Source organism: Hibiscus syriacus, unplaced genomic scaffold (assembly GCF_006381635.1).
Source record: "Hibiscus syriacus cultivar Baekdansim isolate YM2019G1 unplaced genomic scaffold, ASM638163v2 tig00000778_pilon, whole genome shotgun sequence".
NCBI lineage: Eukaryota > Viridiplantae > Streptophyta > Magnoliopsida > Malvales > Malvaceae > Hibiscus > Hibiscus syriacus.
In genome coordinates this window covers 1,534,702-1,678,880 of record NW_024061825.1, presented here as the reverse complement: position 1 = coordinate 1,678,880, position 144,179 = coordinate 1,534,702, and the positions used below count along the sequence as shown (strand labels likewise).

At 34.1% G+C, this 144,179-nt stretch overlaps 12 protein-coding genes, 2 long non-coding RNA genes and 2 pseudogenes across 16 annotated transcripts; 8 read left to right on the top strand and 8 right to left on the bottom strand.

Annotated features, from left to right (window-relative positions):
- The first annotated feature begins 305 nt into the window (after positions 1–305).
- LOC120114729 (kinesin-like protein KIN-13A) lies at positions 306–5,002 on the top strand. Its single transcript, XM_039135535.1, has 12 exons — positions 306–605; positions 1,041–1,244; positions 1,454–1,636; positions 1,870–1,971; positions 2,106–2,183; positions 2,309–2,390; positions 2,506–2,668; positions 2,837–3,166; positions 3,244–3,462; positions 3,550–4,138; positions 4,224–4,289; positions 4,370–5,002. Exons 1-12 carry the CDS (start codon positions 414–416, stop codon positions 4,550–4,552), a joined length of 2,391 nt encoding a protein of 796 aa, XP_038991466.1. The 5' UTR covers positions 306–413; the 3' UTR covers positions 4,553–5,002.
- Positions 5,003–5,091: 89 nt separating this feature from the next.
- On the bottom strand, positions 5,092–6,706 carry LOC120114739 (xyloglucan 6-xylosyltransferase 2-like). Its single transcript, XM_039135542.1, has one exon. It carries the CDS (start codon positions 6,591–6,593, stop codon positions 5,232–5,234), a length of 1,362 nt encoding a protein of 453 aa, XP_038991473.1. The 5' UTR covers positions 6,594–6,706; the 3' UTR covers positions 5,092–5,231.
- A 2,047-nt stretch (positions 6,707–8,753) lies between these two features.
- On the bottom strand, positions 8,754–10,669 carry LOC120114760. The gene is made up of 3 exons (XM_039135554.1): positions 10,362–10,669; positions 10,145–10,269; positions 8,754–9,181 (listed from the first exon to the last, which is right to left on the bottom strand). Exons 1-3 carry the CDS (start codon positions 10,498–10,500, stop codon positions 8,888–8,890), a joined length of 558 nt encoding a protein of 185 aa, XP_038991485.1. The 5' UTR covers positions 10,501–10,669; the 3' UTR covers positions 8,754–8,887.
- Positions 10,670–14,621: 3,952 nt separating this feature from the next.
- On the top strand, positions 14,622–15,065 carry LOC120219007 (nuclear transcription factor Y subunit B-5-like). Its single transcript, XM_039215872.1, has one exon. It carries the CDS (start codon positions 14,622–14,624, stop codon positions 15,063–15,065), a length of 444 nt encoding a protein of 147 aa, XP_039071803.1.
- Positions 15,066–29,309: 14,244 nt separating this feature from the next.
- Positions 29,310–38,117, bottom strand: LOC120114717 (cysteine-tryptophan domain-containing zinc finger protein 3-like). The gene is given in 12 exon segments (XM_039135530.1): positions 29,310–29,892; positions 30,618–30,778; positions 31,247–31,375; positions 31,378–31,406; positions 31,540–31,697; positions 31,810–33,500; positions 33,595–33,989; positions 34,224–35,545; positions 35,627–35,995; positions 36,118–36,233; positions 36,334–36,406; positions 37,554–38,117. Coding segments are annotated over 12 exon segments (4,740 nt in total). The 5' UTR covers positions 37,644–38,117; the 3' UTR covers positions 29,310–29,685.
- Positions 38,118–42,370: 4,253 nt separating this feature from the next.
- LOC120114691 (sucrose nonfermenting 4-like protein) lies at positions 42,371–46,850 on the top strand. Of its 2 annotated transcripts, none has more exons than XM_039135520.1 (13): positions 42,371–42,630; positions 42,733–42,820; positions 43,220–43,339; positions 43,719–43,850; positions 43,950–44,009; positions 44,286–44,375; positions 44,557–44,691; positions 45,058–45,202; positions 45,305–45,478; positions 45,644–45,707; positions 45,803–45,869; positions 46,202–46,316; positions 46,425–46,850. In XM_039135520.1, exons 1-13 carry the CDS (start codon positions 42,500–42,502, stop codon positions 46,514–46,516), a joined length of 1,413 nt encoding a protein of 470 aa, XP_038991451.1. In that variant the 5' UTR covers positions 42,371–42,499; the 3' UTR covers positions 46,517–46,850. The 2 variants fall into 2 exon arrangements, with proteins under 2 accessions (XP_038991451.1, XP_038991444.1); XM_039135513.1 differs by having other exon boundaries at positions 42,375–42,630; positions 43,716–43,850.
- A 3,643-nt stretch (positions 46,851–50,493) lies between these two features.
- LOC120114706 lies at positions 50,494–52,327 on the top strand (annotated as a pseudogene).
- A 1,319-nt stretch (positions 52,328–53,646) lies between these two features.
- Positions 53,647–57,016, bottom strand: LOC120219426 (ISWI chromatin-remodeling complex ATPase CHR17-like). 2 transcript variants are annotated; one of them, XM_039216241.1, is made up of 6 exons: positions 56,787–57,016; positions 55,710–56,334; positions 54,606–55,629; positions 54,297–54,512; positions 54,034–54,123; positions 53,647–53,938 (listed from the first exon to the last, which is right to left on the bottom strand). In XM_039216241.1, exons 3-6 carry the CDS (start codon positions 54,717–54,719, stop codon positions 53,921–53,923), a joined length of 438 nt encoding a protein of 145 aa, XP_039072172.1. In that variant the 5' UTR covers positions 54,720–55,629; positions 55,710–56,334; positions 56,787–57,016; the 3' UTR covers positions 53,647–53,920. The 2 variants fall into 2 exon arrangements, with proteins under 2 accessions (XP_039072172.1, XP_039072181.1); XM_039216250.1 differs by lacking the exon at positions 55,710–56,334.
- A 26,957-nt stretch (positions 57,017–83,973) lies between these two features.
- LOC120114680 (lipase-like) lies at positions 83,974–87,264 on the top strand. The gene is made up of 11 exons (XM_039135502.1): positions 83,974–84,170; positions 84,277–84,346; positions 84,551–84,630; positions 84,799–84,864; positions 84,968–85,015; positions 85,126–85,193; positions 85,372–85,444; positions 85,528–85,689; positions 85,902–86,096; positions 86,631–86,719; positions 86,967–87,264. Exons 2-11 carry the CDS (start codon positions 84,280–84,282, stop codon positions 87,175–87,177), a joined length of 1,059 nt encoding a protein of 352 aa, XP_038991433.1. The 5' UTR covers positions 83,974–84,170; positions 84,277–84,279; the 3' UTR covers positions 87,178–87,264.
- A 1,182-nt stretch (positions 87,265–88,446) lies between these two features.
- LOC120218979 (CASP-like protein 1E1) lies at positions 88,447–89,744 on the bottom strand. Its single transcript, XM_039215845.1, has 2 exons — positions 89,560–89,744; positions 88,447–88,795 (listed from the first exon to the last, which is right to left on the bottom strand). The coding sequence occupies exons 1-2, from the start codon at positions 89,742–89,744 to the stop codon at positions 88,447–88,449; spliced, it is 534 nt and encodes a 177-aa protein (XP_039071776.1).
- A 7,367-nt stretch (positions 89,745–97,111) lies between these two features.
- On the top strand, positions 97,112–97,531 carry LOC120113389. Its single transcript, XR_005515296.1, has 3 exons — positions 97,112–97,262; positions 97,355–97,401; positions 97,487–97,531. It is a non-coding gene; the product is annotated as an uncharacterized LOC120113389 (long non-coding RNA).
- A 2,335-nt stretch (positions 97,532–99,866) lies between these two features.
- Positions 99,867–106,911, bottom strand: LOC120114672 (serine/threonine-protein kinase RUNKEL-like). The gene is given in 12 exon segments (XM_039135497.1): positions 99,867–99,995; positions 100,669–101,775; positions 102,307–103,176; positions 103,400–103,839; positions 103,842–105,036; positions 105,170–105,229; positions 105,323–105,401; positions 105,622–105,683; positions 105,849–105,924; positions 106,012–106,064; positions 106,566–106,652; positions 106,753–106,911. Coding segments are annotated over 11 exon segments (4,065 nt in total). The 5' UTR covers positions 106,801–106,911; the 3' UTR covers positions 99,867–99,995; positions 100,669–100,680.
- Positions 106,912–111,742: 4,831 nt separating this feature from the next.
- LOC120114663 lies at positions 111,743–114,875 on the top strand. Its single transcript, XM_039135492.1, has one exon. It carries the CDS (start codon positions 111,882–111,884, stop codon positions 114,684–114,686), a length of 2,805 nt encoding a protein of 934 aa, XP_038991423.1. The 5' UTR covers positions 111,743–111,881; the 3' UTR covers positions 114,687–114,875.
- A 222-nt stretch (positions 114,876–115,097) lies between these two features.
- On the top strand, positions 115,098–115,886 carry LOC120219418. Its single transcript, XR_005525303.1, has 3 exons — positions 115,098–115,310; positions 115,409–115,528; positions 115,570–115,886. It is a non-coding gene; the product is annotated as an uncharacterized LOC120219418 (long non-coding RNA).
- A 5,527-nt stretch (positions 115,887–121,413) lies between these two features.
- Positions 121,414–122,245, bottom strand: LOC120219408 (uncharacterized protein At4g15545-like). Its single transcript, XM_039216227.1, has 4 exons — positions 122,006–122,245; positions 121,850–121,892; positions 121,595–121,673; positions 121,414–121,506 (listed from the first exon to the last, which is right to left on the bottom strand). Exons 1-4 carry the CDS (start codon positions 122,226–122,228, stop codon positions 121,414–121,416), a joined length of 438 nt encoding a protein of 145 aa, XP_039072158.1. The 5' UTR covers positions 122,229–122,245.
- A 5,771-nt stretch (positions 122,246–128,016) lies between these two features.
- On the bottom strand, positions 128,017–128,746 carry LOC120218970 (annotated as a pseudogene).
- Positions 128,747–144,179: the final 15,433 nt, after the last annotated feature.

Below are 144,179 nucleotides of genomic sequence, written 5' to 3'. Positions count from 1 at the left end.
ATCCAGTTGATCAACTTTATATAGTCTTCCATCTCTCTTTAAATTTTGATTCGAATTTTATCCAATCCTTCCTTCTTTTTATATATATGATCAAAGCCATCGTCTAATCATCTCTCTTCATTTCTCATTCTCTGGTAATTCGTTTATTTGTTTATGTTTCTTTAATCTTGTTTTATAATTTGAATACGTTAATTTTGAGTGAATTTGATAGAAGTCAAGGAAAATTGCATGAATTATTGGAAATCTCATTTTTTGGAAGAATGTTCTTCGAATTCGGATTTTCTCCTTGTAAAGTGAAATTCTGTTACATTTTAATTTGTTATTGTATTTTTTATTTTTATTTTTTTGCGTTGGTAAGCAGGTTTTAAGAATTGGCTCCTCAAAGACGATCGCAGCGTTACGTAGGTGGCCAAATGCATCAGGGCAATGCAGCATCGACAGCGCTTTACGATCACTCCGGCGGAGAGTCCTTACACAACTCGGATTCCGCCTCCGGAGGCGATAACGGTGATGCCGTTATGGCGCGGTGGTTGCAGTCCTCTGGCTTGCGACATCTTGCCTCTACGGGCATCGACCAACTCCACCTTTCCAATCTACTCATGCAGGTAAAACAAGCAACGCTCTACATTTAATTTCCACGTGTACATTTTTAATGCTTTAAATTTACTTCGAAATTTCAGTTTTGGTGGAACTTTTTTTGGTGAAAACAACCGTGGCTATTCCAGTTTTAATTAAGGGAAGTGTTGTTGAAGTTTCCACATTGTTCTACGCCTAATCGTGTGCCCCTTTTTTCTATTTAACATTCCATGACTTGATGGAATGAATATGTTCTTTCCTCTTCTGCGTGAAGTTACGAAAAAATCATTCCACTTTTAGTATGAACAGTTAGGGCGACAGGCATTTTAAGGAAATCGGAGGTCATAACTAGTTGATCATTCTTCTCATGAGTTTATTATTGTTTTCATCTCATTTTATAAGTTTTAAATGGTTTTACACTCAGGATTCTTAGATATTGAGAAGTTAGTATTTCATTATTGAAGGGTTATGGAGCACAATCTGCAGAAGAGAAGCAGAGGCTTGTCACATTAATGAGGAACTGCAATTTTAATGGGTGGTCTAGATCGGAGCCATGCATGCCAACTGGCCAAAGATCAGGAGGGTTCTATTCTTCAGATTTCAGGGGGGATATTGGATTTGGGCTTTTGGATCTTCATGCCATGGATGATACAGAACTTCTGTCTGAGGTATGGTTTAGGACACTGCACCTAACTTTGCTTGAAATGATTTGATTAGATGCAACTCTACTATTCTTCTTTTATTTTTGTGGTGATTTGTTTAGATATTTCTTGATGTTGTTCCCTTATGATATATATTTTTAAATTGTCAAAATTTTACTTCAATTTAAGTTTGCATATTCGGGTTTAGAAATTTTAATTTTATTTGGTTGCTGCAGCATGTTATGTCTGAACCTTTTAGACCATCACTAATCATGCCTGATGTGAACAAAGTGTTTCAAACTCAATTTAGTACTAGCCAGCAGCAAAGAAAAGAGCAAGTTGATGCAGATGCCATATGCTCTGCCAATGGAAAGGAGACCACCACGAGGGAAAGTAATGTTGCTAAGATTAAAGTTGTGGTATGTTGGTTTCTTTCCATGGTGCTCCATTTCTCTCCCCTTTTCTTACCCTTTTTGTAGAAATGGGGACATCTGAGATTGCTGTTTATGTTCTCAGGTTTAGTGTCTTTTTGTTCCTTTCATTGTCATCTTGCCGTTTTGTGTTTCATTATATATGTTCTGGACAAAGTAGATGCTGGTTAATTGTTAAATGTCATGTAAGTTAAAAACTTCTCTCTAACATTTGGTACAAGGTACGTAAAAGACCATTAAACAAGAAGGAGATTTCTCGGAAGGAGGATGACATAGTAACTGTGAAGGAGAATTCTTTAACTGTCCATGAACCCAAGCTAAAGGTTTGTCCCTTATTCATTGTAGTTATGTGACACGACACCACTATGTTCCTTAGATGAATATTTTAGAACTGTTCTTACCTGTATGATGTGTCATTTCACTCCTCTTATATTTTGCTTTAATTGTTATACGAGAGGTGGACTTGACAGCATATGTTGAGAAGCACGAGTTCTGTTTTGATGCTGTTCTGGATGAGCATGTAACCAATGATGAGGTAATACTCAGTTGAAATATATTTTCGTAATGCTATCCAAACATGGTTCCTGAATAATGTTATGACCAGGGTTTGTTGATTTGTCAGAGAAAAAGATCGATTTAATCTGTTGTTTGATTCAACAGGTTTATCGTGAAACTGTTGAGCCGATAATTCCCATCATCTTTCAGCGAACAAAAGCTACTTGTTTTGCTTATGGGCAAACAGGTGCATAGATTCTAAACTTTCTTCCAGAATGGCAGGCACATCTCTAGTTCATGATAATGTGGCATGGTTGCTATTTCTGCTCTATGTCATGGAATATTTACCTTTTCAATTTCAGGTAGTGGTAAGACGTTCACAATGCAACCATTACCTCTCAGAGCTGCCCAAGATATTGTTAGATACTTGAACCAGCCAATTTATCGCAATCAGAAATTTAAACTGTGGCTCGGCTTTTTCGAGATCTATGGTGGAAAACTATATGACCTTTTGAGTGAGAGAAAGTATTTCCCTTTTCTTTCGTTGCTTACTCAGGCGTGTTTCATTTCATTTTGTTTTGTTTTCTTGAAGACATGCCTGATTGATTTATGATATGTAATGACTTTGAAATGTCTGCTGCTCTGACTGTATCGAGCACAATTAAATCAATCGATCTAAATTTCCTCCTATAGGAGACTTTTTATGCGAGAAGATGGGAAACAACAAGTCTGTATTGTTGGACTGCAAGAATTTGAGGTCTCAGAAGTGCAAATGGTGAAGGAATACATCGAGAAAGGAAATGCTGCTAGAAGCACAGGCTCTACTGGTGCAAATGAGGAATCTTCAAGGTCACATGCTATTTTACAACTTGTCATCAAGAAGCATTCCAAGGTGAAAGAGTCCAAGAAGAACAACAATGGGAATGATTCTAAAGCCGGAAAGGTTGTTGGGAAGATTTCATTTATCGACCTTGCTGGCAGTGAAAGAGGTGCAGATACCACCGACAATGATCGACAAACTAGGTAGGTTCGAATTTTCCTGTTAACTGTATTAACGTGTGTTGTTTCCTACACACCTTGGTTCGTTGAATTCTTGCCAGAATAGAGGGTGCTGAAATTAATAAGAGCCTTTTGGCTCTTAAGGAGTGCATTCGTGCTCTGGACAATGACCAGATCCATATACCGTTCCGAGGGAGCAAACTTACCGAAGTGCTCCGAGACTCTTTCGTTGGCCAATCAAGGACAGTTATGATCTCCTGTATTTCTCCAAATGCCGGTTCATGTGAACACACTCTGAATACTCTGAGATATGCTGATAGGTATCCTTGTTTCTATGATGATCTTTGTTGCAGTATATTGTATTTACTTTCTGTCTAAATAAAGATTATTGCTATCCAATTGAACAGGGTTAAAAGTCTTTCAAGAATTGCTAATTCCAAAAGAGATCAGTCTGTAAATTCCTTACCACCAAGTTATAAGGAAGCATCTCCTGCCTCAGCTGCCTCAGATGTAGAAGATGTTTACGAGCAACCAAAGGAAGTAAAAGTTGTCGATATAGGTCGAAGGCTTGTCGAGAAAGATGTTTATAATCTTGACTTCGACAAACAACTGCCGTCGACCTTTTCTTCAAGCCAACCTTTCAATAGGAGGGAGGAAAATGGAACAGGTTCTGGCCGAACGGATAAGGAGAGATTCGAAGCGAGTAACTCCTATGGTGGTTCCACAATGCAAAGAACTTCCTCATCAGCTTCTCAAACTTCAGTCGATACAGAAGAGAAAGTGCAGAAGGTGTCACCGCCTCGTAGAAAATCGACTAGAGAAGAAAATTCTGAGATGATGGGGAACTGGATCAAGAATGATGGAGGGGGATCGGATTCATCTGCTACAAACACCCGGCAGGCGAATGCTGTTAACTATAATGGCACAAATAGTTTTGGAATTAGACCATATAATCCCGAGCCTCATACAGATGGAAGTATTAGTTCAGTACTCGAGGTAGGAGATCAATACGGTTAATTTTGTTTCTGAATTATAAAAGGGCTATTAGGATTTTCACTAGTATACTTTTGGTTTGTTGCAGGAGGAAGAGGCTTTAACTGCTGCTCACAGAAAAGAAATAGAGGATACAATGGAGATTGTTCGTGAAGTAAGTAACCTTGCTCATATTACATTACCAAAGTCCATGTCGATAAGTCGAGATTGTTCACCGTGTTGTCTTTATTTCAGGAAATGAAGCTTTTGGCTGAGGTGGATCAACCAGGCAGCCAAGTTGATAGTTATGTGACCAAGCTGAGTTTTGTGCTTTCACGCAAGGCTGCCAGCTTGGTGAGCCTGCAAGCTCGACTCGCCAGGTTCCAGCATCGATTGAAGGAGGAGGAGATACTAAATCAGAAGAGAGTTCCTCGTTAAGAGTAGCTGTTCATGCTCTGCTTTCATTGCTGCATCCGTTACCGTCCTATAATTTCATATCATGGATAGTCACGATACTACTTGTCCCGGCGGTCATTTACATTAAATACTTCTACAAACAGATAGGTTCTCTCAAACGAATCTAACTCGGTTCTGACTGTCGATGCGGTCTCTGAGACAGAATTCGGCTTTTTTGCACAAATCTCGGGTTGTCCATGCCGGCATTAATCTCGCTGTTGGTGCTTATTTGGTGGCAATGGGTCGGACTCAGGTACGTATCTGTGATGAACCTGATGCTTTCTAGTGGGGTGACAAAGGGAAATGCTTTGAGAAGTCATTAGTAGAAAAACAGTGCTATCTTTTTAAAACTATTTCGTTGTTTAATTTTCTTTATAACCTCAAAGGGCACATTGTTCGTGTCATGTAACATTCTATAGATTTATGAAATATATAAATCCATTGTACCAAAAAGGGATATATATAAATCTATACCATATATATAAAGATTAACTTATTATCACAAGTAACCCATCAAGTAATCTCGTTGATAAAAATAATATTATTCTCTCTGTAGATCTTGAATTCAAGTAGAAATATATGTAATAGAAACTAGAAAGTGTCTGCGATAGACTTCGTTATTTCCGCAACCGTGATAAACCGAAATCATGTACAAAGCATATTATGAAGAATCCGAGATCTTAACAGCTTTAAAAGATGGATGAAGCAAACCCAACTCATCTTGAACTTCAAGTGGATTACCGGTCTCATTCCGAACCCGCTTAACTCTCCGACTGGCCAGCGATTTATGCATAAACCCATACATTTGCAGGATCTGATTATCACCAAAATTAAAAGCTCTATCCATCTGTTTCAAACACCTCTCGACCGAGTAATCCCCAAACTTCCCGCAAGGTTTACACCCCACAAAGTGAGTAACCAAAGGCCACCGATGATCCCCTAATCCGGGATGATAATTCTCGATCATCTCCTCGTATCGATCCACCAAAATCCCCCAATAACCGTGCAGATAATAAGCATTCTCCAGATACACTTTCTCACCCCATTTCTCTCGTTCCTTGACCAACAAGTATACCATTGCAGACTGATCATCGGCTTCGAAGACCGGCCTACCCTTTAATTCCCTAGTCAAAATCTTACCGGCGTCTTCCCTAATCTTCCCTTTCGGACCCATCGGAGCCCAAGCATCTAAAAGATCAAGCGACCATTGACAATTCCTCAACAAGAAACTACCAGTATTCAAACCAATCCAATTCTTTTCATCATAAACCATTTCATTCCAACCATGCATAACTAAATTAGAATATTTGTACCTTTCCCATGGAAGCTCGTACGCCATGTCCGTGAACATCGCATCACTGTCCATCCACCAGAGGAATTCGATCTCCGGATGCGAAAGCAAAAGCTTCCTAATCAAGGGCAATTTCGCCCAAAAACCAGCCATTTCCGCATCCAACAACGCCATGTTGTAAAAAATCTCGATCCCGTGTAACCTGCAGTAATCGATCTTGTTCTTGATCGATTTCAGTAGATAATGGTCGCCGACCGGGTTTTCGCACGGTTTGGGAGATGAACCGGTGACGAGGAGGACTCGGGGCTTGTTTGGACCGATGAAGTTGGGGAAATTCGGGTTGTTTGAGATCCATTGGGATCTTTGTTGATCCCAATCGGATATTTTAGGCCCGAGTGAATACGGTTTGTTCGGGTCGGGTTTTTCCTTTTCGCCCTCTTCTTCATCGACTAGAATCTTGGCGATATCAAATTCCGCGTAGCTCTTATCGTTGCTATTGCTGTTATTGTCAGCCTGAGCGGCATCGTTGTTTTGAGCTTCTTCAAGTAAGCGACGGGTATCGAGGCGCTTGAGAGGAGCGTCAACGCCGGCGTGGTGGTTTTGGTTTTCCTCGGCGGCGAAGCCGGGATTTACGGGGTTGAAAGTGCCATGTAGGAAAATGACAGTTATTATAAGGCAGAGAGCCGCTATTTTGGTTCGGGAACGGCGAAGTGATGACCAGAGGTCGGACATCTTGGTTTCCTTGCCGGCTCGGCGACAGGTTCGGGTTGTGATTTAATAGAGAATTGAGGATTTGGGGAGCAAGACGGTGGAGTGGGAAAGTGAAGAAGGAAGGAAGGAAGGAAGGAAGGAAGGAAGGTAAAGAGGGAAAATGGAAAGCTGGAAACAGAAAGAAATTCTGCTTTACTTTTTGGTAATATTTAAAAAAGGTCCCCATATTATGTCCTTTTAGTTGATTTAATCTTTATATTATAATTTAATCATTTCTAACCTTTCTATTTTTCAAATATGTTCATTTTGTAGTCTTGAAGTTAACTTATTTTTTTCGATATTTCAAACCCTGGAAGAATAAATATTTATTTGTACCTAAAAAAATACTCATATTACGTATAATATGTCTTAATATTTAAAATGATGAGATATTTATAATTATCATATTCTAAAAAAAGTGTTTATAATATATTTATTTTTAATTTTTTTAGTTATTATAACGCAAAAATCATCCCGTAGATACAATTGTTTAAATCTATGACTTCTAAGGAGAATAACACTTCACCGCTTTTCACTGAAGTCACTCGACGTATCAAAGCTACAGACGTAACTACATAATTTTTTCTTAAAAAAACATTATTCTCTTTTTATTATTGAGCCATTAAATAAATTCAAAATCATATTTTTATATGTAAAACATTGGGTTAAATATTAGAAGTATAAAAATGAAGTTTATCTTATAACTTTTATTTAATATTTAATTATTAGATGTTTAAACCCTTTATAAATTTTATGTTTTATAAATATATTTTTATTCATAAATATAAATAATCAATATTAAATTAATTAATTTTTTTTTTTTTGCATGTGATTCATTTTATATTGGTCTTGTGTTATATTTTTAGATAAAATCCTCACAGGATTGACTTTTATTGTGGTTTTGAAAATTGAAAATACCTATTTTGAATGTATTGGATTAAAAACTTATAAAAAAAATATGATGGGTTAATAAGCTCAAAACATATAGTACAAGGAGTTTCTGAGGAGTTTCTCCTTTTATGTTAGGTGTTTAACGGGAGCACGTTGTCGGAGATTTTATTCCATAATAAATTTATGGATGATTTGTTTTATAGCCGTCGATCTAATAGTGGGGCCTAGTAGAAGTAGATCGTACGGTTTCAGTGGCAGATTGAATCAACTCGTCCAGTTCATGGCTTTATGGACTCCCAATCACATGGGCATCACATCACAACTCGGTTTGGACATTTTATTTTATTTTATTTAAATTATATGATTTTATTTTATGTTATTTTGAGAGGACGGCAGAAAAAAAAAAGATAGGCTGATATAGCTTTAAATGAGTAGGCACCTCTAGATCTCTAACATATTACACATGCATGTATTGAGATACAAATACCATATCTATTATTAGGCCAAATTACATGAATTATCATTAAATATTAAGTTTTTTCATGTTTTAAGGTAAAAATTAGTGCTTAAATTACATTTCAAATTAATTTTTGATGATTAATGAATTTTTTCGTTATAAATATGTTCATAATATTTTATCCATTATACTTTTAGGTGTCTATCGTTATATTTATGTAATAATAATAATATTGTTTAAAAAAAGAATCAACTCACGCGTCGTCTCTCTCCCTCCCACCCCCATCTTCAATGGTGAAAGGTCACAACCAGTTGGGTTTTATTTGCATCAGGGCGAAGAATTTAATGGTAGCAGCCACGTAACGTATGATCAGTTGAAGTCATCGAAATAGCCAAAAACAATTTAGGGAAACTTAGAAATGCGATGACCATTCACGATGCTTTTCACAACGATCGACGCGGTTTTATAGTGAGTGGGAGACTAGATTTTGGTCGCGGTGAGGGTGACGAGACAGTGATAGCCACGGACTGACGATGGCCAACCGTCAGCGGAAGAAATAAATTTTGGACTTTTTTTTAATTATATATGTGACACGTATCATATAACAATCAACTTTAATAATAATTACAATCAAATTTAGTGGTCATAGACCGACACCTATTTTTAACAAAATATTCTTTAAACACCAAAAGACAATTTAAAATATATTTAAGTATTAATCAGAGCTAAACCAGCAGGGCTTCTAGAGTACATCTCAGAAAAAATTACGTCATAAATTCATCATACAGTATACCTATCAGAGTGAACATCCAAAACTTTCCAAATATGAACTATTTTGTCAAATGACAAAACTTCAAATTTTCAAATAAAATGAAACCGCACTTTATTCAACACAAAATCCAACTTCTAAACAAGAGGAAAAAGGGAGTCAGAGTTCTTTATTGGTGTTTTTTGGACTTGTGTTGTCCTCTGGAGGAAGGGATATGAATTGCAGGATCGTTTGGACCTGAGCAACATCCAGTCTGAACTTCTCTGCAATCCGGTTGACATCCATGGGACCATCATGATCATCAGCCTTGCCCTGATGCAATAACATGATGTGGTGTAGCTGTTTTACATTCAAGGTTCCTGGAGGTGTGGGCCTTTCTTCATACCTTCCTGACTCGGGCGATGTATTCCGCAATTTTGGCAAGGGTCTGGTAGGATTTTCGGCCACAAATGCCTGCAGTAGGAGGAAGTTAACTAGAAACCAACATTAACACAACACTTTCAAACATTCCCCTCCAACACCATTAGCAGATGAAATCACTATATCGGGTATATCTAAAACCAAAACTGTAACATAAAAACTATAAGGGCGACGACTAAACTGATACCAACCGGTTAAGACCGAGTTGAATCATTTTGCTAAATCTTTTGCACTAACTACTCATCCCTCTATCCAAGTGAATATCATAGTCTATTCAATTCAGTGAAAACAATACAAATCTCAGTTCAAATGGAGGTCTATAGACTAACTTTATCAAATCCTCCAAATTTCATTATCGTATAAATGGCACTAGAAATAATGCAAAGGCATAGAGTTAAACGGCATAAGACGGGTAAAAAAAGCTAGAGGAGTAGCATAGGCACTCCAGAGTTACTTTCTTAATTTTTTAAGGAAAAAAAGGTTCTTATCTATCTCAGTCAAGCTCTAGCGAGGGGCTACAATTGTGAATGTTGCTTAAGATTGGTCCTAAGCCAACCGCTCTTTTGACATGAAATTGCATTCCGGCACTTCTCATTACAAAAGAACTAGACAATCCCACCAACACTAACAAAAATTTTGATAAAGAATCGACAATACTAGAAATACATAAAACGAGTGAGCAAAATCATCCTCGAAAGAGTATGCCATGTTTTTTGATAATAGAACTGAAATGGCTATTCTACGGAATTCCCCATCCATGAATCAAACTTCTGAGTAATTGTACTTCAAGCAAGCCCAAAATTGTTCAGCGGTTCAACTCCTTAGATAGTTTTCTAGTTTTCCATTTCCTTCAAGTAGAAACCTTTTAGTAAAATTCCTAAGGCATTGTTTGATTCTATTGAACACCATTACAGCTATAAATTTCCTTTTTGACTAAGCTGTTATTCATCAACACAAAACAAATTAAAACAAGAAAAACAACTTTAATGAACTGACCTCACCCATCTCAAGTTTGCCACCAGGCTTAGCTGAAATCCTACCCACCATTTGGCTAAGCATTGCATCATACTTGGGATCTCTTTCTTCCAGTACATTCTCAGGATTGCTTCTCGCAACTCTTCCTTTAAACCCCAAAAACTCAAATTCAATCAACCACCAAAACAAAAAAAAATCTAAAACTCAAACTTTGATTTTATTGGAATAGGGAAATTACCATGATCGAGATCTTCATGCTGGGAAGCTCTGGAAATATTCTGTTCGTCGGTGGGACCCAAAGGTCTCCTTGTTTTTGTGGGTTTTGATTGGTCCAACGATCGAAGCCTGCCAGTCGCTCGACGAAATGCCTGACCCATTTCTCTGCCCTTTTATCTATATAACCTTCTGCTTTTCCGGCTTAAAAGAACAGACCCAGATTAGTATTTGGGTCCTATATCATTGTTCCCAAATTGAACAGTCGTTAAAAACCCTAATACGGAGCTTTCTGGGTTTTATGCGTTTGGCTTTGTTCTGGGAGAAAGAAGAAAAAAGAGGGCAAATCACGTTTGGAGACCACGGGCTGGTTTCTTTTATACAACAGAATGACGGTTGATTCTGGTTTGCCACGTGGTTATTTCGTATGACACAACGTTAGTTTCATCGTAGCCTTTGATTTCAACAACATTTTTTGGCTAAATACTTAATAAGGACTTATTCTTTTAGGGACTACTCACTATGGTCTTAAGCATTGAAAATATAGAAGAAAGGTATACTGTGTTTTCTTTTAATTTGTTCAAATAAGAGTTTAATCTTTCAAAACGATCAGAGTCCTAAAATTTTTAATATGCAATTGAACATTTAAAAATGGCTAATTAAGTGCCTGACATTTTAAATATGTTTAAATATGAGTTTAATGTTTTTGAATCTACTCAAATAAGTGCAATTAAATATTATTTTTAAAAATTTAGACTCTTATTTGAGCATATTTAAAATGTTAGGCACCCATTCAATCGTTTTGAAATGTTAAAGTCATTATTGTGTACATTAAAAATATTAAATATTTATTCAGTTGTTTTAAAATGTTAGACCTTTTTATAAGCAACCCCTAAAAATGTTAGACACCTATTTGAGAATTTAGCATTTTTAATAAAAAAAAATATATATTTAATAGAAAATCTAATAAAATAAGTTAAGTATATGCAATTTATAAACAAAATATGATAGTTGAGTTTATTAAATTATTAAATACGAGAAAAAAAACTCATTTACAAAAAATAGAAGATAAAAAAATGGATGAATAAATATAAAGAAATGAAATGGATTAACGACTAATCATTAAACGATTAGCGTCATACGGCACGGATCCTAGGAAGAAAATTGTGATCACACGCAATTCCAACGGTCAATCGACGATAACTACGGCGACGTATGACTAAGAGGATGGAAGGGACTACGTCGGCGGCAATTGTCATGACCAGAAAAGACAACGACGGGATAAGGTTAAGATTCTAGGATTTGGGGGCTTTTTATAGTTTAAGAGAAATTATATTTTTTATAAATATAATATAATATTTTTTAAAAAATAAATTTTGAAATTATCAGATTTTAACATGTTTCACCTAAGGAAAGAAATTAATATCGTTGACGGTTTAGACACCTAAAATGATAACGTTTATAATGTTAGACAACATGATCATTCAAAAAATAATTTACTCGCATATTCCTAAAAAGCACTATAGTTTAGGTACTTATTTTATATTTAATTGTATGTTAAAATACGTAAACATAACAAATTCAATGTAAAATATTATGCTTTAAGATTTAAAATTATTTTTTAAAAATAATTTTATCACAATATTAAGGAAATATCCAAACCACCAAAGCACACAGGTTTTATGGAAAACCACATAATTCAAAATAATAAACACTTTAATTACAGTGTTAATTTCTTTTTAAAACTAACTTCTTTTTAAAAAGACGTCTTTGGTTAATAAAAAATTAACGACTTATTACTTATCCTACCTACTAACTAGAGCAGTTAAAAAGAGGGTTGAATTATCAATATTCAAATTGAAATTTTAATGTTGGAAACTTATGTGACTAAATTATAAAATTTTAAAGATATGAACCTAGTTAATAATATAAAAATATTAAATATTAAAATTATATAAAACATTTGAAATTTTTTTTAAAAAAAAATAATTAACCAACTCCATTCGACTTGTTCTTGATTAAATATCTGTTTCATATATTTATATTTTTTTATATATTACAATAATGTTTAAAACATTATATGCTTATAAATAATAAAATTTGACAGTAATATATCTTTTACACCTTCATGTATATCATCATCATAGTATTTTAATTGTTTAATTATATGAAAATTTCAAAAATATTTTATATATAAAAAAACTTTCCACCAACGTGCATTTCCCCGAAGGTGGCTTGAGTCTTAAGAAATCACTTTGACTCAGAGAATGACTAAAATTAGCTGACCCTTATTTTTATATGTGATGGAGTAAGGGGGAGGTAGGATAGTAGGCTGCCTTCCGTGGGACTCGATCCCACGACCCCAAGGTTAAGAACCTTGTGCTCTATCAACTGAGCTGGATGATCATTTTCAAAAAAGAAGATTTAAATAATTAATACATTTGTTTTATGGACCATTGCATGACAAATCCTAAATCCTAAACCTTAAACTCTAAACCCTAAATCCTAAACCTTAAACTCTAAACCCTAAACCCTAAACCCTAAAAAATATTACTCAATGAAGAAAGTAGTGGCTATACCTTATATTATAATATTCCTTTGTTTATATGTATACATAGACTACATATCATCCTATAGAGTTGATCAACTTTGGTTTTTGAACTTAATTTATGGCTTTAATGCTAGCAAGTTTATCAAGAATATTCATTGTATTTTCTTATGTTTCCTTTCCTACGTGTGTGTATATATATTAATTATATTATATAAAAGTTTTGAATTTTATTATGTTTTAAGTTTTTTTAATAGTCTGTGTTGTTTGAATAGGGGTTTAAACGAGCCGAGTCAAGTTCGAGTATTGCTGAGCTCGACTCGACTCGAAAACTCTGAAATGGAGCTCGACTCAACTCGAAAACTCACGAGCTTAAAATTTTCAAGTTCGACTCGAACTCGAAATCCTGAGCTGAAGCTCGTGAGTAGCTCGAAATGAAAAAAAAATTCTTAAACTTAACTCGATTGAAGCCTCAAACTTGAACTCGAATCTGAACCTTAAATACATGAAAATCTTATTGTATTTAAAAAAATCAATACATAAATGTTAATATTATTAATAATTTATTTTTAAAAAAATCTTAATATATTATATTTTTGAGCTGCTCACGAGCTTTTCGAGTTGAATATCAAGTAGCTCGTTTCAACTCGTTTCAGCTCATTAAGAACTCGAGTAGAGCTCGAGCTTGAGTCGAGTCCATTCGATCCGAATATTTATCGAGCCTTGATCGAGTCGATCTCGAGTAGCTCGCGATATGTCTCGTCTCGTCTCATTTACTACCCTAGTTTATATATTGAAATTTTTTATTATATATTGATAACGAGTACGCACTTTATAAATACAGTTCCTCGAATTCAAGATTTTTAGGGAGAATAACTTTTTTTAGCTACTGAGATCACTTAAAGAGTTCTAATTTAGTATTATTTTTTTATTAAAATGTGGTAAGTACAAGGCAATATCTGTTCAAAGATGACTCTCAGTCTTTTGACATTGAAGCTCACACTCCAGGCACCTATAGTGTTCGAACCCGGATTTTCAGGAATAACAACAATTCTTTTATCACATAGCTCACTTGATTCGTGTTGATTTAATATCATTAGGTAAATATAAATGAATGGTTTTGATTAAAACTTTAAAAATACGTGAATGTCTTTTGAATTCCATTTATAATTATCTTTTTTACAGTGAATAATTTTCTTCTACATAATCTGTTTATTTTAATTTAAAATATTAAAATCCAAACTCTAAAACTCTATATTATAAACTCTAAACCTTAAATCCTAAATTTTAAATACTAAAATCTTAAACCCTAAACTTCAAAGCTTAAATAAAACTTATAAATATTAAAATAAATATATTTGTATAAATTAAATTTTACAGTATATTAATAAAAAAATTACAGTGTATTAATAAAAAATATATAAAGAAAATTTGAATTAAGTATTGTAAATTTTTTACATTAAAATTACTTTTGAAAATCATGAAATTTTGAACTTTTTGACTTATATGGACTAAATTCGGTAATATTTCATAATACAAGACATACAATTTCACCTGTGGACTTTGAGTCTGCAGACATGGTCCCAGTATATTGATCCCAACTGGATGATCAGGTTCATCACATGTCACATCGATATCGAGAAAGAAATAATCCTATACATTCATCCATCCATCCATATACAACTAACCTTTTGACCTTGAGCAGCAGCGAAAACAAAAGTAAGGTTTATTTCTCCAATGTCCGAAAACATCATCGGAGCTCCGAACGACCACGATGTCGGCACCAAGGAACAAGACCGGTTGCTCCCCATAGCCAACGTGGGTCGAATAATGAAGCAAATCGTTCCCCAGAACGCCAAAATCTCGAAAGAAGCGAAGGAAACCATGCAAGAATGCGTGTCGGAGTTCATTGGCTTCGTCACCAGCGAAGCCTCCCAGAAATGCAGAAAAGAGCGGCGAAAGACCGTCAACGGCGACGATATTTGCTGGACCTTGGCGGCGCTAGGCTTCGACGACTATGAAGTGCCGTTGAAATGGTACTTGCGTAAGTTTAGAGAGCTCGAAGGCGAGAAAGCGGCAGCGAATCAGACGAAAGATAAAGAAGACGACGAACGATATCCATTGAAGTTCAGCTTCACTGGTAGCAGTAGTAAAGATTCTAACTTTAGGCCTCTTGATTGAGATGAACTTAAACTGTTTGTTTAGAGTTTAACCATGATATATAACATCAATCATCAAAGATTTGATTTGGGTTGTTTTTATTTTTAATCCTTTTTCTTTGAGATATGGCTTTTTAGTTCATGTTTTCACTCCATTTCTGCAATTTTTCATTAATCATACAGCTAAAGAAATCAATCTTTTGGGAATTAGGAGAGGAAATTCATTTTGTATGTAGAAGAAACTTGGAGAAATCTGAATATTTTTGTATCTAATACTTACATCTGAATTCGAATAACATATATATATTGAATCTGGGTTAATCTTGAGATTCAGAGCTAGTTTTTCTGCATCAATTTAGTCAATGATGTCTCCATGTCAAACACCCCGAATCAACACTACCAGATATAGCTAATTAGTTTATGTGGACTTACATGTATTTAGGGTTAGGGTCTTTCTTTAACAATTTTTATGTCGTTTTTACAATTTATGTTTATATTTTTCAATATTCGAATCCGAGTTATCTCCTTTTTTTTTAACCTAACACTTTTGGTAGGCTAGAATACGAGTGATTATTCGATCGAGTCAAAACGAATTGCCGATTCTTATTTTATAACTATTTTTTTTAATTTTTTTTAAATCTAGTTGTTGGAGTTTATGTTTAAATTGTTATAAATATCTATAATATTATGGTACTAATTGATTCTGATTTAAATGATCTATAACTATATAGGATATACATTTATATTTCTTTATATTTTTTTATATGTGATAATACACATATATCATGTAAAGTTGAAGTGCTCGACTCAAACTTAAAATTCAATCAACTAATTACTAAAAAAATCGAAGTATACAAGTTATTCTGGTCTAATTTTACAACTCAACTCAAATTTATTTTTTAGTCGGTTATAGTTTTTAAAATTACAAATTAAGTTCGAGTCAAGTCTTTTAGTGTAAAATCAAATTGAAAAAAAATCCTTTTTTTTTTCGAATCGAGTTGGGTTTTGTAACTCATTGTAGAGAACTAGGGAGAATGGAGCCTCCATTTCCAGCAGATACACATATATATACATATAGTGTATCATCATTTGGCTCGATCTGTTCAAATCCTAAAACAATGACTTCCTAAGTCTTCGCCTCAGAAGCTTCTAGGGTTTTCAGAGTATGTATATATCATATATGGTGGTATGTATGTATGTATGTATGTATGTATATCATGGGCTTCAGTAGGATCATACAGCTGATATTCACAAGAAAATATCCTGCAATCATTTCATGTATGTACAGATTGAATATTCAGGGAATCTCCCATGTCCAAAGCACAGAGTATATATTTTATTTCAACATAGAAGGAAAGCATTCACACCGAAATCTCCAACATGCATTTTGTTTTTACGATAATATAAATGATAAAATTCGAATCTCGAAATTATATTCCGAATTTTTTTTTTTTTTACAATTTGAAGGAAGGCCATAAAGTTGGAGATTCAAATTTGACTATATATATACATACATACATATATTTAATGTTGATGGTGTCACCATGACACACCAAGCAATGGAATCTTTCATACGCATTCAAAGATGCCATGCCAGACACTTTTCTCTGTTCATGCAAATATTTTATGTAGCCTGTGTGTTTACAGGCAATATTTTATATTAGAGAGGTAATCTTATAAAATTTTAAGAGTGAGAATAATATTTTAATTGAAAATTATAACGAGATAATGACCGAAGAATGCTCTTAACAGGGACTTGATATCCTGACGAGAAGTAAAAAGAAGATCAAAGCCTCTTCTGATGAGGCAACGGCATCCATCTCTGAGATTAACATGGAGGAGGTTCCTGTTGAAATGTCAAAGCTTGGGCGGCAGAAAATTGGTTCAAGTTAGGCACCTAATATTGCAATATCAAAATTAGGTGTAACAATGTCAAAATTAGGTGCAATAATGTTTGAAAATTAAATGGGTAAATTATAAACTTTAGTCACTAAACTTTAGGGTATTTATAAGATTAGTCCTTAAGTTTCAACTATAAATATCCTAGCTCATTTAGCTTCAAAACCATCCCAAAGCATTCTAGCTTTCTTCCAATACTAGAGAGATTTTAGAGAGTTTCTTGAGAGTTGTTTTCTCCTTTTTATCTAGAGAGAATTATTATTGTTTTCTCCTTGGTAGATCGAGAGAGGTTGTAATTCATATTTTCTCATAGTGAAATTCTTCTACCGTTGCCCGTGGTTTTTACCCTATATTTTTTAGGGGTTTTCCACGTAAATTTTGTCTCTTTTATCTTCATTTTTATTTTCTCAAATTATCAGTTGCGATTTTTCTCTATCCGATAGCCGTCTTCTGCAACAATTGGTATCAGAGCTAGATTAGAGTGTGTAATATCTGCTTATTGTCTTTGTGGTTGCCACCAAAAGGTGGATCCTCCAACATAAGAAAGTAAGAAGTTATTACCCATTCTTTGAACGTTCCAGAGAACTATTCACGATAGTGAAATAGTGGGAGCTATCCGTAAACGAAGCAATGGCAACGAAATTTGATATTGAAAAGTTCAATGGGAGAAATTTCTCATTGTGGAAATTAAAGATGAAGGCCATCCTGAGGAAAGACGGTTGTCTAGCAGCTATCAACGAAAGGCCAGTAGATTTCACAAACGACAACAAATGGATCGAAATGGACGGAAATGCTATGGCAAACTTTCATCTAGCATTAGCAGATGAAGTATTGTCAAGTATCGATGAGAAGAAGACAGCTAAGGAGATATGTGATCATCTCACCAAACTGTACGAGGCCATATCGTTGCATAATAAAATTTTCTTTAAGAGAAAATTGTACACTCTCCGTATGCCAGAATCTACTTCAGTGACGGAGCACTTAAATACACTGAACACTTTATTTTCTCAGCTTACATCCTTAAGCTGTAAAATAGGAGAACAAGAACGTGCTGAACTTCTACTTCAAAGTCTACCGGATTCATATGATCAACTCATCATCAACTTGACAAACAGTAATGTCACCAGTCTAGTCTTCGATGACGTTGCAACTGCTGTTCTACAAGAAGAAAATCGGCGCAAAAACAAGGAAGACAGACAAGTAAATCTGCAACAAGCAGAAGCGTTGACAACGATGACAACGATGAGAGGGAGATCAACAGAACGTGGCCAAAGCAGCAGTCACAAACATGGTAGATCGAAGTCGAGAAGCAAGAAGAATTTAAAGTGTTACAACTGTGGAAAGAATGGTCACTTGAAGAAGGATTGTTGGAGTCTAAATAAAAACTCCAATCCACAAGGCAATACCGTAAATACTTCAGATGATGGAGATGCTCTATGCTGTGAAGCGTCAACCACCGTGGAATGAAGAAAACGATTTGCAGATATATGGCTCATTGATTCGGGAGCAACATATCACATGACCTCAAGAAGAGAATGGTTCTATCATTATGAACATGTCTCAGGAGGATCTGTGTATAGTTGCAATGATCATGCCTTAGAGATCGTTAGTGTGAGAACCATCAAATTGAAGATGTATGATGGAACAATTAAAGTTGTTCGAGATGTGCGGCACGTGAAAGGTCTAAAGAAAAATTTATTATCCTACGGATTGTTGGATAATAATGCTAGCAAGATTGAAACACGAAAAGGAATCATGAAAGTGTTACGTGGAGCGCTTGTGGTGCTGAAAGGTGAAAAGATAGCTGCAAACTTGTACATGCTGAAGTGAGAGACATTGCTAGAAGCAGAAGCCTCTGTTGCCTCATGTAGTTCAGATTCTGCAATGCTATGGCATAAGAAACTTGGACACATGTCAGAACAAGGAATGAAAGTCCTTGTGGAGCAAAAGCTACTTCCAGGCTTAACAAAGGTTTCACTTACTTTATGTGAGCATTGCATAACAAGTAAGCAGCACCGGTTGAAATTCAACACATCAAATTCTAGAGGCAAAAGTGTTCTAGAACTGGTTCACTCTGACGTATGGCAAGCACCAGTTACATCCCTAGGCGGAGCAAAATATTTTGTCTCATTTATTGATGACTACTCCAGGAGATGTTGGGTGTACCCTATTAAGAAGAAGTCCGATGTGTTTTCAGCTTTCAAAAACTTCAAAGCGCGGGTGGAACTTGATTCTGAAAATAAAATCAAGTGTTTCAGAACAGATAATGGAGGAGAATACACAAGTGAAGAATTTGATGACTTTTGCAGGAAAGAAGGCATCAAAAGACAGTTCACAGTGGCGAATACTCCTCAACAAAATAGAGTGGCAGAGCGGATGAACAGAACCTTGTTAGAAAGAACAAGAGCAATGTTGAGGGATGCATGCCTAGAAAAATCATTCTGGGCAGAAGCAGTCAATACCAACTGTTATTTGGTGAATCGAGCTCCATCAACTGCAATAGAGCTGAAGACACCAATGGAGATGTGGAATGGTAAACCAGCTGATTATTCAAACCTCCATGTATTTGGAAGTATTGTGTATATGATATACAACTCCCAAGAAATTTCAAAGCTGGATCCAAAATCCAGGAAATGCAAATTCTTGGGGTATGCTGATGGAGTAAAGGGGTATCGCTTGTGGGATCCCACTGCCCGCAAAGTGATCATTAGCAGGGATGTTATCTTTGTAGAAGATAAACTACAAAGAAAAGAAGACGATGATAGCGCTGAAAAGTCAGAGACTACTCAGATACATGTGGAAAAAGAGTTTGAAGAATGAGATTCTTCTGAAGCAGAACCAGCACATGATGAACAAGAACCAGAGAGTTCTGAAGCTCCAACAACTCGTCAATCAGATCGTGTGAGAAGACGTCCCAATTGGCACTCAGATTATATTATAGAAGGTAATATTGCATACTGCCTTTTAACAAAGGACGGTGAGCCATCAACATACCAGGAGGCAATAAACAACTCAGATGCTTCACTGTGGATGATGGCGATGCAAGAAAAAATTGAAGCCCTTCATAAAAATAATACATGGGACCTTGTGCCACTACCACAAGGAAGAAAGCCAATTGGTAACAAATGAGTCTTCAAAATCAAGCAAAATGGTGACGATCAAGTTTAGAAGTATCGTGCAAGACTGGTGGTCAAAGGATATGCTCAAAAAGAAGGTATTGATTTCAATGAAATATTTTCTCCTGTGGTTCGACTAACAACAATTTGAGTAGTTTTGGCAATGTGTGCTACATTGGACTTACATCTAGAGCAGCTAGATGTTAAAACAGCTTTTCTTCATGGAAATCTTGAAGAAGAAATGTATATGCTCCAGCCTGAAGGTTTTGAAGAAAAAGAAAAGAATAAATTGGTTTGCAGGTTGAACAAATCTCTTTACGGTCTAAAGCAGGTGCCGAGGTGTTGGTACAAGAGATTTGATTCTTTCATTACGTGCCTTGGATACAACAGACTTAATGCAGACCCTTGTGCTTATTTCAAGAGGTCTGGAGATAACGATTTTGTTATTTTGGTGTTGTATGTGGATGATATGTTGGTTGCAGGACCCAACAAAGATCATATTGAAGAATTGAAGGCACAACTGGCTAGGGAATTTGAAATGAAGGACTTGGGATCAGCAAACAAGATTCTAGGGATGCAAATTCACCGAGACAGAAGTAATAGGAAGATTTGGCTTTCACAAAAGAATTACTTGAAGAAGATCTTGTCACAATTCAACATGCAAGATTGTAAGCCAATTTCTATCCCTCTTCCTATTAACTTCAAATTATCCTCCAGTATGAGTCCTAGCAGTGAAGAAGAGAGGATGGAGATGTCTCGAGTACCGTATGCATCAGCAGTGGGAAATTTAATGTTCGCTATGATATGCACAAGACCAGACATTGCACAAGCAGTGGAAGTGGTTAGTCGGTACATGGCGAATCCAGGCAAAGAGCATTGGAATACAGTAAAGAGGATCCTAAGATACATCAAAGGGACCTCAAATGTTGCATTATGTTACGGAGGATCAAACTTACTAATTAATGGGTATGTAGATTCTGACTATGCAGGGGATTTGGATAAAAGCAAATCTACTACATGATATGTGTTCAAAGTTGTTGGTGGAGCTGTAAGCTGGGTTTCAAAATTGCAGTCAGTTGTGGCTACGTCCACAACAGAGGCAGAATATGTAGCAGCTACACAAGCCAGTAAAGAAACAATTTGGTTGAAGATGCTATTGGAGGAGCTTGGGCACAATCAAGAGTATGTCTCTCTGTTTTGTGACAGTCAAAGCGCCTTGCATCTAGCAAGGAATCCAGCATTTCATTCAAGGACTAAGCACATACGAGTTCAGTACCATTTCATTCGTGAAAAGGTGGAAGAAGGAACGGTAGATATACAGAAGATCCATACCAAAGACAACATAGCAGATTTCATGACGAAGGCGATCAACGCTGATAAATTTACCTGGTGTCGATCCTCTTGTGGCCTGTCAGAGACGTAAGCAACATGATGGTACAAGGTAGAAATAATGGTGTGAAGATATGATTGTTCCAATCAAATCTTTAAGTGGGAGATTGTTGAAATATCAAAGCTTGGGCGGCAGAAAATTGGTTCAAGTTAGGCACCTAATATTGCAATGTCAAAATTAGGTACAACAATGTAAAAATTAGGTGCAATAATGTTTGAAAATTAAATGGGTAAATTATAAACTTTAGTCACTAAACTTTAGGGTATTTATAAGATTAGTCCTTAAGTTTCAACTATAAATACCCTAGCTCATTTAGCTTCAAAACCATCCCAAAGCATTCTAGCTTTCTTCCAATACTAGAGAGATTTTAGAGAGTTTCTTGAGAGTTGTTTTCTCCTTTTTATCTAGAGAGAATTATTATTATTTTCTCCTTGGTAGATCGAGAGAGGTTGTAATTCTTATTTTCTCATAGTGAAATTCTTCTACCGTTGCCCGTGGTTTTTACCCTATATTTTTAGGGGTTTTCCACGTAAATTTTGTGTCTCTTTTATCTTCATTTTTATTTTCTCAAATTATCAGTTGCGATTTTGATCTATCTGATAGCTGTCTTCTGCAACAGTTCCAACGCAGACGTCGGTGAAAATACCTGAAGGGGAAAACTATCCTATCGACACATGCTTCTTGGGAAAAGTTTGATAAACAGATTTCAGGAAACAGATGAGTTTGGACCTATCGGAGAAAATGATGGCCTGATTTCGGTTAGCTGTAAAGAGTCATGGCCCTCGATCACCACTTCGGCCAAGTTTAGAGTCAATCTCCAGATTAGATGGACCAACTGCTTGATTTTGAAGTTGCTTGGTAAGTATATAGGGCTTAAAGCACTTGATGAACGAATCCGCAAAATGTGGATGCCTAAAACTGAGTATGAATTGATCGACGTCGGGGAAGGTTACTTTCTTTTCAAGTTTTCTTCTGTCGATGACCTTCGATTTGCCACTACTTAACAGTTCGTAAGTGGTTTTTTTATTTTGATCATTCGACAACGTCTATAGATTCAACCGCGGTATGGATTCGTTTCCCTGGACTCCCTATCCATTATTACAATGAGATGATGCTTTTTGATATGGGGAATACCCTCGATTGTGCTCTGAAGGTGGATGCACACACTAGCTATGCCTCTAAAGGAAGGTTCACGCGGGTTTGTGTAGAGATTGATTTTGGTCGATCTCTTGTCCCGAAAATCTAAGTGGATGGTCGTTGGTACCCCATTGAATACGAATGACTACCACTAATTTGTTTCTGATGCGGTAAGTTTGGCCACCGTGATTTTTTTCTGAAACCCAATGATATGTCTTCAAACATCAACCCTAAGGTTGTTTCAGAGACCACCGGAGATCAAATGAAAGATACTTCCTTCGGTAAGACGACCCCTTTGGCAGCAAAAGATCCAGGAGTTTCTGATTTTGGTCCCTAGATGATTGCTCAACGTTAGAATTCAAGAAGAACAACCAAAAATCAATGAGCTAACAGTGGGAAAGATACCAATCAAGGAAATAATATCTTGGGTTCGAGATTATCTCCTCTTACTGAAGTTTCAGATGGTCAACCTTATCGTATGGAAAGTTTCCAAATTAACTTGGATTTGAAGCAAAATGTTGGGAAAGAAAATATTGACTAGAATATGTAGGCATCTGTTTTCAGGAAATATAAGGCTCATATTTCGAAGGTTTTTAGTAAGCCTAGTGTTCCAAGCCCTAGTGGCCATCCCATTTCGTGCATGATAAAATCGTCTGCCAAAGACAATTCTTTGCATGGAACAGGCCCTGATAAAGTACGTGCCCTCTCCATGCAAGCTCATTTGAGAATTTTGAATCGATTGGAAGGTGCTGCCAACTTTGATATTGCCATGTGTGAAGTAGAAAATATTGATCCTTGTTCCTCAGATCATAGGATCTTGAAGCCCCCCTGATGGTATTGCAACCCCTCAAACAACGAATGCTACAGTGGGTGTCATGGTCATCGATGATGCTGTCGAATTTCCCTCAAGTGAATAAGTACAACTTGAGACCTCTCCAAATCTTTGTCCATGAATGCTTTAGTGTGGAATTGCAGAGATGCAGGGAGTAGAGCGTTCTTACGTAATGCAAAAGACATGACTAAACTGCACAAGCTTCAAATCCTTGTTGTAGTTGAGCCACGAATTTTTGGTTGGTCGGCTTGTCGAGTTGCGAAGAGCCGAAGAAACTGGGTTTTCTAAAGACTCATATTATTGATTCGAGAGGCTTTGCTGGTGGAATTTGGATCTCTTGGGATGATTAAGTCATCTCTCTCGACATTATCTACTCCTCTCGCCAAGTAGTTCATTGCTCTCTAAAGGTTGAAGGTTCGACTCTTTTTTTATTTTCTGTGATTTATACAAGTCCAATCCTGGAAGTTTGTCGAAACATGTAGACTAGTCTGGAGGAGTTTGCAAGTTTTATTTCTCTGCCTTGGGTGATTGCGGGAGACTTTAACGATGTGTTTTTTCCCATGAAAAGTCTGGAGGCCAACACTCTTTGTACAGAAGCATATTGTTTAATGATATGATCTCGAATTGTAACCTCTTGGACATGGGCTTCCAAGGTGTACCCTTTACTTGGTTGAATAAGAGACATGGCTCAGCAAAAATTCAAGCTAGATTAGATAGATATATGGTTAATGCTGCTTGGCGTTGTCGCTTTCCTGAAGTTTTTGTTTCTAATCTTCTTCGTGTCCACTCTGACCACACTCTGATTCTCCTCCAGTAGGCCCCGATGTTTCCTTATGAGAAGAAGAAGCTCCATTTTCGTTTACAAGCCATGTGGTTAACTAAAAAGGGTTTCTGTGATATGGTGAATGATATATGGCCTTCTCTGGGTAATGATTTTGTTTAGAAATCAAAGAAATTGTCAGAGGATCTTCAGACTTGGAATCGCAAGCACTTTGGAAATATTTTTGGTCGAAAAAAACATTTACTTGCGCGTACTAAAGGTCTTCAACGATTACCTGCTCAACACCGCTCGCACCAATCGAACGTCTTAGAAGCTTCTCTGATCATTGAGTTTAACCATCTATTGGAACAAGAAGAGTGGTTTTGGGTTTAGAAATCGCGTGTTCAATGGATTCAACATGGAGATAAGAAACTCGATTTTTCCATCTTTCTACTATAACTCAGCGTCGGCATGACAAAATCACCATGCTCAATAACAATCATGGTGTGTGGATTAATGACCCTCAATGCCTCCAAGAGATGGTCTTTAATTACTCTCTATACTATAATGAAGGCGAAGTTACTTACCAATTGCCCACACTCAATTGCTCCAGAATTTCCTTAACTTGTTTCTTACTAAAAAAGTGTTGGCAGATGAAGTCCGAAGTGCCCTCTTTATGAAGAAACCTTGGAAAGCACCTTGTGATGACGGCTTCCATGCGGGTGTATATCAAATATGTGGGGTACTTTCCATGAGACCCTCACTTCTATTATGCAATCATCTTTGGAATCAGCTTCTTTCCCAGTGGAATTGAATCATACTCTTATTGTTTTGATTCCCAAGGTGTCTGCCCCCGAATCGGTGAAACAACTTCGACCCATAAGTTTGTGCACCGTTGCTTACAAGCTCATCACTAAAGTTATAGTCAACAGATTATGGCCTTTGCTTAATGACTTGGTTAATCCCCTTCAGTCCAGCTTCATCCCAGGAAGACAAGCGGTGGACAATATCCTCATTGCGCAAGAGGTGTTACATAAAATAAAGCGTTTCAAATGTAAGAATGGTTAGTCGCTATAAAAATTGATTTGGAGAAGGCTTATGATAGGGTCCGTTGGGACTTTCTCGAGGATATTCTGAATCACTTCGACTTTCCTCAATACTGGATTAATCTCATTCTTTTTTACTTAAAGAGCTCAATGCTTTTTGTTCTTTGAAATGGTGGGAAAATGGACTATTTTAACCTTTCTCGGGGTCTTTGCTAAGGAGATCTGATCTCGTCGTATCTTTTCTTTCTTTGTGTGGAGAGGCTTAGGCATTTGATTCAATACGTTGTTGCTAATCATTCTTGGAAACCGAACAGAATTGGGAAAAATGGGCCTCAAATCTCACACCTTTTTGTGTGGATGATCTCTTTTTATTCGGAAGAGCCAAGGAAGACCTAGCTTACATTATCAAGGGAATCCTTGATGTTTTTTGCACTACTTCTGGGGCTAAGTAAATTATGAGAAATTCAAATTTTATGTATCTTCATCTGCGAGGTTAAGCAGCGGTAGATACTTCGCTCAAATTCTTAATTTGTCTCAATCTCCTGATCTTGGTAAATACCTTGGCGTGCCCTTGATCCATGGTCGAGTGTCAAAAGTTACGTATAATGAACTGGTTGATAAGGTTAAAGAAAGACTAAGCAGCTGGAAATCCAATACTCTATCGATTGCTGGCCGAGTCACTCTTGTTAGTTCCGTAACATCCGTAATTTCGACTTATACACTGATGACGATTAAACTCCTGATTACTATTGTTCAGGAAATTGACAAGCTTAATATGTGATTCCTTTGGGGAGGGAAGACTGAACAACGAGTACCCCATTTAGTTGCATGGGATGAGGTTTGTAAACTGAAAAGGGTTGGGGGTCTTGAACTTCGGTCTATGGCTAAGTATAACTCGATTCTTCTCCAAAAAAAAGACATGGCGGTTCCTTCACCAACCTATTAGCCTTTGGGTTACAGCCTTCAAGGCAGTTTATGGAGTTCATGGGGATGTTATATTGTTTGTCTTGAACCCTTCTCTAAAGACAGCATCTTGGTCGCATATTTTGAGAAGCCTTATTTTTGGCTTAAAGGATCTGGCCTCCGGAATGATGCGCAAAATAGGCAACGGTAAGGACACACTTTCTGGCAGGATAACTGGCTTGGGGAACCGATCTATAGGTGTCCGAACGTTGATCCAACCTTGGTGGATGACTCGACTAGAGTCTGTGATTTTATCACGAGGGACTTCGAGTGGGATACTAATAAACTTTTTGCTTTGCATCCCATGGAGACTGCTGTGAAAATCATAGGGTATCCGCTGCCTAAATTCTCTCCCGTGCAAGATAAGAATATTTGGAAATATTCTTCTAATGGTGTCTTCACAACTCAATCTGCATATCTTGCACTCACGACAGTGCCTCCTGATGATCAAACTCCCCATCTTAATTGGCTTTGGAGTTTGCCTATTCTCCCCAAATGGAAATTCTTTATGTGGTTAGCTTGGCGTGATCGCTTATTCACAAACGCTAGAATGACCTACCTTGGAATCTCTAATTTTCTCGATTGCCCCGCCCTTGGCCATCATGCGGAAAATCTGATTCACATCTTGCGGGACTGATTTGTAGCTAAGAACTTTTGGAACCATTGCATTGAAAGATCTCAACGAGGGCAATTCTATGTTATGGACTTGCGTAAGTGGTTGCATGAGAACTTAGCTACGTCGAGGAATTCCCACGCTCCACTTATCCGTTTTGCCAGTGCAATTTGGAACTTTTGGAAAGAACGTTGCCAGAGAAATTTTCAACCTAAAGATTATGTTTATGATGAATCAAGAACCTGGCTGCAGATTGCTTCGCCCACCAATAAAATGCTTCAACTAAACCATAACTACCCGAAGAACACGACGTCAACTTTGATGGTGCATTGGTCGTCACCCTCAAACGGCTACCTAAAGCTCAATACTGATGGAGTTAGCCAAGGCAATCCGGGAATTGCAAGAGCTGACGGCTTGCTTAGAGACGAAAATGGTGCATGGGTTATGGGTTTTGCTGCTCACTTGGGGACTTGCACAAGCGTAACAGCGGAACTTTTTGCCATTCGGATGGGTCTTTCTCTAGCATGGAAATATGGATATTATTGTGTTTTTTGTGAAGTTGATGCAAAACTTGCTCTCAACCTTATCAACAATTGTCATAGCTCCTTACACCCGTTGGGGTCCCTAATTGAGGACATCAGAAGTTTTAAAGCTCGTAACTGGATACTAATGTTTCAACATATCCATCGCGAAGACAATTTCTGTGCCAATATACTCTCCAAACTCGGGTGCTCCCTGGAAGATGATCGTGTGATCTTCAGTTCATCACCGACTGAAGTTTCTCGCATGTTAGAAGCTGATAGCAGAGGTGTGTCTTTCCCAATAGGCTTTTCTTTACAGTAATTTAAGCTTTCCTTTTTGTAACCAAAAAAATTGAAAATATTATACACTTCACACGCTCTTTTCGTCCATCTCCGAGTGTGTCAAATATTATACCAAAAAACTATTGTAAACATAGGGAGCACAAAGAACATAAGCATATGGAATTTTCTTGTATCTCATAATTTGATATATATATCCCAAAATTTGATGTATATTAAAACTCTTCTAATATTCTTACAAAATTTATCTCAACAACATAAACCTTAAAAATTATAGAGATCAGAAAAATGATTATCTCTCTCTGAAATGATTCTCTCCCATGATTTTAAAGCTTAAGATATACTCGTATAAATTTTATAGGAAAATCAAAAGCGGTCACCAAGAATCCTTAAGTAAACTTAATCACTAAATAATCTTCAAACATTGAAATTACAATAAAAATCCAACTAATTTATCAATTAGAATATGAATTAATATTTAAGAATCTCTCTATTGACACAAATTTTATTCGAGCGTTATCTTTAAGTCTTCAAAAATTTCAATGAGCAAGTCAAAATTTGTTAAAACACTATTGGATCGATTCAGAATACTCCCCCTACAACTAAAATTAGCAAATTTCTTTGAAACATGACTCGTGATATCACTTGTTAATAATTTGTAAATGAAAAAGAGGAAAAAAAATACCAACATGAAATAAGATACACACAAGAGACATGATTTAACGTGGTTCGTCATTGTTTACCTCCACAAATGAAAGAACATAAATTCACTATAAATATAGAGATAACAAAGAGCATAACTGCATGTAACTCTATTACATCCAAACGATGTGAAGACTAAAATTTATCTTTTACTAATGATTTCACGTCAAGGATTTTCCATGTAAAACTTTGATCTCTTTTATCATACGATCACTTTCCCTGTAAAATTTTGATCTCTTCTATCATACGATCACTATATTTGACGGTATAGACACGGCCTACAACACTAACAAGGTGTCTACACTCGATTTATCTCAGGATTCATACAATACCAGATGTATTGAGGAGTCTGAAATCCCTCGACAATAATCAATCAGAGATGATGTATTCCCTGGCATGATCCACTTCTGAATGCATTTCTCTTGTATTTAAATTTCACATTTTTTATTGCATCTTGTTTTCATTAATGTTCTTCGAACCTCGAGATGGACTGAGAACAGGAAGGAGAAGATATTGATCAAGCCATGGTAAAGAACACTGTGGGTGTCTTTGTGGGTGTGCTGGGAAAGGCTCAATGAGATGCTATGAAAGTTACTTTGAACAAAACCATGTTTAAAGCTACTGCTGCATTTTGTTCCACCAAGGCCTCTAACAGGACGAAAAACAAATCATACAATGATTACATACTTTAGATGCGATCACGGTCATCGCAGACATGTTTTCAGACATAAAAAGTAGAATTGCAACAAGAAAATAGCGAAAAAAATAATACGAATATGATATGAGTACAGAACTGTATTACGATACAGCTATCCCACAGTTCTAAGAAGAGCTGTAAAAGCAAGCACCAAATATAAAAGAACCTTCCAAAACAGAATAGAGAACTGTTAGTGTGCATAAACTGATTATGTCTCAACACTACATCAGTATTCAACCTGTTGAAAATGGTTGCCTAATGAATCTCAAACTCTATATATATTCTTTTCCTCGGGCCTCGAAACAATGGAACGAAAAAAATAGTACTATACGTGACCGTTATCTTACACAGACCTCCGAATCTCTAACTGAACAAGCTCGAATTTTCCCTCTTTGCCAACCCGGAAAACTTAAAGGCGAGCATCACGTACCGTCTTATCAATGAGAAGAAGGTGAACAAAAATATACATTGTAAATTTGCAAATACATCTCACTTTATATACACGTACACTGAGGCAATAGGTTGTTGGCGACTGGCGTCTTCACTTGTTTCCGAATGTAGGTTTAAGTAGGCATCATTTTCACCTTTCTTCTCAAATACGCACATTGGGGTTATAATCCAAAAAAACACTATTATATACAGGGGTAGATTAAGCTGTAGCACTACCTAACCAGAACGACCTACGGCCTGCGTAGCCTGCTGAACCAAAGATATAAATTCATCTACATCTTGAAAGCTGAAATCAATCACCTTTTTAACAGAAGCAATCCACTCGAAATCTAGTGCGACTTCCTCTTCCAGGGATGAAGTAGCAGCTATGAAACATGTTTGGGATTTTCTCATGGCCTCCATTGCAAAACTTGCATCCTGTGTCTGCAGAATATTAACATATTAACACGTTTACCTAATTGAACCGCCTAATCAGCTAGTATAGACATTGAGAGACGAAATTCTTACCAAGTTCATATGAGATTATACCGGGTGGTTATCTATGGTCAGTACGGAATGAATTTGTTGCTATACAATAAAATCATTGCACAGGCTTTGGATCTTATTTATTATTTTTTTCCCAGACTTCACAACAGGCAAACTCTCAAATTAAGAAGGAAAACAGCATAGGTCTGACACTAAAATCTACAAGTTCGGCCAGGCTGTTGACATCCGTTTATTAGACGGTGAGGAAAAACAAGTGTATTGACTTCCAGTCAGGATATCAAATGATCTTTCAAAGAATAAAAAATTCAGTTCTACTACCAGCAAGTTAAGAAAGACCGACACCAACAAAGAACCCTGATCGGAATATGCAAGTATATACTGCATGGCCAGTGCTAGCCTGCTATGTATTCTCATCAGTCGTTATCCTCTTCAACACTTCATTCAGATATCGCCTTATTTTCACCAAATTAACATCATATCCATCTCCAACAACCTCATAACTACTTTACATGTCCATATAATTGGTCTTTAACAACCAAGTAGCATTCAAGGAGAACATTTTATAGGCATAATCACCGCCTAATAAAACATATAAAATAATAATGAAGCAAGAGAGAGGAGGGTGAGGGGAATACTGGCATTTTCAGACAGAATTAACTTACAAAGTCAATTAGCCGGCCAAAACTAGGGCGGTTTCTAGCGACGACAACATGGGTTCCAGCGACATGTGAAACATTACCCCCGGCTAATGGAGCCTTGTCCACAATTGCTTGATTATTTAAGTTATTATCAACATCCGATACACAAGATGATGGAGATTCACCTGAAAGAGGCCATTTGAAAGATGTTGGGATGTACTTAATCTGAGAATTGCATCAGGAAAGTGATACTACTAATTAATACGGAAGAAACAAATTTTGCAACTGATGTTGCACCTTAACCAAAACAAAAGTCATCTATGTACAGTGAATACTTTATGTTTACTCAAAGCATTACATGAAATTACAAGTGGAGCACTAGTCCAATGAGAGTTCTGTGGGAAGGGAAAACCAAATATGAAATATTGACATGGCTTCGAATGGATCCTAAAAGGACCACATGCACTTCTGACTGTCAAATAAACAAATCATCGTCACAGTTCCTGCCCCATGGGTAACACAACTTATATTGCAAAAATTTTACATTTTAAAATGAAACATGACAAAATAGAGGGTTCACACCATCTAAACGGATTTGCAATAAATCATTTGGGGGGGTGGGGGGGCTAAGTATTCCTCCGATGACTTCTTACCTTGAGGGACCATCTGTAGAGTTGCCTGCAACTCTTTCAGGTCTCTGCTGCTAGAAGATTGTTTGCAGTAAACAACCCTCATGTACGCTACCTCCACGCATTTATAGGCCAAAGCAGCTGCAGCCAATTTTTGACCTTTTCATATTCTTGGGCACACATTCTGTCAAATTGAGAATTTCAAGATAGAGCAAGATATAGGGATAAATCAACACTCATACTATAACTTTAAACAAAAAAATATATCCAAGGTCAAGAAACAACAGTTTCCCTTAACTTTAGAAACATTCACTTACTCGCAAAGTTTAGTGGCAGTGCTGTACACTTGCATTTGGTTCATGTCTCCATGTCTACCGTTCTCACTATTGCTGATCCCTAGAAGGGCAGCAACACCAAGAAACTTAAGAGCAGCTTGGAAGTAAATCTCATTGCTTTCAAAAACAAAACCAGAACCCTGAAAATGGACAATGAAATGATAGTAGTAGCAGTTAGAATAGCAAAACCATTTCTGCTATAACTTTTAAGAAAGCAGCATATCAATTCAAGGACAAAAGTTGAAAAGAAACCTTAAGACGGTCAGCATAATTTCTAAGTCCATTAGCATCATTCAGGGCATTTGTTACTGTCAGGCTGGAGGAATTTTCTCTAACAGGACTGCAAGCATTCTTGCTGTTGGGTTTTGCAGGGTGTTTTAAAGCCTTCAACGGATCAATGCTGGAAGAGCCATTAACTGGAACCCCAAGTTCTGCTTCAGGTACTGTTCGATGACCTTTCTTCTCTTGCCAACTTTCAGTTTCAGAACGCAAGGATGATTTTGGCATTCCACTTCTTACCTCTGCTAGTATTACTTTAGATTTACCACTAGAATCCTGGATCACATTTTTCTCAGGGGCATTGTTCCCCTTTTTGCTGCATGGAGCAGCAGATTTTACATCAACTTCATCATGCTTTGTATCCAATTGGGTCTCCATTCTACTATCACTTGATGGTTTTCCTGAAGGATTCCTCCTTCCAGAATAGTTCTTCTCATCCTCGCTACATTTCATCTTATCTGCAGCAGAAATTCTTTTATTGTATTTTTTCTGTGAAGTAGAAGCCTTCTTAGATTTATGAGAAAATAATGCATTGCCACCGCACTCCTTGTTCAGTATATCCTCATTATGGGAACTTTCAATAGTATGCTGCACATTCTCAGCAGAATGAGAATCACCATTGAGCACATGGCTATTCCCCAACCTAGAAGAAGGTTTACTTCTAATGCTGATTTTGCAAATAGAATCTTTATCCCGATAATCCAAGGTAGAAGATTTATGGAATCCAGGGTTAAAATCACCTGACATATTCTCTTCCATTTCTGTACAAGATTGAGCAAGCTCAAAAGTACCTTTCCCATTCCAACATCTTCTAAGATTGCCACTTGAAGGAATGCCACTATTTGCAGCATCCTTTCCTGAACCAGCAGTTGATGCAAGTTTTTCCGGATATGAGGTCCTCATTGGAGATGAAGACACTGATTCAACCGGCGAACCCCTTGCTTCTTCAAAAGTTGCTCGGGTTTTACGCGAACCGGAAACCTTTGAAGAACTAGAAGTTGCCGGTGCCGAAATTTGTCCAGTTCCGGAATCCCTTTTCAATGAATCAAGGCTATCCAATTCTTTTTGAGACGAGGACTTTTTCTTGTGCTTACTTAATTTCTGGTTCCTATCAATACATCGGACTTCAATTCCACCAACCAAGTGATCCATACTTTTCCTGTTAGGTGTACCATCACCATCATTTCTATTGGATTGCTTCCCCTCAATCTTAGAAAACCGTAACTTCTTTTCATCCCTAAAGCCACTCCCACTACTTTCTTCCTTCATGCATGACTCATTCCCAATTTGACTGTCCTGCCAGTCCTCCAATTTCCTTTTCTTGACAGGAGCCCTTTTATCACATATTCTCATGTCTAATGACCTGCCGTCTGATGAGGCCCGAGTTTGATCCACGAGTTTCTTCACAGAAGCTACTGATTTTTCTTTAATATCATGTTTTACATCCCCAGAATTAGAGCCCCCATTGTTATTCTGCACGCTGCTTCCATTTGCTTGAGTTGGCAAGCTAGTGCTTGAATTAAGGCCCACCCTTCTGTGATCTAAGTTAGAACTGTGATGTCTATCGGTAGTGTATTCTATTTCTGCTTTGCTTTTCTTTGACCCTTCATATGCATAAGGACCAGACTCCCTCTTGTTTTTCATCTTTGTTTTCTTGGTCTCACCTACAATCAAACAATGCCCAAAATGAATAACAATACTTTCAATATAAAAGTCTTGACTACTACTGAAATTCATATAGTAATAGCAACTAAATACCTCCAACTAGAAGCCTTTCTTTCTCTTCATAGGTGGATTTCTTCATGACAATGGATTCAACAGGAGCCTGAGTCATGCCATTTAGACTCTTACTTTTCAAAGATTCCTTCTGTTGTTTTTTTCTAGAGTTTGACATCTGATTCAGGCCACTGCTACCTTCTTTCAGCACTTCCTTAAGACCATGGTTCCTCTTTCCTTGAACAGAAAAGGCCTGAGAATTGAAACTAGAGTTGTTTTGATCAAGATGCTGAGGCTGAGCTGAAGTGACTAATGACACACTTCTGTTGGCAAGATTTTGTGAGTTATTTTGATTCTCAGCAACTGGAACCTGGTATAATGCATTGAGAGCTTTTGTTGTGTCATCCTCACTAATGTCACACCGATTCATTCTTGGCCTATACAATGATTTCAACAACAAAATTCAGCAAAAGCAAAATATAAATGCATAGGTGCACACACATGGACATGCATCTATACATGTACCTGTTCTTCAGTTTCACCAGGTTTTTCTAATTATTTGCAAGTACCATGTGCACACAAGAAGATAAACAGACACATAGCATGTGCTCAAACAAAAAGACAGATATATTCAACAAAAACTATATTAGATGCTTATCTAAATAACTTACAGCCAGTTAAGCATACTACACAACCACTTCTCAGGGAGTTGTTCTGGTCTAGTATCAAAAGGTAATAGTCGCCACTTGTGACAACGATCACATTGAACCCAATTTTCTTCTATGACTACAGGAGCAGTTGCAGCTGGTGCGGCTGTCTGAGTGGCAAGTCTCTTATCAGTGAGGTGAGGAACCACATCTGGAGCATCCACTCCAGACAGCTGGTTATCAACCATCCTTCCACAAAATTTTACCTTTGATTTATCCAAATAGCCGGTATGCTCCGTCTCAAAATCCATTGGACAATAATCTTTTGGCCTATTCTGAAAATGTGACATTGTTGGCTCCATTTGGCCACTTTTCTGTTCGAAATTTGTTTCCAGTTCATCTCTATGATTATCTTGGACCTTATTAATACCCTTCTGTAACTTCAATTTCTGAATCTTTTCTTTACCTGAAGAAAAACCTTGAATAGAACTAGTGGTATCTTCAAGGGTCACAACCACACTATGTTTCAAGCTTTCCTTCAACGAATCAGCAACTTCTCCATTATTTTTGCTACCTTTTGACTTCTTTCCCTCGAACAATGTCTTTTCCTTCTTGGAGGGAATACTTAATTTATTTTGTACACGAGATGTGGCTACCTGACCAACCTTTGTTTTTGAATCTTCCTCAAGTTTAGAAGGAGCAGAGTTTTGGTAGCATTTGCTCCCAACATTGTCCCCAAGGTCAAGTGAAGCATTCTTATTGGAATTATCTACACTTTGTTCCCAATCCTTTTCATCTAAACTACTCAGCTTATCCCGCTTCTTTCTCTTGCCACTCGATCTGCTCCTTCCAGATATTGACTCCAAAGCATCCTCTTTTGCAGAGTCAGAGGAAAACAATCCACCCCTCAATGCTTTATGATTAGCTTCTGCAGAGACATCACAGACCCTGGTGCTGGCTTCCACAGCAATATTCACTGAGCCAGTTGGAGCTGTGTGTTTCAAGTCATTGGGAAATGACTCCCCTCCTGCAGTCTCAGTTTCATGCTTCTTTTTTACGAACAATGTCTTCTCACTCTCAACATTCATGCGATTTCTATTCTTTGATTCCACCAGCTCTTCATTTTTCCCGATTAAAAAATTTGTTTTCTTCTCATTTAGTTGTTTTCTATTACCCAAAACGGACTCATCTACTAACACGGAAGGATGTTTTTCACATGCCTTGAACAATGGGATGGATTTATTTTCTCTAGAAGGTCTTTCCTTTTCCTTTCTTAATAAGCATAGCAGGTTGTCATAAAGAGGAGATATGAGCACACCACCAGGGACATGATTGGAAGTCATAACCTGTTTAAAGGCAGAAAATATCAATCCACCCTTCCTTTTAGTTCATATGCAGACCTGAAAACAACCAAAAGAAACCTCTACCTGAAGAATGCTAGAGGGTGTTTCTCTAGCGGTTTCTTGAGATATCTTTAATGTTCCTCCACTGTCATCAGGACTGTTCCCCAATGACGAAGATGGAGAAAAATCAAGCCCAAGACCACTATAGATTGCAGCAACTTTTTGTTCTTTTTTATCAGACCCCATTTTAATTCGAACCTTCAATGTCTTCTGATCACTTGGAATCTCTGCTCTTTTGAAACTTTCATCCTTCAAGGAAGACTTCTCAGCAACTATAGCAGAAGTCAAAAGCATATCATGTTTAGCTGCAATATTGCTACTTGGGCAGGAAATGTTCCTTGGTCTCCCAGTTGAGGGGCCATTTAGAGGAGCTTCCAAATTCTGAGATGCACCCTGTATGGTAACACAAACCACATCACTCAAGTAAACTAGAATTTTATTAAGTTGCCAAAGCAACAGTTATGGACTTCTTCTGAAGAAATGACCAAACTGTAGCAAAGATAGCGTCCATATACCTCCATAGAGAAATTGTTGGCAGGGGAGTTTCTCTGTGGTGTCTCCGAATGTGATAATCTTGGAGGAGAACGTTCATAGGTAGGCAAAAAAGAGCCATATCCACCAAATTTTGCCCCTGAAAAGTAATAATTTAAGTCCAAGTCATCATCTTCAATGAAAAACATTAAGCTTGTAATATAACTTCAAATTTGTTAAAACAGCAATGAACCACTTACCCAAATTTTCTGCAGAAACTTCACCTTTAAAATATTTTTGAAAATGGCCCAAAACGTTTTTAATCTTCTCATCCTTTAAGAAATAAAATCCCACATTACTACCAGAATAACATAGAGAGTTTTGAAAATGTAAATTAAAACTAACATATAGACCAGATTGAAGTACATCTTCTCATCCTTTAAGAAATAAAATCCCACATTACTACCAGAATAACATAGAGAGTTTTGAAAATGTAAATTAAAACTAACATATAGACCAGATTGAAGTACATCTATATAAGGCACAACAAGCCAACTGTTATAAGCATCTTCAAGTTCGTTCTTTCCGGGAGCTTGACAATAACATGTGAACTAATTATAGTTCAATATTTCAAATACAAATTGATCAAATAAATTAAGAAAACCATAAATTTAATCACATTTAATTGGGCATTCAGCGGACAGTATGAACATAAAAAAAAATCCAAAATGTTGAGGAAAATCTGGAGATCATACAGGCCAATTTCTGCCAAGAGGCGAGTGTTTTATGAAGTTCAGAGTATCATTTACTTTCTTTTCTATGCCTCAGCTTTTTCAAGCAATATGTCAAAAAATTATTAGTAACAAATTAACCTAATTTCAAACTTATAATAAATTGGGAAATGATTTACAAAGCTGTATCTAGTTTATCGTTATTGTGTCACATTGCATAACTAGCTATAAAATTGCACAAAGACATTAAACATCCTTTCAAAATATATTCTTTTAGTTGTCTTTTAACATTCCTGCTGATGAAAAATTAACCTCGACAACCACAAAGTATGCAAATAAAGTGAAAATTATCATCTCATTCGTCAACATTCACAATCATCGGTCTTCATCATTTCTCGACCAACAAATTGTATCAGTGAATCAATGGTTATATACAACAAATAAATTCAAACTTAAAGCCTCGGAACCATAATGCACAGTGAGAGACACAACTTATGCTGATAAGCACATTGCCTGTTATGCTTAACAAACCCAAAACTAAGCATAATTTCAAATTAATCATTCCTTGCAACAAAGCTTAATAAAATTGCATTGCCTACAAGGTACCATAAATGCATAATGAAACTCAGAATTCGGCCTAATTCCTACCCAAAACTCAAATGGCATTAACTGAAGCATAATTCCAAGTTTTGGAATCAGAAAACAGGTGCAAAAAATGATCTATTTTTTCTCCAAAATTAGACCCTTACAATGTAAGATAAGGCGGTATCGAGGTGAATATTGTAGCCTTCATCTTCGTGAAAGCAAGCTTCTCCTTCAAGCTCGGAGTTTTTATCCATCACCAACCCACCACCCCTCCAAAAACCCTAACCCTAACCTTGCAAAAACCTTAACCCTCAAATTCCGCACCTTTCCGAAAATCCAACATCACTAAATTTTGAAAAAATAAAAAAAATAAAACAAAATATTTAAAACAACAGCAAAACCCACAGAAAATCTCCCAAAATCGAAGCGAATCCTACCAAAATCAAACAAATATATATTACGTAAACATTCCCTTTTAATATCAATCAAATTTGAAAAAAATCGTTAATCAATATTCTTCTTCTTCCCCTTTTTCAATTTTTTTTTTTTTTTGCATTTAACTCACGATAAGAGATATATTGATGACGAGACGACGGAGATTGTAGAGATCGACGAGTGTGGCGCCGACTCAGGATTGACTCGTTCCGCGACGCGGTGCCGAGTTTCGTTGTCCCTTTCTCTGGTTCCAGAAAATTTGTTCACACTTTCGTCTGAAAATTTAAAAGAAAAAAATAGTAAATAAAAGGTTTATTTATTTGTTTGTTTGTTTTCCTTTTTTCAGGTGTAAATAAAATTCCGTTGATGGCGCGTGGGATGCAGAGCGTGGGAAACTTGGGCCTTTTGTAACTGGTACAAAACGACAACGTTTTCGTTACCCATAAATTGCCATGATTGTAACTAGAACAATATTTCACATTTTGTGGACCAAAAGGGAATCTTTTTTGTTTTTCCTTCCCCACGAAGGCAACTCTTTCCTTCTAGGGTTCTTAGTGTGTTTTTGTCAAATTCTTATATTAGTCCCTATACTATGTGAAAGTTTTAGATTTAACGTTTTCTTTATAGATTTCAAAATCGTGATATCGATCCAAAAGGTAACAGAAAAATCTATTAGGTCTGATTTCGTTATTAGTCTCTATATTGTGCATAAGTTATAAATTTAATTTTTATTCTGTAATATAATCATTTTAAATCCCTACAATTTAATCATGTTATCTCTATGCATGGACTGAGATTTCAAAAAGTGCGACTAAAATTTACTAAATTATAATACAAAGACTAAATTTACTACTCATGCATAATATGTGAAGTAATGAAAGAATTCGATATGTTTTTAAAATTAATATGTTCAAATTAATTTATTAGATCGAACCGAGTTTAACTTTAGATAAATTTATTCGATCAAACATAAGATGATATTAGACTTCATTATATGGAAAAAGAGATGTAATTTGGCCTAAATTTTTAAGTTGATTTGGTTTCCTACTAAAATGTCTTTGCTTTGCTTATTGGGGAATGTAAGCTCAAGAGTGCACCCTAATTTGCCATCCACAACAAGAAAGCCATTTTATTGGGATAGGGTTTATTTTGTTGAAGTTAAATTTTAGGGTAAACTATATCATTGACCACGTAAATATTTAGCATTTTTATTTTTGCGACTGATCTTTCAAGTTTGTCAATCAAACCATCTAACTATTTAATTGTTTCAATCAAGCCACTAGTCGTTACAGTTGATGAAAATGATGACGTGACAGTTAATCAGCACATGTGTCACCACATTCAATCATTGATGTAAAATTTAATAAATTAAACATTCAATCAAGATCTAACATGTGTCGGCACATGTTCATGACACTTATCATTGATGACACGTATCACCACATGATTGAAAGTTTTTTATTAATATAATTAAATAATTTTTTAATCAAATGGTGACACGTATAACCGTCTGGAAATTAAATTACAAATAAGGTGTAAAATTTTGATGTTGGGCAGACTCCAACCTATATCACGCGGAAAAAGGGCACACGCTAGAGGCACTAAGCTAACATCATCATTTGAATTAAGGAATACACAAATATATATATATAAGGGAAAATGAAAATGTTGTTAACTTGGGCTAAATGATGAAAAAGATATTATATTTTTTATAATATAAATATACATTTATATAAATTTATTTTTACTCTTATTCGTATATTGAAACATTTTTATTAAAATATAAACATATATTAATTTTAAATTTTGAAAGTAACATTAATTTCAGTATATATATATATATAAATTATGATGTTAGCTTAGTGGCTCTACTGTGTGCCCTACATTTGGGTGACACAAGTTCAAGTTCTTCAAACGTCCAAATTTTATGCCTTCTAACTTAATTTTCCTCCACGTGGATGACACGTATAATTAAATATAAAACTATGATTCAAATCTCCACTTTCAACATTGAAAATATTCATCAAAATTTTGAGAAAATTATTTTTCTAATATTTATATTAGTATGAGTCGTTGTTTAAAATGATTATTTATTTAAATAATTGTTTTTTAAAATATAATGTTAAATTAGTAATATGTTAAAATTAAATAATATTTTAATTAATTAATTTTTTTTTACTAACTCCAACTTTTCTACTATAGAAATTGAGGAATGTGTTTTAATCTAAAACAATCACAACCACAACAATAACAATAACGATTAATCTAAAAATTATTTTAAAAATATTTTTATATTTTAAACAAATATTTTTAATTATTTTTATTTTTACCGAATAAAATAAATTGGGTTTGGAGATCGTTCTTGCATTTACAGTAACTAATTCAGATTAATCGATCAATAAATTTGATACCAGTGATTATATCAAAAAAATTATTTTTATTTTTAAATATAGTACAAGAGATGTGTCATTATTCTAACACTTTTTGTAAATATTTCCCTTTAAGTCTTATACTAAGTATATGCTTCTTTTTTTATACTGCACAATCTTAAAATAAAAAGTCCATACATTTTTATCAAAATATATAAGTTCATATTGTTTCATTTTTAAAAAAAAACTTTGATTAATTTCTATCATTCATTTAGTCTCATTGTTTTCAACCACCGGAAGCGGTTTATTTTCTTAATATAAATATATAATCTCACTTAAAAAAAGAAATTAACGTCGTTGATGGTCGCATACCTAAAGCAATGACGTTTGTAATGTTAGGTACTGAAATAATTTAAAAAACTTTAGATATCTATTCTTGAAGAATAATATAGTTTATACACTTATTTTATATTTAAGCCTTTAAATTTTAATTTATCCTTCGTACTTTCTTTTATTTGCGTGTTTTATTTTCTCTCTCTTAGTTTGTTATATTTGTTATTGGGTCTTCATTACCCTTTTATTTTCAATTTTATCATTTTCTTAGTAAAATAACATACAATTGATATGTTGCTGACATGATATTTTCACATACATTTAATTATTTATATGACATATACTATTTCACCTAAAGTGATGATGTATCACATATCACATCATTTCGAGTAATGACATGTTATGTGTCATATAAATAAATAAATCATATGTAGAAATATCGCATCAACAATATGCGTTCAATGATAGTCAATTAACGATCTTCTAATAAATCTTCTAAGTTTTCAAGTAAATGACGTTAATGTGTCAATCTTAATTATAATTACTAAAAATTTATGAATATTTGAGATATCTTATTTATATATATATATATATATATATTATCGTACAAACAAAATTATTTTAATTATTAAAAACATAATTGTTATCTTTAAAAGTTTTTAGTTCGAACATCAAAAAATATAAAAGTGATGAATTTTCATTACTAAATTATTAAAAATCTTTTAAAAAGTAGGTTACCTTATATAATTATCCTAAATTAATAGAAAAATGTCTTTCAATTTTTTTCAACAATAAATAATTCGAAAAAAAGTAAAAATATTAACTTCAGTTGAAATAATGAAAAAATATGAAATAATAAGCCATTTTTTAATTCATTACATTCAATGCATCTATATAAGTCATCAAATCAAACAAAAATAATAAAGAGGAATAAAATATAAAAATAAGTAAAATGACAAAATTATTTTCAATATTTATATAAATAATTGTTTTGATTTTTATTTTTGAAATATTTTAAATCAAATATTTAATTTCTTTTAAATGTCTTAGGTTGGAAAAAACAGATTAATTGACTAATTGACAATACATACTATTGATATAATATTTTAATATGCGTCGATGATAATTTGATATGAATTTGTTTTACTCAAAATGATATCGTGAGTCATTTAAAGTAATTTCACGATATATATTATGTTATTGTATCACGTCGACTTACACTCGTTTACATCAATAATATACATTGAATATTAGTTAATTAACAATTTTTTTAGTATAAAATATTTTGATAAAAATTAAAAGATTTAAGATTTAAGATACTTTTAAAAAAATATTGATGAGAATGAATATTTGTACAAAAATTTGGGTAAATTTGTCATTATAGGCCACCTTTCACTTTCAGCATCGAAATCTCCTAATATTTTACCCCAAGACAACGATGATAATTTACCCTTCAATGTCCCTTTCAAAGCTTTAATCTTTTCTTCCTTAGGGTTTGCAATTTTTTTTATTATTAATCAAAAAAATAATTTTCTTTGAAAAGAAAAACAGATTCGATCATATCGCAAAAACCCCAATCTCGATCTTTTCACCCACATTCATTAAATTCAGAAAAAATTCAAACTTTTTTTGCAATCCCTTTTCAGATTTGGATTTTTGTTTATCCCACTCTTACATTTAACTGGATTTCCCCCCACAAAATTCGACCCTTTTGCCTCCATTGTTTGTTGAGTACCAATTTTTTTTCTTCACTTTTTTGTTCCCTGAAAAAGTCGGGTTGTCCGTGCAATCAAGTAAAGGTAAGTCTTTAATGTTATAATCGTTGTTTTATTGACCTTTTCTTTTTAATTTTCTTTATTTGCAGTGATTGAAGAAGAGAAAATTGTTAAAAAGGGTGTTGATTGCTAAAAACAGTGTTTTCCCCCTTTGGTTGTTAAAAAGGCTTGATTCAATTAAAAAAAGGCGGCTGCCAAATGTTTGCTTCCGATATGAATCCGGCGAGGGATGCCGGCAGAGTTTCCACAGCAGGCATGGTGATGTTTCCAGTTCAATTTACGTGGCCGTATGGTGGAAGAAGTGTCGCCGTATCTGGATCTTTCAATGGGTGATACTTTAAATCAATTCTCTGTCTTTTAACATGCTATTGATATGATATTTAGGCTTATGATTAGTATTTGAATTAATGGTTAACCGTTTGAAATTGAAGGTGGACTGAGCTCGTGCGAATGTCACAGGTTGAAGGTTGCCCCAATGTGTTTAAAGCCGTTTGTTCCGTACCACACGGTTCTCATGAGGTTGGTGGTTAGTTTGCTCTATAGGAATTGGAAATTCAAACTTGTAGGAACATTGGTAGTTTCTAACATTGTTGCTGTGACTTCCATTTTTCTTGAATTATCTGTATCCGACACACATATTCTGATATGGCTACGGTGGTATAGCCCTCCGGATACACATTTTGGAAATGTATCCGTGTTTAACACTTACACTTGAATCTGAGTAACTTTGATTTTTGATATGTTCAGTGCGCTTATATCATTGCCTGCCGCTTTTATCAGTAGAAACTTGAAATGGATGGATATTTAGGTTTGAGTGCTTTATTGTCAAGCAACTTCTAGAGCATGTGAATCCAAATCTCTTTGCCATGACCTTTTACTGTATTTTATTTGATCGTTTTTGTTGGTTCTTATGTGCAGTATAAGTTTCTTGTTGATGGTGAATGGCGACATGATGAACAACAACCACATAGGAATGGCGAATATGGAATGGTTAACACTTTTGACACTCGACCTGTACCTGCAGAGGTTGTCCCTCAGGTACAACCTTGTTCAGAGATTCTTAATAACATTGTCATGGCATAGGTTTATACATCACATTTTCCTGTAGTATTTTTCCCTTTTTAACCTAGTTTTGCAATGGATGTCGAAAATTTGACCTAGTCTGGCTTAAGTTTGCAGTCAAACGCAATTCCAATCGCAATGTCAAATGGACACAAATGATTTTTATATATTAATTTAACTGTCAGAGATTGGATAGGCCTTGCAAGCACTGTAGTCTTTTCTGTTTTGGTGCTTTCATTTTAGTTCTTAATGTACGCTCAGTATATACATCATCTATTTATTTGTTTATTCATTTATTATGTCCTTTTACTTTCTCGTGTTAGTGGATTTTGATACCTTTTTGCAATTCCAGCATCAACTTTCTGCAGTTATATTAAATCAAGCAATGCCTAGGATTTCAGAAGAGGATGTACAGGCTGCCCGTCATCAAATCTCTGCATTCTTGGCCGCACATACGGCTTATGAGCTACTACCTGAGTCAGGCAAGGTTTGGATGCATTCCTATTGGCCCTCCTCGATGATATACACATTTCTCTGCATGACATGTTACTTCCAGTTTGCTAATTTAGACAGATCTTCCCCGCAGGTTGTTGCCTTAGCTGTTGATTTGCCTGTAAAACAAGCATTTCATATTCTGGCTGAGCAGGTATCTGTTTAGTTCATTCAGAGTTTAGAATTTAGTTACTGGTTTCAGGATATCTGTGCTGTTCCTGATCGTTTTGTTGGTTAAGATTTGTTCTTAGGGAAGAAATGTCTGTACTTTTACTTTGCTAACCATTGTCTCTTGGTGCCTTTTCTAGCCGTAGATGTATCTAGATTTCTCCATGGACATTTCTTGCATTCTTGGTAACATGCATGCCTATCTAGTTGTTGCTGATAAAGAGCGTGGATACTTATCTTTTCTGAGTCAAGCTGTTTTCAGGGTACCCCTGTGGCTCCTCTTTGGGACTTCAGCAAGGGGAAGTTTGTTGGAGTTATTAGTGCTTCGGATTTTATCTTGATTATGAGAGAGGTATGTTCATAATGCTTTATATACCTTTTTTTTGGCTAGGAAGTCTTCCAAACACTACTGAGATTTTTAATTTCCTTCCGGTTCCAACTAACTATAGAAAGTTTCTCAATATTAAACTAAATAATAAACAGATAAATTGATTTTATTTTTTGTGTATTTCTCTTAATGCATACGTATGCAGCTTGGAAATCACGGATCGAATTTGACAGAGGAACAGCTTGAAACACACACTATTTCTGCTTGGAAAGAAGGAAAGGCGTACATGAATGGGCAAGTTGACGGGCATGGAATACCAATTCCAAGACAAATTATCTTTGTTAGTATTTTAGTGTTTTTCCATAGATAATAACTTACGAAAGATATTATTATGCACCTGCATGCACGTTTTCTGTTTGTTTGTGCAAATGAAGTGAGCTGTTTCTGCATTCATGTGCTTATGTTTGTGTTTAGTATAGACATATGCATACGCTAGCTAGCTGTACTAGCGTGAGTCAAGGTCTGAATGGTGACCACTATAACTCGATATTTGTTTTGCTATGATTTCTTGCCGGAATCTTCTTTCAGCTCAACTTCCAATGTGGTTGTAGTGCATTTTACGGATTATATTCAATGAGAAAACAAGTTCGTGCTACATCACGGGATATATGAGTGGTGTTATTGATCCCTCTTGTCGGTTATGCAGGCTGGGCCATGTGATAATTTGAAGGATGTAGCTTTGAAATTTTTGCAAAATGGAGTCGCCACAATTCCTGTCATTCACTCATCCTCAGAAGATGGTTCATTTCCTCAATTATTACATCTCGCATCGCTTTCTGGAATACTAAAATGTGCGCCTTTTGATAGTGTTGTCAATTAACAATTTATTTCTCTTTTATTTGATGAAAAGTAAATGGCTTCTTTCTCCCTGACCAATGGGGTTTGATTTCTAGGCGTATGCAGGTATTTTAAACATTGTTCTGGCTCCTTCCCCATGCTACAATTACCGATTTGTGCTATCCCTCTGGGTACATGGGTTCCGAGAATTGGAGAACCCAACAATCGGCCATTTGCTATGCTTAGACCTAATGCTTCTCTTAGTTCAGCATTAAACATGCTAGTTCAAGGTATGCTTCCTGTCTGGCAACCATTTTACGAATGTGTAAGCGAGTGAATAAGGAGAACTAGGTTAGGTTTAATTCCTCAAAAGACCACCTCTAATTGATGAGAGATATTATCGTATTTATGTGTTATATATTGTTATGATGAGGTTTTGCTGTTTCTCCTCTCAGCTCGAGTAAGTTCAATACCTATAGTGGACGATAATGACTCATTACTAGACGTGTATTCTCGGAGGTAAGATGCCGTTCTTGATTGTTTATCTTTCTAGCATGCAAAACTTACAATCAGCTTGGATTGAAGGTGATTGTCGTTCATAATTTCTTTTTCAGTGACATAACAGCTTTGGCAAAAGGCAGAGCTTATACACTTAATCTAAATGACATGACTGTTTATCAGGTAACTTGTTTAACTTCCGTTTTTCCTTTTCAGTTTATCGAATCATATAGTGTTGACTAATTTGGTATGGCTAACATTGAACTCTGTAAAATGAAATGGTTGAATAATGAAATTATTCAGGAATACACATTGAATTTCTGGTAGTACGTCCGTAATAAACAAAAGTCTGATTGTTCCAGAAGAAATGAAACAAAAGATACAGTAGACTTAGGACAGTTTTTGTATGAGACCTGATGCTAAATGCAGATCCGATCCTAATAGTTGGAAACCGGTAATCTTCTTATATCGCAGAAAACTAGTTACCTAATCCGTTTTCTCTATTGTTTCATTAGGCGTTGCAATTAGGACAAGATTCTAACACTCCTTATGAGCTGAGAAGTCAAAGATGTCAGATGTGTTTGCGTACCGATTCGTTGCTTAAAGTGATGGTGCAATTGGCAAACCCTGGTGACCCTCTCCCCCTCTTAAACCCTGAAACAAGATCCGTGATTATAGTTTCAATTGTGATAAAAGTATCGTCATATGATGTTATTTTTCCTGTAATCTGATTTTCAGGTGTCAGACGGCTCGTCATCGTGGAAGCCGGAAGTAATCGTGTAGAAGGCGTTATCTCGCTGACCGATGTTTTCAGGTTCTTGCTTGGTTAGCCCGAAATAATCACAGATGAAGTGTCAAGGAGGGGTGAGGTTCTGCAGTGGCATTTGGACTCCCCCATGTCTTGCAGGTGCAATTCCAAGCCCCCCACTGCTCCGAAGAGACTACAGTACCTCACACAGGTGAATCGAGTCTAGTCTAGTCGAATCAAAATCTCATTCAACCATTGGAATTGACCACTTTCTTTTTTGCCTGCATATTATTATTTTTGTTTAGAATTTTAGGCCAAGGAGGCATCATTTGTAAATTTAAGATAATTTTCATTTTTTTTGCTGCAAAATTTGTTCATCTATCCATCCCTTGCAAACCAATTGTTTCACCATGGTAGATAGATGGGCAGGGAGGTACATGACCTGTAGCTGTAATTGTTTTTAGTTTATGTTATAAGTAAAGATATGGGTAGGATATTTTACATTACTGAATTATTTACCGTGTTACTCTCGGGCTCGATATTTATGTCCGACACATATTTAATATTCGAGTTCAAGTAACATAAGCATCGTGCTTTATTATGCTGTTTTCTCGACTTGGATTCTACTTGTCTCATTGCTTTTATCGTATTTTTATATCAATTTAACCCTCGAAGTTGTTCTATTACAACATTTTATGCCTTATGCTTAATTTAAAACCTTAAATCATAATCCTTAAACTCTTAAACAAATAACAGATAATGTATAACCATATTTGAAGCATAACCATACTTGGACCCTTAATCGAACAACACCTTTTTACTTCTTTTCCTTGGACCCTTAATCGAGGCTCTAGAAGTTATGGCATCTGCAACCTCACCATCAAACTTTCCCTTGAAATCACTTAAGTGCTGTCCTTCTGTCCCACTACAGGCTTCTTTTGTGTCTTCCAAATGGTTGTTTACACTTTCCTCAACCTCTGGCGTCCGTCTAAGGTATCTTTTACCCTTGCGTTGAACTTCAACGGTACCAGTGCCTCCTATAATCCTTAAATGGTTTTTGTCTTTATCATAATCTGCATTATCTGCTTCAGTGCTTCCTAAGCTTAATCCACAAGCATCCTCATCCACTTCACTACCATGAAAATTAGCACTAGTAGTTTCTGAGTCAGCATTCTGAAGAAAGGAATCAATTAACCTCAAAATGTAAGGAAGCAGAGAGGAAAGCATTGGGAACATCAAATAAAAATAGATTACCATCCTCTCACTATTGATGTCAGGTGATGGTGTCTCTGCTTTTCTATTTGGTGTCCGGGAAACTTGGGGTGAGCCACCTCTTTGTGACGCCTCCGTCAGTGCTAGTGCTACCTCATGAGCAACATCATCATCAACAGAATCTGCCTTTAGTTTCATTCCTTGCCTAATAGTTGAAAAATATCTTTCCCCTCTGTTTTTGTCATGAGAAAAAGAAATAGGAACACGAGGAGTCCTTTTTCCAACAGCACGGGGCCTACTTTCTCAACTGATTGAAGAAAACAAGTAAAAACTACTAGGAAGAAACAAGCTCAGCAGTCCACAATGATAGTATTCTAGGCATTGAACTATCGGGTGTATTGATTTTGCCACTAAACATTTAAACAATGTACTTTTTGGCATTGAACTTTTCCAGCCGTCACCGACAACCAATCAGCGTTTATCGCTAATCATCTTTCATGACAAGATTAGTAAAAAAATTCAAATTTCACTCTCTTTTTTTCTAGGATTGATTTTCCATGAAATCCACTCAAAGTTGATGAAATTAAATATAAAAAAAACCCAACATTTTTAGGGGTTGAGGGCTTTCTTAGATTTAAGGAGTTTGTGGTGTTTCATAAAAAATACGAATAGTGAGAAATATTATTTCGAGAAGACGAACAACACATCTTAAAACCATACTCATCGGACAACCATCATAGGAGATTATAGTATAATTAGCACGTCAAGTCTTTAAATAGATTTTGTCGATTTTGAGCGAGTTTCGTGGAAAACTAATCATATGATAAGAAAGACGAGTGGAATGCAAACATTATGATACCGATTTCACTATGAAATATGACTGGTGTTGGGCGGTGTTTGGCAACCAGTGACGGTCAGAAAAGTTTATTGCCTAAAACTGAACATTTTAAAAGTTTAGTGACAACATCGATACACCTCTAAAATTCAATGCTTAAAATGACGTTGTTTTAGACATCGATAACCGTGTCAAAATGGAATTGTTCTGTCCATGACATCACATTGACATAAAGATCCATCACATTATCGCGTAGTTAGAATTTAACGATCTAGTGACTAATTGAAGTCAAAACAAAAATTTGATGTTATAATTGGAGCAACTAAAAGTTTGATGGTATAAACGATATGTCATCTAAAGTTCAATAATATTTGACAATGACAGATCCAGAAATATAAGAATGATTCCAGCTAAGAAAGGACATTGGACAGTGAATCACTAGAATAAATGAACAAAAGGGTTACCCATGTATAAGGAATGTAAAAATATTTTTTTAAAAAAAATATATTTTTAATAAAAAATAAATAAACTTAAAATATACGATAAATTTAAATTTTTAAGAGGACGATGACCTACATGTCTCAAGTGACGGATTCACCCTTTGCAGAATACGTGTTCATCTTGAAATTTGAATTTTCTCCAAATAGTTATTTAATTTGTTGATTGTGTCCATCCTGAAATTTCACTTGTGTTCACCTCTTACAAATATTTTGTGTTATTAATGTAGTTTGTCCCACTGGCGTGGCTAGGCTATAACAAGTTGTCATATGACACTCCAAAATTTTTTGAAAAATATATTATATATATAAATTTAATATAAAAATATTTAAAAACAAATAAAATTAACATATACTTTTTAAAAATATTGACACTCTTAAACATAAAATTGATCCCGTTATTATTTTTACCCACTAAAAAAAATTTCTTAACTAACCGTAGTGGTTGGTTCAAGTGGTAAGTAGCTTGATAAGCATGCTCTTGAGTTCGAGTCCTTGTGCATGTAGAAAATCTTTCTTAGGAGAGTTATCCGCTAAAACTAGATGTGCAAATTGGGTTGATCCAGATTAACCAGCAGATTTGCTCCGGTCTTCAGCAAAAGCTCCTTTGCATGTGCCATGCAATCAAGAAATTGTTCTAAGAGCAATGGTTGAGCCAGCCGAATGAAGATCATGCAAGGAAATGGAGTGTGATCTGAGGAGTTTGGTGCACCCCGTCTCTCCCGGCGGCCGGCGGTGCTTATAGGCGGCAAACTTGTCGGCTATGCTAATTAACACGATCTTGAACGTTCAGCTGAACGGTTCGTCGAAGAAATTGCTAAAAATGCAGGAGCTATTTGGCTTTAACCGTGTCCTTGTCACGAAATTTATATTTTTAGTGACAACAAGGGTAAATTACGAGTTAGGATTTAAACTATCAGTTTTAGTCTGTTTTAATACCTAAATTTTTAATTTTTTTAAAACCATACCTAAAGTTTAATTTATGTTTCATTTTAATACTCTGTCGTTAAAAACTTTAGTTTGTATTTCATTTTAGTATCCCGTTCAAAATTTAATGTTAATTTTTGAAAAAATTTAAAAATTTAGGTACTAAAACAAACCAAAATTAATAGTTTACACACTAAATGCTTTAACGGCGGGGTACTAAAATGAAATGAAAATTAAATGTTAGGTATGATTTTGAAAAAAAATAAAAGTTGAGGTACTAAAACGAATCAAAATTAATAGTTTAGGTACTAAATGTATACTTTACCCTATAATAAAATAAGAACATTAACATTGTACGTTGAAAATCTTAAATGAAAACTATGAGTAAAGAAAGACAAAATTATCAATATCGAAATTTGATCAAATTAGGTTTCTTACGATTAATATATATCTAACAGAAGAAATATATATATACTTACACATGGGAGTGGAAAGAGAGGCGTGAGAGGAACAAAATTTTAAAAAAAAATGAAGAGTTAAATGTCAATATTCTAATTAGGGTCAAAGTACGGTCTAATAAACTATATTTAAAGAAGGAACCTGTAGTTTCTAAAGATGAACCAATGGCTAATATTGCAGTACAGACGTTAACCTTTCGAGAGCTTGCCACTGCCACAAAGAACTTTAGGCCAGAATGTCTTTTGGGAGAAGGGGGTTTTGGACATGTTTACAAGGGCTGCTTAGAGAGTACAGGACAGGTCCGATACGGATGCTTAATATAAATGCCAACGACTGTGTGTTTTAAGCATGTTAAAAATACTCGATGTGTACAATTACAGTTTTTATTGCGCATTTGATAATGGGTGTAAAGAATGTAAATTGTGTAGTTTAGTATGTTCTTTAGCAATTGTTTTGTATTTGCAGGTAGTTGCTGTTAAACAGCTCGATAGGAACGGCCTTCAGGGAAATGGAGAATTTCTCGTTGAAGTTCTAATGCTTAGCCTCTTACACCACCCAAACCTCGTCAACTTGATTGGTTACCGTGCCGATGGGACCAGCGGCTCCTTGTCTATGAGTTTATGCCGTTATGGTCATTGGAGGACCATTTACACGGTAAGGATGCCAGTTTTTCAGTTATAGTCATGTTCGGAAGGTTACACTCGATATCGAGGTGTTCTCTTTTCAGCGACTTATTTTGCACTAATTTTATTATCATGATATCCGGTTATACTTGAGAATCACACTTTTTGTGGACCTCGATGATTATTGATTACCTTTTTTTATATTTGTTTTCAGATCTTCGACCGGACAAGGAACCTCAGGACTGGAATACGAGAATGAAGATTGCAGCTGGTGCAGCCAAGGGATTGGAATACTTGCATGATAAAGCTAATCCCCCTGTTATATAAAGGGACTTAAAATCATCCAATATTCTTCTCGAAGAGGGCTATCACCCTAAATTATCGGATTTCAGGCTTGTGAAACTGGGTCCTGTTGGTGACAAAACCCGTGTCCACACGTGTGAGGAGCACTTGTGCTCCGGAATATGCAATGACTGGCCAGCTCACTTTAAAATCCGATGTCTATAGTTTTGGAGTGGTCTTTCTCGAGCTTATCATGGGGCGCCATGCCATTGATACTATGCGAGTTCCTGGAGAACAGAATCTTGTTGCATGGGTAAGCATCTTTTGTCTTCTAGCCTGCCGGGATTCCGAACATAAAGAGATTTGTTCCAAAGTTTTCTCTTTTGCAGAATGACTGTTTTGTTTCGTGTATTACTGTTTTGACTTGAAACAATTTCTTGTTGTGAAAATGGGGGCATATAGGCACGGCCACTTTTCAAAGATCGTAGGAAGTTTCCAAAAATGGCTGATCCGCTACTGCAAGGTCGTTTCCGATGAGACGATTATACCAAGCTCTTGAAGTTGTAGCAATGTGTTTGCAGGAACAAGCTGCTACAAGGCCTCTAATAGGCGATGTTGTGACCGCCCTAACATATCTAGCCTCACAAACGTATGACCCGAATTCGTCCAGTAAGCAAAGCAACCGAGATGGTCCATCAACACCAAGACACAAGGATGATCGAAGGAGTATGGGAGACGGACTGGAAAGCCTGGATGAATGTGGACATGGCTCTCCATCCACTCATAGAAATTCTCCGAGGTACAGGAAGAGGAATCCTGCTAGGGGACCGAGCACTGGTGGAGGATCAGGGAAGAAATGGGGTTTGGATGATTAGGAACAACAGGAATCTCATAGAGACAGCCCTCTGAATGGTGCGAGAGCAAGGGAAGCTTTGCATAATCATGATCTCGATAGAGAACGTGCTGTTGTGGAGGCTAAAGTATGGGGTGAGAATTGGAGGGAGAGAAAACGGGTTTATGCAACGAGTAGCTTCGATAGTACAAGCGACTGATGCTTCCAAAAAAGAGAAAAAGAAACAATCCGTGCCATTATTTCTTTTCAATTGAAGACATGTTGGATCATCTTAAAAAGGGTTGCCAACCGAAAATAGGCCCTTTAAGATACAACAATCCTTTGTTGCAGCCTCCATTTCCACCCTGGATGCATCCAATTTCGAATCTGTATAAATCATTCTTGTAGTTGGGTCCGAAACTGAATGCTTCAATCATATGATTGAAGGAAGAAACAAAGTGAAAGAAGGGACCAAAGAGCGGTTGATCGGTTCCGGGCGCCTTTGCAGGTGAACTGATTCTACATGTTAGTCTATGTATTTAGGCTCTCGTCGTTCTTGTTTTATGAGATTCATGTTAGAGGATATGTATAATTTTTGACCCATGATTGTCTTGTACATTGGGGAAACTTGGTGGTTGTGCGGATGTCTCGTGGGTGTCACACTCAGTACAGTCGTCGGAGTATTGATTTCGGGGTCGGTCCTGGTTTTGGCTTATACATGGAGGTTTTATCGTATTATTTTTCCATGTATGATCACCATAGTGCTCTTATAGACTTGTTTCTCTCGTATTGCTCTTATAGACAATTCTATTTTCTACTATAAATAATTAATACATTAACAATGTGACTGTACTTCATACATTACTACCATATATGATAATCAATGCATTTGTATTAATATGAGTTACGGGTGCAACCAAATTTGACGCAGAAACTTCCTAATTCAAGCATTAAACCGTAGAAATTTATTACCATTTGCTTGTTTGTTGTATTCTTTTACCAAAATTCCATTTATAAACTAGATAAATACGGAGCTGTGAAATAGTACAAGTATATATACAGATTATAGACTTGTTTTATTTTTGTTTTCATATTTGGATTTATTGTTTTATCACGCATGTATCGACTTTCGTATCTGTGTATTCATTTCACTTTTAGATTATATTTTCATTGAATAATTTAGTAATTAGATACTCGTTTGGATTTTATTAATGTCTCGCGTTTTATCTATTTTTGTGCATATATTTTAAAAAAAAACAGTGAGCTGGTTGAATCGACGATCAAACCGGAACCGGTGGTTTGACTGAATCTTAGTTTCAATCCATGATTCGTTACACATAACAAGTTAAGCCTACGCTAATAAGTATATGAGCCAACATGTAAATATTTCTCTCTACATTATTTTATTAAAAAAACGCATTTTCCTCCTCCAATGATAATATATATATATTATCACAATAGTTGTGAAACCCTAGTGGCAGCAAATAATAGTTGTCAGACATACAGATTGCTCTAAACTGTTACCAAGTAAACCTACTGAGAAAGTGAGACCCAAGTTACCTAAGCATATTATTAATATTACTATACAATCATTATCTACACAGACTAATTTTCATAACCTAATGCTTCACATCAACGCTTTATTCGTAGTTCTAAGTTCTATTCTGTTCTATTCAACGGTTCTCAAAACCGAGCTGAGAGCCAGAGTCTAGCATGCATGCAAGCGACAGCCCTCGTATCTCTGGTTTTAGAACACCCTAAACCAAAACTACCCGAGGGCCGAGGATTTAAGCCTAAGAAGTTGTAACGTCGATGGATATCACTTTCTCTTCTTTCCCTGCAAAAATGAGACCGATATCACTTAAAGATAATAGGTAAAAGTTGAAAGAAACTAAATTCCCAAAATCTCAATTTGAGACAAACCGAGCTTACATTATCATCCAGGGATAGCTGCTTCCATTTCTTTAGTTGATTAAGAGTCTCAGCCGGTTGCTTCCCGCTGCGCTTTGATGGTGTGATGTTCTAAATTTTAAAAAGAAGAGAATCATGTTAAGGTCTAACCGGAATTATTATCACGGTAACCATACAATGTCCAGAAGCGTCCAAAGAAATAATGCAGAGAATAAAATGTTGGGGCTCAAGCATGCAAGGGCCATTGGCATTTCAATAATAGATATGGGAAATATATTCCGAACCTTGGCAAGTTTCTTCTCCTTGCGAGCTTGTCGCTCCCTCTCATCATATTCTTGGTTTTCCTTCTCAACCAATCGAATAAGGGTATCACATCTCCTCGCCAGCTCTTGAGTTGTCCGTGACTTCACAAACCAATCAAATCGGAACAAGGGTGATGTTCGGAATGCTGCCTTCAACTCCTCCCAATTACCATAACCAAGCTTGTGAACCATGCATATCTGTTTAGGCACAAAAATCAGAAAAAGAACAAGATTTATGGTGTATCCATATTTTCATGTACGATGAATGGTAAAAAAAAATTAAACACACACCATGAATCGATCACATTCTTCATTATATAGCTTCCCTTTGTTCTGACCATACTGGATCTTCAATTCCAGCCATGGATTCTTGTACCGGTCCAATTTCTTGCCTATTGCTTTCATGATTTCATCTCTTCCAGCGATCCTTGCCTCTCCTCGCTCAATATTCTTAATTATCCTATCATAATCTGTATAACAAAAAATCGGCAATTAGATGTACATTAAAAAACCTTGTAAACAACAGGCTATTAGAACTAGTTGAACCAATCAACACTATTCTATGGCCTATAGTAGCACTCGTCTTCACATGCATGCATATACTCTTCACTCATATTAAATCAAGCTCCCGGAAGAAAATACTTAAATCGTCAAACTTTAATACTCGAGATCATACATAAAGAAACAAGGCAAAAATAACAAGATATTAGCTATCATTTACCGTTTAACTCCTTGTATCTTTCTTTAAATACTTTAGCATATCTTTCAACTTCTTTTTTTTTTTGGATAATTCAGATTTTATTACCCAATGTCAAGAATAGATACAACCAATCAACCAATCAATCGTTACAAAATCAAATAAAAACAGCCTATACAAATGAGATTGGTTAGACTATACCCCAAGCATTACAAAGCTTTAGATTAGTACTATCTAGTCTATTAATATTAGTTCCCCTAAGTCGAATTCCGACGTCTTTGACTTCTTTGAGCAAACATTCAACCGTTCTATGACGTCCTAGGAACACTCTGATTTCTTTCCTGCCAAAGAAAGTAGATGCAAGCAGTCCAAGAAATTTTCAAAATGGTGGTAAGGAGAGACTTCCCTTTCCATGAAGAAGATGCCCTTGAAACCATTTCGTCCCATGACATGATCGATGGCTTCATCCCATTAAGGTTCAAAACAGATTTCCAGAGTGCTGCTGCCAGTGAACATTGCAAGAAGAGGTGGTCCCTTGTCTCTTGATTAATGTTGCAGTTGACACAGAGAACTTCTGTGCAAATTCCCATTTTAATGAGCCGGTCTCTAGTAGGCAGCCTGTTGAGTATAGTCATCCAAGCAATCAAATTAAACTTTGGAATATGCAATGGGAACCAAATTAATTTATGCCAAGTGACCTTCTGCCCTTTGATTCGGATCAAGTCCCATATTTCCTTCAATTGCAAGGGATCGGCTGAAATAATTGGAAATGCTTCAGATCGCAATTTCAAAATTCGTCTAATAGTCCAGCTAACGTTTGGAATTGCCAGAAGTCTTGATCCTTAAATACATAGGCATGAATCCAAGCAACCCACAGAGAACCGTTGCCCGCAAGTATTTTCCGAATGAGACTCATCAGGCATGCTCTGTTCCAAGTTTTAATATTCTTCAGACCTAATCCTCCTTCTGATTTAGAGAGGCATACGTTGTCCCAGCTGATTCTAGCACCCGCAGCAGAATTATCTGCTCCTTTCCAGAAAAACCTGGAGCAGATTTGATCGACCTTCTTAAGAACTGAAGCTGGCAGAACCAGCTGTCTGCACCAATAGTTGCTGACATTGAATAAAACTGTTCTTATGAGTTCTAAACGTCCTGCATAACTGATATTTCTCCCGGACCAGAGGTGGAGCTTGCGCTTGATATTGTCAATCCTCCTCTGTTTTCCCTTCCATTTCTGAAGCAATACTGTTTATATCATTTCGCCCGTATCTCTCATGCTCTAATGAAAGCATTGAAATCTCTTCTACTCCATGAAGAAAATCCCTGGAGCACCCAAAAACTAAGTTTGAGTAAAGTAACCGATAAATAAAAACATAACATGCACCATTTTGAGCATCCAATATGTCCCGAATCTTCTGCTTCTTTAGTTTCTGCATTTCTTTTAGCCTCTCTTTTTCTCGCTTACTAATTTCCGGTTCAGCCCCATTAGACTCATCCTAAACGGGGGGGGGGGGGGAATGCCACAAAAAGTCATAAAATCTTAGAAATAAACAACAATAAAGTTAAAATTAAGCTTTCCAGGAACTTTAAAAAAAACCTAGAAGCAAAAACTATACTAAAGCGTGAAAACTAAAAGCTTAGAAATAAAATTCACAATCATTAGCAAACCCTAACAAGTAAATAACAACTAAAAAGCCAACACCGACAGCCAAAATCGTAAATTTTCGAAGGCAAGCTAAAAGGCTAAGCTAAAGAGTGTTAAAGCTAAAAATCACCTCTTCAGCATCACCGGCGGCTTCATCAGGGACATCATCATTGTCTTAGTCGGAGGCGTTGGCGGAGCGAGCATCAGCTTCGATCTCCTCTTCATCGTCTTCTTCAACGTTGACCTGGTCGTTGGCTTGCTCCTCTTCTGACGAACTAGAACCGTTGTATAGTTCTTCGTCGGAGGACGCCTGCTTCGATTTCGCCATCTCTTTATCCGAACGTCGGTTTTAGAAGATAATTGATAAATAACAAATAAAAGATAAATAAATAAATAAATATTTTTAAAAACAATCAAATAAATTGATACCAGAAGACCGACTTTTGGTTAAGAAGGGTGAAATGAATTTGATGAAATCTTAGCCGTTTGATTTGGGGAAGTTGAAATTAACTGAATTAAATTGGAATGAGGGGTGTAATAATGATTTTAACCCCTCTACTATGCTGAAATTTGAGATTTTTAATCTTTGTCCTTCAATTTAATATATTTCTCTTTTGAAATTTATAATATTATTAGCTCGTCTAAGTTTATAATAACATTCATTGTTATTAGATAAGATAACTTTTTCAAATAATTTTATGCATCCATCTAACATATAAATTTATTATTAATTTAAATATTATTATTTAATTTTTACATGAACTTGACGATGCAACTAAATAACAATAAAAGAAATTCACATCATCGCTTCGTGGATAGATATTAGAGGTGTTTTTAATTTATATTATTAAAAATGGAGGATCAACTTATATCAATTTAAAGTTAAAGGATTAAATTTCAATTTTAAAATATTAGAAGGACTAAAACAACATTTAAACCTGAATTGAGTGCGAAGTCATGAATTTCCCTTCACACGTTGCATGAGGGGAGAACATTCCATGCACGCAAAAGGAGAAGATATCCGTCGTCATCAAGGCATCAAAAAGGGAATGCTGAAACAATGGTAAGGTTCAAGTTGTAAAAATAGCAAAATTCAAGTGGGAAGGGGGTCCACTAGTGCATTTTTTCTCCCACTGTTATCGCTCATCTCCTTGATAAATAACCAAGGTTCTTCCCCTTTGAAGACTTACTATCACTCTAACAACAAGAACAAGAGAGAGAGAGAAGAGAAAACAGTAATTTTGTGGTAGTTTAGCTAATGGGTTCACATAGTGGCATGTCTTCATTATTGAAGTTTGATGTTTCCATCTCTGGAACTATCAAACTTGATGGGAAAACAACAGTTTCTGTTGTTCTTCTGGGTTCCATTCTCATCTTTGCAGTAGCAAAAAGATGTATCAGAGGCCGTAACAGTGGCACTAGAACGAACGTCCACGCCGAGGTTCAGCTTGAAGGGCATGCCGATGATGGTGAGATCAACCTTGAAGCTGGTGCTGAGCTTGGTGGACCTTCCCCAGAATGATTTCTTCAAGGTCAATTTCTTTTTTCTTCCAAGTTGTTTAACACCAGGCTAAATTTTCTTCTTCTCCGCCTTCACCTTCCCAGAGCCTTCAGACCAAAGTCCTTCCAGTTCAAGTTGTTTAACACCTTTAACCTAGGAGTTTTTCATTTTTAACAGTCACCAGCAACAGCGGCCAACATATCAGCACAGCAAACTACACTAGGGCAAACTTTCTTCTTCTTCACATACTCCTCCTTCGCCACTTCTTCTCCGCCTTCACCTTCCCAGAGCCTTCAGGCCAAAGTCCTTCCAGTTCAAGTTGTTTAACACCTTTAACCTAGGAGTTTTACATTTTTAACAGTCACCAGCAACAGCGGCCAACATATCAGCACAGCAAACTACACTAGGGCAAACTTTCTTCTTCTTCACATACTCCTCCTTCGCCACTTCTTCTCCGCCTTCACCTTCCCAGAGCCTTCAGGCCAAAGTCCTTCCAGTTCAAGTTGTTTAACAACTTTAACCTAGGAGTTTTACATTTTTAACAGTCACCAGCAACAGCGGCCAACATATCAGCACAGCAAACTACACTAGGGCAAACTTTCTTCTTCTTCACATACTCTTCCTTCGCCACTTCTTCTCCGCCTTCACCTTCCCAGAGCCTTCAGGCCAAAGTCCTTCCAGTTCAAGTTGTTTAACACCTTTAACCTAGGAGTTTTTCATTTTTAACAGTCACCAGCAACAGCGGCCAACATATCAGCACAGCAAACTACACTAGGGCAAACTTTCTTCTTCTTCACATACTCCTCCTTCGCCACTTCTTCTCCGCCTTCACCTTCCCAGAGCCTTCAGGCCAAAGTCCTTCCAGTTCAAGTTGTTTAACACCTTTAACCTAGGAGTTTTACATTTTTAACAGTCACCAGCAACAGCGGCCAACATATCAGCACAGCAAACTACACTAGGGCAAACTTTCTTCTTCTTCACATACTCCTCCTTCGCCACTTCTTCTCCGCCTTCACCTTCCCAGAGCCTTCAGGCCAAAGTCCTTCCAGTTCAAGTTGTTTAACAACTTTAACCTAGGAGTTTTACATTTTTAACAGTCACCAGCAACAGCGGCCAACATATCAGCACAGCAAACTACACTAGGGCAAACTTTCTTCTTCTTCACATACTCCTCCTTCGCCACTTCTTCTCCGCCTTCACCTTCCCAGAGCCTTCAGGCCAAAGTCCTTCCAGTTCAAGTTGTTTAACACCTTTAACCTAGGAGTTTTACATTTTTAACAGTCACCAGCAACAGCGGCCAACATATCAGCACAGCAAACTACACTAGGGCAAACTTTCTTCTTCTTCACATACTCCTCCTTCGCCACTTCTTCTCCGCCTTCACCTTCCCAGAGCCTTCAGGCCAAAGTCCTTCCAGTTCAAGTTGTTTAACACCTTTAACCTAGGAGTTTTACATTTTTAACAGTCACCAGAAGCAGTGGTCAACATATCAGCACAGGAAACTACACTAGGGCAAACTTTCTTCTTCTTCACATACTCCTTCGCCACTTCTCCTCCTCCTCCTCCTCCTGCTCCTTCAACAGAGTTTTACTTTTGAGATTAATACAGTATAATTTGTCAAAAATGGAACTAATCTTTGTTTTATTCCTCAATTTCAGGTTATCATATGTTAGACTAGAACTCTGTCGGACTATGTGAACTGATGGAGGGGTTGCTATATTATATGAATAAAAAGGTCTGATGTTTGCTTTTGCTGTTATGAATATTGTTATTGTGTGATGGAGAACTTATTTTTTGGATTAAGTGTTATTTTGAGGCATATATGACTCATAATCATTCCATGGATCTTTATCTTGTAGCATGTTATTTTGATTTTAATTTGGGTGTCTTTTACTTTTATTTCATAAGTTTATAATATTTCAATAATTTTGCATGAACAAGAAAAGGAGTTTGATTCTTTGGTTATGGGCAACTGGGTACAAGAGCAATTTTCCTGCTTGGCTTAAGTTTAACAACCGAAGCCTTTACCCAACATATTAATTCAAATAAATAAAATTTTAAAATTTGATAATAGACTTTTCAATTTTAAGGTTACAAGTATAAATAGTATTTTTAAATATAGGATTAAAAAATATCTAACGTTCCATTTTGATCACCTGTTGGTAAAGAATAAACGAAATTGTTGATGTGATAGTTTTTAATAATGATGTTACATTACCTTACGATGACATATCAATATTAACATTAATTTTTGAATGATGGTTGACCAAAAAGGGAACTAAAACGTATAATTAGATATGGTTTTTAAAACAAATTAATAATTGAGTGATCAAAACAAAAATAAAGTAATAATTTAGTGACTAGATATATATTTTACCCTAACAATGATCAATAATATATAATAGCAAAGCAAGCATCATAATTTTCATGTAATCGTCTCTCGTCAAATACATGCATGTTTAGCTCACCAGTAAAGGTTGACTCACGTGATAAATTTTTATTATTATAATTGTATCATTCAACTGTGAAGGTTGTGGTTTTATTCTCAATGCGTAGATTCAAGAATTACGTAAAAAGATTATTGAACAAAAAACTACTAATGATAGAATCGAAAAAAAGTAAATTGTATCGTAAATATTTTTTCTTATAAAAAGGTTCTTTTAAGTAGGTGCGGTTAAGGAGTTGGTGTAACTTTCTTTCTTACAAAGGGGTTAATTTTTTTAAAATATTTTTATATAAAATTATAATAAAAGTTAATTTTTTTTTAAAAAAAAAACAGGTATCTTTTGATTCCCCTATAAGTGGCATGCGGCTCATTACTTGTAGAGCAATGAGTCGGGTAAACTCACGAAATAATGCACTCAAAATAAATAATTCACGAAATAACGTTCTCCTAATATTATTTGCTGAAATAGGGCGAAATCAACAGTGGCCGTAGGTCGCCATGCACTCCCAGCGACCTCCTAGGTCGCCATGCACGCCCGGCGACCAAGGAGGTCGCCATGCACTCGCGGCGACATCCCCTGTTGCATGCTCGCCTGCTCGCGACCTTGCCGGGACTCCATGGCGACCTACACATGCACGATCTCCCCATTCTTCCCATGCATGAACCGATCCTTGGTCGCCCCGAGTGCCCCATGCATGAACCGTTCCTTGGTCATCCTTGGTTGCCTCGAGTGCCCCATGCATGAACCGAGCCCCGAGTGCATGGCACGATCTCCCCATGCATGAATCCTTGGTCGCCCCGAGTGCATGGCGACCTCCTTGGTCGCCGGGCGTGCATGGCGACCTAGGAGGTCACTGGGAGTGCATGGCGACCTATGGTTGGGTTGTGCATGTTCCATGCACAGAAGCAAGCCACGTCGTAGGTCGCCCGGAAGGCATGGCGACCTACGGCCACACTGTTGATTTCGCCCTATTTCAGCAAATAATGTTGGGAGAACGTTATTTCGTGAATTATTTATTTTGAGTGCATTATATCGTGAGTTTAGCCGCAATGAGTCACACATACTTTTAAGTATATTTTTTTTAGAAAGTATTTATATGTTAGTTCAATTTAACGATAGTTGACTATTATTCTTTTAACGATAGTTGACCAAAATAAAATCAAAACATAATGTTATGTATGATTTTTTTTAAAACTAAAGTAATAATTATATGATTAAAACATGAATGTAGGTGATCAAATGGATTTTGTGTATTCAAAATACTAATGAGATATATGTCATATGCCTAAAATAATGATGTGATACACATTATATCACATCAATAGTAGGTCTGTAAACGAATCGAACATTTAACAAACGTTTCAATCCGAAGTTCGTTTATTTATTAAACGTACAAACATGAATAAAATTTTATGTTTGTTTAATTAAATGAACGAACACGAATAAATGATTTGTTCGTTCATTTACGTTCGTGAACGTTCGATAATCCATTCATTTATGTTAGTTTATTTATGTTAGTTCATTTATATTTTGTCCAATCTCCAAACCCAATTGAAATATTAAGACATGATAAATTTTAACCTTAAATCCGTTAATATTTTAAAATCTAATTAATTTTAAACCGAAATAAAAAATACCCAACTCAATTAAAAATATAAACTTTAAAATTATTTGGAAAGAAAAAACTCTTCACAGATATAAACCGAATTAATTTTATATTTGTTTGTTAATGTTCGTTCATATACGTTTGTTCATTTTTGTTTGTTTATTACGTTAATGAACGAACACAAACAAGCTACATTCCTTAATGAAAGAACAATAATAAAAAATTTTGTTCTTTTAGTTGTTCGTGTTCGTTCATTTGTTCGGCTAAAGTTAAACGAAAGAACATGAACACAATCTTATTAGTGTTCGTTGAAAGTCCAAATCAATATAAAATATTAATGATAAGGTTTAAATTTAACCCACTAGTGTTTAACTACAAGATTAAGGTAGTAATATATTATAATATTGATAAATATATTAATATATTTATGCTAGAGATTTGAAACTACTTTCCAACCGTTACAAGGATGCAGGATGCTCGCTTACAGGCACAGAGCACTTCACAATTAGTAGTGAGATGGGGCAGAGGAAGGGGTGTAAATGAATCGAATTTTAACGAATAATGTTGTGTTCGTGTTCGTTTGTTTATTTTTAAAGTTGTTTATGTTGATTCATTTTTGTTTAATTTTTTAATATCGTGTTCGTGTCCGTTTATTTATTTTGAAGGTGTTCGTGTTCGTTTATTTAATGTTCGTGAACGTGTTCGTTTAAATGTTCTCGAACATATTCGTTTATATTTTTGTTTAGCATTCGCGAACAAGTTCGTGTTAGTTTAAAATAAAAAGGAAAAAAGAGCGACGGAAAAATATTTTTTTGTACTATAATGGAAAAAATGGTAAAACTATACAACTAGTGCTAAAATTTCTTAGAATTCATAATTTTAACATATATTCAATTTTGTATATACCTTCACTGATATTCAAAATAAAAGGGAAAAAAGAGCGACGGAAACATATTTTTTATACTATAATAGAAAAAATGGTAAAACTATACAACTAGTGCTATAATTTATTAGAATTTATTTGTGAACATAAATGAATCGAATATATCTCTGTTCGTATTTATTCCTTTGTTAAATGAATATGAATATTATATTCATATTTATTTATATAGCGCAATAAACAAATATTAAACGAATCATTTACAAACAATTCACCGAACACTCTATTTAATTACACTCGCGTACCACTTGTAACACATCGTTTAAATTTAAAGAACGTTGAAATTTTTAAGACACGTTTCAGGTAGAGAACTCTTGTAGACTCCTTTACCAAAGTGAAAACAAATATTTATATTTTCTTGATCAAAATAATTAAATGATTATTATGTGCCGCCACAACTGCCGCTATGACAGTTGAGTATTGGCTCAAAAATAACCTTAAGCCAATTGTGCATACTATATTAAATAGGCAAAATCAACGAGATAATGCGTTGAAATTTTTTTTTTCACGAAATAGTACCCTCGTCAGATTAATTGCTCAGATGGGGTGATCTCTACAGTCCTCATATAGGTCGTCATGCACGCCCAGCGACCTACCAGGTCGCCATGCCCAGCGACCTAGGTAGATCGCCATGAAATCCATGTAGCGCCCAAAGGTCGCCATGCACGTCCCAACACGCTGGGCATCCGAGGCCATCCGACCGAGGCCATCCGAAAGTATCTGAGGCCATCCGAGAGCATCCGAGGCCATCCGAGAGCATCCAAGGCCATCAGGTCGCCATGCACTCCGGGCGACCTACCCTCGCTCGGTTGCTCGGATGCCCTCGCATAGCTCGTTCGGATGGCCTCGTTCGGATGGCCTCGGTCGGATGGCCTCGGATGCCCAGCGTGTTGGGGTGTGCATGGCGACCTGGTAGGTCGCTGGGCGTGCATGGCGACCTACCCCAGGGACGTGGGACTGTAGAGATCACCCTATTTGAGCAATTAATCTGGCGAGGGCACTATCTCGTGAAAAAAAAAATTCAATGCATTATCTCGTTGATTTTGTCATATTAAATATATAATTTATAAATAAAAAAATATATATGCTTTCGTACCACTTGCTAGAATTATTGAATCAAACACGCTTTCATTTCCATCCAATAACTTATCTCCACTCCATGTGATCTCATTTACACCTGAAATTAACACGTAGTTTAGACTTCCTTTTTCTGATTGTCTTTCTGTTCTCCGGTGTTTTGTCCCGAATCCCGATTCATTGAATATAGACCAAGCTAATATCATGTCACAGTCTTAACAGATATATTTATAACACAAATATTAATGTATTTTATATTATATTTATATTATAAAATACTGTTCTCTCCATCCCATTAAATCTATCTTTTATTGCCATTTTAAAAGTCAAAATTTTTAAATTTTAATTATGATTATTTTAAATATTTTTAAAATTATAGAAAATATATATTTAAAAACTACTTGATTGAATATTTTTAAAATATTTTTTTATATTTTAATTTTAAATAATATTGAGTCAAAATTAAAAAAATATAAAAAAAATCAATAAAGAACAAATTTAATGGGATGGGGAATATAAGATATCACACTATTGAGATTTTATCCTAAATATTCAAGTTTGAATCCCATCATTTATATTTTTTAATTTCTCATATTTAACATATATTACATTATTTTTGACATGTTACACATGTTGTGTCATCCTTTTAGACATATAACATGTAACACCCTTAACCTGCATTTATTTCCAAATATAAGCTAAGGATGTTACATGTTTCTATTTAACCATTATTGTTCGAAAGAGGAATTTTTTTTATTTCTTTTAAAATCTCCTAATTTAACATTTATTATCAGACTATTTAATTGCTTAAAATCATGATATAATATTTTAATTTCCAATTTACACCTGATCTCACTCAATAACTAGGTAGTTTAATACTATTTCATATCATAATTTAAAACTGTCTAATTTAAAATTTAACCGATTTATCTTTATAACATAAAATTTTACTACACTCATACATAATCACATAATATCTTATCATATTTTCACTTTTCCTTATTACATTTCTTATAATGTATTATTTCTCATTTGAGCACAGTTTATGTACTTTCCTTTTTCTAACACTATATATAAAATATCTATAATTAAACTTATTTTAAAACATATTTCTTTTGGTTGTTGTCTACCATCACTCGACCACCCGCTGACAATAACTTTTATTATATTATCATCATTACATTGATATACATATCATTCATATGTCAATTCAAACCAATATGACTCCTTGTCTATAAACCATTTAATATAATTTACATTATTTTTATAAAATTTGACTGTAAAATATAATAATTAAACTTGTATCGTTTCTTTTCCTATACTCACTCTTTTTTTCCTGTACTATTCCTTTCACTGTACTATTCTTTTTCCTGTATCGTTCCTTCCACTGTATTGTTCCTTTTTCTGTGATGATTTCTTTACTGTATAATTTCTTTTATTATATTATTTCTCTTACTATACTGTATTTTTTATTGTGCGATGTCTTTTACTTTTGTTTTATGGCCAAATGTATAATCATGAGAATACAAGACACATGAGTCTATACTTGAGTGTTTTATGCTATGTGCAGTATAAACTGTCAGTAACTGTGTGGCACATTTAGTGCCTTGTGATTGCACTGCAGGTGCATTATATTGTACTTGATGTAGCATAATTGCCCGTGGTCTGTAGTTGTATGACACATTTAGTGCTATATGATTGCACCGTAAGTGCATTGTGAATGTACAAGTAATGTATAATAGAGCAACATTGTACATATGATATCGAATACATAAATGTATCCGGTAACTTTGTTGTACATGAATGTACTTTTGTATGTTCAATCAATAATATCGCGTACCATTATCTTTCAAATCTTATACACTGAGCTTTTATTTAAAATTTTATATCATTCTTCCTATAAAAAATATTTATAGAAAGATTATCAAATTCGTTTACTATTTTAATCATGTGTCCATACTTTATTAATATAATAAATTCATAATCAAATAAGTATTCTTAAAATACCATTAATGTATATTCAATACTAATTTATTTTACCAAATCGTAAAATTATTAATTTTAACTCTATCAAATTAACCTTCTTAGTCCCTAGAATAATTTATTTCTCATAACAATTCACCTAACCTTCCAACATTTCACATTTAGCCACCAATATAATTTTCTTTCAATTATAATTTCAATATTTCAAAATATCCAAATCAGTTCCTCAATATTCAATTTGAATTCATATCAATTATTTTCACATTATTTTCAATCCAATGCATTAACTTATAAATAATTATCATTTTACCACCAACTTTCCTAAAACTTACGAACTGTACCTCTATCTTATACAACTTTCCATATTGATATAAATTCAATCTATCCTCTTAATTATAATTTTCAACATACAAATTTTCTAACATTTACATATTAATTCTTCAATTTCTCAAGTAATGTAAAAAGGTCATTTTCAACTTAACCATAATTCAATTTGCCTTTCAAATCCCTCTAATAAACATTTTTTATTACTATTCATTTCAACTTCTCATATCATATTACATTAAATTTATATTTTAATCCCATAATTTCTTCACCTTTTCAATTTGATAATTTGGCTTATGCATATTTCTAAATCAGTCTCAAATAATACTTTAATATCAGAGTCATCATTCTATTATTTACTGCTCAAGTACTTTAATTATTGATTTTCATTATTCATATTTACTTTGTAACCTCTAAGCTTACCGTTTAACCATTTTATATTTTTATTCCCAAACTTTAACAAACTTACAAACTAGTCCAAAATCAACATTTCAATATTAAATAAATATTTTAATATTCGATTCCAATAGATTATTTAAAATCTTTTTTTAATAACTATACAATTGAAATTTAAGTCTTCAATCTCCTTCCATTTTGCGATTTAACTCTTATATCATTACAACTTTTCAAATTCAATTCTAAATTCATTATACCATAATTTTAATCATAGGATAAAATCTTTTTAAAATTTCATCTCAACTTTTCTATTTTATTCAATACAATCCTTTTTGCTATATAATCCTAAATTTAAGCATCATAAAATAAATTCGAGCATTCCAATAACATGTTTACTTTCTACTTATTAACTTATACCAATTTCCATTTCATACCCATAACTTATACAAATTTGTAATTTAGTCATTGATCTTAACAATCTTACATATTTTAATTTAGTCATCGATCTTAACAATCTTACATATTTAACTTCAATTCAAGCTTTAATTAACATAACCAAAGTTTCCAGCATTTAATTAAAACATATCACCTCAAAAATTATAAAATTTTCACTTAAGTCCTTATCTTTTTCGTGTTTATGATTTAATCCCCAAACTTTACTAATTTTACAAAGTAATCCAATTTCATATTTTAAACATTAATCCAACATTGTAAAAATCTAATTTCCAGCATAGTACTTTAAATATTAAACAATTACACTTGAATCCTCATATTTTACAAAGTATGTGAATTAGTCCTATTATTTTCATAATTTTAATATTTAATCCCAATAAACACCCTAATGTCAAATTCATCATTCCAACATTCAATTTCAAGATAACACATCAACTATTAAACAAAATTTCACATGAATCCCCATATTTCTCAATTTATGCAATTAAGTCCCTATACTTTCAAAACTTTCCAAATTGCTCCTAATCATATTTTAAGCATGTAGAATCATTCACACATCATTTCTAGACCTTTTATAATTTTTCCACAAAATTTCTCTATCTTCTTCCCATAGGCCTAATTGATTAAAGTGTATAAGCTTGATTTTCAACTTGATTCAAGCATGATTTCATCTTCCTAACAACATTTCCATGTAATTTCAATCATTTCCATATCAAAAACTAATCAAAATTTTCATTTCTTCATGAATCTTAACCATGACCGAATATTATATAAATATTTCTAATTAATTTTGATCATTATTTAAACTTGAAAACAACTTTATAACATTAATAACACAAACATATATCCATAAATAATCAAAATCCAACTTATTCATCATCCACTCTAGGAACAAAATCATTTATTCAAGCATGCAAATCATGTAATATTCATATCAAATGGTAGAGGATTTGATATAGATCATTTTTCTATTTCACAACTTACTTCAAAAATCAAAGTAAAAAGGACTTAAATGAAGGAAAAAAAGGGAAGAAAACATACCTTATTTTTATCTATGGTGCACAAAATTTATAGGGAGAAGGAGTGTTCTTGATTTTTCTACAAAAATATATATGTACAATTGTTAAATTCTAATTAAAATGAATTTAAAATTCATTTTAGTCCAAAAGTCATTTCTACCCTTAATGAATCTTGATATTTACCACTTTTCCATGATTTCATCACCATTATTACATCATCATTAAATATCAACATTTATTTTATTATTTTTTATCTTAGCCCTTGTACTTTTCCAAAATTCCAATTTAGTCACTTAATTTCCATTATTCAACTTTAACATGGAAAATCCGCTTAATCCCACTATTCCATGTTAAATTCTACTGATTAAAATCATAAATATAATATTTCAAACCCCACACTACCATTCTTTAAATTTTTGTAAACTTTCGATTCAATTCGATTATCTAAATACTTTACCGAACTTTATCGCTTACTAGCTCTTTACAGAAATTTCATATCGAAATGTGAATCACATAAAGAATCTATTCTTAAATATGAAATATTTATTTATAGAATAAAATTTCTTTTTGGGAAATTTACCTCTTTGGTCCTTGACTTTTTCTATGTTTCTACTTTGGCCACTAATCTTTCAAAAATTATGTTTTAATCACTAATCAAATTTTTGGGTATTACATAACATGTATCATATTATCATATATATATAATAATTTAAATAAATATTAAAAAGATTACAATATGATAAACAAAGGATATAATTGATTTATAATTTATGTAATCTTCAAAATAAGTGGCATTGGATTTATTCCTTCTTCCTAAGAAGAAAGACAAAATTGTATTGATTTATCTGATAAAATTTCAATAAGTCTTGAATGTGTTTTCCTTTGACACTTTCGTGGTTTCTTCCACCTCAAACATTATGTTTATAGTGTGAGTAGACCAATAAATCTGCATTTTATTTATTAATTTATTTAAAAGGAGAAAAAGAGTAGTTTGGAATCCAATTTAAGACATGAAATCAAATAAAATTAAATAATGTCTTTATCAATAGTCTATATGCTTTTTTAAATCAATTTTAAAATATAATATGGATAACATTATTTTCACAAATAACGAAAAAAAGTGAAGTTCTATTTTTTCTGACTAAATTTAATAAGTTAATATAAGATCTTCGATCTAATTGTGATTAAGCTGAAATATTATAAAAATTTATTAACTGACTGAATAATTAAGAATATTTTATGATGCCTCATTTTATGTGGTTTCCGATCTGGACATTTGATTTAAACAATAATATATTTTTCTACTTAACAACAAAATAGGGTTTTATAAAAAAATAAAAAGCATTCACACACAAATAAAAACAAACCAAAGATTATAACATACACAATTAGAAGATAAATATAAAATATTTAAATTATATAAAATTTTAAAATTTTTAAGAAAAGAGCTGCAGTCCAACACACTCACAGTCCATTAATGCACACAAACATTCACTGCAAACTCATGCAAAGGATATTGCTTTTTAAAAAGTATTCATTCTCATGGGGTATTTGTTCTTATTAATGACTCATGAGTCAGATTTGTTTTATTATTTTACCAGGGATTGTTACGTTATACCAACCACCAAGTGCATAAGGACAGATAGAATCTAAAAAGGAAATAATAATGTAAAGGACAGTAAGAATTACGCACACGAGGTGAAACAAGCGTGAAAAAAAAGGGTATAATTTAAACACTTGAGCTCATATCTGAATTGATTGAAAAAAAATAAGCATTTAAATAAAAATAATAATAATAATATAATTTAAGTACTTATTTTTATATTAAACCTATTAGTATTTATTGAAGATTAAAAAGGCTGGAGCCAAAAAGGACACGCTGATTGCCGCAGTTCTGCAGATAATTAAGCATCATACGTTAACATATAAGGAAGGAGTCTAAACCCTAAACCCTAATAATAATAATAATAATAATAATAATAATTAAAAAGGGATTTGACGCCGGCAACCAAGCATCCTTGTTGTTGGAGAGTAGGGTTCCAAACCCTTTTTTAGTGTTTTTAATATAATTTTAATAAAATATTTTAAATTAATAAATAACCACTTATTTTAACAACGAATAATTAAGAATAATGAAAAAAAAGATAATGTATCTCATATTACACAACTAAATAGTGTGTAATTATTAAAAATATTGGGTCGATTTTAAATTTTGAGATAATTGTTGTTATTGTCTATGATAGATTAATAAGTACATTGTTTTCGTTCGAATAGTTACGTTAACACTATGTATTTTTTTATTGCAACTATGCATATATACTATTTAATTTCAATGTTTATTTCATTCTATGATAGGTTAAATTTATTTCATTGTTTCAATATTTTTAGTTATTATTTTAATAGTTTTTTTTAATTCAAAATTTTAAAGAATGAAAAGACAATTTCCTTAGCAAAGATTGACAAGAAGAACGACATCGTATCGAATATAATTTGACCTAAACAGTGTAGGCGTCACATCAACCTCAAAATCCATTTGATTTGTTCTTTTTCCTTTCTCTTGTTAGTCTTCTCACTTCTCAAACATATAATCATCATTGTTCAATTGAGAATTGTTCTAAGAACACAAGCAACTTTTTTATAAATCATACTTAATGTTACATTTTAATCACCGATGCTAAAAATAACAGTAATGTTAATGTGTCATCATTAAAAGAATAAAAAAAATACCACATCAATAATTATTTTTTTAACGGCAGATGACCAAAACATAAAGTTTGGTATAATTTAAAAAAAATAGTTGGGTGACCAAAATGAAACCCTAAGAATAAGTGGCTGACTAAATACTTAGTTTTCCCAAGTTTATATTTTTATTAACCCTAATCTCTTATCCACTCAATCTTTCACTGTCGTCGATGGCGTTTTCTCTGGTGAAACCTCACGCCGTTTACGTACTCCGATTGATAGCGTTCACTATCTAACATATTAACAGAGCCACTTTGTTCTTCTGTTGTGTTGCTGCCATGGATATGAGATTGTACTGTTCATCGTCGTTGTCAATCTGCAAACTGGAGATCGTTAGCTGCGTCGCCATTCGATCTATGGTGTGGACTGTTCTGTTTTGATATTCTCTGTGTTTGATTTTTCCCTTTTGGTTGGTGTTTTTAGTTTATCTCATGGAAAATTTGGGTGTTCACCGTCGTTTGCGAACAAAAGAGTGAATGTTTGCCTCAATGATATCAATTATTTGTTTTAGACTCCGGTGGCTATGGTCTCCGGTTATATGAGTTGGCACAGGAGACTGGGGTGCTGTTCTGCTAAATAAGACTATTTCCAAGCACTTACTCACAGTTTGCAGTGCTTGCCAATTGGGCAAGGGACATGCCTTTTCAACGTTATACTACTGAATACACCCATGCGTGCTTTTGAATTTGCTGAAGTGGGTGTATGGGGGCCTGCTCTTATGGGTTTCGATGACCTTCGTTATTACATTTCCTTTTTTATATGTTAAGCAGATAATCTTGGGTTTATCTGCTGCGAAATAAAACTGAAGTCTCTACTGCTTCCATGTTGATCACACCATCATTTGCATCTCCTTCAAGCCCAACTTCCTCGCGGACATTACTTTCAGTCCTTGGTCAAACAGGTGCAATGGAAAAAGAAGTGGTTTTGGGTTTTTTTACATGTTTTCAACCCTAAAACCACAAACTGACAAAGTGGTGCAATGGAAAAAGAAGTCCACCATGCATTTTCATCTTAAGAAAAGAACAGAACAGTGATTCAATTTCCAATAACCAGTAATTAACAATAGTGATGGTATTATTTCAGCATCAAACATTGTGAAAAATAGAGGTGGCCATGGACATGGTTCCTCCAACAGTAACCTGTTAAAGCAAACATCAATTCCATGTATATAATTAGTTACTTATATCTCTGAAACATGATCTATAAGGTTATAGAACCAATAGTGTATATTTTTCATAAGGCAAACGTCTTCATAATTATTAATAATTAACAATAATTTGATAGAAAACACAGTAGAAGAAGAAGACAAGTATTTTACGCACTTCTGGGAGCCCTTTTAGTTTTAGGGTTAAAGAATTAACCATTAGTGTATACTTTTAAACTTATACTAAACGTATCAGAAAAACCACTAGAGGTCTGGTATCAAGAGAGGAGGGTTTCTACAACAAGATTTTGTAAGTTGTTTCTGTTAAGAAATCTCCTCTCTCCTTCAGATTCCATATACATCTTTTGTCTTCTTCTCTATGCTCCTGATTACTAGGGTTGTATCATAACAATCAAACACCGGGACTAAAATATGACGCATACAATCTAAAGAATAATAAGTTTTCTGTTGTTGCAGATCCCGACCTGGATCTCAACAGTTTTCAGGCCTAAAATCACAAGGTGACAAAGTGGTGCAATGGGAAAAACAAGTCCACCGTGCATATTCATCTTAAGAAAAAGAAAACAACTTACAGACGAGCTAAACAGATAGCTCTATATCATTAGCTTGGCCTATCGACGTTATCAGTAACATGCCCACGGCCTCTGATGTATAATCTCACGTGTTAAGCAGATTTTTGGTTTAAGGGACAATGAATATGGGGGTCTGGGGATTTCTATTGGTCCCTTGAAAGAATTCAACGCACGTAAAAATTTTCTTGGAATATTCTGCCGGAAACAAACAAGCAATTCCATTTCCACCCAAAATATTGGCCCGAGCTATCCATGAAAAATAAATATGTTTCTCTTTTCCAATTTAATTACCGTGGATTATATTCATACACTAATTGGTCAAAATCAACCACGATTAATCCCTTAATCATCCACCTTGAGGGTAGCTTACATCTTGAAATATTCTGCTGAAAATTATTCCGATCCAACTAATTTTATCTGTTCTTATTATTTTTATTCACTGATCTAAAAGAGAAGTAATTCCAAATCAGTAATTAAATTAAATTTTCTAAATTTTAGTGACCAAAACAGAAGCGAAAAAACTTTTGAGTGTTGAATGATGTAAATTATCCTTATTTTATAAATTATACTACCGGAGCGCATATATAGTATATTCTGCCACAAAATAAAATTCAAACTTGTTCATTCAATTTTGATAAATCTATTTACTAAAGAATACATTCGGAACAACCTCAATAAAAAGTTCATGATATTACTTTACAACATTATTTCAATTCAACAAATTACAAAACCCGTGTAATGCGATACTAAGGTGGTGTTTGTTTTGCAGAGGTAAAAGGTCTGCAGTCTGCGAACCACATCTGTAGCAGAAGAGGTGGATCAAAAGTCTGCAGTCTGCAAGAAGAAGACTGTTTGTTTTTTAACGTCTGCAGACTGCTAAAATAAACTGAAATATAAATAAATTGATTTTTTAAACTTAAAAGAGTTTTGCAATATTGAGATTTAAATAATTTTAATTTTATGATACTGAAATTTAAATAATGCATACAACTACAATAATAATTTTTTTAGAAAAACAAGCACCACCTTATTAATTCTATTATAAGTCTCACATAATCACATGTATTATTAGTTTTATAAGTTTTATAGAATAAAATTTATAAATGATCATTAAATTATATGATTTTTTAAATATGCAATTATGTAATACTTTTAATTTTTTTTAAATATATATTCATAATTTATTTTTATAATTATAATATTTTTTGAAAATATTTTTTAATTTATAAAATTATTTTATGATTATTTTTTATTTAATTGTGATTATATTTTAAAATTTTAAAAACATAATATATAATTTTTTATATTTTAAAATCTTAATTTTCAAACAATGAAATCATTTTTTTATTAAGCAATGTGGTTTAAATACTTACATTTTGTATAAAAAGTTTAAATATAATTTAAAAATAACAAATCCAAAAAAATTATATTTAAACTTAAATTAAAATAATTAAATAAATATAAAATTTTAATAATATATAAATAATTTATGATATAAAATTAAATATCTATAATATAATATTAAAAATGAATATTTAATTTATTTAAAAATTAATATTAAATTAATATCTATAATATAATATTAAAAATTAATATTTAATTTATTTAAAAATTAATATTAAAATTAAAATCAAATATAATATAATAAAAAATTAAATATAAAACCTCTTTGAAGAGGTTAGAAGACGTCTGCAGACATAAGGTCACGTCTGTGCCGCATAGATCACGCGCAGACGTTAGAAGAATTTATGTCTTCTAAAAACAAACGGTCTGTTAAGCCCAATGTCTGCGTGTGGTCTGCGCGGCGCAGACATAAGAACTTTACAGACCTTACACAATAAAAACAAACACCACCTACTACTGTTTTAATTCAATTCCACTGAATCACACAGTGATGGTAAAAACCCACATTAGTTCAGCATCAAACATTGTGGAAAATAGAGGTGGCCACGGATAACCTGTTAAAGCAAACATCAACGGAGCAATCTATTAGACTATTAGGGTTATAGAACCATTAGTGTATTTTTTTCATAAGGCAAAACGTCTACATTATTATTAGTAATCAATAATAATTATTTTGATAGAAAACACAGTTGAAGAAGAAGATGAAACAAGTATCTTCCACACTTCTGGGAGCTCTATTAGGGTTAAGAAACCATTAGTGTATATTTTTAAAGTTATACAACTTACAGACGAGTTAAACTGATAGCTCTATATCATTAGCTACGACAGCCGACACGCCGAGCAGGAGCAAAGCCAGAGCCTTGCCTGTCCCCTTGTATTTGAAGGTTTCGGACATGCTAACACTCTGGTTTGCCTCCATCTTCAGTTTCAAGCTAGTACCAAAAAAAAAAAATTAACAGTAAAGGAAAACATTTTATTAAAGAAACGTTCAAAGTCTTGTTAAAAACCTCTTTAGCTCTAAATAGAGGAAACTAGTACTTTGAACCAGGATAAACATAGAACACTCAACAGAAATAGCCCCAAACTGAAGACAACCGTTACACCTCCCTACCATACACCATCCTGAATCAAATCTCAACAGAACATACAACAAAAATAAATCATAACTCACTAAAAGGACATAATCACAAGTAGACCAAAGATCACATGTAGAACACGAAATAAACAGAAGAAATATTAGTCCTCGTCCCAAACTGGTTCTTTTTGAAGGAAATATTTGTTGAGGTGAGATTATGGTCGGACAACTTGGTGCAGACGGAGAGAGTATCGTAGCTGGAGGTGGCAGGGTCCCTCTTCATTATTGGAATTACACTACCTTCAAAAGGGTGGCAAAACTCTAGGGTAAGTTAGAGGCTTTGGGGGAGAATGCAGACCTATCCAAGGATTGCGTGAAGATGTCAATTCTCATCTCGACGGATAGTGCAATGAGGATAGACGAAGTAATTGTAGTTGAAGTTGGAAAATCATTCACAACGTTTGCGTGGTGGAGATGGGTTTATAGGAGCATCAAGTAAGGCCAAAAGGTGTTAAAGAAGGGGGGGGGGGAAGGAAGTGTCGAATCAGTCAAGCAGTGAATACCATAGAGAAGCATCACCGGAGATAAACTAGAAGCAGTCACCGGAATCAGACGGGGAAGGAAGGACCACGAGGAGGACAAATTATTAAATGCTAAAAACATTGGGAAGGAGGACAATGATGATAGTGTATCGCCTGAACCTTTTAGTATGGTAGTAGGGGTATGCCAATCAGAGGAGAGTGGAGGCAGGTGTGATTTTGGTAGCAGCTTTCATCACCACACTACGAACATAGATTGTATGTGCATTCCTGAGTTAATGAGGGGTGCTGCCAATAAAATGAAGCTTCTAATCGCATGGAAAAAGTGGATCATGACGATCCAACAAATCATTCGAACCTCTTTTGTGCATAGAACCCGCCACAGTCTGCGTTTCCAATGTTACCAGCACCACCAAACGATAAACAACACGACACCAATCAACGGGAGAATTCCCAATGAACACTTTCTCGTTTCATGACGTCCAAAGCTTCATAAGGCCACTGCTATCGGGATTAACCATAACCAGCTTCACTTGAAATGAGTTCAGAACACTTGAACAGTGTTAGATCACCCAAAGCTGTCGATTCACTCGATCAACCACTTCTTTCACTTTTTCTTCTTACTAAAATGAAATCTCTCCCGCGAACCATTTAATAAAAAATCAATCTTTCATCTATAGTAATTTTTCACAATTCAAAACTTGTATCGAATCAAACATGGGGCAATTAGCTCAAGGGTCACTCAACCAGAGCAACTGAAAGCAATTAATCGCAAAAGTAATTCAAATTCCAGCTTATTGGAACACACTCCAAATCACTTGGAAAGCTCCTCATCATGGTTGGATTTATTTAAATGTAGATTGTGTCGTTTCTAGTCTCACCGAATACGGAACCGTTGGAGGCCTCTTTCGTGATCATGAGGGTACCTGACAATTAAGGTTTAACAAGGCAATTGATTTCGCAGCCTCTCCAAGCGGAGCTTTGGGCAATCTTAACTGGGCTGCAAATTGCATGGAGTAAAAGTTTTGAGCTACTAATGGTTCAAACAGACTCACTTGAAGCTGCCAAACCCTTCAACGCAGCTGATGCTGCCCTTATTGCTCTCCCTCTTGTTCGAGCCATTAACAGGATTCGGCAGAAATCATTTGTCATATGTGACTTCTTCGTGCTCTGCTACTCCCTCATCAAGGGACTTCTTTAATTATCCTTCAAGTTTGTTTTTCTACTTTTCTCTACGTTATCTTCATTCTTTCTTTCTTTTTTCTATTTTCTCTCTCAAATTCATGTTTTAGTTTACAGAGGGGTGTCGCACTGCACTCAACGCGACAAAAGCAGTTTGGCCGTGAGTACCGCTCGTCTTCGGCCGGATGTACCGATTGCAATGCGTCTCCCCGAAGCAGGCAATGGGAATGAAATGTATGTTGTAGCCATTGGTGATTAAATTTGAATAATGGATACGAGTGGCAGTGAAAAATGCTGCATACTTCCATTGATCAAGTGGGACGCTTGGAGCTCTATAATTGGGTCTCGTCTCTCTGGCAGAGCTACAGAGGCATGAAAAGTGAGAAGGGAGCAGCATAAGCAGTGTTGTTTGTTGAAATATTGAGGCTTCAAACAAATTATGGAATGGGCAGTGTCGCATGGTGATCTAGGTGGGTCTCGTATGGTATTCCATGTGACTTAGGTAAGTATCACATTGTATTTATACGAGTTAGGTTCTATTATAGTAAATGTATTATTCGAGCAAATAATTTCAATCGATTATTATTCGAGTTATTTTTTTCATATTATTATCCTAAATTTTTTATTGAGTATGTTGAATGATATTTTATTATTTTTATTTTGACTTGAGGCTTACTTTTACTTTTATAGTATATCCAATTTATTATTCTCGTTCCTGTGATATTTTCGTATTAATTTAGTCGTTGAAATTGTTTAATCGTATCAACGTTTAAGTTTTAGGGTTTAAAATGATATAATTAAACAATTTCGTGACTAAACTGATACGAAAACACTATAGAAACGAAAATAATAAATTGAGTCTACTACAAAAATAATAGTAACCTTTTAAATCTTTTATTTTTATGTTAACAATCTAGTGATACTTTTTAATGATTTTATTCAATCATTAAGATTGTATGTATAATTAAAGAAAAAAATTGTTGATTTCCTACGTACAAAGATCCATCCTTCAAAGACAGAAGCTAAAAAGAAGAAGAAAATATTGATTTTTAAGCAAGACCAAAAAATATAGAAATAATTATCACTTTATTTCACATATTTTTTCGTGAGAGAAATGGGGTTGCTCTGGGCGCTCGATAGCGGGTCTAATGGGCACTCAGTTCTTCCTCCCTGTTGCTGATCGCTGGTTTTGTTTTCTGTTTTCTGTTTTTGTGCATCTTCTCCTTTTGTTTCGTTTCTCAATTTCATGGAACCTTTGTCTACTGATCTTGATTGGAAGAAGCTTTTTCGAGGATTTAAGGAGCAATCCCTAGATTTTTTCCCGCCCGAGGTAGTGGAGGGGGTTTCTACCGCCAAGCCTCTTGTTGCGGTTATTGATGAGGGAATTGCTGAATGGGATTGCTCCGTGGTCGGGCAGTTTATTGGAGATGCTCCCAATTTTGGATCCATGCAGAGAATAGCTGAAATTCTATGGGGGAAATCAGCGCATGTTAAGGTTAGTCTCGTTGGGCTTAACCTTTACGTTTTTTCTTTCTCCAATGCTGATTTGAGAGATTGGGTGCTCGAAAATGGTCCCTGGCACTTTCAAAATAAGCCTCTAGTGCTTAGGAAATGGGAACCGAGTTTGAAGAAACTTGACTTTGACCTTAAGCGTATGCCCATTTGGATTCAATTATTCAATATCCCCTTAGAGTTGTTTTCTCGTACGGGTCTCAGTTACATAGCTAGCGCAGTTGGCGTTCCATTGTATATGGATTCTGTCACTGCTTCTAAAGAAAGACTAGAATTCGCCAAAGTTTGTGTTGAGGTCGAGGCTGGGGCTGTTATTCCTGAGGTAGTTCAGGTTGTTCTAAGGGATAGCTCCACAGCAATAGTTAGAGTGTATGTTCCATGGCTCCCTAAAGTTTGTGTGAGTTGCAAAAAATATGGTCACCTAGCTATTAGCTGTGCTGAAGTAATCAAGGCCTCAAAGAAGGCTAAGGATACTAAAGAGGTTCCAGTTTGGAGAAGGAAGGTGAATCCGAATGCTTCTGTTGCTTCTGTTAAAGATGGAGCTGCTGGTCCCTCTGGCCTCCCAAAGCTTTCTCTATGTTCTGATATAATACAGGCTAGGGGGACCAGCAAATGGTTACTAGCCTGAAAGTGGGTGGTGCTGAAGTTATATCTGCTCTTGCTCTTCAGGAGGATAACATCGACACTTTGAATGGAGATAGGGGAAAATCTGATTGTCATCCTCATTGTTCAAAGGTTGATACACATCCTTGTGCTTCTGATTTGATGCCTGTTCAGACTCAGGCTTTTCATGCCTGTAATTATGCCCCTATGCAAGAGTTAAAGGGAGATGCTATAAATATTCTTCAGGATTCTGGAAATGTTGACAATCCTGGTTTAGCTGTTAATGAACTCAAGGAGAGTAATCCTTCTGGTTTTGTTTACATGGGGATTGTTGGTGATAAGGTTGTGACTAAAGCTGCTTGTGGAGGTGACTTCCCCACTTTACAGGACTCTTTAAATCAAAAAAAAGAAGGCTAGGGGGAAAAGGAAGGACAACTCTGGCTCTTCTAGCAAAATGGAGGCTATTGTTGGGGGTGCAGTTTTTAAAGGCACTAGGAAAGCTAGGACAGTATCTCTGGGAGTTGCTATGCTTTTAAATGAAATTAAGGCAAAAAAGAAAAACCATGTGGATAGGGCCAAAGGTTTAGAGGTTAGTTGTAGTGGAGACCCTTCTGTTGCAAATAAATGATTTTGTGTTTTTGGAATGTTAGGGGAATAAATAATGGCCTCAAGCTAAGTAGAGTGATTAGGAGAATGGAGGATTTAAATGTTGATGTTGTTTGCATCATAGAAACTAGAGTGAGAAGTTGTAATTACTCTAAGGTTGTTGCTGCTCTAGTTACGGATTGGAATGTTACTTCTAACTATGAATTTTCTGATGGTGGCAGAATTTGGATATTGTGGAGGAATGGTTTATCTTTTTCTTTCCTAAAGGGCTGTGATCAAGCCCTGTCTATAATAGGTGATGTGGCTGGGCATAATTTAGTGGTTACTGCTATCTATGGCAGTAATAACAGCTTGGAGAGAAGAAAACTTTGGGACCATTTGAATAATTTAGATTCTGTAATTGGTTCCTCACCTTGGCTCATTGGAGGTGACTTCAATGTTACTGCCAATGCTCAGGAAAGCTCTGATTTTGGTAGTTTGGGCTGGTATTGCACTTCTGATATGAAGGATTTTAAAGATTGTTTGATTGATTTGGAGCTGCAGGACCACCCATTTTCTGGCCCTTTGTTCACCTGGTCCAATAAGCAAGAAGACTCTTTCCTGGCACGAAAGTTAGACAGAATCCTCATTAATTCTCAATGGTTGCTAGAGTTTCCTGACTCTTCTGTGGAGTTTCAGGCTCAAGGGGTTTCTGATCACTGCCCTGGGATTATTTGGACTCAGAAGACTGCCCAAATCCATAGGCCTAAACCTTTCAAGTTTTTCAATTGTTGGACTGATAATGAAGATTTTCTGAGGGTTGTTAAGGATTCTTGGAGGAACAGTTTGCTGGTGACCCTATGTTAAACTTGTTTGGCAAATTGAAAAGGCTTAAGCCTCTCTTAAGGGATCTAAATAAGAAATATTTTTCTAACATTTCTGGTAGAGTGGCTGCGAAGAAAGCTGAGCTGGAAAATATTCAGATCTTTAATCTTGCAAATGTTGGCCACAGAAGAGTGGCTGAGGAGAAAAAGATCCAGGCTGAATTGATTGCACTTGAAGCAGTTGAATCTGAATTTTATAGACAAAGAGCAAAAGTGCATTGGTTGCAAGAAGGTGACCGAAGTACTAGGTTTTTTCACCAGAGAGTTGAGTCTAACAAGAAGAGAAACACAATCAGAATTATCAAAGATGAAAATGGGAGTTTGCATGAATCTTTTGATGGCATGGCTGCTGAATTGCTAAAATTTTTCCAGCATCTCATTGGTACTGATGATCCCTTTGCTAAGGGTTGTTCTGTGGTCTGGCTACAATCTTTGCTGGCTTATTCTTTGCCTGAGGGTACTGGTGATTACCTTGTTGGAGAGATCACTGATAAGGAGATCAAGGAAGCTCTTTTCAGGCAGGGTAAGGACAAAAGCCCTGGGCCTGATAGTTACACATCTTGGTTTTCCAAGGCAGCCTGGGAGACTGTTGGCAGTGATTTCCTTAATGCAGTAAGATTCTTCTTCCACTCATCTTCCCTCCTGCCAGCCTTTAATGCCACAACCATTGTATTGGTTCCTAAATCTTTAAATGCTTGTATGGCCAAAGATTTTAGACCTATATCTTGCTGCTCAGTTGTCTATAAAACTATTACTAGAATTTTGGCTACTAGGCTAGCATCTGTTTTTCCTGATATGATTTCCCTTAGTCAGTCAGCTTTTGTTAAAGGTAGAAATATTGCTGAAAATACATTGCTTGCACAAGAGATTGTTAGGGGTTATTCTAGGAAAAATCTCTCCCCTAGATGTTCCTTAAAGATTGATCTTCAAAAGGCTTTTGATTCTGTTTCTTGGGACTTTTTATTGACTGTCCTTCAAGCCTTGGGCCTGCCTGAAACTTTCTGTGGTTGGATTAAAGCTTGCATTACAACTCTTAGGTACTCTATTTCTTTAAATGGCAGTTTGGTAGGGTATTTCAGGGGTGCTAGAGGAGTGAGGCAAGGTGATCCTTTATCCCCCTATCTTTTTGTTCTAGTGATGAATGTCCTCTCATCATTATTGAATGTTTCTGCTAAGCATGGAGTGTTTAGGTTCCATCCAAAATGCAAAAAAATCTCACTTACTCATCTTTGTTTTGCTGATGACCTTTTCATTTTTTGCCATGGATCCTTGGAGTCTGTTTTGGGTGTTGTTAGCATTCTAGACAGATTCTATGAACTTTCTGGCTTAAGGCTTAATGCTATGAAATCTGAATTGTTTGCTTGCGGGGTGCCTCGGTGTAGTCTGGATCTGATTTGTATAGCTACTGGTTTCAAGCATGGTCAGTTGCCTGTTAGGTACTTGGGTGTGCCTTTGGTTACTCGAAAACTTTCTAGCAAAGACTGCTCAGCTTTACTTGTGAGAATCAAGGATAAAATTGATAAATGGTCGAGCAAGCACTTACGCTTTGGGGGGAGGCTACAGTTGGTTAAGTCGGTTCTGTTTAGTATCTTTGGCTATTGGAGCAGGCAGCTGGTCTTGCCCAGAGGGGTCATCAGAGATGTTGAAAAATTATGCATGAGGTTTTTTTTGGAAAGGTTGTGATATTTCAGCTAGAGGGGCTAGAGTGAGTTGGAGTCAGGTTTGTTCTTTAAGATCAGAGGGTGGTCTGGGCTTGAGGAAACTTTCTGACTGGAGTAGGGCATGCTGCTTCATGCTCATCAGGAAAATTCTAGCTGATGAGGGCTCTTTGTGGATTGCTTGGCTCAAATCTTATTGTTTAAAGGCTATGGATTTTTGGACAGTTGACTGTAAGCCTCATTTTAGCTGGATCCTAAGAAAGCTGGTGAAAATGAGGGAGGAGGCTTGGGGACTTTTTGGTTCTGCTGTTGTTTTGTCTCAGATTAGAGGTGCATGGATATGGGACCATATCCGTGAGAGGAGGGACAAGGTTGAATGGCACAAATTGATTTGGTTTCCTGCTCATGTCCCAAAATTTTCCATTGTGGCTTGGATGGTGATTCTGGATAGACTTCCTACAAATGATAGGTTAGACAGATTTGGAATTCAGGTTGATCATATCTGTGGTCTGTGTGGAGTTGAGCTGGAATCTCGGAATCACTTGTTTTTAGAATGTTCTTTCGCCCGAGAGGTTTGGGATGTAATCTTGCAGACTTGTGGTCTTCATAACCAGTCGATTCTTTGCACTGGCTGGCCTTGAATTTGAGGGGTAAATCCCTTCTTGTTTGTATCCTAAAGCTTGCTTGGACTGGTTTTGTCTATTTTCTTTGGGAGGAACGTAATCATAGGCTGTTTAGAGGTGTTAATCGTTCGGTTGATGCAATTGTTCATAAAATTAGAGATTCTATAAGAATTAAATTGTATAGATGCAGTATGAACTTGATTGATGATGTAAATAGGAGGCTATGTCTAGATTGGGATTTGTCTTAGTGTTATATTGTTCTTTGTAACAACTTGCTGCTCTTTTAGATGAATAAAATCTTTACTTATCCAAAAAAAAAATAATTAAATAAAATCAATAAAAATATTTCAAGTGCAATCAGCAAAATTTATCGCAAAATCACGAGTAAAATTAAAGTACGAAATAGATAAATAGTTTATTCTAATAAATAAAACAAAAGTATTGTAATAATAATAGTACAGGTAAGAAGATAAGAAAAAGGGGACACAGTGGACTCAAACTCGCCTAACCAAATCGGGTAGTTATGAACTTATGGTAATTTTAACATACGAGAAAGATTCTATAAAAAAAATATTAATATATTTTTAATATTTTTAATAAAACGTTATCTAAAATATTATTTTTTATCAAAAATATTAATTTTGCTATCTAATTTTTAGTAGAAAAAATAACATTTTAGTTAACGTCTAATATTAATATTTCAAGTAGAAAAAATAATATTTTAGGTAACGTTTTACCGAAAATATAACGTCCAATATTAATATTTTTCGGTAAAAATTAATATTTTAAATAATATTTTACCTAAAATTTTAAAAAAAAATATAAAATTTTAAATGTATATTAAGATTTCCGTACCGGATACGTACGAACCAAATCTTATCCGCAATCAGATTTCCAAACAATAGAAATTCTTTTCTTAACGACGGCGGTAGCACGTTATTGTCTTCCGAAAATTACCTTACTACCTCCATGTTCGAACAAGTCTGCCAATAGTAAAAGGTCCAACAAGGGTAATTAAGATATTTTGAAGTCGAATAAAACAATATAAACGAATATCCTTTTTGGTTTAACCTTTTCTTCTATTGTCTTCTCTCTTCTCAATCATTTGAGAGATACTGACTCCCTCCAAAACGAAGTCGCTGAAGCCCAATCGGAGAGTTACGGTCGCCGTTTATACGCCGCTTAACTTTCATAATCGGAGCTCCGACATCCACTGTTCACAAGGTGCGTTTCTGATTACATCGCTTTGCTTTGTTTGGCTTGGCTTTGCCTTGTTTTGATTTTCATTGCTCTTTACATTCGTAATATATTTATTTTGTTTGATTCTCAGATAATGGAGCGAAAAAAGTGGCTAGTTTTGGTGATTTTTACATGTTTAATTGCATCTTCTAGCTGTAGAGGTACTTGTTAAATTCAATTCTTTTAATTTCCTTTGTTTTTTTCTTTCAAAATTAGGTCTTTCTGTTATAATTTTAGTGAATTGTTCCTGATCAATGCAAATAAATGTTGAAATCAGCTCAATATATACAATTTTAATTGATTTTTGTAGCTTTTGAGATGGTAGAAGTTTAGTTTATTAAGGAATTTGCTTCCGTTTACTGCAGACTTGCAGGTCAAAGACAACCATAAACACGCCATCTACAATCATTCTCTTGCGACCATTTTGGTGGAATATGCTTCCGCGGTAATTGAGCTTGAAGGTTTAAATAATTGCTAAGGAAATTTTAGTTTATTCTTAGAGTAGATAGGTGAATGAGTTCAATTTTGTTGCCTAAGACGTTTTTATAAGAGTGCTGTTTTCTTCACTATATTTCTTTGTATTCGTTATTGTTTTTACCATTTGTTCCTGTAGGTGTACATTTCAGATTTGACGGAACTTTTTACTTGGACATGTGAACGATGTAATGGTTTGACCAAGGTTCTTGATTAGTTGATTTTCTACTTGATTTTCTTTAATATTGGGTGTTTAAGTAGGTTTCTAGTCGAATGGGTTTCCCTAACACTCCTTGATATGGAAACAGGGATTTGAAGTTATCGAGCTAGTCGTTGATGTTGAGAAATGTTTACAGGTTCATATATTTGTTCCCTTTGATATTTATTGAAATTATGACCCATTTTGGTGTTACACTTGGGAATACTTTTGTTTGTGTTTGACATTAAATTGACAAATAATTGATAGGCATTTGTCGGAGTGGCGAAGGATCTTAATGCCATTGTTATTGCCTTCAGAGGAACGCAAGAACACAGGTACTAATATTTCCCCCTGTACTTTCTGTTCAACCTATATTTTCAAAAGAATAGGCATTCATGGCATCAAAACCTAAATGGTAAACAAATTATGAATTATGCAGAAACCGGTAATCTTTTGTCCTTTTGATTATGTTTTACTGTTTTTTGTTTGATTGATTTATCTGTCTGTTTGCAGCATACAAAATTGGATTGAAGACTTGTTCTGGAAACAGCTTGATTTAAATTACCCTGGCATGCCTGATGCTATGGTATGCAAAACAAATTCCTTCTGGTTTTTAATTTTACGCCAGAGTGATTGTAATTAATGTTTTGTCTTCTTTGGCTATTTCAGGTGCACCATGGATTTTATACTGCTTATCATAACACAACCATTCGCCATGGAATTCTCCATGCTGTCAAAGAAGCAAGAGAGTTTTATGGGGAGCTTGACATCATGGTTACAGGTCATTCGATGGGAGGGGCTATGGCTTCCTTTTGTGCACTTGATCTAACGGTAATCTTGAGCCTTTCTTGCTTCATCTGGAAATATATTATTGTTGTTTTCATTGTGCTGTAACTGGGAAACCTTCTATTCTGCAACATTGTTTTATATTATGTACCATGGCATTTCCAAATCTTTTTTGAGTCAAATTTCCTGCCAAAATTATGGGAGCTTTGCTGGTTGCTTTGTCGGAGTTGTAACAAGAAAATTATCTTTATTCCCAGGTTAATCATGAAGCCAATAATGTTCAAGTTATGACATTTGGACAACCTCGTATAGGGAATGCTGCCTTTGCTTCTTATTATGCCAAGCTTGTGCCGAATACTATTAGAGTGACAAATGACCATGATATTGTGCCTCATCTGCCACCATACTATACTTATTTCCCTCATAAGACATACCATCACTTCCCTAGAGAGGTAAGTATCCGTGATTGTTGAAATTAATCCTCTATGATTTCTGGTATTACTTGGCATGTAAATGTAGACATAACAGTTTACTAATTAGATTATTATCAATTATTGGTTCTTGATTATAGAAAATTGAATGTTATGTAACTTTCAGTATAAAAACTTTTTCTACCCTTGAGGAGTCCTGAATTGTTGCCCGTATCCATATGTTGTCTCAATTCTTAAGTAACAATAACAGTGAATGTCTGTATCACGAAATGTAGCATGGTCCTAATGGCTCAGGAACGAAGCTCCTTATTAGTTACAGCATTACATTGAATATAAAATATAAACAATGTTTTTTCTTTCTAAAGTAAGTGCACCATCTAACATCCTTAAATGTGAGGATGCTATTGTGGTCTGTTGTTTAACACTTAAAAACAACTAATGTTTTTACATTGGAGATGTGTTGATCAAGGATTCATATCCGATGCATGTAAGACTGCAACCTGACTAAGAAAGAACATTATGGATAAGTTCGTTAATTTATATCGTTTTTTGTAGGTATGGCTGTATAACCTTGGATTTGGAAGTCTGGTTTATAGAGTTGAGAAGGTCTGTGATAATTCCGGTGAAGATCCAACGTGTAGTAGGTAAGCCTATTTCTGTATGGTTTTGATTGTGGTGGAAATTTATGTAGGTAAGCATATGCTGCTCCGAATCTTCATTTTTCTTGAAACATCTATGGTCAACACATTTTGAACGTGTATTTTGGATATGGACCTCCGAATACATGAACTTAAAGAAAATATTGAACATACCCGTGTTGGACACCTACGATAATCGCACTCAAGTTCTAGTAGAACAACTTAGCACGACTAATTAGAGTTATTGTTGCAGTTCAGTGTCAGGTAACAGCATCGTGGACCATTTGAGTTATTACGGTGTTGATTTAATGTGCCGAGAATGGATATCATGCAGAATCGTGATGGATCCTCAGGTTGCGGAGTATGGCAAAACAGATCTCAAAGGAAATTTCATTTTGTCCAGAGCTCCGGCCACGCGTGTTAACATCCGGTCAACTGAAGGGGAAGGTAAAGCCAGTGCATAAATTTATCAGTTCATGGTTTTTCCTGGACGATGACCGGCGCTGGTACCACGGTTCAGCCTAGTCTTAAACATTCTAACATTCAAGCAATGTAAAAAAGGCCAATGAAAATGAACATAATGTAGGTTTTGATTTAGGATTGAATTTTATGTAAATAATTTTCAAAACTGTTAAAAATGTATTAAACGTTGTCGTATTAAAAAGAATTAATAATTTAATATGCCTATAGAAGATGAATTAATATGAATACAAATTAAAATCATAATTGATATGAATATTAATTAAAATTGTCTGCATTTGTGAATATACATAATATAATTCGAATGGGTAAGATCAAAATTAATTATTCTAAAATCTAATTAAACTTGGGGGTTGTTTGATAAATTAAAATGATTAAGGACTGAATGATTCAATGGCTTGAATGATTTAAAGATTCTGTATGAATTGGCTCTGAATGTGACATGTTGTTTGATAATGGTTCTAAATATACAATCTGAATTATGAATATTTTCATTTTTACTTTCATAATGATTTATTATATTATAAGATATGATTGTTTAATAAGACAACATGTGAAAAAAATAAGTATAATGGTAAAATACTAGGTGCTTAATGATTCAGAATGTACTTTAATGCTGAATCATTCAGTAATGTTTTGATGTTTCATTCAGCATAATTTTCATTCAAATGTGAGAATCAAACACGTTGAATGCTGAACGGTTTAGTATTCATCGATGAATTCAGCAGCGCTGAATGATTCCATTCAGCAGTAAACAAACAACCCCTTATTATATAAGATGTATTCAGATTGAGAACATTAATATTAAAATTTTAAATCATAACAAAAGCTAAAATTAAAAACCTATGGTATTTATATTTGGGTAGGTTCGAAATTGATGGAATCTTTTAATTATTTTAGCATATGTTAATATTTATAATTTATTTAATCAAAATTAATTTATCAATACAAATAATTATTTTTTATTAAGTTAAATTGATTATAAAGATAATATTTGTTCTAAATACTCCTAATTATTTGACAATGAACGTTCAATCATCCTACTACAATCATTGATGCTTAAACCCATGACCTCTAGAAACAACAATAATTTTTTAACTACTGAGATAAATTAGTTTGTGCTTATCAATGCATATAATTATATATTAATTAAATAAATAACAAATCACACAAACTTTTCTTTAATTTTTTCCTCCCACAATTTTATTTTATTTTCTTTACATGATAAAACATCAAACAATAATACCAACATTTTAGCTTCTAGGAGCAAATCTCTTCTGCAAAGACAGAACAGCCAATGCAACCAAACCAATGAAAGCAAAGGAAGCGACCAAAGACATAACAATGGAGATGGCGATTCTGTCGCAGAAATTGTCGAAAACATTGCAGACTTTGTTCCATTGAAGATGAGAGTTCCCTTTGTAGCCGATAATACCGACAGCCAAGGCCGCCCCGTTGGCCGAAAACAACAACCCGACGACGGTTACATCGAAGATGATGATGGTTTGGGCAACCCCTATCTCTGCGGTTCTGGTTGCTAACACGATGAGCGTCGAAATTGCTGCGTATGCACTTGCTGCTATGTTTGCCACCATCAAATACCTACCAACACAGATTCAAATGAATAAATAATTTTGGAGTAGTATGACGTAAATGAATAGATCGTTCGATGAACTTTTCGTAAACAATTATAACTTTATTAAGTTAAGTAAAATAGTATGAACAAAACTTTTATGTTCATTTAATAAACGAACAAATATGAACACACAAACAAAAGTGTGTCCGGTTCGTTTGTGTTCACGAAAAAACTCGTTTGAAATTTTGTTTATTGGCTCATTTATAATCTTGTTATCGACTAGCTCGTTTATTCGGTTTTACTTTCCTTTTATTTTTTTATATTTTAAATATTGGTGAATGTAGGGACTAAATTGAATACATGATGAACTTTAGAGTTCAAACTCTGAAGCATGATGAGTTAAGGACTAGTGGCATAATTTCACTAACATGTTGACAAACTCTAATCGAACATGTTCGTGGACGCTAGACGAACCGAACACAAACACGTTAAAAAATAAACAAATAAACATGACCCGAACATGAACACCTTCAATATTAAACAAACAAACACAAACATAGTCTTGTTCATTTAAACTCGCCTCATTTACATCCATAGTAACAAGTTTTAGGGTTGAGCGAAGAAATCAAACGCTTTATAGTTTATAAGTTTAAACGTCGTGTTAAAATCAATATGATATTAACTAAATTCTATTTTTTACAACAAAATATTCAAACCCTAAATGTTATCTAAACGACCCAATGTCTCGTATCACTAAATCAACCGATAATAAACAAGAAAATAAACTTACACCAAGGCAGACAAGTAATGCCACTTAGCTTTGAAAGCAACGTCGACAACAGGAAAGGCTGGGCTAAACTGTATCGGAAGGAACTCGGTCTGCTTATTTACCCCAATAACAATGGCTGCCGCAAGCGTTAGCAGCAGTGCCAAAACCCTTAAAATCGACTCACATATACTCACTTTTGCCGACATTTTCACGCACTATTCCCACACTACTCCTCACCTTCTATATATCTTCTTGCCTCCCCATTCTTTACAACATTTATGCATATATACATGCATCATATACGTGTAAATATATTTTTGAAAGATAATATATTGTTTAATGTACATGCATTCAATGTGTGGTGAGGGTGTAGGGAGGGGTAAGAGTGTTGAATATGCATTAATAAGAGATGAAGAGATGATGTGATTTGATAGCTTCTATCAAAAAGTGTGGATGATACCTAAAAATGTGACATATTATAAAATTAATTAGCAAATAAAGAAGGTATCTTTCAATAATTTTGATCGAATAGTATGGATGATTACAAGATAACATTTGTTCAAAATCTTTCTTAACCATTTACAATACACAGAGTCATCTCGAACAATTTCGGGGCCTGAGTGAAACTAAAAATAGACCTTTATAGAATAAAAATATATTCTATTACTTTGAAAATTAATTTAATATTACGTTACTAAATCTTAGAAAAATGATTAAATTAAGAGCCTAAATTATAAAAGTAAAAGGTTGGATTGAAAAAATTAGAGTCCTCAATTATAAAGGTAAAAAGTGAGATTAAAAAAAGTAAGGGTTTCAATTATAAAGGTAGAAAATGAGATTACAAAAATTAACGGCATCAATTATAAAGGTAAAAAAAATTGCCCGTCCAGCTCAGTTGATAGGGCGTAAGACTCTTAACCTTGTGTTCGTGGGATCGAGTCCCACGGTGGACAATTCATAATTGCCGGAGGTCTTCCACGGAAGTTGCTCTCAACCTAGCGTTGGGGGCACTCTCCTACCTCCCCTTACCCCATTATATATGTAAATAGGGTCAGCTAATTATTAAATTATAAAGGTAAAAAGGATGAAAAAATTAGGGACTCAATTAGTAATATTAAAAGTGAGATTGAAAAAATTAGAAATCTTAATTACAAAAATAAAAAAAGTTAGATTGCAAAACTTAGGGGCCTCAATTATAAAAGATTTTTTAAAATTAATTATTTCAATTACAAAAACAAAAGTATGATTGAAAAATTAAGGATCCTATAAAAATATGAGGGCCTTGAGCAATCGCTCGTCTTACTTCTTATAATAGTCGGCTCTAACAATACACATGTCGTACAAATATAACTATTTAAGTCCAAGACCTCAAAGAAGAACACTCTTTTTAACGACTGATATTACATGATTTATAAAAATGTGCAAAGACACCTTTTCTAAAATTATTATATAATAATTACAATTGAAGGCGTAAATAATATATATATATATATTTTTGGTACTCAAAAAGTTTAGGTCAAGGGTGGTTCCCCAGTCCAGGGCCAGAGTATACCTAAGACTCAATTGGGATTTACATAAGACTTTACAGATTGCCCACCAAGAGTGACGGTGGCGAGATTCGAACTTGTCCTTACAAACGTAAATTCCTGAATCTCAACCACTTGTGCCAACACTAGTTGGCAACGTAAATAATATATTAATTAATCTTAAATATCATCATGAAGCGTTCATTGGCTTAAAGCAGGTTTTAACAACATTTATGGGCTTCAAAATTTGATATTTAGAGCATTAAATGGCGGGAAAATACAGTTAAGTATCAGTAAATTGTATACACTAGCTTATATCTAGCTAATGCTAGGGTTTTCATTTATTTAATTTATTTAATTAATAATAAAACTGTTTTAAAATTAAGTTGTATTGAACTAATTAGATATATGACAAATGTTTAGGATTATTGAGTTTTCAATTAATTAACGAGTTGATATACCACATTAATAATTTTAAATGAATATTTATTTATTTATGAAAATAATGCATATTTATCTTTTAGAGCAAATTAGATATGAATACTAAAATAAAATATCAACATTTGAACCTATAAAAATATCTATTGGGCTTACTTCAAATTAAAAAAATATATACATATTAGGAGCAAAATTCCCCTTTCCTCCCATAATATAGAAATTATTCAAATATATATATATATATAGACGATTTTTTTATTTTTATTTTTAGCAAAATTAGTGAAATAGTGAGATTGAAAATTTTATTTAATTTAGTGGACACAATTTTAACATGAAATTGATTAAAAAAACTGGATTTTTTTTTGTTGAATAGAGGTGTATGGGACCGCCTAGCTGCCCGTTATATCATCTAATAACAACTCCTCAGTTTCCTTTGGGTAATTTTGCAGAAAAATTGTGTTTTCATGGTGCTACCACATCTGTTTAGCGACAAAGTCAACAACGCTATTGGCCTCCCTTGGTATGTGCTTTAGATCCACTACCCAATTTCTCCTTAACAGTAAAAAACTGGCTTTTATTAGATTTTCACTGGTTTAAGTTCGAGTTTTTGGTCGATCAACAACTATTTTATTATTATTTAAATAATAATAAAATATGATTTTATACTAATATTATATTTGTATCTAAAATTACTAAGTGTAAAATAAAATTAATTAAAGCCGAATTTATATAGGCTAAAAAGGGTGTTTCAATTTTGAGGGTGGTTTAGTTAAAGTGATTAGGTTTTGACTATGAGCAATTAAGATTAGGCAAAGGATAAGGTTTCAACCAATATCACTTTTCAAAGCTTATAATTTTTTTATTATATTTTTATTGATGATTTGATTTTATATTTTTTAATATAAATTCTTAAAATTTCACACTCTTTAATATAAAATAATGATGTTTCATAAAATAAGCCTCTATTTTCTTATAATTTTGTTACGATTTTCAACATTTTATTCGTTTACGATATCACCTATATGAGATGAGTTGAAGATGTATTAAGACGGTTGTACTTTCTAAAAAAAATTAAATTTTTATATAATTTAGATATTTTATTAAAGTTTTTATCGATGATTTAATTTTATACCTCTTATATTTCTAACATAAATTCTTAAAAAGTCACACTTCCTAATATAAAGTAATGATGTCACATAAAATAAGACTCCATCAATTCTTAATGGAGAGCGGCAGTTCTTTTTGATAAATAATGTGTAGATGTTAATTTTTTTTTAAAAAAAAAGAGACTCGAATCAACAAATGATTAATGATAAACATGATATATAAATTGTTATTTATTTACAATAAAATTAGAGAAAACCGAAAGAAAGAAAAAAATGTTGGCCAAAAGCCAAAGTAATTAGGGATGGGCATGGACCTGAACCCGATCCTACCCTACCGGGTCATTTTTTTAAAATTTGGATTATGTTCAGGTTTTTTAAAGGTGATATTCGGGTCGGGTCGGATTCGGGTTTATGATGAAAAATACCCAACCCGACCCGACCCAAAAAAAAATATAATTTTACCTTCTATATTTAGGAATAATTATAATAATACCCCTCTATATATTTTTTTTTTAAAATTAAATTACTGTTTTATTGAATAAAAATAATATTTTTATTGTTTCGGGATGGGTCGGATCGGGTTTGAATTTTATTTCAAAAAGTCGGGTCGGGTTTGGGTCAGGTGGAGAGTATATATTCTTTGGGTCTGGTCAAGTCGGGTGAAGGATGTAAAATTTTCGGGTCAGGTCGGGTCGGATTCGGTTTAGGATGAAAAATACACAACCCGACCAGACCCAAAAAATATATTTTACCTTATATATTTAGGAATAATTATAATAATACTCCTCTATATATTATTTTTTTCAATTAAATTACTGTTTTATTGAATAAAAATAATATTTTTATTGTTTCGGGATGGGTCAGATCGGGTTTGAATTTTATCTCAAAAAGTCGGGTCGGGTTTGGGTCAGGTGGAGAGTATATATTCTTTGGGTCTGGTCAAGTCGGTGAAGGATGTAAAATTTTCGGGTCAGGTCGGGTCGGATTCGGGTTTAGGATGAAAAATACACAACCGGCCCGACCCAAAAAAATATATAATTTTACTTTATATATTTATGAATAATTACAATAATATCCCTCTATATATTATTTTTTAATTAAATTACTGTTTTTATTAAATAAAAATAATATTTTTATTGTTTCGGGATGGGTCGGATAGAGTTTGAATTTTATCTCAAAAAGTCATGTCGGGTTTAGGTCGGGTGGAGAGTATATATTCTTCGGGTCTGGTCGAGTCGGGTGAAATGTAAAATTTTTGAGTTGAATCGGATTGGCCGAACCCTGACCCAAACTCAACCCAAACCCATCTCTAAAAGTAGTTGCCTCATAAAACTAAGTTGTTGGTGGTGCTGTGATAGGAAACAAAAAAGAGAGTAGTCGTAATTGTATTGGAGACGAAGAGGTTACTTATTTTTACCGCTATGTCACATGTTCAATTAACGATTTATAATTATTTTTTAATAATCTAAAGTGATTAAAAGATAACAACTGTATTTAAAAGTGTATACATATTGAAAGTAAATTGTTCTTATGCTAAATGTGATTAAATTTAATATTTTCATATCAACTAGTATTTGCATGGATAGGCACCTGCAGGTTTCTTGTATTGCAAGGAATTATACCGACTTTGTTGTTATTTGGTTGTTCATATCGAAAAGTGTATGTTTGTGTGTATATATTGAAATAAAATTATTTGAACAAATCATATGTTTATTCTTATGTTAAATATGATGAAATTTAGTATCTGCATTGATAGACAACTGCAGGTTCTTTTGTAATGCAATGAATTGTACCGACGTCGTTGTTATTCGATTGTTTATATCGAAAAATGTATGTGTATATATACAGAAAGCTAATTATTTGGATGAATCATATGTTTTTTCTTATGTTAAATGTGATAAAATTTAGTGTTTCCATATCAACTAGTATTTGTATTGATAGAGAACTGCAGGTTTCTTGTAATGCAAGGAACCATACCGATTTCATTGTTATTTGGTTGTTTATTCAACATTTTGCGTTTTTTGCAGATCATCATAGAGTTGGATTATTTGCTGTTCTTCCCATGGATGTCGTTTCCGGTGCTAAGATCAATAATTTCCGGGCAATCTCAGCCGGACTGAGAGCTATGAAACTTCACGGTTTGGAAGGTGTTGAACTGCCTATATACTAGGGAGTGGTCGAAAATCGGTAGGAGCTCCCGATGCTTTTAAGCAGATTAAGAAAAACATGTCGGATGAGAACCTGATATACTCATTCACTTTCCTGAGGATGGGAAACCAATTCTTCACACCGAAGCATCTCCCTTCGTTCTCCGAGTTTGTCCGGAGCTTGAGCCAACTGGAATTGCATTCCGACGATCCGTTTTCTAAAGAATCCGTCTCTGTACATATGCAAGCAGCTTAAAGAGATAGAGTTGAGGACAAGTATGTGTACATAAGATCAGCATGTATTTTGTATTATGAAAGGGGATATCTGAGTATGTGACCAAGGGTTAATTTTAGTGTAAATTATTATATTCATTTTAAATTATAAAACAGAAATATTTTAAGTAAATAAAAAGTGGATTCTGATGATAAAATACAAATCTGTGTTGGAACCATGGATCCTTTATTCGCAAGCAATCTTAGTGTCGAAGCTGCCGAGGCAGATAGCAAATGCTTCGAATTCTGAGATCGGATACCGGTAATCCATGGTGAATAAATTTTCCGACTTTCCCGAACTGGAGGATGATCTTTCGGTTTTCCGGAGAATCTACCAACTGAAAGTTTTTAACCGAAGCGACCGTCACTCGGCCACGGAAGTTCAAGCGCCAACAACGGAGTCGTTCGTCCCACCTCGGAGCCTTATTTATCAACACCAACACATCGTTCTCTTGACTGGACAAAGATCCCGATCGAAATTTGCCCGTACTAGCTGATTTTTAATAAACAATCCGATTTGGTCGAGATACATTTGTGCTGCACCGTGACAACTCAGCCCGGGTTCGAGCAGCACCTTCAGGTGCAATCGAAGTGGCAGGGATGGTTTCCATTGTACACTGCATTCTCCTTGGACCCCTGGAAGTCATATACAGTACATATGTATCAGCTCTTCGGGCTCGAAAGCGAGGGTCAGATATAAGTATATATCCGATATAATCACTTGAATCGTTACGCAAAATAATTGAACTCTTACCTTAAACCAAAAACATCCAATTCATATGAAATGTGAGCCACAGGATAGTTTGGTAGCCTAGAATGGTTATTCTTAGCCATCTTCAAACTCGTATAGGAAGATCGACGATCGAGTATGATGAATCGGTTGCTCAAATAATTCGATCTTTGCCAAAAAGAAAGAAGAAAACATAAAACTTTTGTTTGTGGTTTATGTTTCTCTAAGTTTTTTAAAAACATTATATTCAACGTATATTCGAATATATATTCATATTCGACACTCGTATCAAAATCGAACTCACCTCAATTTCCCAACATAAGAACTGCTCCCCTTGGACATATGCTCGGCATTTAGCGAGATGATATACTCATTACAAGTTGCATGGCTATACTTGCAAGCAACAAGTAGGAACTTTCCATTATTGGTTACACTTGTATCTAACACATTAAAAAAATTTAAAAATAGTGAAGATAATATTTAAATCGAATATTTGTACTCGAATTCGAATAATATAAATAAAAATGGAGTAATATTTTGAAGAAGAAAATGCTCACCATTAGTTAAAGCAAGGTAAAGGCAATATGTTTGAGTGGATCGGTTCCGTTTTATGAAGCACTGGAGTAGACCATCCTTGGGACCAGGCTGCAAAGAGAGTCCAATAATAGAAGATTGAATGCTGCTCCCCATAAAAAATTATAGGGTAAACTGAATATTTAGTACTTAAACTATCAATTTTGGTCCATTTTAGTAATTAAACTTTCAATTTTTTCAAAATCATACTTAGCGTTTAGTTTTTGTTTCATTTTAGTATCCGCCATTAAAAACTTAATGCGTTTAGTACCTAAACTATTAACTTTGGTCTGTTGTAGTACTTAAACTTTCAATTGCTTTCAAAACATAACGTTAAATTTTGAACGAGGGTTCTAAAATCAAACAAAAACTAAACTTTAGGTATGATATTAAAAAAAATTGAAAGTTAAGGTACTAAAACAGACCAAAATTAATATTTTAGGTACTAAATGTGTAATTTACCTAATAATTACATGTAGAATTTTAAATCTAAAATACTTGGGTTTCATTTTTTGTCAAATATATTTATATTTAATCTCGTAATAACATAAATATAAATATAAATATAAAATATATCTTTCAAATATATATTTAAAATTTTAAGAATATATTTAAAACTTGAATAATATTGACCAAACCCGTACTTGTATTTGACATTGACACTCACACTCGAATCCGAATACCATGGATAGTGGTCATACTTGTTGAGCTGCACAAACATGCACATCTTTACACAAGCACACATACTAAATCACTAATATATTGGCCTTATCTCATTAAGGCATTATTTCTCTGGTTAAACAAATACTATCTACTTATTGCTAATCTTTATCCTAATATCTTTTCTCTGTCTTCATTTATGGTGGCCTTGGTGCCATTGAGATTTTCAAGAAAATGAATATTGAGGATCTGCAGATAGGGGATTATCTTGGTAACATTCATGCTACTATCTCTTTTCCACATGTAATTGTTAGATTGTATGTTTTAGTCTTTTGCTAATTCTCCTCACTATCTGAACTGCAGCAATTGGGGCAATCTTTTCTGCCACAGATTCTGTTTGCACTTTGCAAGTATGTATGTTAGAGATCTAGGTTGCGGTTACAATCGGCAACCAGTAACTGTGCCGAGCGATTGGTCCTCTATTTCTTTGTTCAGGTTCTTAATCAAGATGAAACACCTCAGTCTGGTTTTCGGGGAGGGAGTTGTTAATGATGCCACATCAGTGGTTCTTTTCAATGCAATCCAGATGACCTTTCTAACATCAACACTACCATTGCTCTGCAATTATTTGTGGGGAACTTTTTGTATTTGATCATATCAAGTACGTGCAACGACTGGTGGTATTGCATTTGTTTCTTAAGAATTTTCTCTAAAAATATAGTATCCGCGCGGACGTGTCGAAGACATATATTACCACGACCACGACCAGAGACGGGACGGCGGCGGTACGCGAGAGTCCCCTTGTTCTCTTCCACTCAACAAGGAAGTGGGAAATCCAAGCCTTAAAAACCCATTCCCAATAATGTTTCCAATACTATGTGGGATTGAGCATTGCCAATACTTGGGAATCTTTTACACTATCGCAACACATTCTTTATTGTTTCAAACTCCACGTGAATTTGGAATAGTAAAAATGTAAACTTATTTTGGATTTTTCACTATCGCAACACTTTTTCACTATCGCAACAACACGTTTTTCAAACTCTCGCAACACATTTTAACTATCGCAACACATTTTTTAAAATCGCGTTGCAAATCTTACAATCGTGTTGCGAATCTGGATATTCGCGTTGGGCATTTGGAAACTGAGTTAAAAAATTAGAGTTCGCATTGCGAATTTAAGATCGCGTTGCGATTTTGTTGGTCATTTTGGCAAATCCAAAAAATTGATTAAAATCGTATATTATAAGGCATTTTCGGTCACTGAAGTTATTTTCTCTTATTAAAAAGCTCTATTTTGGAAGGTTTGTATATTAGTCCCATGTAAATAATTCTGCCTCATTTAACTAGCTGATGAGATAAATTGAGTTGTCCAGTAGTTTCATGATATATAAAAATGTGAAATAGTTGAACATTCTCAACCGTAGTCTATAATACTTGACTGTGAGTATCGGATACGGGTATATAACACCCCACGCTTCCTATGTAATTATGTTGTTAACACTATGCAGGTTTTCGGATTGTTGACTAAACCATTAATTAAGATCCTGCTTCATTCATCGAAACATCTCACCAAAATGCTTTCATCTGAACCATCTACTCGTAAATCATTCATCGTGCCATTCCTCGACAACGGCCAAGAATCCGAGGTCGACCAAGGAAACCGAAATGTACTCCGACCAAGCAGCTTAAGAATGCTCTTGACCACTCCTTCCCACACCGTGCACTATTATTGGAGAAAATTCGACGACACCTTCATGCGACCCGTATTCGGTGGAAGGGGTTTCGTACCCTTCGTTCCCGGATCACCGACCGAACAAAACGGTCATCAATGGCAGTGAACGAGGAACTCGAAGCCGGTGTTTAGCAGGTGGTAAAATCGTTGTGAAACCGGCTCAAAAGTTGGGTTTTAGTGTAAAACTTGTGTCGTTAATATAGATGAGAGTTTTAAAGATTAATTATAGCAGCAATTTTGTCCAGCATTAGCTGTTTATCATTTGATTGCATTTTCATGTATTTGTTGTTGTGTCAATAGTGGGATTGTATTTTGACCTAAATGTTTAGTTTCTTAAAATGTTATAAAATGTATAAATATTTGATATGAAAATATAAAAATTATCTTTAAAAATACTTTAGCGTTACATTAACTATTATTTTCAGAGCGGTTTAAACCGGATTTGGATTAGAAAAAAGTACGTTTGTCAGTCCGGTCTTTAGTGAACTTGAATCAAGTATGCATATCTTGGAGGGTAGCAAGGTAGTCAGTACGGACATATTGGTTTAAATATTTCTATATATAATATTAATAAATGCATTAACTATATACAGGAAATAAATTTATACCTTAACTATATACAAATAAATAAATCTATATAAGAATATAAATCATAAAATTATTAATTAGGTTTAACCAGATTTATAAATATAATTATAAAAAATTAAAAATAATTAAGACAGTTATTATAAAAAAATATTAAATTCTCGCACCAAACAAATTGAGATGATACACGTTGCTAAGATTCGGATTGACTGAAATAAGTTAAAATACATTACAATTTTGACCAAACTGGAAACTATTTGATACTAAATTATGGTTAATATGGGTCTCAACTCTCTCTATATATACAATTATAAAAATATTAATTAAATTTAATAATTTCATTAAATAAAAAATATTTTATTTATAAATGAAAATTTACAAAAAAAAAAGTTATTAAATTATAATATCAACCAAACATTGATAAAACCAAAACTGATCGAAATATATTAAAATTTTGATCAAAATAATTTGAATTATTTAACACATAAAGTTAAATTGAAAGTGGTGAAGTTGGACACTTGCATGCCATCGATTTGGGTAAAATGGATAAAGGAAAAAACAATAAGATACGAGGCATGCATGGTTTATATAGTTACATGATAAAAAGCTGCACTTTAACAATAGAAACTCACCTCTGAATCATGAATCATCTAGACCAGAGCTCCATAAGACATCCTCCATGTCCTATCCACAATGCCTGCAACAAAATCTATGAATCCGGATTTAAAAATTTAATTTAAAATTTCAGTCCATTTATTATCCGCTTCAAATCGAAGTAAAGATTACTAAATTATGTTGAAATGATTATTTTAAATATTAAACTTTTACAATTATAAAATAATAATTAATCAAATTGTTATAAATAGTCAATATGATGACATCATAATAATAGTAAAACTTTGACAAATTTAATAACCATTTTGAAAAAAAATAAAAAATTAATGATTATTTTATAACTTTTGAAAGTTTGATGATCAAAATAATCATTTGAACATAGTTCAGTGATCTTTAATATATTTTTATCCTTAAAGGTCAGAATATAATTGTTTGAATAAAAAAGTACAGCATATAGATGTCATTGAATTATAGTAATATGATTGTTTCGATCATTTAACTTTCAGAAATTATAAAATAATTATTAAATTTATCAAAATATTACAAAAGGCTCAATGTGATGACGTTATAATAATTATAAAATTTTGAAAAGTTTTATAATAATTGGATAAAATTTAATGACAATTTTGTAAGTTTTGAAAAATTTAGATCAAAATGATTATTTGAATCTAGTTTAGTTACGTATGATATTGATCCTAAAAACGAATTAGATAGGGACATCACGAGCTATTTGGAGATGTACCTGAAAAGAAGTTCAAACGCAACGCGGCAGCCGCTGCAACTCCGAGAGAACAAGGGAAGCAACATTAGCCAATCCATGTATATTTGAGCTTTTCAACTCAGAAACTATGCCTTGAATCCGTGTAATCTCCGGTCCCGATATCGATAATATCATAGCCTGAGATAAGTATTGCCTACAAGAAAAACCAACGGCGTGCAATAACCTCTTCAAGAGCAAGTGAGAGTTGCCGTTTCCCCGCCACGACTCGAGGATCGAACTGGCCTTCGAAAGATTAGTCAGGAACCCGGTCGTGGCTTCCCTTGGAGCTGCCTTGAGCAACAAGACAACACATTCAGAGGCTACATCAGCAATGTGTGGTTCAGGATATGCACTTAACTCCAACAACACTCCAACATTGCTGCCAAAGTCCATTATATCACTAATGCAGCCTCTCGACTGCAACGAACCATCGAGTAACAGAGCGGGTTCCTTCGTGTAAACGAAACCATTTCCGATAGAGCGGAGAAGGAAAGCTTTGAACAAGCCGAGAGTTGGCTCAAGGAAATCTTCCATGTCCTTTGCATTTACGAATTCCAGCAGATTGCCAATTTTTCGAACCACCTTTAGCTCCGAAAGTAACTTGGAATCCATCTCTGGAGCAGAAGCCAATGCTAAACAAAGCTTGACATTGTTCACATTTGCATTCGTTAGATCTCCAAGCAAAAATCCGAAACATTTCGAGACCATTTTCGGATCTAAAATGTCGGGGATTTTGATATAATCGAACTCGATTAGCATCACTAGCAGCTTCTGCGCATACATGGGAATGGGATCTTCATCTTCAATCAAGAGGGGGTAGAGTGGAAGAAAATGAGAATTAGAGACCAATCTCAGATCCTTTGAACTAAGATCGGTCAACGAAGGTTCATTCAAGAAGATCATCATCAAATCGAACATGATTTTCAGGCACAAAAATCTGGCATTTCCATCTTTGTTTCCCTTGTAAAGAACAGCAAGGCTAGGGAGAATTCCTTGAATGAAAATATTAGAGCTTTCAAGAATGACGGGAGATTCCTCAGGAATAGATTCCAGAACTCGTAACAATGTTATTTGGAAATCGTCCCGTCCCTGGTGAATGAAAAAAGATAGCCTGTATTAGTACATGAATCTTCGAGAGAAAAAAATTTAACACACAGTTGGCCTATGTCGATTCGGCCACTATAAATAGAGATCGTTTCTTGTTTACAAAGAAAATTTGCATAGAAAAAAATCTACTCAAATTGAGTTTCCTATTCTTCATTAGGAATTGAATTTTTACATCCTGCATTATAAGTTCCCAATTTAACCTCTATCTTAAGTGAATTTCTTTTTAATCATTTTAAATTCCAATAAAAAAAAATTGGGTCACACAACTCTAATATATATAAAGATATGAACATTAATACATTGAAAAACTTAGAGAAATCAAACATTGCTATGTCATGAATATACTCGTGTACATCGCTCACCCCCCAAGTACAAATAATTGCATTATGTGCACCATTTATTATATTCGACGCTACCCATGCCTTGACTTTGTAAACAAAAATGAAACAAATGCTCTCAAAAGTTTATAACTGATGACGACATCAAAAGGATGGCTGAGATAAAACTACATACCTGAAATGGTGTCTCAATAACTTGGATAAGATTCGCCAACTGCCGCAAGACCTGATGAGTCACCAATCTGTTCTTAAACGATGAGCTCTCGAGAAGATGAAGGACTACAGGGAACAAGTGAATATTGTTCTTCGGAGCAGTACGACTGATAAGGGCAGTGATCTGCCCGTGTCGTCTTCCTCCCATCATTTGCTGGATATCTCCGGTTATACCATCCAATAAGGTGGGAACCGTAGATGCCACTTCATTGAGAAATGAATTTAGGCACTGCTGTAGATAGTTATCCTTCTCTTTTGCCAACCTGTCCACTGTGGGGAGTAACCTTGAATTGCAAAAGAATTGCAGTAACCATCTCTTACCGTTCTTACAAAGAAGAGCCACGGAAACAAGTGCTTTGCCCCGCAAGATTTCACTTCCTTGTTCAATGAGAGACACAAGATTAGGCACCATATTCTTGTCCTCTGCCAACTGTTGAAGGTACTTTCCTATATTCGAGAACGAATGGCTTCCAAGCATAACCACATTTAGAAGATTTAAGTTGATTTGCTGCTCTCGCAGACTGCCCTTGACAAGAGCAGATGCGATATCCTTGAGTGGAAGTTTATCTGTAATTGATTGAATAATATGGGGATTGAAACGAACGAGGCGGACCAAACAAGACCCTGCAGTTAGCCTCATGCTCTCCTGCTTTCCGGAAGCCTTATAAATGTAACAGAGATTACTGATTACGTCCTGGCTGGTGAAACGAGCTGCCCAATATCCTCCTTGACTGCAAATGTTTTCAATTGTCCTAAGAGCGTAAAGCTGAGTAATGGCATCCTCTCCTTTACGCAGGACTGATGATACCAATGAAATCAACGAATTCGGGACCTGCCAATAAGGGGAGAAAGTAGCATTACAGTATTTCACAAGCAACAGTTCTCTTTAAAGCATCAGATTCGAGATTTCTCGACTATCTATTAATATTGTATTTTGGCAGTTTCTGACTTGCTTAAATCATGGAAACATTGAAAGCAACATCATTAAAAACACCAAGATTCCACTTATCAGATTTATTATCTAAAGAGCTAGAGCAATGGCATATGAAACAGACCTGCCAGCCAGACACAGGCTTGTTGTCTTTTGATGGAGATTCAAATGGACTGTTATCTCTTGCTTGCTCATTTTGAGTGGAAATATAGAACAGCAATTCACCTAAAGCAGCCATAGAGAATCTTCTCACTTTTTCTTGCCTGTCTCTAAGACCATCAGTAAGTGCACCTAAAATTCCAGAATTTGCCAAGTCTTCTTTGATAAAAGTAGAATGTCGGATCAGCAAGCCGATCAGTGAAGCAAGCTGTACACGCAAAGCTGAAGTCTTGGACTGCCTCAGCATTTTGACAAGCATGAGCATTATTGGACCATTAGTCAAGATATTGGCTGCATCTGCGTTGTTACTAAGCATCTCAAGGTATCTAATCACACTTTGCTTCTCACCGATGCCGGTACTCCCACCAAGTACTGCTATGATCCTATTGTTGAGTGCATCTAACTTTCCTTTGACACTCTTACAAAATCAGGTGGTTGCAACGCCTCAAATGGTAGTGAAGGATGTACCTCTGACATTTTATCAGCTTTTCTGCTTGGCATTACAGGTCTTACAGAAAGATCAGAAGGATGCCAGAGAACTTGGGATATATTATTGGATGTTTTTGACCAATCAGACTCAAGGGCAGCCCCTGGACCTTCCTTAATTCTCTGGTTTCTGTGTTGAGAACTGACACTTGGTGGGGTAGCAGCCACTTCAACATGATCTGAAGATGATTCCTGATCATATGTTTTTGATTGATCTGAGGCAGGGAAATCACTCCCAGCTTGGATGGCCAATCGCTCGATGTTATTATCCCCCTCCTCTACTTTGAGCTGTTGCTGATTCTGCCTTGAAATTTTTTCTTCATTCGTACAAGTAGGGACACCTGACCCGTCTGGTTCATCATGCACTTCCTCTTCAGTGTTTTCATCGAAATCAAGTTCCATATCAGTGTTCTCAATTTTAACTTCAGCTTCATTCTCAAAGCTATTCGGAACGGGCCTACGGTAGTTTTCCTTCTCATTCTCCTTCAGTAAGTTTGTTTTGGCTATTCTAGATAATCTCATGAGGTTCACACGCTTATGCTTCTCCTCCACTCCTCTACCGGAAGCCTTTGTTTGAGTTTTACGGCCAACAGGAGTACCCTTAACAGGTGTCTCTTGGGCTCTTGAACCTACAAGAGAATTCTCATCTTTCCTTGAAGCCCCTTTTGAATCTTTTTCCCTAATTTTAGGAGGGGTTTTGCTTTGAGAAGCTCTATCAACATTACGCTCAGAGAGACATGGTTTAGCATACGACTCGATCATGCTATCAAAAGCAGGCTGAGGAGGTAAAGGTACTTGAGAAAACTTAGTCCTCCAAAAGGCATGCACACAAAGCTCGGACCACTTTATTCTCTCAGCAGGATCTTTAATCAGAAGAGAATTAACAATATTGACAAAAGAAGGGCTAGGACTTCCTGGGAGTGGAGGAGGTGGATCTGAGAGGATGCATTTTACAAGTTGAGTGAACTCCCTGCCAACAAATGGAGGCTTTCCTGCATAACACTCGTATAGCACACAACCTAGTGCCCAAAAATCAGATGCATAAGAATGGACACCTCCATCCTCAAACAATTCGGGAGCCATATAACAGGGTGTTCCACGTTTTGCTTGTGGCAGCTAAACCATAGAAAGCAGAAAACGAACAACTTAGGAACGAGAAAAAAAGGGGTGAAAAGATGAACTTAATAAATTTGGCAATTTAATTCATGTCTTCGGTGCACAGTTTATCACAATTGTTACAAGAACATACCATGGAAGATGGCGTTTTAGATATATCGGTCAACTTTCTTGCAAGTGCAAAGTCACATAACTGCATCACGCAAATATACACGTGAAACTCAATTGCATAGGAAGCAGGATGACAGCAACTTCATCTTATTAAAAAGTTATGGCGGATAAGTACCTTTATATGCCCATTCTCGTCCAAAAGTATGTTCGATGGTTTTAAATCACAGTAAATGATTCCTTTTGAATGTAAATATCTAATAACAAGAACAAAAATTTCCATTAGTAACTCACAAAAGCTATGTTAGTCTGATTTACGGATATGAGCATGAGCATATAACCTTCAGAGGATCTTCTAGAAAAAAAAAATGACAGAAATTGAACATACTCAAGTCCGAGTATAGCACTAAAAATAATAAAATACATAATACACACGCGAATAGCAAAAAGAAAAGGAAAAATAACATAAATTCTTACTGCAAAGCTTTCACAAGATCATAGGCCAAGAAATGAATTGAATCTTCTGGCAGCTTACCATCCTGCAACCATATATACAAAAATTGATAATGCAACTCAAACGTATGTTTCAAACAAACACACCCACGTTCGGGATCCACGAATCTGACACGGTGAATCTCACCAATAAAATTTCAGAGTTGTTTTCGTGCTTTAAAAGAAATGAAAAAGATGTAATCTATAAGTACCTGCTGTAACAAGGTCATGAGATCACCACCGGTACAGAATTCCAAAACTAACCACAAATGTGCAGAAGTTTCGTACCTTGATACACAAGTGACAAAAATGAGACATTTTCAAAATTATGCCAAAAATTTAGAAGTACATACGTAAATTGGAAAATAAACATACCATGAGTAAAACTTTAGTATATTCAGGTCATTTAAAGAGTGAAGTATCCTAACCTGAAAAAGGAAATGCAAAAAAAAAAGTAAAATAGAAGCAAAATTGAACTATAATAGTAATTAAGCATCATTATTCTAATTATTAAAACATATCAAATATCAGAGAGTATTTAAATATATATATATATAAGAAACAGCTCTCACTTCTTCAAAGATCATTCCTATTAAAACCACAAGCTAAAATTACAGAAGAAAGAACATCTTAATTTTCAATAAGTGTAATCAGTCACTCAAATCAGCTCAAGCACTAAAAATGTCGATGTTATATCTAGATGAAATTTGCTCCGATGTGAACCAAACATGAATATTGAGAATATCATATTATCTCTCAAATATTCAATATGGAGAAAGAAAAGAAAAGAAGCGAAGCTCTAACATCTGTAAAGATCATGCCGAGTAATATTACAAGATAAAATCAAATCGCCGGCATCCAAATTTTCAATATTAGTAATTGATCACTCAAATCATATCAATAAATTCAAAAGGAAAAGTCAATGTTACTTCTTGAAGAACTTTTTTCCGCTGTGATTTCTCCACGCTTTTAATTGCGAAATATTCAATCGTCTTCTTCCTTCCTTTATACACAGTCTACCAAAAATGAGATTAATTAGAAGAAAATGCAGCAAAACCGAACATAATCAGCGACGAAAATATGTTGGCGGAATCTGAGAGAAATGATATGATTTACCGAATATTTGCCACGACCAATGGCTTCGTAGATGTGATACTGGTTCATGCCGAGGCTGTTAGGGTTCGGATTTGAAAATTGAGAGATGAAGTTAGGGTATTTTGGGAAGAATTTTTTGCTGGGAGCTTTATGAATGAAGAAGAAATTAGTGAGACTCTGAGAGACAAATTTTGGCTTTAACGATTTTGTCAAATGAAGAGAGAGAGAGAGAGAGAGAGGAACTGTGGAAATGAGCGGGAAAATAATTTAAATTTGAAAATTAAAAGTACGATAAATTTAATATGTCGGGCTTACGTGGCGGATCAGATTTGAAATCACGTGATTTGAACGTGATATATGGCTTTTGGGAAGGATTAACGCCTTAACAGGCAAGCAAGCACTGTGATTATGTCTATTGTTAGTATGACATTATTTTCGGAATATTATATTATCTTATTTAGTTTTTTATTAAAAATATAAGATTACAATATTTAATTGGAGTAATATAAGATTATTTGAATGCATGTTTTACTAAATTATCCTTGTAATATATGTTTTTTAACAAGTTAAACTTTAATAATAATTATTAATATTTGAATGAAAATAGATAAAAATATTTTAATTGTTACACTATCCAAATTTAAAGAAAAATACATTTAACATATAATTAATATAATTAGTATATCAAACTTATAATTTTAAATAATTTTTGTAAGTATTATGTTTATTTATATATATAATATAATATAAAAATAATATTATGGTTTCAAGTGAAAAAATATATTATTTTTAATGTATAAGATTTACTTTTTAATAACTTAAAATTAAATATTATTTTAAATAATTACGATTTTTACAATAATAACATTTGTACCTCGTAAAATTACAAAATGATTAATATAAAAATATTAAAATATAAATTAATTTTAACTACTCCAATTTATTAATATTATATTAAATTAAACTCTTTGTACATTATTATTATTATTATTATTATTATTAAGTTTGTTATTTTAAGTAAAACACGAAGAACTAAAATTGATAATGATTCAAATGAAAATAAGTTATTTTAGGAATATTTGTGTCCAAAGTGGTATGAATTGTTTATTACCTAAAATTTTAGAGGTAATTATATTTCCACTAATTTAACTAAAAAATATTATTATTGGTAATAAGTTATTACTTGATAATGATTTTTTCCATTAATCAAACGTGAAAATACTATTCCGGAAAAGATTATCCCCTTAGTAATAATCTTTTCCGTGGATATTCTTTTCCGTTAATCAAACGTCCTTGAATGTTAATTGTTTATATCGATTCAAAATCTATTTTTATTAATTTATAGTATTTTTGTATGTGTAGTATAAATATAATGTTGCATGAAAAAATAGAATATATATATATATATATATATATGCAAATTCGACTTATTTCCTTTTTTTTAATAAATTTAGAGCGATCATAAAGTAATATATGCATAGAAATTTTTTAATTATTGACAAATGTGTATATACTATAGATGCAACTAATTGATTCTAAGATCTCAATGAAAAATAATAGTCTTTTTAACCATTAAGTACTTGAAAGGTTGAAAAGTATGAAAATTATTATTATGATAAGATTAAGGGTAAAATACACAAATGGTCCCCAACTATAGAATATTATTTTATTGAGTCCATCGACTATTAAAAGTTACAAAATGATCACTCAACTACTCATTTATAAACTCGTCTTTTTTTCCGTTAAAAAATTAAAGATCAATCGAGTTGGACGTTAACCTATTGATTGATATACGGTAAAAGTTTGATCTTCTAACTACAAGGTGTTGTTTTGTTGAGGCAATAAAATAATGTCCAGTTCAGACGTACGTCAATTTTTTTAACAAAAAAGAATGAGTTTAGAATGCATGAATAGTCGGATGATCATTTTTTGGGCTCACTAAAACAATATCATATAGTCGGGAGACTATTTTATAACTTTTAATAGTCGATGGACTCAACAAAATAACACCCTATCATTGAGGGACCATTTGTGTACTTTACTCTAATATTAATTATATTCTAAAATAAGGATAATTTAGTAATTTCATAATTTTATAATAAATTAAGTTTTATTAAGAAAATAATTTAGCCTTGTGCCACAATTGCCCTTCAATTAATTGTGCTTGCCACAATTACCCTTCTTACACCTCCACTGATTTCCTTTTACACAATTGCCCCCAATTAATTAACTTATTACCAAAATTACCCTCAATTATTTCCCTCCATCTGCTTTTATTTTATAATTTACCCCTGCACCTGCTTTTATTTTCTAAATTACCCCTTTCATAGGTAAAAAAGATATATTATACGATGTGATAATTATACAAAATTTATTTCTTCCAACTATAGTGAAATCTGAAATTTGCGGGGAAATAAGTTAGTTTGGACGGTTCACGATGACCATTGTATTAGCGAGGACTTGTTTGAAAGAAAAATGAAAACTTTGGTTAAGGATCATAATTCGGTATATGATGAAGTTTGATGAAACTATTAAACCCTAAAACTCAAACTTATTTAAAATAATAATTTTACGTTTGAGATTCATAATTGACATTAGTTTCATAAATTCTAATTATAATTGTAATCCTGCTAAAAAAAGAGGAGAATGAAGACTCTAACGAAAAAAAACCCGATAATATTAGTAAATTTAGATTATATGACAAAAATACGAGAGAATAAAGATGAATAACTTAATTATCTGATTAAATGCGCTTGCTCATACTTAATATTTCTAACAATATTATTTTTTTCACGAAACGTGTTCCGGTCAATATTATAAGAAATATAAAAAAAATTGAAACTCGATCCGACTCGTGAAAATGTCATACTTAAAAGTGTAAATTGATGAAATTATAAGGACATTTATGTAATTTACTTCGTTTAAAATGCCCCTAAAGATCACCAAAATCACAACCATGTCCAGGAGTGAATCACAATATCAGCGGCAATAGAGAAATCATGTCGTACTCTGATACTTTCTGTTCTTCCCCAATTTCGTAGTCCTTCCTCTCCTATGGTTTCTGTCTCAGTATCTCTCAAATCCCTAAAACCCTTTTGTTTTTCGTTTGAGGTTTCCACTATTCTCGTTTGGATTTCCATAAACAGGCAAGTTCCATTTCTCTGCTGCTTCTTTTTACCGCCCTTTCAAATTCTAGGGTTCGTTTTTGAAGTTTTGTTGACTTACGTTATTCTGGGTTTTCTGTCACTGAAATGCATATACGTTTTCCTCTTCGTTCATGTTTGTTAACGAGTCTTAAGGATTTGGTTTATTTCTGTTCTAATAAACGTTGGTTCATTTTTTGTGGGTTAGAAACATAGAATTTTGTGATTTAGTTTGGGTTTTAGGTTTTCATTTCTTCTTAGTTGTCTTACGGGTTTGATATTGTTTATGCACTATTAGGGGTCAGCCTTAAATCGAATGGAGTAAAATTTTTTTTTAAGTTATTCGAGTTGACTAGTATTATTTTATACTCTAACTTTATTTAAATTTTTTTGGGCCAGAATTGAGTTGTTCAAGTTTATATTTAAATTTAATTATAATTTTTTTATAAAATTATGGTACTATCTGAGTCTAATTTAAACGATTTAATCATATAAAATACGTGTATATATATATATATATATATATATATTTTATTGATATTTTTTACATATGATATACATATATTATACAAAGTTGTGTTACTTACTCAAACTTGAAAACTAATCCACTGATTATTAAAATTTTTGAGTAATTCGAATTATATTTGTAATATATTTGAATTTGAATTTGTTTAGTCAAGTCGGGTTTATAAAATTACTAGTCTAGTCAATTCAAGTTGAATTTTTTTCAATTTGAGTTGAAAAGATTGATTTTTCGAGTAAGTTAAATATTGCTCACTCCTATGCACCAGGGTTTTAGGCCTACACGCTAGAAAAGAGGGAATTTACTTGGTTTCTCTCATTATGGTAACAATGTTAATGGAAAATCATTCTTTATAACTCATATTGATATGCATGGCTTTTGTAATTTTCTTTTTGTCAATGAATTTTTCTTGTTCTCACATGTTTCTGACACATTTAGTTACAATTTCCCGGATGAAATTTGGTTGGTTGGTTCGGTCAATGCAGAATTATGAAGACTTCAATTTCTTTCATCATTTGTTATTTCTCCTAAGCCTATAATCGTAAATTTTTAACCCTTAATTTGTTGTCCCATGGGACTATCTATGAATGCATTTGAAAGTATGCCACAAGTACATTGTGTTTAGGGTGTAAATAAACAGAGCGATAAATGAACCGTTCGTTTATGATTGTTTATTAAGTTAAATAAACGATTATGTTCATTTAATAAACAAACAAACACAAACAAAGGTCTGTTTGGTTTGTTTATGTTGATGAACAAGCTTCTTTATCGACTTGTTTATAAGCTCATTTATTCGGTTCTCCTTTTTATTTTATTTTTTTACATTTTAAATATTGGTGAAGGTATGGACTAAATTGAACATAAAGTGAACTTTAGAGTTTAAATTGTGCAGCCTAAGGAAATTAAGGACTAGTGACATAATTTTACCATTTTTCTTTGACTTGCAAATAAAAGGATAAAAAAAGAGTGTAGGTTCGTGACATTTAAACGAATGTTAAACGAACAAACACGAACACTTTCAAAAATAAATAAACGAACATGGTACTAAAAATTTAAATGAACATGAACCGAATATGAACACCTTTAAAAATAATAAACAAACACAAACACAACTTAATTCGTTCAAACTTGGTTTATTTACGTCTCTAATTGTGTTTTACCCTTTTCTGTAGAGACGTTACTCCTTATTCATGCATGCAAATCAACTTGTCATGTTAAATGTTATATTGGTTCTGATAGATATAATTTTTTATATCTTTGGATTTGTGGTTTTGCCAAATTTGCGTTCTTAACTGTTGTAATTTAGTGAACTACTGCAGGGCCAATGAGGAGGCTGATGACTTACTTGTCTGATAATTGACAGGTCTTGGAGGAAGAGTATCAGTTCCGTTATATTTTAATTGAATTAGTTTACTAAAGCAATCAGTAGCTCTTTTTGTTTCTGAAACACATTAAGCCAGCCTCAGTCTGGATTTTTTTTTGTTATGGACTGCAACAAAGAAGAGGCCATCAGGGCCAAAAACATTGCGGAGAAGAAGATGCAGAATCGGGATTTTTCTGGGGCTCTTAAAGTTGCGATCAAGGCCAAACAACTTTGCCAGGACCTGGAGAATATTTCTCAGATGATAATGGTGTGTGATGTGCATTGTGCTGCTGAGAAACCATTCTTTGGTAACGAGAAGGATTGGTATGCCATACTTAAGCTGGAGCAGACAGCTGATGAAGGTTCAATAAAGAAGCAGTATAGAAAATTTGCCCTCCAGCTTCACCCAGATAAGAATAAGTTTCCAGGGGCAGAAGCGGCTTTTAAGTTGATTGGGGATGCTCAGAGGACACTTTTGGATCCAGACAAAAGATCTGCATATGACATGAAACGCAAAGTGACTGTTAATAGACCGACTCCGGCAGCAGCATTTCGTCCCCCGCAATATCCGAGTTGGCATCCACACACAGCTGCTCAGAATAATATCCCAAATTTTTCTGGATTGAATTCTCAACAACAGCGACAACCACCAACTCAAGCAGGGTTTTCCAATGGCCAGAGCACTTTTTGGACAAAGTGTCCGTACTGTACAGTTAGGTACCAGTACTATACAGAAGTACTTCACAGATCTCTTCGTTGTCAAACTTGCAAAAAGAACTTTGTTGCCTATGATTCAGGTGCAGTTTCACAGGCAACTAATATGAATCAATCAAATTTCCCCCCACAAGGAGTTGCCCAGAATCAGAGTGCTGGCAGAGCGGATCAAGAATCTCAAAGGAAGTTCACTAAGGAGAATGTTTTTACAGCTTTTGTACCAAAGGCAGCAAACACTTCAGAAGCCCGGACAGAAAAAGTGAATGGTAAAAGAGGAAGGAAGCAAATTGTTGATTCCAGTGAAAGCTGTGACAGTGAAAGCAGCATTAAGTCAGAAGAGGATGTGGTGGTTGATGGCAATGGTGAAGCTTTGTCTGGAAAGAAGGTTGGTTCTCAAGTACCGCAGAATGTGCGGAGATCTGGGAGGCATAAGCAACATGTTTCTTACAATGAAAATTTAAGTGATGAGGAGGACATAGTTAATCCCACAAAAAAGCCCAAGGGAAGTGGATCACACTGTGCCACTGAAGAAATGGCCAACGAAGACAAGCCTGTAAACAAAAATCATGAGAAAGAAGATAAGAAGGAGATGGACCATGGAAATGGTAAGCATTTTGAGGCAAGCTTACCCAATGGTAAGAATACTAGGGAAGCTTCTGCTGATGGTATCAAGGGAAATTCAAACCCTGCTGTTGATGATTCTGTGTCGGATTCCAGTTTGGAAGAAACAGAAGAGCCCAAGGTTTTTGATTACCCTGACCCTGAGTTTAATGACTTCGACAAAGAGAAGAAAAAAGAGTGTTTTAAAGTAGGTCAGATTTGGGCTTTGTATGATACGCAGGATGCCATGCCTAGATTCTATGCTCGGATCAGAAGAGTCTTTTCATCTGGGTTCAAGCTGAGGATAACGTGGCTAGAACCTGACCCAGATGATGAGAATGAAGTACAGTGGGTCAGTGAAGGTTTACCTGCTTCTTGTGGTAACTTCAAATATGGAGGGTCTGAAAACGTTGAAGATCGTCTTATGTTTTCCCTTTTGATATATTGGGAAAAAGGAACATCTAGAGATACCTATAAGATATTTCCAAGAAAAGGAGAAACTTGGGCCCTTTTTAAGAACTGGAATATCAAATGGAAGTCTGGTGCCCAAAAACACGAGTATGAAGTTGTTGAGATCTTATCAGAGGATGCTGAAGGTGTAGGGGTACAGGTTGCTTACTTGACTAAGGTCAAAGGGTTTGTTAGTGTCTTCTCGCCAATGAATACGGATACATTTCTAATTCCACCCAGGGAACTATTCAGGTTTTCACACAGGGTTCCATCATTCGCCCTGACCGGTAAAGAGAGGCAAGGGGTGCCAAAAGGTTCATTTGAACTCGAACCTGTTTCTTTACCTGAAGAATTTTTTGTTTCCGAGGACTTGGAGGAGGAAGGTGGTAATGGAAGAAATCCTAGTGGTTCATGTCCTGAAGTTTCAGAAACGGAGAAGCCAATGGTGGGATCAAATAATTCTGTTCCTCCGGATTCTTCTTTTGAAATTCCAGAACCAGAATTCCACAATTTTGACACTACAAAAACGAAGGAAAAGTTCCGCATTGGTCAGATATGGGCACTGTATGGTGATGAGGATGGCATGCCAAAGTACTACGGTGAGATCAAGAAAGTCGATTCCCATCCAGTTTTCAAAATACATTTGAGATGGCTTTTTCGTAGCCCATCAGAATCCACGGTCGAGTGGTCTGATCCGGACATGCCAACTTCTTGTGGGAGATTTAGAATTGGAAATGGTTCCCAGACCTACACCTCCACCGATTCCTTTTCTCATTTGTTAAAAGCCGAGCCTACCGGTTCGAAGGCAGAATATACCATTGTACCTAGAAGAGGCGAAATCTGGGCCTTGTACCGGAACTGGACTCGAGACATAAAATGTTCTGACTTAGAGAACTGGGAATATGACATAGTGCAGGTTTTGGAGGAAAATCACTCTCTTTTCAAGGTTTTACTTTTAGACAAAGTAGACGGCTTCAATTCCGTTTTCAAGCCCCAGGTAAAAGGAGGAACGCATGTTACACTCAAAATCCCTCGAGCCGATCAGCTTCGATTTTCTCATCAGATTCCATATTTCCAGCTAACCCATGAGAGAAATGGAAGCTTAAGAGGATCTTGGGAACTTGATCCTGCAGCATTGCCACCACATTATTTTTCTTCCTAGAGTATTGAGTAGCAAGATTATTAAATGCCCACTTTTCTTCACATCATGTGTACATTACATGATCGGTCAGTGGTTTTAAAAACAGAACAACTATGGTTAAAGTCTTGTTGAATCATATGTTTTGATGTAAAACAATTGTAACATCATTATGATTTTGAGGAGTTAATGTAATTCTATCTACGTCATTGCTGATCAGTTACATATTTTTGTTAATTAATTATTATATTTAAAAATTAATATTAAAACTGCTTTTAACTTGAATTATAAGTTTAATCAATTCGATATACATTTTAAACCTTGAATTTATTTAATTTCTTAAATGAGAATATTTTGTTGCTCACTCTGCATTCCTGCAACACCTAAACCATAAAAGCTTGTGTTAAGGTACAATGTTGAGTTCCTCTTTTTTTAAACATGTAAAACGTCTCAGCATTTTAGGGTTTTGATGTTGTTCTGCAGTCTTTAAACACATTCTCAGATGAAATTGAAGTGAAACAATAGGCAGTATTGGAGACATCAATGGCGAAACGAAACCTTCTGAAACGAACCCAAGCACCAATTCTGCACATGCCGAGACTCAGCCCTTTGAATTTGATTCTCAGTTTCTCGATTCTCCTTTTTCTGGTATGTTTATTTCAATCTTTGGTTTTTTTTCTACTTAATGTTTCAGTATTGTTAGTTATTTACGCTTTAACTCATTTGAAAATTTATGTGAAATTAAGGAGATGATATTGAGAATGGTGGTGAATTAAACTTTCTACAAGATACGGTTCCTGTAGATAATAACAATTTTCCAATTGAGGATGAATTTGACTCTCAGTTTCCCGATTCTACTTTTTGTCGTATGTTATGTGAATTATGGGTTTGGAAAAAATTCATATAGTTGACAGAGATGATAATGAGGATGATGATGGTGATGATGAATTAAAGTTTCTACAAAATACAGTTTCTGTAGATCATAATAATGTTCCAATTGAGGATGAGTTCGAGACTCAATGTCTGAACCTTGGTGAGGAAACTCAAATGTTGAACTTTGGCGACGAAACACAAGTGTTGGATGATTTAGATTGCTGCGAGAATACGGAGACCCAGTTGTTGGATGAATTCGATGGCGGCGCTTCTCTTGAAAGTGAAGGTGAAGGAACAGATGAAACCGAGGTTTTGGATGATGGTGATGAGGTCTCAGGTGATGACGTAGTAATCGGCGATCAACCCACCGACGAACAGAGGAGTTCGGGTATGTTCCTTTTAGAGTTTTTTTGGCAAATGTTAGTGGTATTGGCTACGATTACCTGTATGTTTTGTATGTCCGAAAGTTGATCCTGCTGTCTCAACTGAAGTTACGATATTGTACTACGTGTTTCTTCAGGAATCCATGTTCCTGCATCAACACCGGCCGTCAAAGCGGTGCCAGAACAGGAACCTGGTATTTTCTATGGCCTGTTCATGGTCAGGAATGCTCGACTTTGTTGATATGTTGTGGCTTTATTAACATTGCTTGTTTTCCATAGGATTTGTCCGCAGGTTCACTTCAGTTCGTGCTGTGTCCATGCCATCCCAGAAAAAGAAGATCCTCCAAGAAAACGCCCGTTGATCTTGGCGAGTCTGATGAATTGGAAGAACACTCCACGAAAACCTGTTCAGTCGGATGTCAATGGACATCCAATTGCTGTGCGGAAAAGGTCAAGAGGAAGCAATAGAAATGCTTGCATTCCATCATCCACTAGGATGACTATACAATCGTCTGTGACTAGTATAATAGAAATTCCTTGTAATGAGTTTTGGAAAGTTATTTTAGTAGTCCCAAAGTAAAATATAATAGTCCATTACATCCATAGTTTAACCTATTTTTTTTTCAAACATATAATAGTTTAACTTGCCTAATGATTTTATTAACAAGAGATGTGATTAGTATATACAAATAATTTAGGATAAAAATAAAATATTAAAAAAATTAGGGACCAATTTAGGATGAAGATTATAGCTTGGGGATGGAAATGAAATGTTCAAAAGTTTGAGAACTAATTTAGAATAATAGTCATAGTTTAAGAATGAAATTGAAATGTTTAAAAGCTTAGGGACTAATTTGAAATGAGGGTGATAGATTGGAGACATATGATACAATTAACTCATTAATATTCATCATTTGATTTAAATAAATTGAAAACCAATTTAATAAGTTAAAGGGTACTTAAATAACTACCCAACTAAGGGTTGGTATCAAAATAACCACTATTTTTAAATTTACGTTTATATGATCACTGGACTATTTAAGTGGTGTCATTTAAGCCACTTGTCGTTAAAATCTAACGAAGGAGTGACGTGGTAGTTAACAAAATTTTGCATAATTATACATTTGATCCTCAATACTTGTATATTCTATTAATTTAGTCTTAATTTAAATTTAACTTTATAAATTAATCATTCAATCAGGAGATGACACATGTCAATACATGGCTATGACACATGTTATTAGAGTCATGTGTCTAAAATTAAAATTACATTAAGACTAAATTAATAGAATATATAAAAATTAAGAATCAAATGTGTAATTATACAAATTTCTATTAACTACCATGTCACCCCTCCATCAGCTTCCCTATACACAGGCCAACGCTGTCACGCACAATGATCCCGACGATCAGAGAATCAGTGAGCCTCGAACATGCCCCATCAACATTAATCTTTAGGGTCATGGAAGGAGGTTTCATCTAGTGACAAGTATGGAACGCCAAGGAAGATAATGGAGAATCGACGGAGGTCGAAGCGATGGCAACAAGATAAGCAACCTGTAGTGCTTCACCGGTAGCAAGGAGAAGCCATGTGCTCGCACAAAAGTCATTTTTACCCTTTTCAAACTGAATAGAGCCGGAGGAAAGACCGCTCCAAGTAAGTACATCGGAAGATACCGAAGAAATGGGACAATGCAATATCGCCTTAGCATCCATGTAGAAGACAATCACAGCAGACAAAATGTACTCGTTTCAACTAAGGACGGGTGCCCACTACCCACTACCCACTGCCCACTACCCATTACATTTATACTTATCCCGTCCTAATAGAAACGGATAAAATGTGAAATCCACGAAATTACGCCAGTATGTCATCTTTAATCACAAGCTTTAACTATCATCCTAAGGCTCCAAATATGTTTGGGAGGGGTTTAGATGAGATTTCAATAAAAAAATTTATTTTTTTAAATTATCAGTTGCGATTTTATTTTATCCGATAGTCGTATTCCTTAATATAATATTATTTGTAGAGTCAGATATCAATAATCCAAATCTGTTTTATTTTTCAGATAAAGAATTCGCAAATACAACTTTCAGTGCATGAATTTCGATATACAAATATGAATTTGTGATATGATTTACTTTTTAAAATGTTGATTTATTTGTTTCGCCCAGAATATATTATTATTTGTAAAAATATTAGAGTTTCGCTATGCAATTATTGTTGCAGTATTCCACATATCCAGCTGATTTCTTCAAGTCTGCAAAAATTCAAAATAAAAGCAAAAATATTAGTTTTTTTATCAGAAAAATGAAACGATCATCGATTCTAGAAAGAGAATGTTCTTTACCGGATCTGAAGATTCTGGGCATGGTTTCTGCACAACGACTGGTACATTTGTAGACCAGAACTGAGTGATTGAGCGAACATATCTTCTTGCAGAATTTGAGGCATATTTTGCGAAGGGGAGGAAAGAATACTTTGAGGCATTTCTGCCCACACTTGTGAACGCAAGTGTCTTCTGGAACTGATGGCGACGGCGACGGGGATTGTGATTCTGATGGCGGTGGAGAAGGAGATGGTGGAGACGATTTGATTTCACGGAGTGCATCTGTTCCATATTCGAAAGACTCTACCGGGTATTCAAATTCTTTGGGGAATTCGTTATCGGATAACCGAGAAGTTTTCTCGGGAAAACTTGGGATTTCTAATGGATCATAAGGACGTTCAGATTTAGAAGAATGGGTTTCTTGGAAATCCTGAGGATTTTCAAATTGTGAAAGCAATGAAGGTTCTTCAGGATTTGTTTCTGGAAAATATTGGGGTTCAGAAGTAAATTTGGAAGCTTCAAAATCCTGTGGGAATTCAGATTCAAAATCAAAGGGCTCAAATCCATGGACTTGAACAGCAACAAGGACAAGCAAAGCAGAGACTAAATTGGTTAGTAAAATTGATTTCTTCATTGCTTCGATTGTTTCAAAACTGTTTAAGCTTTTGATGTAGAATCGAGATAAAAATGAAGAAATTTATAGCCTTTGAATCGATTGAAATTCATGCTATTAATTGCTCCATAATCCTTAATTGGCAGATTGATTTTAACAGATTGAACAAATATCAGTGAATTAATTTCTGAATACTTCCTTAAATCTATATTTACATTATTTCCCAGAAATCATATACTATCCAATCCTTGATTGCTTTCCTTTTTCATGAATGAGCTACCAAATACAAGTTGAATAACTTATTTGTGGTGCATTTAATTGTGGGAATTAGTGTGATATAAAATTCAGAGAAAACAATAATCAATTTTAAATTTTAGGGTTTGGGGATATGTGAGATTCACATTGAATGTAAAATTTGAATAAAATATTCACTAGGTTGAATTTAGAATATATGTTAATATTTTTAAATGACAAATTAGATCCAAACGAGTGTTGGCACAAGTGGTTGAGATTCATAAATTTGAGCATTTAAGGCCAAATTCAAATCTCACCACCGTCATTCTTGGTAGATAATTTGTAAAGTCCTATGTAAATTCTAATTGGGTCTTAAGTATGGTCTCACCCTGGATTAAGAGAGTCACCCCATACCTAAATTTTTTGTAACAAAAAAAAATTAGATTAGTAGGGAGTTTTGTTGGTTTATTTGGTCTTAACTCGATTGATATTGTTAGAGATTGTGATTTTCAATGTATTAAGTATAATTAGTTCAAAATCTATTAAACATCTTCAATTGTAGGAGGGAACTGTGTTCTTTAAAAGTCTTAAGTTTGAGTAGTTATATTTTCAAGGTATGTGTATTATCGATGGTTAATTTTTTTTTTCAATAATATTATCTTATAATTATTCCAGAGTATTAAAACAATATAGTTATTCAAATATACAAATTTAAGAAGATTATAATTAGTCCAGATAATATGTGTTATTCATAAAATATATATATATATATAAGAAACATAGAAATAAATAATCAACATTTGATACATTTGGATATTTGTAGGTTATGTTATGCAAACTTCATGTTCCCTTACGTTACTCTAACTGGTATATTCGAACAAGGATACGGTATAGGATACGGATAAGATATATAGTTAAGAGTATTTATCGAGCGAGTCGATCATAAGTTAAGTAGTGTTCGATTCGTGCTCGTTAAAAGATTTTATTATTCGACTCAACTCGTTGCTCGTAAAAATTTTGCTTGACTCGTGCTCGTTAAAAAAATTTGTTGCTCAACTCGACTCGTTGCTCATTAAGCTCGTTACTCGTTACACACACTAAAAGTTTTACTTCATATTTTTAACTATGGCTAAAATTTACTAATATTATATAAAATTTAAATATAAACTTAAATTCACAAATTTAACTAAAAAATTATCAAAAGAGTGTATAAAATAATTTTAAAGTTTAAACTCCAAAATAACAATCATCAAATACATCAAACTAACATATTAAAAACATTCTTGGAAAGAAAAAGGAGTTCAACGATACATAATCGCTACTAAAAATAAGGATATCAATATCTCTTCATTCATTGTTGTTTGCAATCACCAAACTACTAAAAAAATTAACGAACTGCTCGGGAATTTACTAAATTGAGTTGGACTTTACTTGACACAATTCGTTAAGGTCTCGAGTCGAAGTCAAATCAACCAAATTGAGCTTTGATTAAGTTTTGATTGAATCAAATTTAAATAGCACATGAACTGCTCAACTCATTAAGTACCTCTCTCTCTATATAGCCATATCTGATACGTTTGGGGCACACAAGTACATGACAACGTTATCACTTGGAAAATCATATTTTTGTACTCATCTTCAAATATAGGTCAGATATAAGTAGGGACGAATAAAATTCGAATCAAAAAATCCAATATAGATCACATTCATTCTACTCGGCACTCGACATAAAGTCAGACAGTTCGCCGGGACCTTACATCGGCTGCACTTGACGAGGAGAACACCCGAAGCTCAGTTTATCAAGCACCTATTGTCCAGGCTATACACGTCGAAGCATACTCATCACAGGTATCGCCACACGGTAAAGTCGCATGTTTATTGCGATTACGGACATAACCAAACAGCAGTTTCTGATCCCGAGCTTATCGAAACAACTGAATCCGTTTCATTTTGCGGGAAATATTCTGAACTAAAATCCTCGGAGCTGTATTAATGGATGGAGATCATCCAAAATTAAATTCCAAACTTCGTTTCATGTTTCTGCAGTAGCTTACGTCTGTGATCATATTCTTCATAGTAATTTTTTTTTCTATGCTTCAAATAGAGATAAAATTTCAAAAAGAATCTAAAGACTCGGTACATTTCTTGTTCCTTTGACATGCATTTCCTATGTTTTCTCACCAACCAAACAGTATCTACATATACATATATAGAGTTTGAGGCTTTATAAAGCAACTTTACACCAGAAGTTGTCAAAATCACATAGTGGAAGAACAGATGATTACAAACCGTGGGCACTGTGTTAGCTTTAAGCAGATCTAATGAAGGCTGCGATTAATCAGACCCTCAAAGATTGCATAAAGATCTCTGTTTTCGGGGCTGAAAATCTCGTTTGCTTTCCTTAGAGTCTCCTGGATTATTCCGATAAACAATGAGTTGAAAATGTCACAATGAGAAACAGATAAAACAAAGAAAATTTTCAGACAGGGAGTCTCATACTTCTCTGGTTTGCTTGTGGGAATTCAGTTCTTTAACATTTGCCAGGAATGAGCCGAACTGCTCGTAAGACAATCGGTTCCTGATGAATACGAATGAGATAGGAAATTTCGTAAGGTGCAAGCAAAATTCCGAAACTGGTAATATAAATTAAGAAGCAAGAACAAACTGAGAGTAATTTGATTACGTTTGCTTAGTTTGTCTTGTAAAACAAGTTAAATCTGCGCTATGTAATCAGATAAGTTGATTCTGCTTTACCTGGCTCGGAGGAAGAATTCTTTTCCATCGACCCGAGTGCGTCCTGAAACGTATCCGGAAAGAAGTCGAACCGGGTTAATTTTTAGAATTCTTTGTCAGCAGTTAGTATTGCAATCCAACCTACAAGGTCTTATTTTAGAACACTTAGAAGCTAACCTGTCAGTGATCTGGAATCGGAGCTCGGTACCGACGGCCTATCATCAAACATGCCTCTCGAGGTAGAAAACGAAACCGAATGGCTCCTAGGGGACACTGGCTTCGATGTTCTTGTTGGAGAAGCAGAAGCTGAGAGACTCGGTGGGGAAGCCAGAGGAGTTAGCCGAGGTGTGCTTGTTTGTGATGCTCGCAGCTGAGGCATGCCAGGTCTGGAGGCTGCCATTATAATGTTACTTAGTAAGAAAAATAGATTGCAAACATCTGCAACTTTTCATGATACCGCACCGGCATATGCTTGCTCGAGCATCGATAAATGTAGAAGCAGAAAACTTCAAAAAAATGCAGAAGAATTGAAGCAACATAGATTTATAGTATCATATCTACGAATAAAATCGGCTGGCCTGCCAAAAACGATGGAGTGCAAAGCATACCGTCTGCGTCATGCTCCTCGAAAGAATTTCTTGAAGGAACGGTCGCATCGTCTTCTGTAGACGTTGAAACAAACCAAGGGTTATATCATAAGAAAAGGGGGGGGAATGCTTATGCTCTGAACAACAAATTATGCATCTCACAAATGAAGCTCGAATGAACTCGACTCGGTGAACATGGAAAAAAGAAAATTGTACCCGGTGGAGTTAGTTTCGCAACGATACGAGGACCACCAAACGAACTTTCTTCATCCTCTTGAAGCGACTGCATAAGCTTCTTTCTAAAGACCTCCAACCGCAAGATTACAGAACAGTGAAGGCTCATACTACATTGTCTAATAAAGCAATCCTACGCTACTTTCCATTTTCGTAACACCGTTTAGCTCGAACCACATCGGCCCTATCTGGTTTCAGATAGGAGTGTAAATGAATCATGCTTAACGAACAAGGTCGTGTTCGTTTATTTATTTTTTAAGATGTTTAGATTTGATTCGTTTAGTGTTAGTAAATATATTCATTTAACGATTGCAAACATTTTTATTTATATGTTGTTCAACGCTCTCTTTTAACTCTTACTTTATTGATTTCTGTAGTACTGTTTTTTTTTTAAATTTAATGGCTGGTTTTTCGTTTGGTTAAAGTACACCAAAGTATCTAAACTATGATTTTCTATATCTTTTATCCACTTAACTTTTACAAATTATAGAGTGATTATTAAATTGATAAACCTTTTTGAAAATAATCACCATAAATTATAAAATACCATTAAATTTATCAATTTTTATAAAATAGAGATTAATTTTTCAAACCTTATTATCATCACTATGATAATTTTATAACTCATGAAAGTTTAGTACCCAAAATGATGTAAAATTCACTATTTGTGGGCTATTTACGTACTTTATCCTTTCTATTTTGTATGAATATTTATTTTTAAAAACCACGTGGCTTTGTTTGTATTCTTAAATCTCGACGGAAAAGCAAAAGACAAAAAGTTTATATGATCAGCTGAGTCGTTGATATTTTTTTCTTTTAACTGATTTAATTATATACTATGATTGAAATTTGAAAATTTTACTTTCAATGGTTAAGATATTCGTAGGTTGATTAAGTTGTTTATTTTTATTGAATAGTATTCTTTTAAGTTATTGTTTTTTTTTATTTTTTTATTGTATTTTAAATTTTTTAAATTTATTCATTGAATTTTAAAAATTGTTCTTATTTTGATCACTACGAATTATTTTGTTATTATTTCGGTGAGACATGATATTTTTTATTATTATTTAATATAAAAAACAAAATATGATCATATGCCACCGTCGATCGTCGTAGATGGTGGTCGATCAGTCCCAAATTTCATGAGTCAATCTGTCTCGACCCCTGAGTCTGAATCTAATGGTTATTTCCCCGAAAAATGTCACAAAATATGTGAATCTCGACTGAAACGTTACGACTTCCTCACTTTCAATATCCACTTCATGGACTTCGAAGCAAGTTCCGACAAATGGAGGTCGAACTTAGACTCACAGACTCACAGTGTCAAGATAAAGTGACACATGAAATTTGAGACCGAACAGCCACCATCTACGACGACCAACGGTGGTCGGCGGTAACATCCGACCATCTTCTGCTTTTATTTAATATTTTAATTTATTTTATATTAAATACTAATAAAAAATGTCACATCATACAAAAATAATAATAAAATAATTCAAAGTAATCAAATTAGGAGTAATTTGAAAGTTCAGTGAGCAAATTAAAAATATTAAAAGTACAATGAATAAAATAGAAGACATAGTATAGCTCAATGAGGAATGATGTAATTTATCCTTTTCTTAAAGTATATTTCTCTTCCCTTTTAGAAAAATTAGGATTAGATTTAGAACTTCTAAAGAAAATAATAATAATTAAATTTTGAATAAAGTATACAAATGGTCCCAACTATAAGTCGTTATGTGGTTAAACCTCTCGATTATTAAAAGTTATAAAATGATCCATCAATTATAGGGTGTTGTTTTGTTGAGTCATATAACTATTAAAAGTTATAAGGTATTGAGTCACCGACTATTAAAAGTTATATAATAGTCACCTGACTATTCATATGTTTCAAATTAATCTTTTTCGTTAAAAAAACGACGATCGACTGAGCTTGACGTTAACCTGTTGATTGAGATATGATAAAATCTAATCCCAAAATTGTGTGAGCTATATTCAGTGGATCAACTCCCCATTTAAGTTATATGGTAGAACCAATGCTTAAAACATTATGTTATCGAGTCAATGCTTGAAAGCAACAACAATGTTAGTAGATATATGTGTCAAACGAAACTGTGATTAAAGGACGATTCGTTTTTTATTTGTTCACTTCGAATATTCTTCCAGTTTTCCTCCTTTATGTCTGATGCTTTGGGACGTTAGAGTGATCCATCTCTGTATGTTGTTGTCACAGTTGTTTACACTCTTGCTTATCAGACTGTCATTGATCGATCACTGTTACATTTTACTTATAATAATCATAAATGTATTTATTTGTATGCATATGACAAGACATTGTTAGTATAAATCTTTTATTATTTTATGAGTTAATTGTATTATATGTCCTTAGAGTATAACCGTCATTTTAAATTAGTCTCTAAGTTTTTAAATATTCTATTTTATCCTTAAAATATGACTATTATTCTAAATTAGTCCTCAAAATTTGAATATTTCAATTTCATTCCCATACTACAACATTCGTTCTAAATTGGTCTCCAAACTCTTTTAATATTCTAATTTCATCCTAAACTATGTGTATACTAATCACATTCATTTTTAATAAAATAGTTAGCCAAGTTATATTATTATATGTTTGAAAAAATTAGGTTAACTATGTTTGAAACTAATTACATATTTGGAAGAATTTGAGGATGAAATTTGAAAATTCAAAAGTTTGGGGACTAATTTAGAATGAGAGTCATAGTTTATGGATGGAACTGAAATGTTTAAATTTAAGGACTAATTTAAAATTAGAGTCATAGTTTAGAAACGAAACTAAAATATTCAAAAGTCAAAATTTGGGAACATACGATGGAATTAATTTTTTTTCTAGTTAGCCTTTGGTTCAACTTGATCATCAACCTAAATAATTATTCGAGTAGGATTCAAATATTTTAACACATATATCTAAAAACATATATAAAATAACAAATGGGAAAATAAAAAAGATAATTTTTTATATAAACCTTCAAAAAAATAAGAGTGTTCACTGTTCGGTTAAAATTGAATTAACCGATTTAACCGAAATTTTGGTCAGTTAATGGTTACTAATTTTTTTTTTCAAATTTTGGTTTCTCTTAATCGGTTCCAAATCGTTTAATAACCGAAATTATTAAATATTTAATATTACACATATATATATATTATTTAGCTTTATGGGTATTTAAACTCGGTTTTTTACCAAATTAACCGACCTAATTAACTGAATAAACCAATAAATATTTAATATTTAATATATCTTATTTATATCTTATTTATAAATTTTGGTTAATTCGATTAACCGAGCTTAGTTCGGTTCGTTAATTTTTTTTTTAAAAAAATTGATTTGGTTAACGATTAATAGAAAAAATGGGTTAATTAAATTTGGGTAATTTAGTTCGATTGGTTATTACCCGTTACACCTATATCAAAAATAGGGAAAATGAAAAATGAGAATATATATGTCAAGATTATGTTGGCGTGACAATCCTAAATGGGGTACATTATCATTGTGATCCCAACTTCCCAAATCTCCTGCTCCCCCACCTTCCTGATTCTTCCACGTCATCATCCTAAAAAATCGTTTTTTTTTCTTTTTTATGTTTTCACTTTAACCTTTTTACTTAAGTCAACCTCACATTCATCACCCTTTCTAACCAATCATATTCATCCACATCATCATATATTTGAACCCTCGGGGTTTTTTCCTATTAAAAGTCTGATCAAATTATATTTTAGTCCCTTCATTATTCTTAAATTCAAAGTTTATTTAAATATTTTAATTAGGAAGAACTACTTCACATACACCTGAACTTTTCCCATTGACTCGTTTATACCATTGAATTTTTAATTTTATCAATTATAACATTAAATTTTAGTTTTATTTCCAACTATATAATTTCGACTTTAAATCAATAACGAGACAATAACATGACTAACGGTCGTTGACGTAGTCTGAAACATCAAAACATATTATTTTGGCACGATTGTTCTTATGCCTAAAACAATATCGTTTTAGACATTGAACTTTAAAGGTATAAGGATTTTGCCATTGAACTTTTAAACATGTTACTTTTTAAGCACTACACTTTTTTACCGTCGTAGCAGCTAGCCATTGCTCATTATCGGTCATATTTCACTCTTCTTCTTTTTTCTATGACGTTTTTTCACAAAATCCACTCAAAATCAATAATTTTTCATTTAAAAGTGTGATGTATTTATACTACAATCTCTTTCAATGATCATTCAATGAGACTATTTTTGAGGTATGTTGTTTGTCTTCTAGAATATTTTTCGCCGTTCAGATTTCGAACAAACATCCCAAATCGCATAAATATAAGAAAGTCACCAAACATCTAAAAAAATATTCATTTTTTTGTTTAATTTCATCAATTTTGAATGAATTTTGTGAAAAATTAATCGTATGAAAAAAAATAAGAGTGAAATGTGAATATTTTAATATCAATTTTGTCACAAAAGATTATCAGTGACAATAGATGATTGGCTACGACGACAACTACAAAATACAATGTCAAAAAAGAAAATCGTTTAAAAGCTCAATAACAAAAATCGATACATCTATAAAGTTTAATGTCTAAAACGACGTCATTATATGCATCAAAACAATCCATCAAAATGATATCATTTTGTGTGACATGTCATGTCAGAAAATGTTAGTCATATGATTGTTTTATTAGGGACTTTAAGGTAGAGTGACATAATTGAATGTTAAACTAAAATTTAATACTATAATTGAAAAAACTAAAAATTCAGTAATATAAATGAATCAAGAGCAAAATTCAATAGTTTATATATATGCTTTACTTTATTTTAACATAATTAAATTTTTATGTTTACAATATCAATAATTAATATAAATAATTAACTAGTTCCATTAAAATGTTAACGTCATTTTTTATTTATTAGTAACAGCCATTTCATCGTTTAGAAAGGATATATCAATATAATGAGATAGAAACGATGTTTTTAAGAAGAAAAAATACTTAAACATTTTAATCAAAATGATGTTTAGACTAACTAATGATATTAGAGGATCAAATTATTTCAAATTAAAATATAGGGATTAAGTCTCAATTTTAAAGATAGTAGAGGACTGAAACTACAATTTGACTTCAAAATCTCCTCAGAACTAGACCTATATACTTCACTGTTTTAACATTTTATCTACCTTTTGTGTCGTTGTGATGTTGTCTTTCTTCTCCGATATCATTTCCGACGAGCCGACGTGACGTTTGGAAAACAACGGTACGGCGGCAGGGAAGTCGTCCGTAGCAAAACTCCGGCATTTGAGCCCTAAAGGTTCCATAGCACGAGCACCTCGTGCAAACCTCACGACGGTGAAGGCTCGTCGTCGACTGAAACCGTCCCTGGCTTGAAGACCTGAACGCTTTCTTCAAGCTCTCGACGAATTCGTCTTGTCATCGTAACGGACCCGATGCACTCGAAGCTCGCGTAACTGAACCCATCTTCAGGCGTAACATGGATCGTCGAGTAACGATCACCGTCGACGCGTTCATGGAGTACCGCAAGGTCGAACTCGAAATCACAAATCAAAGCCCGCGGGTAATGTTGTCGATTCCGGCCATCAGTCAGTGTTGGAAACAGCCGAGTCGTGGGTTGTTTTGAAGAATTTCCGAGCCATGACTCGGTCGAGTTCCGTCATGCAAACTTCGACGGTGAAAGTGTTTTCATCCGTGAAATGACCACCGTCTCGGCGTAGAAAACATGCCATGAAACGAAGGGTTTTTCGAAGGCATAACGGAGGCTTTCCTGAAGCAAAGAGCATCAGGTAAATTCTCTTCGATATAAACACTTCTTGCCTGAAATTAACATGAGGGAACGGCTGTGATTTAGGGAAAATGAAGCTGCCTCGGGTGTACCTACACCCGCACAACGTAAGCCGAGATGGCGCCAACGGCGCATTGGACGACACGGAGGACTTTGTTAAGCGAATCGAATCAATCAGTCTAAGACCCATCGTGACCGTCGGATCACTGTCGTCACTGTAAAAATGGAGTTCAAGGCGTTTCTCGAAACCTTCGAAACCAGAAGCAGCCATGGTAGAGAAACCTTAACCGAATCGAAAAAACAAGAAAAACCCAAAGAAAAAGATGAAAAGAAGATCAAAATGGGGGAATTAGAGAGATAAATGGTTGGCGTTTGATAGAGGAGAAATGGGAAGTGAATTTATAGGGAGACCGAGAGCATAGAAGTGGGAAGGCATGCGGGTTGAGGTTACCAAGAATCATGATTGTGGGCATAACGAAGTGAAGAAGATGATGACTAATGTTGTCCTAAAAAAATATAATTTCCTTTGGGTTGTAAGAGAAATTGATATCTGATGGAACATGTAAGAGATTCATTTCATGGGAATGCAATTGGCTCCAAAAGGTGTTTAGATATTATGTACAGCATAATATTTATAAGTGAATACGAATGATAATATTTATTTTAAAGACTCAAATATCATGTCGTCGTTGGTGATTGAACTCAAAATATCTAGAGATAATAATCATATCTTTTAAGCACTGAAGCGGTTTGATTCGTGCAATAAGTTGATAACGTTGAATTTAATTTTTCATTAGGGGTAAATTTTGTGAAGATGTTATTCTAATTGTTGACCTGTTAATATTTTTTGAGTTAATTGTAATACATATCTTCAAATTATGATTCTCGTATTAAATTGGTCTATAAATTTTTAAATATTTTAATTTTATCCTTAAATTATGAACCTCAATATAAATTGGCCTTTAAAATTTTGAATGTTCTAAATTCATGACCAAACTGACCTTCATTCTATATTCAGTTTCTAAACCTTTGAATGCTCCAATTTCATCTCCAAACTTTTGAATGCTTTTGGGGAATATTATTGGGATGTTCAGAAGTTTGGGGACTAATATAGAATGAAAGCATAGTTTAAGGATGAATTTGGAATATTCAAAAGTTTAAGGCTCAAGATAGAATGATATTCATAGTTTGGGAATGAATTGGAAATGTTAAAAAATTTAAGGATTAATTTTGAATGAAGGTCATAAATTAGTTTTGTGTGGTGCAATTATTTTTTAAGATATATTTATAGGCCTGAAGGAGTAATCCGAGTCATTCATAAGTATATTTATTTGGGTAAATTACACATTTAACATTTAAACTATTAATTTTAGCTTGTTTTAGTATCTAAACTTCCATTTTTTCAAAACCATACATGAAGTTTAGTTTTTATTTCATTTTAGTACCTCATTTAAAATTTAACGTTAAATTTTTTTAAAAAAATGAAAGTTTAGGTTCTAAAACGGACCAAAACTAAGGTTTACGTACTAACGCGTTAAATTTTTAATGGAGGTACTAAAATGAATAAAACTAAACGATAAATATGATTTTAAAATTAAAAAGTTTAGATACTAAATTGAATCAAAACTAATAATATGATATAAATGCTAATTTACCTTATTTATTTTGATGGAGTTATCAAGTAGTTCTGTCTCACATTTTACTTCACAATTGCAATCCTGTAATTATTCCAACCCCCTGCTCTGCTCTGGGTTTTCATAGCAAGTAAAACCAACTCCAACTATGCATATGTTTGGTCAATTATGGTTTAGGATTTAGGGTTTAGCATTTTTTATCTTTTAGGCATCTATTGAGGTTGACAATCTTTTCACATACGCTACGTCTCCCTCGGCCCCCTCTCATATACTAAAAATAATCGATCTACGATTGATCGTGCATCTACTACGATTATTTATCAAAATAAAAAGGAATGAATTGTCAAACGTCGACGCAATCAACAATGTTCGTATAACTCAAATAATAATTTATTATTAAATTAAATGTACAATTATACTTTTTAGAACTAGTTTCAAGATCGACTTAAAAAACTTAGGGTCTGTTTGTTTGGTTGTAATTGGTTTTCTGGAAAATGAATTACATTTCTAAAAAACGTTTTCCGGAAAATATTTTCTGTAAAATGAATTACATTTTTCTCGAAAACGTTTTATGATGTTTGGAAGATGTTGTTTAAACTTTTCCACTAGTTGATGAGTTTTTTTTAAAATTACTTATTACAAATATTAAATACAATAAATAATATTATTTATCATAAAAGTTAATAATATTATTTTTAAAATATTAAAATAATTTATTTATTATTAAATATTATTTTTATATTTTTATTAATAAAAATATTAATATTGGTATATTTTATTGAAATAAAAATATTATAAAATATTATTAATTATTTATTAAAGTAATAGTGTTATATTATATTTTAAAAATATTAATTAATATATTTTAAATATATTTATTAAAATATTATTAGATTATTATATTAATATTAAATATAAAAATAATATTATTCATTATTATAATTTAATAATATTATTTCTATGAAATTAATAAATAATATAAATTTTATTAATAATTTTTATATTATTAAATAAATATCTTATATTTATTTATATAATTGATTATTTTATTATAACATTAAAATATAATATTATATTATTAGAAATATTGTTGAGTTAATCGATTGACGGAATTGGCTAAGAGGAGGGTGAATTGGCAATAAAAATTTTGGTGGAAGCTTTTGCAGAAAATTGAAAGAAATTGCACAACGATTTAGAGTGGTTCAGCTTTCTTAACCAAAGTCTACGTTCACTACCTTAGCTATCCACACTAAGGATTTTCCACAAATTCATTAATTTGTCTTTCTTTTAAGGACAAAGAGTAACCTTACAAACCCTCAAGAATTATACCCAAAATTCTCGAGAACACTCTCTCCCAAAGAGAACAATACAAATTTGCAAACTTACAAGGAAATCCTCACAAGGTAGATTGTTTGCACAATTCTAGAACAAATAAAAGAACACTCAAGAATGAATACAATTGAGCACAATAAGTGTTCTTGAAAGCAAAATGAATATTGAATGAAAAATAGGCTTGAAATGCTCAAACTTAAGGTTTGATGCTTTCTCTTTGATTCTCTCTTGATTCTAATTGTTTGATGTTTCTTGTTATTGATCAATGGCTTCTAAGCTTGCTTAAATACACATTGAATCACTTCTGAACGTTGGAGATCATTAATGAAGATAACATAGCCGTTTTAGTGTGAAATCAATTAATAAAACAGTTTGGAACGTGGGGGGAATCGGTACCCCTTAGGGGGAATCGGTTCCCTAAGTGTATAATTCAAATATTTCGACCGTTACACAGGGGGGAATCGGTATCCCCTAGGGGGAATCGGTTCCCTCCGAGCATACTGGAATTCTCGGAGCCAAACCATTCAGGGGGGAATCGGTACCCCCTTGGGGGGAATCAGTTCCCTCTGAGCAATCTAGAATTTTTGGCTTTGAGATGGTTCGAAATATTTTGTAAAATCGTTTTGAATTATTTTAAGATTAAAACTTAATTTTACAGTGAGTAAGGATTAAAATAACATTTGAAAGATTTGGAGTAATATTTTGATATTCGAATAATTATATCGAATATACTTAGAAAATATTTTTGGAAAATCTTAAAATTCATTTAACTTAATTTGTTATATCGAAATATCAAAATGTTTTCAAAAATCTCCCCCTTTTTGATATAACAAAACATTTTAGTAATTTTAAGATTTTGAAATTAAAAACGACGTTTTTGAAAAATTAATTCCCCTTACTTTAACACTTCTCCCCCTTTTTGTTAAATCAAAAAGATTCGTAAAAGATTTTAAACAAGGTTTTTGAAATTATTTAGCCAATTTGATTATAGTTTAAGCTGCTAAGATCACAATCAAGATAAACGTTAGCCATTAGTTTCATAATCAATATTCATAAACAATGTGATATGGCAAAATTGGCCATATATCTAACATGCTGTAAATGATGCAATAAATTTAATTAAACCAAATATATAAATTCAAACATCCAAACAAATCTAAAGTCTAACAATCCACAAAATGTTGAAATAACAATCTTTTAGTTCAAAGTTTTAAAGTTAAACACAGAATTAAACATCTGGATCGGGAGGAGGAAAACGAGCTCACATAGCGGCCATCTCGTGTGAGAGTGCATCAATACATTCATTCATCGAAGCGTTGTTTGTGCGCATCTCTCGGAGGATTTTTAATTGTTGAGCTCCCATTATGGATAAATGGGACTCTATAGAAATAAAGCGTGAATCCATGGTAGCATATCGGAAATCGAATGTCTCCATAAAAGATTGAAAATATGGAGGCATTTGATGCGTTTGTTGTGCTTCCTCCTCGGGTTGTTCAGGCTCATCTTCGGCTTCATCGATGTCTCGCATTAATTGTTGAAGCTCGAGATCGTCGTCAGCTTCTGGTTGAGCTCGTGAAGAACTAGCTCTCGGAGTATGTTCAGACGATCGAACCCATTCACCGGTTTTCTTATCCTTTATCTATCCCGCTCTCGTTAAAGAAAGAAGATTAATTTGTTTCTTTAGAGGAAATGAGGCATCTAGACCTACTCTAAGCCCGGCTTTCGAAAAAAGATTACTCAAAATGCAACCGTAAACTAGAGATGAACAGAGTTTCTCGTTAGGAACTAGATTTACGGTTTCAACAATTTTAGCAAAGATGATCTGAGGTAGGTTTATTTTAATACTGTTTTCAAAACAATATAACCACCAAATATCCAAGGCTCTAAGAGTAGAATAACGACCTCCGCATGGTCGAAACCACCAAGAAATCATTAGATGAAGAAAACGTTCATGAAGGTCTAAGACATTTGCACTATCCCTTCTTTTATATCGAGATCCTAAGATTTGTTTTTCATTTGAAATACCATCATTATCTAATTCGAATGCATTGGCTATGTAAGCCGAGTCAATATATAAGAATTATCCTAGGAGGTAGGAACGAACTCCTATGGTTTCGGTTTCAGTTCGGTTTTTAACACAAACGACATTAGAATAGAAGATACGAACAAGTTGATGGTAGATAATAGGTTCAAGATCAAAAAGTTTATCAAATTTCCACTCTTGTAAAAGAGGAAGATATTTAAAATTAATATCTAACATAGCTTGACGAGAAGGGATACATTCTTCTCTAATTTTGTAAGAATCGAAATATTGATAATACCAAAAACGATGATTTCTAGGACCAGGATGATTGAAGCACGAGTTTTGAATAGTCAAATTAGGATCAATTGAATTAGGATTAGGATTAGGAATTGAATTTTCAGGAATAGGATGAGGATTTGGAGGTGGATTTGGTTGACGGTGTGAGCGACTAGATGATGACCTAGCACGTTTAGGATTGGACATGGTTTAGGAAATCAGAATAGAATAGATAACTTGCAATTTTGAAACACATGTATGCAATTCAATCAATCCCAAAACTCAATTGAGTCCTCAATATTTCAAGGTTCTCTAAATAAATCCTAATGGGCAAAGTTTTTGAAAACTTTTGAAAAATACGGTTTTGAGTAACAATATATGTATAGTTTTCATAACAACAACATAATTCAATCAAAACACAATAATTTTAAAAAAAATTATTTCGAAAATTTCAATAATTTTTAGAAAATTCTTGTGTTTTTGATAAAATTAGTTGTAATATTTAGTTTCTAATCACTAAACAATCAATGACCGATCATTATTTCTATCTAGAACTAATTAAAACTAGTTCTATATTCAAAATCAATGAAATAGAGAGTTTAGAAAATTTTACCTTGAAGGATGAGATTGAGTGGATTTTGATGTTGTTTGCAAGATTTTAATGATGATAGCAAGTTTAGAAGATGATATTTGAAGTGAATTCCGATTAAAACCGATGATTTGAGGCAAAAATGGAGATTTGAGAGTTTAGAGAGGAGAAACGGCGGAATGAAGAAGAAGAAGAGGGTTTGAGCAAAAATGTGAGGTTCTGCCCGATAAATCCAGAACCCCAGGGGGTATCGATTCCCCTAGGGGGAATCAGTTCCCCTTCAAAGGGGGAATCTGTTCCCTCATGGGGGTATCGATTCCCTCTGTACCAAAATGTTAAAATCCAATTTTAAACACACAAAGTGCTAAATTAATTTTCTCTAGTGATATTGTCAACTCATATATTGAAAATTAATCATGTTCAAACAATCAAATTATTCTTTAAACGATATTTGAACATAAAATTAATTTTTCATCAAGAATCATAAACTCCTCCTAACTAATAGCAATGAATGCAATAAAAAATTAGCATTTTTCATTTAGTCTTAAAAGTGCTAAAATTATTTTAAACACTAAGTGAAGATAGGTTGGTCAAACCTAATTCTCTCCTAAGTGTCCAAAATCTTTCCTTGTCTAAAGGTTTTGTAAAGATATCCGCTAATTGGTGCAAAGTATCAACAAATTCTAGAACTACATCTTCCTTAGTGACATGGTCTCTAATGAAATGATGTCTTATTTCAATGTGCTTAGTTCTAGAGTGTTGGATGGGATTTTTAGTGAGACAAATAGCACTAGTATTGTCACACTTGATAGGAATGGTACCTACTTCAATTCCATAATCAAAAAGTTGTTGTTTCATCCATAAAAATTGTGCACAACAACTACCAGCTGAAATGTATTCGGCTTCAGTGGTAAATAATACAACACAATTTTGTTTCTTTGAAAACCAAGAAATCAACATATTTCCAAGGAATTGGCAAGTACCAGATGTGCTTTTCCTATCTAATTTGCATCCTCCATAATCCGCATCAGAAAAAGCATGCAAGCTAAAGCTAAAGTCTCTAGGATACCAAAGTCCTAAAATAGGAGTGTCCTTAAGGTATCTAAAGATTCTCTTAACAGCTAGTAAATGTGATTCCTTAGGGCATGATTGAAATCTAGCACATAAGCAAAAACTAAACATAATGTCCGGTCTACTTGCAGTTAGATAAAGTAGAGATCCAATCATTGACCTATATAATTTAACATCTACACATTTACCTCATTCTTCTAAGTCAAGCTTTGTTGAAGAGCTCATTGGAGTGTCATGAGGTTTGGCATTTTCCAGTCCAAACTTCTTGAGCATATCTTTGGGGTACTTAGCTTGATTGATGAAGATGCCATCTTTTCTTTGCTTGATTTGGAGTCTCAAGAAAAATGAGAGTTCCCCCATCATGCTCATTTCGAATTCACTTTGCATTAGCTTGGAAAATTCTTGGCAAAGAACATCATTAGTAGAACCAAATATTATATCATCAACATAAATTTGAACTACTAATAAATCTTTACCTTTATGCTTTAAAAACAATGTAGTGTCAACCTTCCCTTTTGAAAAACCTTTTTCAATTAAAAAATTTGACAATCTTTCATACCAAGCTCTTGGAGCTTGTTTTAAACCATAAAGTGCTTTTGTCAATTTAAGAACATGATCCAGAAATTTTGAATCTTCAAAACCTAGAGGTTGTTCCACATACACTTCTTCTTTTATAAAACTATTTAAAAATGCACTTTTAACACCCATTTTATATAATTTAAATTCATGAAAACATGTAAATGCTAGTAACATTCTAATTGCTTCCATCCTAGCTACGGGAGCGTATGTTTCATCATAGTCTATGCCTTCTTCTTGAGTATACCCTTGAGCAACAAGTCTAGCCTTGTTTCTCACTATATTACCACTCTCATCAAGCTTATTCCTAAATATCCATCTAGTACCTATAGTAGATTTATTACTAGGCCTTTCAACTAATGTCCATACTTTACTTCTCTCAAATTGATTTAATTCTTCTTGCATAGCCATAATCCAATGTTCATCTTTTAATGCTTCTTTAATATTCTTAGGCTCTATGCATGAAATAAATGCAACATAATTACAAATATTTCTAAGAGAAGATCGAGTTGTTACCCATTTGGATGGATCACCTATAATCTCACCATCATTGACATAGTTGTACTATCTTGGATAAGATACTTCCATTTCTTCAATGGTTGGATTCTCAAGAGGATCATGAGTTACCTCATCTTTTGTTTCTTCCTTTGATGATGGTTCTTCAACGTCATGTCTAACTTCATTTGTATTTATAATACCTACATCATCATTCACACAAGAATCCTTCCTCAGGAGGGGATTATCATCGAAAATAACATGTATAGACTCTTCTACAACTAAAGTTCTTTTATTAAATACTCGATAAGCTTTAGAATTTAAGGAATAACCCAGAAAAATTCCTTCATCACTTTTAGCATCAAATTTGCCAAGGTTTTCTTTACCGTTTTTTAAAACAAAACATTTACATCCAAAAGGATGAAAATAGCTAATGTTAGGCTTTTTATTTTTGAAAATTTCATATGGAGTTTTCTTTAAAATAGGCCTAATCATTACTCGATTTACAACATAACAAGCGGTATTTGTGGCTTCCGTCCAAAAATATTTTGGCAAATTATTTTCACAAAGCATGGTTCTAGCCATTTCTTCTAAAGTTTGATTTTTCCTCTCAACAACTCCATTTTGTTGAGGGGTTATAGGTGCTAAAAAATTGTGACTAATACCATTAGAATTACAAAACTCAGTAAATCCAAGATTTTCAAATTCAGTGCCATGATCACTCCTAACACTAGTTATAGAGTAACTTTTATCGTTTTGGATTACTTTAGAAAATGTGATGATTTTTCTAATGCATCATCTTTAGTACTTAAGAATAGAACCCAAGTATATCTAGAATAGTCATCTACCAAGACAAATGCATATTGTTTTCCACCCAAGCTAGTAGTCCTAGTTGGCCCAAAAAGATCTATATGGATCAATTGTAATACTCTACTAGTTGATACGCCATTAATAGATTTAAAAGAAACTCGCTTTTGTTTTCCTTTAGCACAAGCATCACAGATTTTATCATTATCAAATTTAAGTTTAGGCAACCCTCAAACTAAATCACCTTGAATTAGCCGTTGCAAAACACTCATACTAGCATGTCCTAGTCTCCTATGCCATAACCAACTATCATGTTCATCCTTAGCAACTAGGCACAAATTAGTCATATCAATAGAATCTAAATGCACCATGTATATGTTTCCTATTCTATGACCAACAAGCATAATCCGATTAGATGCAATGTCAATGACTTTACAACCATTAATATCAAACATGACATTGAATCCCTTATCACAAAATTGACTAATACTCAATAGATTATACTTTAATCCAGTCACATATAAAACATTCTTAATTTGTATGGAAGATGTATTACCAATAGTACCAATATCTTCAATATGACCTTTTGAATCATCACCAAAAGTCACTTCTCCTCCATTTTTGGCATTAAGCTCAATGAACCGGTTTTTGTCTCCGGTCATGTGTCTTGAGCATCCACTATCAAGGTACCATGAATTTGGATTTGTTTCCCGTGCCTTGTAGCAATGCTCCTTTTCCTACAAACATAAATTAATTTCTAATTTTTGGTACCCAAATTCTTTTGGGTCCATATTCATTAGTTTCCAAAATCCTAGTCCCCTTAGGTATCCATTTGTGTAGGATATCCTTATCTTTAGTGGTAATGAGCTCTTTAGGAACCCATATACTTCTAACGATTTTTTATTAGAGGTTCTTTGGGGACCTCTATGATTGTAGTTTTTAAAACTTTTTTCTAACAAAGTTGGATTTTGAATTTTCTCCATTTTCAAAACGTTTTGTTCCAACTTTATCAAAAGAAGTTTTAAGATCATCAATTTTCTTTTGATGATCATCATTTGACCTTTGAAAGTAAATTTTGCAAATCCAAAATTTTCTTTTCAAACTCTTCTAGTTTGATTTGTAAATCTTTGATTTTACTTTCAAGATCGTTGTTGGTTTTGGATATAAGTTTATTTTTATTTTTCAATTTTGAAACATCATTTTTATATTTTAAAAACAATTTCTCATAATCCATAGCCAACCCATTATATTCCTCTAATAACTTATCATAGGATAAATCATCAAAATCAGATGAGTTAGAGGTTACCTTAGAATATTCCTCGAATGCCATTAAGCACAAGTTTGCTACTTCTTATTCCTCTTCATCGGAACCTTCTTCATCGCTCCATGTAGCCACATGAGCCTTGTGCTTATTCTTTGATTGACCCTTTCTCTTCAATTGTGGGCAATCATATTTGACATGCCCTAGCTTTTTGCATTCATAGCAAATGATCGGGTCCTTCTCTTTTGGTTTATTTTTGAGGCCTTCATTTCGTTTGAATTTTCTTCCTCGGTAAGGTCTCATCATTTTTCTGAACCTTTTGGAAAACAATGCCATTTCCTCGTCATCTTCATCCGAGTCACTCTCATTTTTTTGTGGATTTGAGAGTAACTCCAATGTTTTTCTTCTTCTCCTTCTCCTTTGGTGTCTCTTCAATCTTATCAAGGTCCACCTCATCTTCAAGCATCATTTCATGAGTGAGGAGTGAACTGATTAGCTCTTCAAGAGTTAAGGATGCTAGATCTTTAGACTCGATGATTGCCGTCTTCTTTGATTACCACGACTTTGGGAGGGAGTAGACTAACTTCCTCACAATCTTTTCATTTAAAATGATCTCTCCATATGATTTGAGACCATTGACAATTGTTAAGAATCTATCCGTCATAGCTTTGATATCTTCATTTGGTTTCATCCTGAAATTTTCATCGCTATGCGTTAGAATACTAATTTTAGATTTCTTTACCTAATCGGTACCTTCATGAGTGACTTGAAGTTTGTCCCATATTTCTTTGGCGGTTGTACAAGATGAAACTCTTACGTATTCATCTGGTTCAAGAGCACAAAATATGATATGAATGGCTTTGGAGTTGAGCTGGAACATTTTTGTCTCTCCTTCACTCCATAATCTTGGATGAGTGAGAGGCTTGAAGTATCCTTCTTCTACGACATTCCATGCTCCCATATCACTTGCTTGAATGAAGTACATCATCATATTTTTCCAATAGGCATAATTAGCCGATTAAACCTTCAAATGAGTTAGGCTCTGATACCAATTGTTGAGTTAATCGATTGACGAAATTAGCCAAGAAGGGGGTGAATTGCAATAAAAATTTTGGTGAAAGCTTTTTCAGAAAATTGAAAGAAATTGCATAGCGATTTAGAGTGGTTTGACTTTCTCAACCAAAGTCTACGTCCACTACCTTAGCTATCCACACTAAGGATTTTCCACAAATTCACTAATTTATCTTTCTTTTGAGGAAAAAGAGTAACCTTACAAACCCTCAAGAATTATACCCAAAATTCTTAAGAACACTCTCTCCCAAAGAGAACAATACAAATTTGCAAACTTACAAGAAAATCCTCAGAAGGTAGATTGTTTGCACAATTCTAGAATAAAGAAAAGAACACTCAAGAATGAATACAGTTGAGCACAATAAGTGTTCTTGAAAGCAAAATGAATATTGAATGAAAAATAGGCTTGAAATGCTCAAACTTGAGGTTTGATGCTTTCTCTTTGATTCTGTCTTAATTCTAATTGCTTGATGTTTCTTGTTATTGATCAATGGCTTCTAAGCTTGCTTAAATACACCTTGAATCACTTCTGAACGTTGGGGATCATTAATGAAGATAATATAGCCGTTTTAGTATGAAATCAATTAATAAAACAGTTTGGAGCGTGGGGGGAATCGGTACCCCTTAGGGGGAATCGGTTTCCTAAGTATAAAATTCAAATATTTCGACCGTTACACAGGGGGGAAGCGGTACCCCCTAGGGGAGAATCAGTTCCCTCCGAGCATACTGGAATTCTCGGAGCCAAACCATTCAGGGGGAATCGGTACCCCCTTGGGGGGAATCAGTTCCCTCTAAGCAATCTGGAATTTTTGGCTTTGAGATGGTTCAAAATATTTTGTAAAATCGTTTTGAAATTATTTTAAGATTAAAACTTAATTTTACACTTGAGTAAGGATTAAAAATAACATTTGAAAGATTTGAAGTAATATTTTGATATTCGAATAATTATATCGAATATACTTAGAAAATCTTTTTAGAAAATCTTAAAATTCATTTAACTTAATTTGTTATATCGAAATATCAAAATGTTTTCAACAAATATTAATTAATATTTTGATTAAAATGATATTAAAAATATTTTATTAATATTAAATTCATAAAATAAAATTATTTTAAGTATTTATTCTTTAAAGTGAAAAGTTTGAAAAATGACTTATGGAAAATTAGACCGTAAGTCATTTTCCAGAAAACGCAAAGGAAATTCTGTTGACCAGGAAAATATTTTACGTTGACCAACCAGTTTTTCTCCAACCAAACACTGGAAAACATTTTTCGAACAACGAATTACGTGAAACAAAAACGAAATTTCAAGAAAAATCAATTCCGTAATTGATTTTTTCCCAAACAAACATATCCTTAATCTACTCTTGTACTTTATACAAACAAAGGAGAGGATTATGATGGGAAATGGTGAGGTTTGAGAATCAAAATTTTGCAGATTTTAAAAGGGTAGAAATGATTCAAAATGTAGGCAGTGATTGAATACTGCATAATGTTATTATTACCACAATACCCACTTCTTCAGCAGCATGCGCACTCCACCAAACTCAATACACAAATCTCTTAAATTCTCTATTTTTTCTTTTTTTTTAAAAAAAATAAAATCAATTTGATTTATTGTTATCCGTAATATTAATTCAGATTTAATATTATTAGTCAAAATAATATTTTTTAACATAATTAAACAATTTTCACTTTATTCTTGTAAGAACTATATTTCGACATTTTTTTGGGGTATTTCTCTATCAATAAAAATGGTCAAACACTTGTAATAATAATTATATCCATTTGTTGGCATCAAATCTTACTTGAAAGTCCCAACAAAATCCCCCTTTTACATCAAAAGGTGAATTCAAAATCTTCCTTGTTAGGATTTAAATAGCGTAATATATATATATATTGGATCTAGTTGTACTATGTAAAATTAATAAATTGTACACTAATTGATAAACATTAGATTTAAATAAATAAATAGTTTAAATTTAATTAAAATTTATAACACAAATAAATATTTTTAACTCACAGTGAGACAATATTTATTTTTACCCCAACCCCAAATATCAAACCCTAAATTTTAAATCATAAACTCTAAATCCCAAATCATAATCTCTAAACATTAAATCCTAATCTATAAACCCTAAAGCTTAAATCTTAAATCCCAAACTATAAGCCTAAAAGAAAATGTTTTACTGTGAGTTAAAGAAATATATTTATGAGTTAAAATTTTTAATTAAATATAAATTATTTATTTATTTAAATCTAATGGCTATAAATTAGTGTAAAATTTATTAGTTTTCTAAGTGGATTATATATATATATATCCACTTAGAGTAAATTTTTTAGTTTTACATATTTTTAAGATCGATAGACGAATGGAAATAGACGTATGAGATTATCTAATTGTTTTTTTCTTCTTCTGTGAATATGTTCTTATTTTTTTATTGTTAATATTATTTATTTATTTTTATTTATCCAATAATATTAAAGTGTAAATTAAAAAAAATACATAGCGTAAACGAATATTACCTATGTATATAATCCATAAACTAAGTGAATGAACCCAAATTAAACACAATTATTGGTAGCTGATTTAGTCCGATAAAGATAACGAATTTTTTATTTAGTTCATTAGAGTAAATTAAAATTTATTTTGATATTTACGACATTTGTTACAGTGTTATTGAAACTCGTCACGCCAACGTGACGAGTTCCGATAAAATATAATTTTTTATTAAAATGTATCACAAAGAAATAAAAAGTTAATATAAAAAAAATATTTTTATTGAAACTTCTCACTCCAACGTGACGAATTTCGTATCTTTGTATAAAAGATTACAAATCCCAAAATAAATATTAACTTAAACTAAATAAAAAACCATATAGCTAATTTTGCCATTATTGGTCCTACTTCCATAACTTTTCAACCATTCCCAAGGCTCACCATCCCCCAAACCCAAATCATGCATGGTAAGCTAAGCACCATGATTGGTCCCACTCATGAGTTCAAAGTGCCTGCTCCACGACAACCTCCAAGGCATGGTCCCACTGCAACTACACATCATCCAAGATGTGTCCGAACATGTCGGCACACAAAAGGAGCCTTTATCCACCCTTGGGGTTTTATCGTGCTTTTAGGATTAGACAGATAGCCCCACAGGGTCCCTGGTTGGTCGACACATGGATTGTTTATAGCGACGTGTAACAAGTTGTGTTTAGCCACACATGTTGCAATACTGTGCAAAAATGATAGCCTAAAACAACTTAAATGGTCTTTTTTTAAGCATTGGGAGCATTAATGAATGAGTCTTTATTGAGTGCCACTGTACCATGCGCACAAAATTTGGTTACTTTTTTTTTTGCAGAAATGGACCCGCCACCTCTTTTGTTTTGGATATGCTTTCTATGTACTATTGATAAGGTCGTATTTTGATGCTTATTAAATAGAAATGTTCATCCAGTTCAATTGGTGGAACGTAAGATTATTAATTTTGAGGTTGTGGGATTGAGTTTCATAGAGAGTATTTCATAATTTGGAGATCTCTCACAGAAGTTGCTCTCAATCTGACGTTGGGGGCAGCCTACTATCCTACATTCTCATTATCCCATTACATATGGGAATAATGGTTAGTTAATTTTGATGCTTATCAAATAAATGTATTATATATTTACTCGAGTTATTGACAAACGTAAGTGGATTTCAAAGTGAATAAATGTGTACTTAAAATATTTCGGATCTATCATTGACTCGAGTTTAAGTAGTTTAGTTTATATTTAGTATAACCTTATGATTTACTACGTATTCACGTTAGATAATTGCTCGAATACGAGTTATAAGAATTATGTCTTGTAAAAGTTGATGTCGGAATGTGTAGTAATCCAGCTCCCAAGAGAATATCATATATACCTCGTAGATGCTAAAGATTTTTTAGTCAGAGTTTACATATTTAATAGGTGTTTCTATTTTTTAAGTTTAATAATTTGATCTGTCGTTTTGGGTAAATTATAAATTTTGCGAGTTAATTGTTTTCTTACTCGTATTTTCATCAGTAAAATTTAAAAAGTTCCAATTTACTCATTAAACTGATAATTTACTCTTATTTTGACCACTTAAGTGTTAAAAGGGTAATATGATAACCACATGTGTTGATACGAAATGTTTTTTATTGACATGAAACCGGTGTCATTCACATCGTTTTTTTCTTTTCTTTTTTCGGTTTTATCTTCTTCTTAAAAGATGAAACTTCTACAGGTTCATACGCGTGACACATTGGCACTGTAATTATCATTCTTGACATCTTCTCCAACCACTTAAGATATCTACGAACTCACCTCATTGTCTCTTATCACCCGTTCAATTTATATTTTACATAAATCGCTTTAAAACTCATAAAACTCAAAACTATTCCAATCTATAATACACACCATCCGATTAACGTGAAATCAAGATATACAACTTGCTTCCTCATTCTCCACCTCCTCACCGTTGGGATTTGGAAGAAGATATTTCATCATCGAGAAAACTAAAAAAATCTAAATATTAATTTTCTCACAAAAAAATAAAAAATAATA

What these genes read in the sequence shown, in the direction of transcription:
- LOC120114760 (XM_039135554.1), bottom strand. Translation starts at nt 10,500, where the DNA reads ATGGGTCAGGCATTTCGTCGAGCGACTGGCAGGCTTCGATCGTTGGAC. An exon ending in GCATGAAGATCTCGATCATG is followed by an intron (nt 10,270 to 10,361) that starts GTAATTTCCCTA and finishes TGGGGTTTAAAG; the next exon opens with GAAGAGTTGCGAGAAGCAAT. An exon ending in GCAAACTTGAGATGGGTGAG is followed by an intron (nt 9,182 to 10,144) that starts GTCAGTTCATTA and finishes CTCCTACTGCAG; the next exon opens with GCATTTGTGGCCGAAAATCC.
- LOC120114739 (XM_039135542.1), bottom strand. Translation starts at nt 6,593, where the DNA reads ATGTCCGACCTCTGGTCATCACTTCGCCGTTCCCGAACCAAAATAGCG.
- LOC120218979 (XM_039215845.1), bottom strand. Translation starts at nt 89,744, where the DNA reads ATGTCGGCAAAAGTGAGTATATGTGAGTCGATTTTAAGGGTTTTGGCA. An exon ending in CATTACTTGTCTGCCTTGGT is followed by an intron (nt 88,796 to 89,559) that starts GTAAGTTTATTT and finishes CTGTGTTGGTAG; the next exon opens with GTATTTGATGGTGGCAAACA.
- LOC120114680 (XM_039135502.1), top strand. Translation starts at nt 84,280, where the DNA reads ATGGAGCGAAAAAAGTGGCTAGTTTTGGTGATTTTTACATGTTTAATT. An exon ending in AGAGGAACGCAAGAACACAG is followed by an intron (nt 85,194 to 85,371) that starts GTACTAATATTT and finishes GTCTGTTTGCAG; the next exon opens with CATACAAAATTGGATTGAAG. An exon ending in GAAGATCCAACGTGTAGTAG is followed by an intron (nt 86,720 to 86,966) that starts GTAAGCCTATTT and finishes TTATTGTTGCAG; the next exon opens with TTCAGTGTCAGGTAACAGCA.
- LOC120114691 (XM_039135513.1), top strand. Translation starts at nt 42,500, where the DNA reads ATGTTTGCTTCCGATATGAATCCGGCGAGGGATGCCGGCAGAGTTTCC. An exon ending in TTCATATTCTGGCTGAGCAG is followed by an intron (nt 44,010 to 44,285) that starts GTATCTGTTTAG and finishes AGCTGTTTTCAG; the next exon opens with GGTACCCCTGTGGCTCCTCT. An exon ending in ATTAAACATGCTAGTTCAAG is followed by an intron (nt 45,479 to 45,643) that starts GTATGCTTCCTG and finishes TTCTCCTCTCAG; the next exon opens with CTCGAGTAAGTTCAATACCT.
- LOC120114663 (XM_039135492.1), top strand. Translation starts at nt 111,882, where the DNA reads ATGGACTGCAACAAAGAAGAGGCCATCAGGGCCAAAAACATTGCGGAG.
- LOC120219408 (XM_039216227.1), bottom strand. Translation starts at nt 122,228, where the DNA reads ATGGCAGCCTCCAGACCTGGCATGCCTCAGCTGCGAGCATCACAAACA. An exon ending in CGATTCCAGATCACTGACAG is followed by an intron (nt 121,893 to 122,005) that starts GTTAGCTTCTAA and finishes GATACGTTTCAG; the next exon opens with GACGCACTCGGGTCGATGGA. An exon ending in CCCACAAGCAAACCAGAGAA is followed by an intron (nt 121,507 to 121,594) that starts GTATGAGACTCC and finishes GGAATAATCCAG; the next exon opens with GAGACTCTAAGGAAAGCAAA.
- LOC120219007 (XM_039215872.1), top strand. Translation starts at nt 14,622, where the DNA reads ATGTCCGAAAACATCATCGGAGCTCCGAACGACCACGATGTCGGCACC.
- LOC120219426 (XM_039216241.1), bottom strand. Translation starts at nt 54,719, where the DNA reads ATGAAAGCAATAGGCAAGAAATTGGACCGGTACAAGAATCCATGGCTG. An exon ending in AAGAATGTGATCGATTCATG is followed by an intron (nt 54,513 to 54,605) that starts GTGTGTGTTTAA and finishes GTGCCTAAACAG; the next exon opens with ATATGCATGGTTCACAAGCT. An exon ending in AGGAGAAGAAACTTGCCAAG is followed by an intron (nt 54,124 to 54,296) that starts GTTCGGAATATA and finishes TTTAAAATTTAG; the next exon opens with AACATCACACCATCAAAGCG.
- LOC120114729 (XM_039135535.1), top strand. Translation starts at nt 414, where the DNA reads ATGCATCAGGGCAATGCAGCATCGACAGCGCTTTACGATCACTCCGGC. An exon ending in ATACAGAACTTCTGTCTGAG is followed by an intron (nt 1,245 to 1,453) that starts GTATGGTTTAGG and finishes TGGTTGCTGCAG; the next exon opens with CATGTTATGTCTGAACCTTT. An exon ending in GTATTAGTTCAGTACTCGAG is followed by an intron (nt 4,139 to 4,223) that starts GTAGGAGATCAA and finishes GGTTTGTTGCAG; the next exon opens with GAGGAAGAGGCTTTAACTGC.